We start from the raw sequence: 144,179 nt of genomic DNA, 5'->3' as shown, positions 1-144,179 counted from the left end.
TTTCCATGCGTGACCATCCGCTTGTGTTCTGTATTTTTTCTCATAATTTCCACATGCAGTTGTGATTCTAGTCAATGTTTACTTTGTATTAAATATTTGTGGGTCAAAAACGAATTCTTATTTAATGCAATTGTTCATTAAATCCTACCAGCTTCTTTAGACGTTCTGGAAATACATTATAATTGTATAGTGCTCTGGAAATACATTCTCATTTCTCAAATCTGCGAAAGTTTGTTCTAGATCATAATCACCAGGCGTGAAGCAAAAGGAGAAAATATGATCTCTGCAACAATTATTATAAGGTTAGCTGGAATGTCTCTTTAGTGGAAGAGACATTGAAATGGGTATTAGCATCGTCCCATGTAGAGACAACCAGCACTACACTTGACCATTAAAGATTAAAGGTACAGAGTGAAAAATACCACACCAGTTCACAAAACACTTAAATATCAGTGCAAGAATCAGACTGAAAGTTTGATATTTTTAAGTGCCCCAGACAGCATCACTCCAATTTGGAAAAGAGGAAGGTTGATGAATTGTATCCAAATGGGAAGCTTCACGAAGGCCATCTACGTTGGTGTTACTACTTCAATCGCTGTTTTGAAGCAATGGCCACACTGTGGTTTAACACACCCGCTTGATTTTCCCGTAGATTCTTGGGGTTTGCCCTAACGTGCCCTGGAACTTCTGGATTCGCTGCAGTGACTGCTGTGCGTGCTGGTGAGGAATGGGGGAAGTCGGAGGGCAAGGTCATTTGGTGTAAAGTCTATGAGTTCCTGACGCGTAAAGCCCATTTTTCATTTTAGGTTCCAGATTAATGGGTAATGTTAACAACAACAGCAAAAACATAAAAACAAAACAAGAACTCAACATGGAGGAGAGAAGGCAAAGTCCCCAGGGGGCCGTCAGACTCACGGGGTCCGGCCTCACAGACACATGGCCACGGTCCACACACATTTGCAGGAACCACACCTGTGCGTCATGGGTGTGCAAGACAGACGTGCCAGCATGAGCTCAGCAGGTAGGTTCTTGGCTGACCAACGATGCAGGTCAGGAGGAAGTGACCACAGTGTCCGTCCATTTCTGCTGCAAACACATCCTGAATTTCAGAGTCGCTCGAGAGTAATTCATGCTTTCCGAACTTGTGAGGGAACAAAAGAGTGAGACCAGGTGAGTGATGAGTCCTGGGAGGTGAGTATCAGGGGACGTGAGTTAGTCACTGCAATGAAGTCCATGCTTCTTTCCATCAGACTGAGTTACAACAGAGAAGAAGACAGGTAGGACGGCCCAGCAACATAGACAACCAGCCTTCGGAGGGTCCCCTTGATGTGAATGCGGTCTGTCCTCCTCCACGTCAGCTTCATTTCTCCAGGAAACGGATTTCCGGGCAGAGAGGAGATCCGTTGAGTGACGTGTGTGAAGGGGAGGGAAAGGGAGCCGCAGTGAGAAGGGACAGGCTTACGACCGTGCAGGTCCGACACCTGCACCAGGACTAGGTGGGTAGACCCCAGACCCATGCACGGCCAGCCCAGCCAGAGCTCCTGTGCACAGACCACCTGGACACGGGTCTCCGCTTGGGTGACATGGCCCGGCTGGCCCCCAGGCTGTGCTGGGCAGGTGCCCAGGTGACAACTGTCAGCACCCTGGGCTCCTGGCAGTGGCTTTCCTGAAGGAGAGCTGAGCCGTGCAATTCCGCAGCAGCCATGATCTCCTTTCCAAAATACTCCGTGTGAAAACATTGTGTAACATTATCTTATATTAATAATACGATGTACCGCGTAAAAAATCACATCACAGGCAATCGTTTTAGGAAAACCAAGTAGAACATATAAATAAAAAATAAAGCCTACCTAAAACTGCTCAGTCTCTATGCTACTCAGACACAGAACGTTTGAATATTGGAGTCCTATCTCCATGCACACATAAACCTCTCCGTGTGGAGTTGCGCTGGATCGAAGAGTGAAGACAATGTTACTTTAAATTGTTAAATAATTTTGGTTTCAAGTAACACTGCTGATACGATGTCACCCCGACAAAAGATACAATTCCAAACCAATTTTCACATGATAAAAAAATGAAGGGACATACTGTGTTTCTCTGACTTATGACTTAGGGGTACCGGACCCGAATTTGGATGCCGCACCTGGGTCTTACAGACGGAACGCACGGCGGTCTGGTGTCGCCCTCGCTGCCTGAGCTGAACTCCACCCCGTCGGAAGCCGGGCTCAAGCTTATGCCTCGTCAGGGGCTGTTCCGCACGCAGTTCCCAAGCCCCGTTAGAATCTCACAGTCAAGCCCATACCGTTGAACCACGTCTCCTCTGTTAAAATCAGTATTTTCCACTCGTCCCTTGAATTCTCTGGCCCCCTCTTCAGTGTGAGAAGTGCCCCATCATTTTAAATGGTTCAGCCAGATGTCGGCTGCCCCTCACTTCTGGTCACTTCCAGATGACCACGTGTCATTCAGACGACAGGTATGCAGTCGGGCTGCAGCGGATTTTGATAAAAGCCTACAGACTAAGACTTGAGTTGTTTTCCCTCAAATTAATTTATGGCACATACAAAGCCTTTTCGCTGGAAATGGGGGAGCAGGTGGCCACAGCTCTCATCGGTCACATCGGAGAGCTGTGACTTCCATGTTTTCTCTTCTTCATTGGTGCCTTTTAAACAAAAATGCTGAATGTACAATTATTTATATTGCTTGGGTTTTCTCTGTCAGTCTTTTGATATAGAAAGAATGAATAAGAAATTAAACCACTGTTTCCCCATTTACAAGAAACATGATGAGCAAACACGTGAACTCATGCGTCACACACACAGCTTGTGTGGGAATTAGGGGATGGGCAAAATGTGATTTTGCACTGCAGGCTTGTGTGATTTTCTTCTGTGCGTCTCTATGCCCTTATGACAATAAAAATGCTCTCTCCTGGAAAAAAGGAAGAGATGACATCTAAGATCCTAAAGAAAGCAAAATGAAGACAGAGAAGTCGTATCAGATGTGAAGGCCAAGCTGAACGACTGCCTGGAAGTGAGTCATTCTATTAAAGACTGAAGAGAGGTGCTGTTTCCTAGTAACTCAAAGTCTGTCTTTTTCTCTTGCTCCTATTTTTTTAACTTGAAGAGATTCACAAAAGTGTTCCTGGCAATGAATCGGGATGTATAAATTTTGTTTTGACATCCGAAGAATGGCATGGGTAGCCTTTCCTGCGTTTCTGTGGCCATGAGCAATGCCCAGAGGCTTACTTTCACGGGATACCCCCTTTCCTTGCTCCTGACAGTTTTTTTAAAAAAGATTTTATTTATTTATTTGACAGAGACAGAAAGCGTGCCCAAGAAAGGGGAGGGGCAGGCAGAGGGAGAAGCGGAGTCCCCACGGAGCAGAGAGTCTGATGCAGGACTTGAACCCAGGACCTTGGGATCATGACCTGAGCTGAAGGAAGACACATCACCAACTGAACCACACAGGTGCCCCTGTTTTATACTACTTTTTGCTGTCAAGACCAGTGCTGGAACAAACAGACATCGCTGCCACCACCACCATCATGTCCACCATCTCCAAGTCACCATCCCTGCACCTGCCCCACGACCAGAGCCCCGCCCAGTATTCCCACCTGTCTCCGTCCTCAGGTTCCCCCAAGGGTCCGCCCACAGGAATAACCTTGTTGCTCCACGTCTTGCTTTGAATCCTGACTTTGCCTCCAAGTGACCGTACGGTTCCCAGCAAGTCACCCTGTTCCTTCCGGCCCCTCAGATATCCCATCTCTCAGTGCAGGACAGTGGAGTGGGTGATACCTTAGGTTTCTTCCAGCTAGAAGTACCTATACTCAGAATTTGCGAAGGCAATATTTAGAGAGTATGGGAAGGCCACATGGCCGTCTCGGCAGAAAGAACACAGGGAGACAAATAGGTAAAAATCGACACCTGTGTCGATTCACATGTGTAGAGACAAACACAAGTAATATAGAAGGATGCCATTTTAAAATTTTCTTTCAGGGGCACCTGGGTGGTGGTTGGATAAGTGTCCGACTCTTGATTTTGGCTCAGGTCATGATCTCGGGGTCATGGGATCAAGCCCCACATCGCGCTCTGTGCTCAGCAAGGAGTCTGCTGGAGATTCTCTCTCCCTCTCCCTCTGCCCCACCCCCTGCTCTCTCTCTCTCTCTCTCTCTCTCTCTCTCTCAAATAAATAAATAAGTTTTTAAAAAAAATTTCCTTTCAAAGTTGTAAGCTATTTGTTCCCTATTTTCATAAATAGCTACTGGGTATCTCAATTAGCTTTTGATAACCAACCAAACCCTAAGTTGGTTAAAACAGCAATCATTAGCTTGCTCACAATTCTGTGGGTTGGTGGCTTGGGCCGGGTTCATCTGGGACAGCTTGTCCGTGCTTCCTACGGCGTGGGCTGTTTTCACGCACACACTCCCGTCTGCTGACAACTGGCCGTCCCCATGTGTCTCTTGTTATACAAAGAAAAATATGATCCATAAGGAGGAGAAAACCGATCAATAGAAATAGACATGGAGATGACACAGAATAGAGCAGGTGCAGGGGATTAAAATAGCTGTTATAAATGTACTCCATATGTCCAAGGAGATGCAGGAACGCGTGAGTGTCAGTAGAGATATGGAAAGAAAGACCCAAATTAAGCTTCTAGAAATGAAGTGTAGACAGATAAACAGATCTGTCTCTACAGCGCCAGATAAATATTCTAGACTTTTAGGCCAGATGGTCTTTGCTGCAACTGATCACCTCTGCTCTTGCAGTGGGCAAGGCATCTGCGAGAACAGTGAGCGTGGGGGTGGCTGCACTCCCACAAAGCCCTATTTATAAAAACAGTGGGTGGATTCAAGTTGGCCCCCAGGCCATTGTTTGCAAGACCCTCATGCAGCCGGGGAGATTTGAGGGTTGTTCACACAGCATGACCTCACCCATCTCGATAGACACAAGCGCTGCACCGTAGATGAAGAAACATGATGATGAACAAGGAGGTCTCTAACCTCAAAGGACTGGGCGTCTGGTCAGAATGACTACGAGGTGTTGAAGAGCCCAGGGCACCTGAAGTAGCTGTTGGATGCTATCACCTGACGTCTCGGAAGTAGAATATTCTATTCAAACATATCTTCACTTAATACGTATTTTTTTTCTTTCCAATGTACTGCATTGTCATGATAACCTCTCATTCGTGGCAGGATAGAACCTTCTCACCTTCCCAGACCTCGCCTGTTGCATTTCATCTCCCCCACCGCCGAAAGTGACTATGGGTCCCCCCGGGTAGGTGCACAGTGGTTCCCGCACGCATGCTGTGTATTTTCCCCTGGACCTGCCTCTCCCTTCACGGGCAGGGATCCACTAACCAGCAGGCACATTTGGTTTCTTGAGTCATTTAAAAGCAACCTTCTCAGTCACCACTGAGTTTGGAGGAAATGTGTACTATTCAGGATGCAGACACTCACTCGGATCATATTATTACCCCCATATGTGAATTCCAAAACATCTCCAAAACTTCGAGATAGCATTAGTGTTTTTATCTGGATGGTGGGATTAGGTGCAATAATTACTTCGCTCTGTAGTTTTCGGTGTCTTGCAAATTTTCTCTAATGAATGTGTATTTCATTTATACTAAAAAAGGAATTTATATGAATGGAAATGCATCTCTGTTGTTATTTTAAATAAGTCTCCAATTACTGGGCATATGTTGCACATTTCACACCAACTGCACGTGAGCAGAGCGGTCTATGTCTGCAGAATTCTCTAGAGCTAAATTGGTAAATTGGGCTCAGCTTCCATGCACGCTCCCCCCAGAGGTGGGGTTTGTCTCAGGTAATATGATATGAAAGTCAGAGAGCAGAGCTTTGTGTCAGATTGTCGGGATTGATTATTGATGTCTGCTGTGGATATAGGATGGGTGGGCATGGTCTGCTTACCATGTGTGTTACTGCCCCAAAGTTACACCACCATGCTAAAACAGGAGCGATTATGCATTTTCCTGACATCGTAGGAGTAACCCGAAATCATTTTCATTTCACACAAAAAAACTCCATGTTAACAGAATACATATAAAGCCAGTAATGAGACTCTCCTTCTACCGTAAAATGCTCACCACCCAGAGTCTAACAGGTGATACTTAGAGCCCCAGCAGCACCAGGTACCAGAGGGGCTACCATCCAGAGACGGAAGGGCGCACTGGAAGGGAATGACATATCTCTCATTACCTCTGCATAAAGAACGCTAAAGACAATATTAAAAATGCCACCAAACATGTATTCATAGATGCAAATCGTGTTTCCAGAAAATAAATTGGGAAATTAAACTCATCAGCTCAACCCTAAGCTAAAAATTACATGATTAATCCTTACTTTGTTTTCCTTAAGGCAATGTACAGACTATCAAAAATTTGAGTCTGATAGGTTACTAAATGAATTGCTCCAGGAAAGCAATACTTTCAACCTTACACGTTTTATCACATTTGCATGGTAGATGAGCGATTTACTTACCCAGTTAGAGATGCTTTTACGTAGAGTAATTTATTTTCTCCTGTCTAAATGACGTTTTATCATCTTTCAAAATTGCCCCTTTTTTATAGCGTTATTGACTGATAAATGACCTATAATAAATTCTATAGATTTAAAGTGTGACTAGATCAGTTTGGCCTGCATTTATGCCCACAGAAGCGTTAGCACAATCATGTTTCCATTGCTCCCAAAGTTTCTCCACGTCCCTGCAAGTTCCATCCGGATTCTTCCCTTCTGCTCCAGGCAACCACTGATTGGCTTTCTATTACTAGAGAGGAGTTGACATTTTTAAAAATTTTATGCAAATGAAATGCTATAGCATGCATATTTGCTTGGATATCTATTCCTGCTGTGGGGGGGAGGGGGGAGCAATAGGGTGTCCCTTTTTTACTGCTGAGTGGTAGCCATCCCAGGGGATACCCTACAATGTCTCTGTGCACCTGTCCAGGGACGTTTGAGATGTTTCCAGTTATCCATCTATAAACATTCACATAAAATGTGTTGTATGGACGTAGGCTTTTGTTTCTCTTGGGGAAATACCTTGGAGTGTAATCGCTGAGTCATAAGGCAGGTGCATATGTCACTTTTTAAAAAGAAACTGCCAAACTTATTCCAAGTATTCCAAAGAAAGTGCATTTTTACATCCCTGTCGGGAATGCGTGAGGGGCACAGGCGTCCTGCACGCTCACCAATATTTGACATGGTCACTGTTTTTAATTTGGGGGAGCCTAATACTAATAGGAGTGGAGTGGTGTCTCATTTGCATTTCCCTTGTAGATAATGATGTTTAGGCTCTTTACGGACTTTATTTTACATCCTTTGAAAAATTTTTGGGGGGCGCCTGGGTGGCTCAGTTAGTTAAGCGGCTGCCTTTGGCTCAGGTCATGATCTCAGGGTTCTGGGATGGAGCCCCACATTGGGCTCCCTGCTCAGCGGGGAGTCTACTTCTCCCTCTGCCCCTCCCCCACACATTCATTCAACCTCTCTCTCTCAAATAAATAAATAAATAAATAAATATTTTGTTAGGTTACCTGACTTCATATTATTGGGGGGGGGAGCTAGTTTTTATAAACTGTGGACCCACGTCCTCTGTCAGAGGCGTGCATAAATCAGAGCATTTATGACTATTTGTGTCTTTTCTTTCTTTTTTTTTTTTTTAAAGATTTTATTCATCTATTCAACAGAGATAGAGACAGCCAGCGAGAGAGGGAACACAAGCAGGGAGAGTGGGAGAGGAAGAAGCAGGCTCACAGAGGAGGAGCCTGATGTGGGGCTCGATCCCAGAACACCGGGATCACGCCCTGAGCTGAAGGCAGACGCTTAACCGCTGTGCCACCCAGGTGCCCCTATTTGTGTCTTTTCTATTCTCTTCACAGCAGCTTTTGAACAGCACGTCTTCATTTTTTTTTTTAAAGATTTTATTTATTTATTCGACAAAGATAGAGACAGCCAGTGAGAGAGGGAACACAAGCAGGGGGAGTGGGAGAGGAAGAAGCAGGCTCATAGCAGAGGAGCCTGATGTGGGGCTCGATCCCATAACGCCGGGATCACGCCCTGAGCCGAAGGCAGACGCTTAACCGCTGTGCCACCCAGGCGCCCCACGTCTTCATATTTTTTAAGTCAGATGCATGATTCTATTAATCTTTTGTTGGGGTAGTAGAGGACGCTTTGCCTTCCATGTCGGCTTATAGGTCTGTGACTGATGTTGAGTTCATGTCCGTGTGCGACGGGGAACGTGGGTATGGATGCTGATTCTTGCAGCCCCCCTTTCTCAGCTTCCCGTGCCTGGTGTCCCGACACCTGGGCCTCTTGGGGCTCCTCAGCTGAGAGGGGGTCTCTGCTTGGGCTTCTTCTTCGCCTTGCAGCCTGGAAATTCTCTTAGGCAGGACGCTGAAGCACCCCTCAATGACTTCTCTCCCAGATATCTCTGCCCCACACCATCTGATGCCCAGTGTCCAAAACTCTGATTTCATAGATTTTCTCCACCTGTTTGAGTTGTCTCAGCCAGAGAGACAAATTCAAACTTTGTTATTTAATATTGGCCCCAAACAGAAATTCCTTTAAATCTAGAGATTAAAAGTCATCTATTAATAAAAATTAAATCTATTAGAAAAATAAATTCCCTCTTACGAAGTATCCAAAATCACAGCAAATTCTAGAAGCCATTGGGTCATGTGCTACCAATGGCTGGCAGTATCCCAAGCTCATGACTTAAAGTACATACACGGTTTGCGTGGCAAACTGCTATCCTAGTTAGTCATGATTAACTTGGCTGGCAATCGAGCCAGTCCTTAATAGGGGCACCTGAAATAAATTCACTTCTATTAGGGCCGGCATCTGGAACTCAGCTTGAGATTTAAGTTTCCCACAATTAGTTTCCTACCAGGTGCATTCATTCTTTCAGCAAGGTGACCTTGCTGTGCGGGATTATAAACGCGCACACCCTTATATACACGTGCACGTTGTCTGCAGCTGTCACCTGAATGTGCGCCTAAATGTCAGACATTTGCGTCGCACCTTTAAAATAGTGATCTTTCCAGCATTCCTCATTCCATCCTCCTGCTTTATGTTTTCATAAACACAGAGACGTTGACAAGGGTGTTATCATATGCAACACCGCGTAGCCCGTTTGTAAGTACTCCAGCTCCCTAATAAAATAAGCCAAACGTGTTGTTCCCATTGATCCGTCTTTCCTCTTAAAGCGTTAGTCAATGCTCCTGAGATTTTAGAGGCTTTAAAATGAAGTATCAATTACAAAGAGAAATGAGGAAATATGAAGTATGGATCTGTCCTTACTTGTGGCATTTTAATTTAAAAAATTGGGGGGGAATGTTGATTTGAATTAGCGGTTATATTTGCTGGCAGATGCTAATTCAAGGAAAGGAAACTTTTCAAGTTGACTGAAAAGAAAAATCAGAAAATAATACTGGAGAGAAACTGCAGCGTTCATTTTCTTTTCCCTGAACAGGAGCTCTGGATTTTTGTGTGGTTTTCTTCCCTATTAGAATAACACAACAAACTGACCTATCCCAAACTTCCATATAGAACACTCTTTCCCTTCTGACGTGTTTCACAAAGACATTACCCCGAGGAACTTGGTCAAGGTAAGTTTTGGGGAGATGGCTGCCATCCAGAAGTGTTTCTATGTGTTGTTGTTGTTCCGATAGCAACACAAATTCATTTCTGATACTTTTCTTCCCTCAATTCCAGCTTATTTACATGACATGGATATGCAAAGAGAGAGAAGCAGAGGCTAAGAGACTATGGAAGCAAACTAGGGAAGGAAATTCCCCTGTATTAGTTACCTAAAATTAATATTTGACAGGCATTACTTTATGCTAGGACTTTACAGAGATTAGATCTATTAATCCTGGTTCGTACCCCAATGTGGTACTACGAAGATCACCAGGGCATGCATCACCATAAAACCAGCTATCATTTCCTACGTTCCCTGCGATGGGCTAAGTGTTTCACATGCATTACTTTTCCTTGAAAGGGGCAGATATGGTAGATGCTATTAATACGCTCAGTTCCACAGATGTGGTGTTTCCTGCTGGGGAGGCCCAGAGGCAGGAAGTGTCCCACAGCCTGGGAGCTCACCAGCTGACCACCGTGTGCTTTTCCTAGGTCCTAGCACTCAAAAGAAGGTAGCTCCAAGCAGGGTTATCTTGGAGTCATGCCTGAGCCTGGGTATGGGCTCTGTGAAGCCCAGATTCACGGAGACAATCACTAACATGAAAACAAAAAAAGCTGGCTTTTTGCCCATTATCAAGATGCTTTATTTCCTTGTTGTCATTAGGATCCTGGTGTGGGAACAAGGGTAGCCTAACTGAACAAGCTGCCCAGAAACGTATGGGAATTCAATATTCGATAGCATTGGCCATGGAACTGAAGTGGAAAATAATAGCGATTTATCAATAGGTTGGCTTTCTATACATAAACATTCCTGTACTTGGATTCTCACCTCACTCCACATACAAACTGCCACACGAAAGACTTCTTGAAAGATGAATGCTTTACATCAAGATCATGAAAGTGGCCAAGAGGTAAAATGTCAAGAAATATGGAAGAATGGAGGTCTACAGGGGACTAAAACAAGGAAGGGGGCTGAGTGATATGACCAGCGTTTCAAAGTTGGAGCATAGCCAGGTTCTAGAAGAAATGCCACCGAACAACAAGCAAAGCATCGCCTTAGCCACAAACTGACGAACGCAAAGGTGTAGGAGATAAACCCACCACGCACCTAACACCTTCGGGGAAGCCCGTGTCCCCAGGGGAGAAGGATTCCTCTGAGGGAGTTCTGGGCGGACAAGGAGAAGGGGATGTTTCAGAGAAGGAGAGACTGAAGGGTTTTCTGCATCAACAGAGATTACAAACTGTGCTCAACGAAGTGTGGAAAATGAATGCTTGCAGAAGAATGTCAGAGTGCGATCCTTTTTATCTGTGAAACAGGTAACAAGGGTTAAATCCTAGCAGAAAATCAAGCCCTGTAGTGTGTTAAAAGTCATTCCCTGTGACAAAAGCTGGCTTCTCTCAGGGACTCAAGAGTATCACCACTGTAGTGAGAGCTAGTGATGTGAACTAGATTAAAGGTAAGAAAGCATATACTGGTGCGTTTGTTTAAATTCAAAACTTTTCCCCCAAACAGATAAGATAAAAAAAATACACAAACATAAACAGAAGTCCTATATCCTCAATAATCTAGAAATGATATAAATGTCTTAAATCTGGTAGCGTATCCACCAGGAGCATAGAAAAACGTTACAGAAATCTCCTGTATTGCTAATAATATTCAACATTTTGCTAGCTTTCCTAACCAATGCCGTGAGTAAACAAAACAAGCATGGAAAGAATATAAAAGTATAAATATTGGGAAACACAAGAAAATGTCACTATTCGCAGATATGAAATTAACGACATAGAAAAATTAATAAAATCCACTCGGCACCATGGAATCCTCTTCCTGTCCAGATCCTTCCCTCCCCCTGCCTGTCCCTTGCCTGGGCTGCTTCCCATCTCCTACTCTTTAGCCTGCTCACCTTCAAGCTCAGCACCCCGATCTGGCTGGTGGGGGTCCTCTCTGATGACCTGGCTTGGATCTTGCTTGGAGTAGAGGCCAGTTCCTGGCTTGTAATCAGGAATCTGGGGACCCCTCCAGCCTCCAGCCTCCTCGAGGCAACCCACCTTTCACCTTCCCACGAGGCCGGGTCCTGACACACCCACCTGCCCAGGCCACGCACAGGCTCCTCAGAGACACACCTGTCCCTGTGGACCACTGGCCCCACATGTGGCCCAGGTACCCTGACTCCCAGCAGACCAAGTGCCTCCCTGTCCACAGCTCACCTTGATGCCCTGCCTCTGCCCCCCGAATTCCTGGGGGAGCCTCCTGGGGTGAGCGCCAGCTTATGTGTCCAGACAAGAGCTTCTTCACACAGATGTGCGCCTTCCACAAAATTTAGTGAACGTTACCCGTGAGATTTGTGCAGGTTGTTCATAAATTTTACTTCCCATGAGAGCAGCCTGTGAAATGACTATTGGGGAACAGCAAGCATGCCCAACTCTGAGAGCAGAAACCGAGATCGGGTAGATAGGCGGGAGGCTGATTAGGGGGGACCGTCGGCATCCACCCAGATGTTCCCAGCCCATGCTCGGAGACCAAGATCTCATCAACAGTGTCCTGATCTCTACACCACACCTGCCTTGGCTGAGCACTTAGACGTCTCTGGAACTCTGCTACCTAACAGATAGGTCTTTATTGTTTTTAAGATCTTATTTATTTAAGGTAGAGAGAGAGAGACAGAGGGAGAGGGAAAAACAGACTCTCTGCTGAGCAAGAAGCCCGATACAGCACTCCATCCCAGGACCCTGGGATCATGACCTGAGCGGAAGGCAGATGCTTAACCGACCGAGCCCCCCAGGCGCCCCCTGATAGGTCTTTAACTGGCCACTCTGTCTGCTAGCATGGAGGTCCTTTGTCACACAAACATAGCCAGTCGCCGCACGCATTAGTGGCTGGGCATCCCGTTCCTTGACATTTCATTATTATTTTATTACGAACTCGCTCTCACAGAGGGAAGGAGTTTACTGGTAACACCCCTATACTCTGAAAAGACCCCAACTAACATCCCAGTGTTGGACATTACCAAGCAGCTGCAGACACTTGAGTACCCTTCCCTAAATCCCCAAACCCTTTCTCTGCAGAGGCAGAAAACCCCTTTTCCAAATCTGATTTGTCATTCTTTTTTTTTTTTTAAGATTTTATTTATTTATTTGACAGAGATAGAGACAGCCAGCGAGAGAGGGAACACAGGCAGGGGGGGTGGGAGAGGAAGAAGCAGGCTCATAGCAGAGGAGCCTGATGTGGGGCCCGATCCCATAACGCCGGGATCACACCCTGAGCCGAAGGCAGACGCTTAACCGCTGTGCCACCCAGGCGCCCCCTGATTTGTCATTCTTGGCCTGCGTTTCAATCCTGGGCTCAGGGCTGTGTGCAGCGTGAGAGCTTAAACACAACACCCACGACTCAAAGGGAGAGTGTCCATAAAGAGGATAATTCACATTTAGACTCACATTTAGTTACCCTACCTAATAAGTCCCATTATTTCATAAAAAAGACTTAATCTACTTCATCCTACCTGACATTACTTAGTCTAATAAATCCCATACCCCCAGCAGAGCTGACACATTGAACAGACTTCATTTATAATTGGTCGATATTAAATTGTTCATGCATTTGTTCTAAAGTTTGGAAGCGGGCCTACTATACCTACTTTTGCGTGGCTTTCTTGCGAATAATCCATCATTTCTAATTATCATTGAATTCAGATGTGACAAGGTGTTTAATTCCATCACATGGCAAGGTTTGCCAAATACATAAAAATGAATTTGCCTCTAATTACTGGTTTTGATAATCCTAACTTCATTTACTGTTCTCCAGTGGCAAAGCATTGCCAGCAACTCTTCTAATAAGATCAAAAAATTAAAAATATTCGGAAATTGAGCAAAGTTTAGAGGAGTCACTAGCGTGCACCCTGGGGTCGCAGAAAGTGCAAATGCATTAGTTTGATTTGGGTGGCGAACACTTGATTTCGTATCCACTCTGAGTATACGGTTATTTTGGGTGTTCTGGTGCATCTTTGGGAGTCATGGGCTGAGCGCTCCCTCAGGCCACCTGCAGGAGACACGCTCCACCTCCAGGGACGCGGCGGCGCTGGCGGAAGCTGTCCCAGTCGCCCCACCAGGGGGCGCTGCCCTCCTTCCGCGTTATCTCCAGTATTTGGCTGTAGTTTCGGCTCTCAGGAAAATAGTCGCTTAATCCTCGGAGAACGTTCGCAGCATTTCCTTTGGAAAACATTTGAAACCAAAGCCAATATTCTTTAGAAAACAGAATGCGGCCTGCTAGGATATGTCGTTTGGAGAAACATTACTTTTCAGTAATTGAGAGGCTGAAAAATGTTTTATTTTGGCAATATTTGATTCAAACAACACTAAACTTTCAAAATGCTCTTCCTGTTCAGAAACGGTTGGAGGCTTTGCCAGAATTCTCAGCCCCAGGAAATAATATCCTTTTTTAAGAACACAAAGCAGCACCCACGCTTAATAGCGCGGTTTTCAGGCATCTCTCCGCAGACCCGGCTCCATGCTTGCTTGAACCTGCAGGCGGCCGTGGCCAGTCATTTCTTTGGACATGGCCACGGTTACCATGCAGACACCTGTCACCTAAGTGAGGCTCACGAGAATGACAGACAGCACGAAATATGGGTGTCTGTCCAGCGCCTGGGTCTCCGGGAGCTGTGTCCACGGGCAGGTGGCCAGCAGGTGCTTCTCAGGATGGGCGACCACAAGAGCTGCACCTTCTCCTGCTGGGGGCTGGGGGGGGGTATCTTCAGATCAGGAGTGTAGGGTCCAGGCGCCAAGGCCCAGCCATCCTGCCTGCTCTTCCCTCCCACGTACAGATGTGGGGCTCCCTCCTGTGCCGAGCCCTCTCTGTGCTGCCTGCGCTCAGCGGACCGCTCTGCATGCTGGGCTCCGCTGGGCTCCCGTTTGTCCAGGCTTGCACATACAAGGGAAGCATTGACTCCGTGCTGTGGGGACATTCTTGTCTCATTAACCCCCCCTGTCCTTGAGACACAAGGTTTCATCACACCATTGCAACTTATGTAGTATCTTGCATCTCAAGGACAGGTGGAGGGGATTATGCTAAGTAAAATAAGTCAAGCAGAGAAAGACAATTATCATATGGTTTCACTTATACATGGAACATAAGGAATAGCATGAGGACATTAGGAGAAAGAAGGGAAAACTGAAGGAGGGGAATCAGAGGGGGAGACGAACCATGAGAGACTATGGGCTCTGGGATACAAACTGAGGGTTTCGGAGGGGAGAGGGATGGAGGGATGGGTTACCCGACAATGGGTAGTAAGGAGGGCACGTATTGCATGGAGCACTGGGTGTTATATGCAACTAATGAATCATGGAACCCTACATCAAAAACTAAGGATGTACTGTATGGTGACTGACATAACATTAAAAAAAAAAAAGAATATGTTCTATCCAAAGTGTGAACCATCCAACTAATTCCATTTTTGGCTATGCAAACATAGTCTGTATGTGGCTCTATGTACGTAAGTATATAAAATACATATACACAGGTGTGTGTGTGTATATATATATAGAGAGAGAGCATGTGCATATAAATATGTAACTATTAATTTATATATTTATTATTTAGATATTAATGAATATATAAAGTTTATATTTGTAAATATGTAACGTATAAATTTCCAGGGATGCCTGTGTGGCCCAGTCGGTTGAGCGTCCGACTCTTGGTTTTGGCTCAGGTCATGATCTCACAGGTCATGGGATCAAGCCCCAAATCAGGGTCAGCACTCAGAAGGGAGTTAGAAACTCATTTTCCCCATTTGAAGATGTGAACGGGTCAGACTACCTTCTTCACTGGATTGTTGGGGGAAGCAAATGAGAGACCACGGTGACACAATTAGCCCTCTGCTTGTAACATCATAACAAAGTGAGATGACCTGCATATCAGCACCTGTGTCTCAGCAGCTCTGCTGCGGTTTTCTGAAGGAGGACTGACTTCCTGTTAAGTGAAATTCCTAGTACAGCATTGCTTATGGAGATGCGGTCTGAAGAATATTTGTAATTTGCGTTTATTGAATTAAAAAGAAAACACACACTCTATACCACGATTTTACAAAGAGTCAGTTGGCCCAAAGCAATGGTAGTAATTACCTAATAAAAATGTATACAACCTGTTATGCGTGTTACTCCTCCAACTTCAAACAGATTATCGGGTGGGGTCTAATTTTGAATTAAAAAAAATGTTGATAATGCATGCACTTTTTTCTTTCTTTCTTATCTGAAGGGAATTCTGCAAAAGATCGAAAAGCCAGGCTGTTCGAACTTGGGTTTTTAGAAATTATCCAGAGTACTTTTGTGACATCATTTTCTAAAGGGCAATACAATGTGCGCTCCCCTGGGCCAGCCGGCGCCTTTGCAGACCCGTGTCTCGTCCCTGACCTGGGGTGGTCGCTCCACGTGTCCCACGCGAAGACAGCACACGATCCTGCAAACAGAATCACCCTGGACGTATCTCGTCGTCTAGAGTCTGGTTCTGGACCATCGCAGCCAGCCGTGCTTGCGTCTTCCATCTCAGCGCGGTATTGGTGCAGGAGGAAAGCCACCCATGTGGAAAGCCGCCGTCCCTCGCCCACACACTCTCTCAGGGCAGACTTCTGTCCACACAGCCAGTCCTAATCTTCAGGGGGTCATGGATTCACTTGTGAATGTGACAGGATCTGTGGATATCCGGAATGCTCGCGAACATGTGGGATCCTCTCCAGAGTGTGTGGACGCAGCAGGAAGTTTAAACAGGACGTGCCTAGTTGTGGCTGCCCCGAAGGCCAAGTCATGCAAGTGTCTTCTCAACTCGGGAGCTGCTATGCAGAGCTGGGCAAGCTATGGCTCAGGGGCCAAATTCAGCCCACAGCCTGTTTTTGTAAATAAAGTTTTATTTGAACAGAGCCACGCCCATGTGCTTACATATTGTGACGGGTTCCTTCTGCGACAAAGGCAGAATTGAATACAGTTGACCTTCGCAAAGTGCAGGTTTGAAGTGCGAGGATCGGTTTATACGTAACTGTTTTATAAATACAGTACAGCACTGTAAATGTATTGTCGCTTCCTCGTGATTTTCTTTTCTTTTTTTTTTTTTTTAAGATTTTGTTTATTTATTTGACAGAGAGAGAGACAGCCAGTGAGAGAGGGAACACAAGCAGGGGGAGTGGGAGAGGAAGAAGCAGGCTCCCAGCGGAGTAGGGAACCCAATGCGGGGCTCGATCCCAGGACCCTAGGATCACGCCCTGAGCCAAAGGCAGACGCTTAATGACTGAGCCACCCAGGCGCCTCTCCTTATGATTTTTCTTTAATGACATTTTCTTTTCTCTAGCTTACTTTATTGTAAAGATATAGTGTGTAATACATAGAACATAGAAAATCTGTATTGACTGTATGTGTTATCAGTAAGGCTTCCTGTCGATAGTAAGCTGTTAGTAGTTAAGTTTCTGGGGAGTCACACGTTACACATGGATTTTGGGGTGTGCGTGGGGGGGGTCAGCACCTCTAACCCCTGCGTTGTTCAAGGGTCAACACTCCCACCTGCTACAATTAATTCCCTCTTCCGTGTTTCCAATGTGTCAAGAAATGAGCGAACTTTGTGAAGCAATCTGAGGAGGGATTCCTTCTGCATTTTCATGATTGTCTTGAAATGACGGTCATCTATTATGCCTCATGCGACACGATACATTTTTAGCAGTTAGGCTTTTACCCAGTTTTTCCAATGCATTCAATTTGGCCTTCAAAGAATGAACATTCTTTCTTCTTCACCCTCCATTCTTCTTATTTGTAAATGGTCTAATTATTTTATGCAATTAAATCACAGGTAGGAGTCCCCAGATATGTCTGTCACCTGGACGAAAATCAATGCGGTGGGGAACATGCCTCGCGGAGGGAGAGGAAGGCATTGGGTGCGTAGACGGTGCAGCTAGACAGAAGGAGGAGCAGCAGGTGAAGTGGGGTGCGGCCCCGGAGAATGGCAATGGGCTTGGAATGAACTGGCAGTCGAGCAGGAGCAGTCCGGACACAGATTTAAGTGAGCAATTGGGAATCTGGTTGCTTATCTGAGCAGGAAATCGGTTGCCGAGGTAAACTGATCCTAACCCAGAGGCGTGAGGTGCAGAAAGTTCCCACATCCTTGCCCTCTGATACCTCACGAAAACCTGTAGAGTAAAATCACATGCATGTTTTTCAGCCCCTATTCCCGGCTACATGTACCAAAACCACAGGTGGGTTTAAGCCTGAGCCTCTCCCACGCCTACAGGGTCTTGTTTGTGGTGGAGGATATTGAGGCTAAAACCGTAACATCTCAAAGAGTAAAACACAGATGCTTTGCTAAGGTTTGGTTTTTTTTTTTATCAAGTTCAAAATTATCGTATTTTTAATAAGTGACATCAATACCATTTGTTCTCACTGATAATTGCTGTCATCTGATAGGTTTCTGCTTTAATTCAGAAAGAATAACAACAAATTGCAAATCAATAGTATTGGCGGCTTTCGCTGTTTTCCTCCTCTGAACGAGCAGGGATGCAGGAATTCGGTGACACGATGATGGTCACATGCCGAGCGGCAGAGCGGCGAGGAGAGGCCAGCCTCCACTGGCACGTTCGACTCTGATGGTTGGTAAGCCGTGTGACGCAAAGAGTGCCCGAGCCTGAGGGGCCTCTGCACTTCGGGTCGAGAACAGAAAAAGGCGAACATTCCGGGTAGCGTCCCACTTTGTCGTCCTCGGGACTTCTCAGTACAAATTCTCTTCCAACAGCCCCTTGACTTCTTCTGCTGCAACCAGCAATGGGATCCCCAGCAAAGCTTGCGTGGTGTGGACAGTCACCAGTGCTTGGTGTGTGCGCCCACGAGCAGGGAGGTGCTGCTTTAGGACAGGGACAAAGCAGCTGGACATCCTTCCAGTCCATTGCAGGGACAAGGTTGGTGCTTTTCTAGAAGTTTCTGGAATGGGATCTCTGCGGGGTTTCAGCTTCCCGGGCAGCCATGACCTGCACCTGTCATCCAGCATACCCACTTCCTTCCGACTCTGCGAATCCTTTGCCCACCCTACGTAACTAAGAATTCCAACCAATGTTTATGTTGGAAAATGTATTTATTTTAATTCAATAAGTATAACTCTTGAGTACCTGTGAGTTGCCTGGAGTTTGGCTGGGTATGTTCAGGAAAAGTTTTCATGGAAATCCTCAAGAATGTCTCTCCCCAAATATTATTTACCACAGAGATATACTTTTATTTTTTTTATAATTACAATAAATACTCAAAATACAATGAATCGGAAACACAATGTGAATGTTCTGTATATTCGGAGACTGAATATGGATCAGTGGAGAAGAAAAAGAAGTAATTTGTATCCTTGAAAGGAAAGTACTAGGGGAACTATATATTTCTAAGTTTGAAAAAATAGGGCTCCAATTGCTTTATACACACACACACACACACACACACACACACACACACACAGATGAACACAGGATGGCACTCAAGCAGAGAACTGGACCTGACCCAGGGTTCAAGAAACACACCTCATGGTGGCCAAGATGGCGGGCTGTCTGCCAAATACCATGCTCCCCCTTCCAGAGTAGTGTTATCGCTGGAAGCAGCCACTGTAGGGACAGTCTTGCCATGTATCTTGTTCTCAGCATTGCAGAGTGAGAATAAGGGAGACGTGCCAGGGACCTGTACATGCACCTGTATGGGGTCTGCTTGTCCTTTCCTACTGGGACAAGAATGAGCATAAGCTCCACAAATCAAAGATGGCAGAGCCCACACCACTCAGAGCCGAGCCCCCTGATTGTCAGGCATGAATGCTCTCGGCTTCGCAGGAGGAAGAAATACTTTTATCATATTAGAGCCGTAATGTGGTTCTGGGTCTGTTTGTTAGAGTAGCCAGTGTTGTCTTTCCTAATGTGTGCGTGCACGCACACACACACACACACGCAGAGTGGACATCTCTGTATTTCATGAAACTAAAAAATTTGGATGATCTATTTATCTATGCACATACATATACATATTTATATTTACTTAGTGAATACCTACAAACTGTATAAACGCATAAAAATAAAGTTTAATTTTTTAGTTTTATTTCATTTAAAAATTAAAATAAAAATTTTATAAATTTCTAAAATGTATAAAAATTTATAAATATTTATTGGCTGTCTGCTAGGAGCTATGGGGAGACAGATGAGCTTTGGGAAAGGTCATATCTTCCATGGACAGAACGCTTGAATAACCTAAGTCACCTGCACTATGAGCTGTCACTATTAACTATGTCTATGTTTTTCAATGACTCATGGTTTCCCACAGTTTTCCTGTAGGGTTTTGGAGGCTGGCATCATTGATCCCGTCCCGGGGCTGCAGGCTGAGCCCTACGCCTTGCCTGCGGTCATGCAGCCACGAGTCTGAACGCCAGAGATCCCGCCTCACTCCCCCCTACCCGGCCGTACAGCGGTGTTGCTCGAGCCGAAAGTGGACCCCGCCTGCCCGGACAGGACCGGGACCGCATGGTCATGAACGAGACAGAAAATGAAGGAGAAAAACCAGGGCGGCAGAAGTAACTCAATAATAAAAACAGAGGCAACATGTAATAACTTTATTTCTCTCTTTTCCCCTACCCTACATAAAACAGCGATTTCCCTTTCCGTCGTTCAGGGGGCACATCTGAAGCCCCCCTGCCTCTATTCCATTCTGCCCACCCCCCTCCTCCCCGCAGTGGCTCCTGCGTGGGTGTGTGCGTGTGTGTGTGCATGTGTGTGTGTGCACACAACCGTGCTCGGCATCGGCATCAACACCCCTCCCGACTTGACGTTTTTCTTGGTTCTTAGACTTGTCAATTGACAGTGAATGATCTACAGAGAGAAGATATTTTAAATAACAGCAGCTCATAACTATCATCTGTCACCTTTAATCTCAAAGAAAAATAAATCAAACATGAGGCTTATGCATAATCCAAGTTCCAGTGTAAAATCATATTTAAAGCATTTAATAAATGCCAGTTTGGGAAACTAGAATTTATAAGGAGGTGATATTAATAACCCGATATGTCTATGAAGGATTTTATATTTTCAGATGTTTCAAGAGAATATCTTATGGGGTGTAAATAAAATAGCATCCTTTGTGGGAACTAAGCAATCAGGGACAGTTATTACTAGATAGAACTCCCTTTCAAATAAAAGATATTAAGATGTTCATTATACATTTCCAAAGGCAAAGACTTTTGGGGTGGGCACGGGGTCATCTGTTAACTTTAAGGAGATTTCTGAAGGTTGTAAAATTAAATCGAGGAAAATAAATCATTAGAATTTCATTAGGCAAAAATATTTGAAAAAGAGCCTTCCTTTTGGCAATGCAAATTGTTATCCTAAAGTGTCTTATCACTGCAATCTGGCTGTGGATTACCTGGGTCTATTTTCCATAATACGATTATTCATATGAAAGAGTCCTTCTCCAACGAATGGAAAGGAATGAGCACAACAGCCTGTCAACTTCCTCTTCATAATGTAAGTCCTTTGTTTGTCCAAGAAATGACGCACAGGGTGCCGAAGAAAGCCAGCACTTGACTCCCAAGGGTACGACGGCAGCCCCCACGCCTGAGTCAGGCAATGCCCAGCGAAGTAAGGGGTGGCCCCTGTCCCTTTGGAGATGCGGATGAAGTCACGCAGTTGCAAATGAGGCTGACTCAGGCTCACAGCACATCAGGGAAGCGGAGGAAACCAGGAGCAGGACATGTGGGAAGTCAGTGTGGACGGAGTATGTGCGTGCATGATTTTGCACCAGTGTGACATGCGGCAAACCCCAGGCGGCGTGCCGGATGGGAGATTTCCCAGCGGGGGTCAACACGGATCTGTCTAGAAGACCCAACCAGAAGAAGAGGGCTGGAGGATTCCCCAGAATAAATGGGTGAGAATTTGTGAGCACACAAGATCGAAGTCTCCGGTGTGCAATGCTGCGCTCACAAATGACACGCCGACCACCAGGAGGGTTTTTTTTTTTTCTTTAAGCCCCACACAAGGCATAAGAAACCCGCTGAGTCCGTGCGTCCATATTATGCATGTTAGGAAACGGGTGCCCTTTGGATTCTAGGAATGAGCTCCTCCTACCTCACACTAACTACGGTAACTTTAGTTATTTATGTCTAAAATGAATACCAACGGGCGCCTGGGGGGCTCAGTCAGTGGGGCATCTGACTTCGGCTCAGGTCATGATCCCGGGGTCCTGAGATCGAGCCCCACGTTGGGCTCTCTGCTTAGCGGGGAGTCTGCTTCTCTCTCTCCCTCTGCCCACCCCCATCCCCAGGCTGTGCTCTCTCTCTCTCAGATAAATAAAATGAAATAAAACCAATATCAAACGGGCATTTTCTGTGGCACAGCTGTGTGCTAAGCACGGGTGACCACGACGAGGGAGTCTGATGCCCTCCTGAAACAAGAGAGTGGCTATTTTCTAGGCCAGAGCTGCACGAGAAGCCAATGCCATGGCCTGGGATGGGCCAAAGGAGAATGCTGAGCACAAAGTGATAGCTCAGGGCAGGAAGAATGGCCAGGAACAAAGCCTTAAAAACAACAACTGTTTTTAAAGCTCTTGTCAGTAGGAATTCATGTAGAAAGGGAAAGAATAGGTGTAGAAAGTAGCTCCATAGACAAACACTGTACACACAAAAGTAATAAAATAACCAATGCTCCTCGTGTCATGACATTTTACACACACACACACACACACACACACACACACACACGGACATGTCTCCATCGAGCTCAGCCTCAGAAGCCAAAAACGCGGAACTCATGTTGGAAGGATAGAATGCAGAAGGGCTAAAATGAGTCGCAGTGTTCCAAGAGAACGTCCTACCACGTTAGATGCGTACAGGGACCAGCCCGGACCCACAGTGAGGGGGCTGTGTCCCCCTCTAACAGGATCCGCAGCCCTTGGCTTGCTTGCCACCGCAGCCCTCCACAGCGCCTTGGTGCTTGCTGCTGTTTGGCTTTTGTGCTTTGCTTTTAACCTAGAAGTGATGCTCTCCCCCAGCCCGCTTGGCCCCCAGCTGTGGTGTGCAGAGATGCTGAGATGCACTCACCAGGGCATCAGAAGCCTGGCTGGGTAAAATAGAAACGAGGTGCCGCCTGGAAGCCAACCGAGGAGCTAACAAGGAAACCATGTTTCATTCCTAAGGGCCAGGTTCAAGACCCGGGGCTCCAACCTCAGCTCCACACACAAGCAATATTCTGCAAACCAAAGACCAGCCTTTCTGGCTGTGGAATCAATTAGCCCCGTCTTGTCTCAATGCCCATCAGCCGTGGCTTTGGTGGCCCCGCCTCCCCTATGCCTTTTATTTGAAACCAGAGCAAGATATGTTCAAAAGGGTTCTCTCCCTAACATACATGTGATTCAGGATCCGATGGCATTTCAGAGCATGCCTACAAGTGGAAAACCTTGTCCAGAAACTGAAAGGACTGTCTCCAGGAACAGATTCCCAGAGGGGAAAAATCAGAGCTTAGTTAAAAGTCCAGGACAGAGAAACCCCATGCAGTACTCCAAGGCGTTATCTACAGTTAAAAGAACAAAGCTATTAATTTACTACATGGTAACTTTCGGGGGGGAAAAATCCTGCAGCCCAGGTGGGTTAAAAGCCAAAGCTTAGATCGAGAACAGAGCTCTGGGATTATACAACACAGGCAGCTATGGTGTAGAGAGAGGTCATTTCAAAAATACCATCTCATTTCCTGTATCATTTCTTGCTGCTTCTAAAAACCAGAAAAGTGAGCAGGGTTGGAGATGTCTTTATGACACTCTTAAAATGTGTACATACGAATACTGTAAATTTCACCCAAACAGCCAGATGGTTGGTCTAATTTACCCATCCCAGCGCGAGGATGCTTGCAAACACCCGGAAGTTCGACATCACAAACATTGTCGCTTCGGGGGTCCCTGCATGCTGAGAGTGGCTCATCTCATACTTGGCTCATGTCATCCAGACTGGGGGCAATGGGTCTTCTTTCTGTGTGATTTTATTAGCTCCTCTTACGCATGCGGTACCTCATTGAACTCCCAATGAGCAATCACTGCAAAGTTAAGATCGAGTTCTGTCTTGCTAGTAAAGTATGAAAAGGTAATTCTTCTTCTTTTTTTTTTTTCAGAAGGCTCCAACATGGGGTTTGAACTCATGACCCTGAGATCAAGGCCTGAGCCGAGATCAAGTGTTGGACATTTAACTGACTGAGCTACCCAGGTGCCCCCAAAAAGATCATTCTGAGAAAAAAATTAAGTTAAGGTTATAGCATTAGAGAAAGGGTAAAGTCGACAGAGTGAAACAACGCGTGACTTTGGGAAAATCAAATACCGAATATAAAATTAAAGATGTCTACCATGTAATTCTCGGGGATGAGTTATCTCGATCTGATAATAATTTTTCCCTGCTTTGGTTAATTTTCTTTGTCTCTCCCTCTTAATCTTTTTTTTTTTTTAAAGATTTTATTTATTTGACAGAGATAGAGACAGCAAGCGAGAGAGGGAACACAAGCAGGGGGAGTGGGAGAGGAAGAAGCAGGCTCATAGCGGAGGAGCCTGATGTGGGGCTCGATCCCATGATGCCGGGATCACGCCCTGAGCCGAAGGCAGACGCTTAACCGCTGTGCCACCCAGGCGCCCCTCTCCCTCTTAATCTTTTTATAAAAGATGCCAACAAGCAAAAAGTATATTTTAAAAATGCAATAGAGAAATTTTTCCTAAAATGCTGTTCTTGATATCTTGAGAGCAGAAAAGTATTATTGCTTACATGAGATTCATTTAGCATTAACCCTTTAAGTTATACCAGGCGTCCACCAATTTACAGAGATAGTATCATCCTACACAGACCAAGGACGTGCTAATAGGAATATAGAAATAAATGGGAATAAAAATAGTAAGACAGAAAAGATAAAGGGGATTATAGTACACAGTCATCATTTGAAATGTCAAGGTGAATAGAGATTTTTGTTTGCCAGACCACACAACCAATGTTCTCTATTATTTCCTTGCTGACTTGGCTCTGTATAAAAAATGCAAATTTTACCCATCTTCCAGTCTGGGCCACCAATCATTACAAGAAGTGGCATGCTGAGACCCAGGGATTAATCAGCATTAGGGTGGCCCGGAAGCCTGTCCAATCACTGTACATTCAGAAGGGGACATCCACATTGATGCCTCCTCTGGCCTTTGTCCTGCCCCCACCGGACCACAGGAGAGAATATTATAAAGGTGCCTCGAGTGTTAGAAGTTTATTTGCGGGCTGATGGGCAGACAGGAACATTCCCACAGCAAGAGCGGGCCAAGAAAGTAACAGATCCTTATTTTCTTGCTTGCTCTTTACAATTTCTTTTTCATTGTGTTTTACAGAAACCTTGGCTCTCTTTCCAGCTGCGCCCAACCTGGGGGAAAGAGTGACGTCATCATGGTGAGTAGACAGCGCTGACTTTTTATGTCTTCGTGTCATGAGTAGAAGGCTCTGAAGCGCCGGAAATCAGTCAGCACTAATCAAGAGGCTGACAATAAATTCTGGGGGCCTGAAAATAACCCTAAAGCGAATTGAGTGATATCAACATGTTGAATTTTGCACTAAATTATCATGTTGTCTGTGGAAGTTAAATTAATTCAGACTTTACAAAAAAATTTCAGGAGATCTGTGTTTGGTGAGGATAGCAGTACCAACATTAACAGTTATTTTCACCTGTTCCTCCCCCGCCACTAAAACAGCCGTAAGCTGGTTTTATTTTTAAGGTATCGGCAGGCAGGATAGAAGGATAGAAGAGAAAACGGGAGTGGGGGTGGGGGACAGCTGGCCACACGCGGGCAGGTGCAGGACACGAGCTCGAGTTGATTCCACGGACCCGTGCCCTCACCCCCACTCCCCAGTTGGCAGTCCCAGGGGCCTGGCAAGTGGGGGCTTCAGGTAGGATGATTTAAGATGCCTGATTCCCCAGGTAAGAGGCCATCAGAGGCATCTGGACACGTAGTCCTCTTTATGTTTTCCACTGTTTATTTAAAGTCCTAAAGTACAACGTTCGTATAAAGGAAGTGTCTCTGCTCAGGCTTTTTCAAAAGCATCTTTAAGGCTTACGATCTCGAGCAATAGTGTTGAAGGCCCTTCTCCGACACAGTGGTTCTCGGAGTATGGTCCGCAGAGCCACAGGACTCTCCAGACGACGTATTAGAAAGACTGACAGCCGGGCCCTACCCCGGGCCCCCTGGGTCAGAAACATGGGGTGAGGGGCTCACCAGCGCTGTCCTAACCAGCGGTCCAAGCGAGGCTGGGGGCGTGAATGTGGGGGGCTCCCACTCTGGGTGAGTCCTCAGCCTGGTGGAAGGTGTAGACTTTGTCTCGTGGCATATTATCGAGAAACAAACTAAAATGAATGTGGGAGGAAGACAGCCCAGGGGCGGTTGCTGCAGAGAGCTCGTTCTCTGGGGCTGTTGGCTTCTGGGGGGAAACCCTGGATGCCACCCCTGTCCCCCAAGGAATGTGGCAGCCCTTGGCAGTGGGACTGGTCATCAGTCAAACCACATTTAGGAAGGTCATTAACACTCAGGTCTAACAAGGGGAAATTTCCACAACTACAATAATAGAAACAGCAAGTAAAGCTTCCAAACCAGTAAGGAAGAGGGGGACGGGACTTAAAAAAAAAAAAAAGGCAACTTTGGGGCCCCTGGCTGGCTCAGTCAGTGGAGCGTGCAACTCTTGATTTTGGGGTCATGAGTTCGAGCCCCACATTGGGTGTATGTAGAGATGACTTAAAAACAAAACCTTAGGGAAAAAAGGCAACTCTTAAGAAGTTATAAAAGGAGAAAAAAATAAGAATGAAAAAGATACTGAAATTTGTATCCTCTCAGTAGCAGATAGCAAAAATCCTCCCAGGAATGCACCTCTCCTTTTCCCCCCGCCAGGCGGGGCGTCCTGGGGAAAGTCTCCATGACTAAGGAGAAACAAAGGCATGCTAAGAGCAGGTGGAGGCAGATGCTTGCCTCCTGTTCACTTTGAAGCTGTTTGCATTGCACAGAGAAACCCTTCCTTCCTTCTCGGCCTCACCAACCACCTCCTGGCTTCAGGAGAATCCCCGACCTCACAGGATTCCCTGTGCAAATGAGGCTCCCGTGGAAATCCAGGAACGGACTACATCTTACGAGGGACTTCATGGGGAGCGGGCACCCATCGGAGTCCTGTCTGTTGCCTTGGGGAGCTGACATCCATGCCAGTCTCCCGCGGAAGCGCTTGGGCCCCTCACGGCAGTGATTCCGGTAAAGAGCTTTGTGCTTCCTGATGCATTCTGGATGGAGAGGCTGGATTCTCCATGAGGGGAGTTGAGTTAGCAGAACACACATGGATCATAAAAAATGAAACTCCTTCCTATGTGGCTATAAGTGTGGGCTCTACTCCCCAGTCCTGGCTGCTAGGCGGGCTCGTGGGAATGGGTTCTAGCCGGTGGACTATGGAAAGAAGTTGGGTATGCCCCTCCTGGGTTTGGCCCAATGAATTTGCCGTCCTGTGCTTGCTCTCTCTCTTCCCATCTGCTGACCAACACAGAGGACCCCGCCAACATCATAGAGGATGCAGGAGCCATGAAGCGGGAGGCGCTTGAGGCCCCATGTGACTCTACGGAGCAGACCATCAAGCCGCCCATGCAGGCAGTTAGGCTTCACCGTGGCTAAAAATATGCCTGTTTTGTTTCAACAGCTAATGTCGTAAGACTTAGCTTTATTGCAGCTAGCGTTCATGGACGGCAGCTGTGAATGAGAGTTGTTACTAATCAGAGCCGTGTGGTCTCAGGTGTGAATTAAAGCGCTTACTTCTAATGAAAGCAAAAAGCAAGCAAGCAAGAAAGGAAGGAAGGAAGAAAGAAGGAAAGAGAGAGAGAAAGAGAGGAAGGAACAAAGGAAGGAAGAGCCAGATATATTTTATTTAAAAAGAAAGTTCCAGCAACCCCAAAATTCTGGCCATCAAAGTTTAAGTATCCATCATGACATCCATTATGGTGTGAATCAGTAAAACCAGAAGCTGCAGAATTCGATGGGGTAAAACCTTAAAAACGAAACAACCAGCAAAAATTTCTGTAACAGCCTTATAAACCCTCCATCAAGGAGATGCACCAAACTCATTTTATTGTCTGCTCTATTATGTATTCAAATATTTGCATATTTAATACATTCCTTGTTAGAGAAAATCTTTTCTTTGCTTTTATGGGTAATTTACTTTACTCTCTGTTAAGCTATAAAGAGCAAATCATCTGTCGCGTTAGCACAGAGTGTGTGAACACCAAAATGTTTCTCCCCTGCAATCTCTGGCTCCTCATGATTGACCCTTCCTCTCAATTGAAACTATTAGTTTAGTTGTTCTCGCTAATGTTCTCCAAATACGAATCACTACCTCTCATGCACCAAGCATTCCCACAGGAGTTCGAAAAGCTGCAAAAACGTTGCCCATCCAGTCGATAATAACGTTTTCCAAAATGGGATCAAATATCATCTAGGAAACCACTAGATCTGACCGGCTTAACCTTCTACTCCCTGGTTCTGTGTGTCTGGAGGTGGGAGGCAGACCAGCGCCATTTTGGACGTATGTCAGTTGATGTCTGGGTTTAATGGACTCTGGATCTGAATGAGGTGGGTATCCATCCGGGCTCCATCACTTGTGTGCTCCATGACCTTGGGGAACTCACCTCCCCTCTCTCAGCCCGAGTTTTCCCACCTGCGAAATGGTAGTAGTAACATTACCTTACTCCACTGGGCTGCTGGGTGGTCTCAGCAATGGGAAACACAAGGCATGGGGCACAGAAGTAATCATATCGTAATGTGCCCAGTGGTTGAAAATGGCATTTTTTGTCATTATTCTGGCAATAGATGGCTGCCGGCTATCTCTGTGCATTGCAACAGCTCCATTTGTGTGAACCGGCCCACACAGATTTATTTACTTGTTCTTTATTTACATTGCTTAATGCTTAGAGGATGAAGGAAGAGGAGGAAGACAAGAGGGAAAGCAGGAGGAAGAGGTGGGGAGAAGAGCGGGGAACAGCTATGATGACAGTGGAGGAGTAAGAAGAGGGCTGGGAGGACAAGAAGCAACAAAAAACGTATAAGCGGCTCATAAAGCCTAAAATATATACTTCGTGGCCCTTCAGAGAAAATGTGTGCTGACTCAGACCCTAGATCAAACAGGTTGTGTTGGGGCATTCACATCCCCGGGAGCAGCCCTCAACAGCAAGAGCAAATGTTTCAAGCAAGACACAGTTGAAGCTCCTCTTCCTGCCAAGGCCAAGAAACTGAAACAGAGTCACTTCCCCCATAACCAATAGTCAAAGGGCTAGAGTTGGCTAAGATTTAAAATTCAGGGACACAGACCCCACCTCTCAATAGGAGGAGTGGGAAGGAATTTGAAACCAACTTTACTCAATCATATACAATAAGGACTAAATCTCAGTCCTTCCTGGCCCCTTCACTCGGATTCTCTTGCTCAGTGAACAACCTGAGCTGCTGCACAAAGCAGCCCTGCTCGGAGACATCCGCAAAAGGAACTCTCTGGTTCTAACCGAACATTCGTCCTTTGCAAGTGATTTCTTAATGCCAGAGCAGGAAGAACAGCTGTTTCACTGCTAACCACACTTTACTGATTTCCCAATTGACAAGATCTGGAGACATTTTAAGTAGTTTCCCAAATGCATAACAATAGAGTTCCCACTTGGTACATGCCTTAGATGTGTCTGGGAAATCACTTCAGATAATGCCATCTAATGGACCAGATGATATAATTAAGTCCCAGTTACTGAGCGGCCCATCCCACGTACCCCATGCATTGGTGCCAATCTGAAGTTTAATCTCTCATGAGAGACCAATAAAGAAAAACCTCTTCGATAAAACAGTGCAACTGGGACTTTTTATGACTTTATGTTCAGCAACATAAATTCGACATCAATAGCCGGGCCTGGAACTTCTCCTGGCAGATGACAGCTGTGTTGGGTCATTGCTCACTCAATCAGAATCCCATAGAACTTGATGTTCTAAGGACTGTCTGGATATGACTTCTCTAGATATTGTAACACATGGAAAAGAAATGTTACAGAACCCAGAGTCCGAATATTCTGTATCCCCCAAACTCCTAAATCATTCCTGAGGGATTCAGACAAATGTGTTCTGAAGGGCTGAGGGACAGAGGAGACACAGGGAGACAGAAGAGAGGATTCAATTCAAATGAATGCCATGTTGGCATTAACAGAATGCCCCTTTAAAGACAAAAGAAAACGAAAAAAAAAACGAAAAAAAAAAAAAAAACACCAGAAAGCCCCATTATTCAGGAGATATCTGAAATTAAGATTTCATTTAAAAAGGATGTGGTCACTAAAAACCCAGAGTGGGATGAAGACATTTTCTTTTCGGATCCCAAGTATGGAAAAAGCAATTGAAAACACTCGCCTGGAGCTATTGCCTGAGAAAGAATTTTTAAAAAGAGTTCTAATTTATCAGGTTTGGCCACCATTTTTTATGGACATAAATTTTTTTTTTTTTAATTTTTCATTCCCTTGAAAGAATGATAGTGACGAGGAAAAAAAAAAGTCTCATGTATTCTCCTACCCATAAGAGTGGTATTCTACCCCATTTCAGGTGGCTTGGCAAATTGGCAAATTCAGAGCCTTGTAATAGTTCCTGCAGATGGAACGTCGTTCGGGGCTCGGTCCCCACCATCCAGTGCCATTTGTGGCTGCCATTTGCTGGCAAGACCGCCCTTTGAGAGTTAGCCTAGGTGAGAGGAGAATCCAAAGCTATGACAACTGTGTTCAGATCAGTGTGAGAAGCCAGGTGTTAAACCGGTACAAATAACTACACCTGGGCATGTATTCACTTACACTTTTTTACACGACTAGCAGATAATTGAGAAAGAAATCGACAAACCGACGGAGAACCGGCAGGGCTTTTCAGAATCATTACTATTTTATTACACCTTACGAAACTCCAAGAGGGGGTACAGCGTGCAGGATCTCCCGGCAATAACTGTGCAAGAGCTTTAGTTTGACCAGGACACCCCTTTCTTGGGGGACCTGGGTCTTACCCAGCCCTCAGTTTACCGATGAGGGCTGGTGAGGTTCAGAGAAGGAGGGGAGCGTGCTCAGGACTTCACCCTAATTGCAGTAAGAACTAGAAATTTCACTGTGTTCGCGTAAATCAGGTAATGTCTTATTTAGTAGTCTTAGTGAGTTTCTTCACGGATCAGAAACCGACTTTTCGAGATCAGCCACCTTCATACAGCTTTGCCCTTACATCAAAAGCACAAATCACAAGAACGCTAGCACCAGCCTCTTGCTCCACCGTTAGCAGAACACCCTGTGTCAGAACGCCACTCCCTAGAACTAGCCCTATGGCAGCTCTGTGGTTGAACGGCAGGGACCTCCTTCTTCTTATTTTATGCACAACTTTGTACTTGAAAGTAAAACAACTATTTCTTTGATGGCGTCTGAAGGCGCTCTGGCATTTACCCCAATGATAATTAATGTTCTGTCCAGGCCAAGGTCCTTTTCATCTAATTGTCTCTCTTTGTGTCTGAATAATAGACAGTAATCAAGAAATAAAAATTTTGCCTGGTGCAGGAAGAAAAGAGACCTAGGAGATCTAAGAATGACAGTTTGGACTTGCACACCAGGACCCAGGGCAGGAGCCCTCTGCTGGACGGGAAGGGAATTCACACACGTACACAGACGCCCACAGAAAGCCTCCTGTTAGTTATCGTCTCTCTAATGGGTGCCTTGGTTTTAAGATCTGTAATTAATTATAAGCAACGAACAACGGTCAGGAAGAGCTGACGGCGGTGTGGTGGTGGACAGCCTACTGTGAATTTGCGGACGTCTTGTCATGTTGAGGCCAGCTCACGCACTAGACATTCAGTCGTACCCAACGGAACCGCCGGAGATAAATTACTAGAAATATAGAACAAACTTCCGAAAAATTCACCCCCAGCGAAGAGCCAGTGACCATGCCAAACAGAGTGGATTTTGTAAGTCCCTCCCTCCACGGCCCTGTCTTCACCTAGACCGTGAGCACCCCTGCGTCCCCAGCACCGAACACAAAGCCAGGCACGGGCTTAGGGCCATTTCACGGTTTTAAAGAAATTGTTTGAATTGAACTGATTAAGTAGAATATCATAAAATTCTGGGAAAAATAACAGGTGGCCAGTGTCCCTAAATCCCGAGTAGACAGAAACTGTCCCCAGTGCCCAGGTGACCGGTGCCCAGAGCTTTCCATGATGGTGAGGACCCGGGCCGGTATATAGTGCCCACAGCACGGATGGTGGGAAAAAACCTGAATTTCCCAAAGAGCTCCTGCTTGCTCCAGAATTAGGGGAGCAAGAGAGGGAAAGGGCTCTTTGATGCACAGAACAAGGATCTGTCTCATAGGATGTTACTTTCCTTTTAAAGCTCAAAGGATGTCGCCCGGCAAGTCCGCAGAGTTACTTACAAGAGATGAACAGCGAAGGCGGCTTGTCTGCGCGGTGTCCTCAGGCCACCCCAGAGCGTGGGAAATTCTCTCCGTTCCTTGAACCCGAGCCAGCTTGTTCTGAAGACACATGCGGACGTGACACGTCGGCGTCATGTGAATTAACCGCCGAAATGCTCTGAAAGGCCAATCGCAACTATTTGAACCAAATGGCAACCTTGTTGGCAAGGGGAAGGGGAAGGGGTTTCATTTAAACTTCGAATTTCTAACCCAGGCCTCTGCTCAGCCATGGTGAAGCTGCTGCCCCCTCAGCGCGGGGACACGGGCGAGCTCTGAGTCTCCCGGCCTCAATCTGCTCACGTGTTAAATGGGGATGGTGATCGTGCCCACCTCATTGTAGGGACCAACTGAGCCGCTGTAGGTAAGGAGTGCTCGCAGCGCCTGGATCCACGGGAAGGACCACGTGGAGGTGAGCTTATTGCTCTTATCCTGTCCTACAAGCATGCTGGGGACGGCCAGACCCCTGTCTTTCTGCCAGCGCGCTGTGTTAATACTGGCTCTCGCTTGCTCGCGCCCAGGGATATGCACTCAGGACAGAGCACAGGATTCACTTCCGACTGCTGCTTTCACAAACCCCCATAAACTCGGCAGTTTTAGGAAACAAATGTATTATCTGATAGTCCCGGAGATCCCAAGCCCTAAAATCCCGGTGTTGGTAAGGCTACACTGGGGGAGAATCAGTTTTGGTGTCTTTTCCAGATTTTAGACACTGCCTGCATTCTTGGGCTCTCGCCCTCTCTTTTTGGTGACCTGTGTTTTGCTCATCACATCTTCTCTGTCTCCCTCTTATGAGGACCTTTGTGATTCTATTGGTCCCATGTGGACAAACCAGGATCATCGTCCCATCTCTGGAATCCTAATCAGTTCTGCAAAGTCCCACTTGGCACATAAGGTCCCGGGGACTGGGACGTGGCTCTCTGTTGGGGCCGCTGCTCTGCCTCTCACGGAGACACACCTTACTAAGCCCTGAATTTCTCCGAAACCCGCTCCTGCCTTCCCCCACCCCAACGTCTTCCTCCTCCCAATAAACAGCAGCAGCTTCCCTGAATGTATGTTTAATGACAACAAATTGTTGTGACTCTGATAAATTTTTCAAAGTCACAGCACCCCTTTGCTTAGTGTTTAAAAAAAAAAGTACCTATTAAGCAAATGTACATTTACCAAAAAAAGCAATAAACAGATGTCTCTCATTAGCGAAATAAGGGTTTTCAGTTTTACCGAACTTTAATTTCCTTCCTTAATGCTCATCAATAGATGTGATGAAATAAAGCCTTCAGCCAAATACTCAATTTTGCAAGTTTCCAGACACGAGGAACTTGGTGAAGTTGAGCTAGAGGACACGCCAGCTTGGCTTGACTCTAGGCAAGGAGATAGCTGCCATCCTGAGCTCGTCCTGGGACCATAGTCCAACACTGTATTCAAATTAAACAATTTCCCTAAAGGAGACTTGATTGGCCCATCCAGGGTTGGAAGAGCAACCAGAGCAGGTGTGGGGAAGCGTTAACCTTGACCTGACCTTGTGTCCACCATCACGTTTGTGCCTAGCCCCTGCGCTCAGGGAATTTGGAATGACCCGTCTCATGTAGTGTCGGGGTCCATCTCATGTAGAAATCTTGGATGACCAGGCGTCATGAGATCCAGGTGGGTGGTGAGGAGTGGAGCGTGCTGGGAGCACTTCTGCTCTGCATACAATTCTTCTCCAAACCAGCGAGGGCTTTCCCAGCTCTCTAGAAATAACGGACCCTCTTCATCTACCTTGTATTTTCCCACTTTGGCCAAAGACATGGCTCCCCACAGAAGTCTGACTTCCCTCTGAACGCTGCCACAAGAAATAACCCAGTGTGAGCATCGTGGTGAGCGTAATTCCCACTCACCCTGGGTGTCAGCGGTAGCAGTGAGGAGCGGGGACGTGGGCACACCTAAGGAGCCCCTTGCGAAGGCAGCCTCGCCTCCCCACCCCCACCACTAGCTGCCAGGCAGGAATGTGAGTCAGTCTGGCCGGACTGTCCCCATTTACACGGGACGAAGCAAAACGTCTACTTGTACATGCGGTCTTCCAATTGCTTCCCCGAAAGACTGAGAGCATTTTTTTATTACAAATTAAAGCACAGACATACACACACACGCAACTGTAACTTTCGTGAACAATTTCTCTGAACACCTGAATTCTGTCGGGCACTGAAGTCATCCTCCGGCTCAGGGAAAGAAGCATCCCTAGCCGTTTGCATGGATAGGAATGCTTAGCGGAACGCTGACCTTCTAGTCAAAAGACCAAGGTCAGTGAGGGAATAAACATGAGGACAGTAGTCCTGGTTATTGAGGCACAATCCAGGGGGTCTCCACGGAGGCAACCAGTAGACCTGCAGCTGTGGCCTCATCCGAATGTCTGAGGGTGGAGTTTAGAACCTCTCCAAGTTTGGGGTGGGGGGTCAATTCCACGAGGTTGTAGAGGATTAGCTGAAAACCCACTGGTCGTCCCTTCCTGGGCACGGACTCCACACACACTCTCAGGGCCTTTGTGCACATCCGGGCCGTGAAGGCCTCGCCGAGGCTCACCTGGAGCCAGGTAGCGGGACGCCCTTCAACCGGCGGTCCTGGCAGGTGCAAGATCCCTTTGTAAGGGCAACACAGGAAGTTCGATACTGTGGCTTCTTCTCTTTCCCTTTTAAGTTTAATCCCAGTAAAATTCACCAATGGTGTATTTGTGTTCTATGACTCTGGCTTTGAAATCATCAATTGCTTTTCACAAGAGTCTCGTCCTCAGCAATTAGTCTGGTTGACCAAGGGACCACCCCGTCCGAGACGGATCTGCAGTTTCGTCGTCGTGTGTAGCTTGGTTTGGGAACAATGGAAGTGTGATGGGATGTCTGGACTCCAACACGAAGCCTCCTTCGCTCACGATCCGTTCAGGGTCTGAGTGAAGAGCTTCTCCACGGCTCTCTCGTGCAGGTCTCCAGGGTGTCGACACAGCCCATGGGGGCTTCATCTCCGTCTCGATCTGTACCGGCTGCTGACTGATTCCACCACACTCACCAGTGACTGCCTTGTGCAATATTTCGCTCTGTCACATTCAAAGTGATGAAGTCAGCTCGGTTGGCAAGGAGGTGCTCCAGAACCTTCTTCTTTGCATCATGAATTACTTCTATCAGGCTCTGAGCCATTCTGTTTAAGAGGCTTTGGGCAAAGGCATCGAGTTTCCCAGCTCCTGAGAAGCCAATGCAGGAATGTCAAGACCAGTGAGCTTGGACTCATCGGACAGGTTGGGCTTGGTGGCTACATCATTCATCGTGTCCAGGGTGTGTGAACTTTCCCTGTCTCCAGGGGCAGAAACTAAGCAAGACCCTGACAGGCCTCCAGGGTCCTTTCACGTGATTACCTGAGCCCACAGGACACAGGTGTGTGTCTCCCAGGAGGTGGCAGCTGCTAGGCTTCCAGATGATCCATGTTGTCAAAAATCTCTGTTCTTCAAAACATCCTTGCTAGTTTGGAATCTCCGATGTATCGATGGGAAAGGGCATTTCGTCAGTGTGGTTCTCTGGGAAGTGGATGCCGAGAGATAGTGAGGAGTACAAGCAGTTTATGGAGAGCAAAGCCTGTGAAAGATTGAAGTGGAAGGAAGCAGGATTGGGCAGAGAGGGTTCTGGAAACGGACCTGAGAAAGTTTCAGCCCGCACAGCGGGAGGACCAGAGCAGAGTTTGCCTGTTGGCAAAGTCTTGGGCATGGGGCACAGCTGGCCAGTCACTGTGTCCCTGCTGTGATGTGTTCAGCCGCTGGCCGGCTGCCTGGGAGGAGGGAAAACCAAAGCAGATCCAGAGGGCAACAGGTGGAGACTGTCAGCTCACCAGACCCCTCGTAGCTAAGTGGCAAGCTAGGGAAACCAGGTGGCGCGTCTCCATGGCAGCCTCAAGAAGATACCTGTAATGGATCCCCTTCTACTCCCGAGCAGGTCTTGTTTTATCGAAGTCGATTTCCAGCCCTGTGCCAGGGAGAGCATCGGTGCTTCCCAGAGCTCTCACTCTGGCGGCAGGCAGGCTGCTGACGAGGCCTCCGCACGGCAGGACGCGGCTGCTAACGCAGGTGTCGCAGGCATGGGGTGTGCAAAGGGTGTGTGCAGTGGAGGGACCTGCACCCAGCCTCTGGGGGCCCGACCACCCTTCCAGGGACGTGCAGAGCCAGTCTGTCCATCTGAATGGACCGGTGGCTAAAATTCCGGATTTCTGGAAATAGGTCGTGCTACAACCGACGTGTGCACATTTTATCTAAAACCCACGACCGACCGCTAAGATGATTCTCGCTTCGTGCTCAGGCGGGACCCAGGATTGAGCAAGCAAGTTCTCCCTCCTTTGGAATCCCTGCAGCAGTGAGCTGTAGGGAGCCGGAGTCCAAAATCAAGGGGACTTGGGGTCAGAGATAATGCGTGAGACCCAGTGCCATGGCAAGGAGAGAAACCAGGGCAGCTGGGGGAAGGGACCGAGAGAGAGGAAAGCTGGAAATAAACCATAAAGAAAAGAGCCTACACTTAGATACTTGGTTACAAATCAAACCCAAATCCAAGCACGAGGCACTAAGACATTTAATAGCGGTGCTAATAATAACAGATGCTATTATTGTGTCTATTTTATAAATGAGGAAACTAAGTTTGAGGGTGAAGCAGAAGCACAGGGAGAGGCCGGACGAGATCGCATTCAGCTCCAGGGACAGGATCCGAGGGATCCAAGCCCAGTAAGAGAAAGGCTTGTGTAGGGTAAGGTACGTGTGGGCTTCCACGGGGGGTCCCCCGTGGAAGCTGCCTAGTAGGAAGAAGAAGCTCACCCCCTTCCCCCACTCCCTGCCACCCCATCTTGCGATAGCGTTAGCTGACTGGCGGGAGGACCTCCCACTCCCCCGTTGGGCACCAGACACAGTCTGGGTGTCCTTCTCAGCCTGTTTGGGAAGCGTCCTTACTTGAGTCTTTAATGGCCATGCTTTATTTCTCCAAGATACTTGAATCACCAATTGGCTGCCCAGAAATTGACGACATGTCATCCCAGGCCAACGTTATCACTTGCACTGACGGTGATCCTGGAGAGCCTGACACGGGATGTCCTGCAGGGATGGGAAGGCGGGGGAAAGTTAGACCAGCAGCCCCCAAATGCAGACAAGGTGATTAATGGGGGTGGTGAAGAGGTCATTTTGCTGGATGCAGTAAAGGGAGGTACAGCTGTTGACTGGAGAACTTTTTCCAGGAGGGAGGATGGATCGCTTACGGGGAACAAGGTCCCATCATAACTATCCTCGCCTCTCAGAGTTGTGGCTGGTTCAGCCTGAAGTTGACAGTTAGCTACATTAATTAGGAAGACAAGCAGCCTTCTCGGGGCCTCTGCTAGGTGTCAGGCCCTGCCTCGGGCCTGGGAACAAAACATGAAAAAAGGCAGAGGAAAATACCCCCTGGCCAGGGGACTTACATTTTGGGGCGGGGGATCCAGACAACGATCAGGTGTACTGGTAACACGCACTGTGTATCAGGAACAGAAGGGCCATTGATGGGAGCAAAGTGAGGAAGAGGTGGAGGGAGTGTGGCTGGAGGGTGGGGGCCCAATGTTAGGAAATACGAATTCCTCAGCGAGAAGGAAATCCCTTTGCAGTAACTCAGTGTAGCAAACAAAAGGCAGAATCACGAAGTGGTAACTGTAACCGCACTTACTATGCACCCACGGTTTACTTCATTCTTACTTAGTGACACATCTGTTGGCGGTCTGGCTATGACCACCTTCTTTCATTTTTTCTTTTTCTTTCTTTCTTTTTCTTTCTTTCTTTCTTTCTTTCTTTCTTTCTTTCTTTCTTTCTTTCTTTCTTGAAGATTTATTTGTTTATTTGAGAGAGACAGCGAGAGAGCAGGAGGAGGGACAGAGGGAGAGGGAGAGAGAGAATTTCAAGCAGACTCCCCGCTGAGCATGGAGCTCGATGTGGGGCTCGATCTCCTGACCTTGAGATCAAGACCTGAGCAGAAATCAAGAATTGGTTGCTTAACACTGAGCCACCCAGGTCCCCCACCTTCATTCTTTCTATTCTCATTGTTATTTCTTTCATTTATTACTTTATTTAAACACTCGAAATAAGTCATCCACCCACCATGATGGGAGCCCCATTGGGTAACAGAATTATTTTTATTTTTTACATAGTGGACCCAAGTCTACTTGTCTATGCGTTGAAATGTGATATTTGAGCAGGTTATAGCTTCCTCTACAAAATTATATATTCATAGCATGTTTTATTAAAATGAAGGTTACTCCTCTCTTTGCTCTGTTCCTTAAGCTGAAAATTACACCTTTAAATTCCTCCCCCCATTATCACATCTCCATATAAGACAGAAAAGGGCATTCCCAAGAGGAGATCCCCCCAGCCCCACCCTAGACTGGTATATAAATAGTAAGGAGCCGTTATGGAAATTGCTGCTATTTTATCGGAGGAAACTTTAAAAGGCCTCGTTTTTAGAAATGCTTTCAAACTGAAATTTTAGAATTTCCCTAAGCTTATTCTTGGGGTCCAAACATGGGGAAAGCAACACAAAAAAGGAAAAAGATAAATCAAAGACTGGCAGTGAGACGTAACAGTCTGATGAATGTTACTAACTTTCCCTTTTATAGCAGGTGTAGCGATTGGGATCCCCAGGCCAAGAGGCAGAGTAGCCAGAAGTTAGGACAACAGGTGCCGCCCTGACCACACCCTCGTCTGGAGCGCCCACCTCCACGGCCCCTGCATATGGGCTTCCTGCAAGCAGAGACTTCTCATTTTAGGACAGAGTTTATGGGGAAGTGAAATGTCAGGAAGAAGCTTCACACAGCAGCAGATGTGAGCGCACCCATTTCCTTTACCCAAGGGCAAGACTTTCTTCCAGCTGCTTTGAAAAGACCTTGTTGATTTGTGTTTTCAGAAATAATGGTTTGAGGTAGGGTCACACGGTGGTCAGAAATCATTTGTGAGCATTTCAGTGGCCTCATTTGTCTTTTGTCGGGAACATGCATCCTTATCTGAGAGAGGGGGCCTTGGACCTGGGGACCCTCAGTGTCCCCAGGAGGTTGGGGTGACCAGCCACGTTCCCCGAGGACTGTGCCTCATAGGAGCGGGGCTCCCATGCAGCTGCCATCACCCCCCAGGGCTTAAAAAAGAACCATCCCGGGGCGCCTGGGTAGCGCAGTCGTTAGGCGGCTGCCTTCGGCTCAGGGCGTGATCCCGGCGTTCCGGGATCGAGCCCCACATCAGGCTCCTCCGCTAGGAGCCTGCTTCTTCCTCTCCCACTCCCCCTGCTTGTGTTCCCTCCCTCGCTGGCTGTCTCTCTCTCTGTGTCAAATAAATAAATAAAAATATTTAAAAAATAAATAAATAAAAAAATAAAAAAGAACCATCCTTTTCATTACATTAAAATAAATTCTCGGAGTGATGCAAATACGTGGTGAACACCTGTCTAATACCAGAAACTTTTTAATGAGGAAAACGTGGTCTCAAAGGCCAGAGCCTTTGTCAGTCAAACTGGAATCTAGTGACATTACTTTGCCTTCATTACCTATTTGGAGAGGTGTGTGTGTGTGTGTGTGTGTGTGTGTGTGTGTGTGTGTTTGTGATACCTATTTCCATTTCTGGTAGAGATATAAAATTTCCTTTATACATGTATTCATTTAAATACAATCCTGTATCACGATTTCTTTGGTGCCCCACTTTCCTGGTTCAGATGCCCGCACACCCCCTCCCTGACTGCACACAACAGTTTGGGTCCTTGTAAGTGCTGAATGGTCTTGCACTGAGGGAATAGACCACAATACATCCATCCGTTCTATGGTCCATGTGCATTTGGACGCTTCCCTGTTTGGGGCTAGGGTGTGAATCTTGGGGGTTGTGTATGTTTCTAGGGTGAACATATACCCTGGAGGCATGGGTATGCACATATGCAGCTTTGCTAGATATTTCCAAAGAATTTGGCAAAGGGCCTGTACCGACCGACTCCCATCAGCAGAGGATGGGGTGTCCTCCCTCCACACCCTTGTGAGCGCTTTGCATCTTTCTCCCGTGTACTTTAGCCATCTTGGCAGGTGTGAGTGAAAGTGCGTGGTGTTCCCCGGGGAAGGGGAAGAACCTTTCGTGGTCTCCTGGCCACTTAGCCTCCTCGATGAGGTGCCTGTTCGAGCCATATGCTCACTCTTCCGTTGGGTCATGGAGTGTTAGAAGGGAGGGTAGTTGGTGATTTTTGGGGAATTAGTGACAGGAAGCAGATCTGAGGGGTCTCCTGGATCCCTGGCAACGTTCCGGATTTTTTCTGGGTGTGCAGAGCTTTATAAAATTCAAGGGGTGCAGATTTTCTGTATGCACTTACAAAAAGTTTCAAAGAAAGAAAGAAAACTGCACAATTTTAAGAAAATAGTCAAGATGTTTACAAATGTGTCCAAACCCTGGAAGGCTGCCCACGAGGGACTACTGTTGGGGGGGAGGGCACTGGCTGGGGCGGTCGGCAGGGAGCAGAGCCTAGATGAGATCCTGACCTCACGGGTTCACTGTCAGAAGCACCGTGTCCACATGTCCTTGCCGCCCAGCATGGGCAGGAGGGACAGGGGCACAACCCCATGTGTCCAGGACCTCGTCCTTCCTGGCTGTGGAAGCTATAATGAATGGATGCCTTGTGGGTCACCAGTACGTTCATACCACTCGTCTGCCTATAGCTCCCAGACTCTACTGACGAAAGAGCTTAGGAATCACCCCGAAAACATGTCACCATCTGGCTCCCTCCAGCCAGTCTCATCACGCACCCTTGCCAAGTTTCCCTGCGTATTCTCTGTTCCAGCCACCCAGGGCGACTTCCCTGTGGGGGATATACCACGTGCCTTTATGCCTAATACTAATAAGTGAGCAAGATGGAAGACTGTCACACATTCAGCAGTTCACATATGATGGTTAGCAATAGGCGTGTTGCAGGGGATTCTCCAATCGCTCTGTGAGGTGGGTATCTAGCGTGACTTCTCTTTTGTTGATAAACTCCGGACACAGGGCCGGCGAGCACAGGCTGGGTTTGGTTCCTACCACTGGCTTCTAGCCGTCGACATGTTTGGTGACTTGCTTACGTTCATGACTGCATTTGCCGTCTGACTAACAGTGTCTCCAGCTGGGACCAGGGTCTCACTTACCTCTGTCTCCTGTGGCTGACCCAAAGCGAATGACCAAGGCGTGAACACTGGATGAAAAGCCCAACGAGCCATTCCATTTGTGTTTTTATCATTGCTGCCACTCTTCACAATGACCTTCTCATCCCGGCCAGTGATGTGTTTGTGGGGTCCCATCAGGAGAAGACCCTGTCCACACAGTTCAACAGAGATCGTGTCATCTGGGAGCTAATTACAGAGGTGCCCTAAGAGCTCAGTCCGCAGGGAAGTGAGGCGGTCTGGAGATTAAAATGTCAGAAAACCATCAGGGCTGGCAGGACCAAGTCAAGGGTCCAGGACCCCGGGGAGAGGTCCAAACCCTGAAAGACAGTCTGCACCCCCAGAGCCAGAGCCAGCGTGGGAAATCTCCCAGCAGGTGTCGGGACCTCGGGGAGGTAGGGGGAATTGGACATGAAGAGAGCAGAGCCAATGCTGGGAAGATCCCAAAGTTGAGAGAGGGCACCGAGAGAAATGCTTTGGCTGCTTCCCTACTCCAAGCTTCCCGCCTTCATCATTGACCCTGCTGGTCAAACCCACACAGACGTGGGTACAGAAGCCTGGGACCCAGGGTCTGCAAGGATCAGCCCCTGCCACACAGACCAGAGCAGAAGAGCCAGGAATGAGACCCAGCCATGGGAAAAACCGAGGTTCATTTCCACGGGCTGACCAATTTTATTTATTTATTTATTTATTTATTTATTCATTCATTCATTCATTCATTTAAAGTCAAATAATTAACATATCGTGTATTATTTGTTTCAGAGGTAGAAGTCAGTGATTCATCAGTTGCATACAACGCCCAGTGCTCATTCCATCACGTGCCCTCCTTACTGTCCATCACCCAGTTACTCCATCCCCCCCCCTCTCTCCTTCAGCAACCCCTCACTTTGTTTCCTATAGTTATGAGTCTCTTATGGTTTGTCTCCCTCTCTGATTTCATCTTATTTTATTTTTCCCTCCCTTCCTTTATGTTCCTCTGTTTTGTTTCTTAAATTCCACAGATGAATGAAATCCTATGATATTTGTTTTTCTCTAACGGACTTATTTCGCTTAGGGCTGATCAATTTTAACGAATCCCGAGATTCGCCATCCCTGCCCCATCTGTCCATCCCTTCTTTCCTACACAAATATCTGTGGGGTCCCTAAGAAATGGTTGGGTCTGGTACAGAAAGGGTTAGGATGGAGAGGAGACTGTTGATTCTGGTGGTCCTACACCCCATCCCTCCTCCAGTGGGGAAGCAGGGCTGGGATCCAGAGCACAGAGGAAGACCTCATGGGACAGAACAGAACAGAACCCGCCACCATCACCCCAAGGCCCTGGGACGACACCAGTACTGACCTCATTCCTCTTGCCCCCAGCACGGTCAGCTTACACCAGGGAACTGCTCTCTTCCTTTTGGAGCACGAGGCATAAGAACTGAAGAAAGCAAGCAAAAACAATGTCCTTAGTAGGAAAGACAAGCTCCTCCGAGTCATTTATCTCACAGGAGGGGGTCATACCTTGGAGACTCATGGAGATTCATGCCAGAATCTCCACTCTCTTCAGCTCCCACATGGAATGGTTTGGCACATGAGAAGGAAGCAGCCAGCCTAAAATGGGAGAGAATGCTAGAAACACGTCAGCTTTCTTTTTATCACTAAAAGAGCACAGCAGTATTTATTATGGTACCCAGGATAATATTCTTATTCCACTCTTCCGTGGATGGTGAGGCTGCTCTTTTCTTAGCAGCAACTACTGGACACACAAACACATGACAAGCCTGTGTGCGCACCGTGGAGGGAATGGTGGGGGCTGCCCTGGGGACGGGGAAGAGGAGGAAGAGGAGGCTGTCTACTGGAGGAGTGCGGTTTATATGGCCTGTTTTCTGTTTTTCTGCCAAGTGCAGTCCCAATTTCTACTCTTTGTGATGCAGATGACGTTACGTGGGTTAATTACCTGTATGCATTTTCTTCTTCGTCTCTCTCTTAGGCAAAAATACTGCCTTAAGGGGCGCCTGGGTGGCGCAGTCGTTAAGCGTCTGCCTTCAGCTCAGGGTGTGATACCGGCGTTATGGGATCGAGCCCCGCATCAGGCTCCTCTGCTATGAGCCTGCTTCTTCCTCTCCCACTCCCCCTGCTGGTGCTCCCTCTCTTGCTGGCTGTCTCTATCTCTGTCAAAGAAATAAATAAAAATCTTAAAAAAAAAAATACTGCCTTAAATTCCAGAGTCACGCAATCATGTCTGAAGGCCATGGGCCCATGACATTGAGGGAATGCCGTGAGACAGATGTGAGATGTCCAAATCCCAGATGCCTCCTCTTAACACGGTTATAGATGTGGAGAGAAACAGTAGTGGAAGTATTTGTAATCCTCAGCAAATGTCCTCAAAATGCTCCCCAGGAGCACAGATGGATTCACTAGCTGGCTTTCCCACTGTATAGAATAAGTGACTGAAATTCTATCTTCAGTTATAAATTAACTTGGGGACTTTGGAAATATATCACAATATCTGTGAGCTGGAGAGATCTATGAATTTCAATCTGTCAATACCCACAAATAGTTCCAGAACACTAAAAATACACAGACCCAGGAGCTTGGGACATCTGGTTTACCAGCGCCTGCCTCTCTCTCTCTCTCTCTCTCTCTCTCTCTCTCTCTTCCTCTCTCTCCCAGTAGCTTAGCTGCTTCACATGCCCCCATTTGCTGCTAGGAGCCATGATGATCTCAGGTGATGTCTGCAGTGGGTGTCTCTCTGCCCGAGGCAGACACATTTAACTCCATCAACGGAGTTACTGCTCTGAGGCCAAAGGATCTCCATTTCCTGTCCTTCACTTTTGTTTCTCACATGAGTGTGGTATTCATTTCCAGCTCTGACTGGCAGAATCTCCCCAGCAGTATCAAAAGATGGAAGAAATCAGAGGAATGTCTGCTGAGCGCTCCCCTGACGTACCTGTTCCTTGCATCAGACACAACACTGCAGCAAGACAACTATCACGGGCTTGTCTGAAGTTCCAGAACGAATCCAGTAAGTGATGGGAGCCTCCTTCTCTCAGCTATTCCATTGCAGAGATTCCCCCAGCTCTTTGGTGTCAGGAATCCACAAGACAGAAATCTCAAAGCCCCCGAGATTCAGGAGGACGTGTCCTCCCCTGCAGAACAGGATTTGTGGGCTCTTGGTGTCTCCACTCTGTCTGTTTCCTCTGAACCTAAATCCAGGCATTTGCTGCAGGAGTCTCTAATGCAAAAATGTAAAACTGTCTAAGCAAACTCAGAAGCCCTGCTTGAGAATCCTGGTCGATTTTCTTCTCCTGAGCACTGGGAGGAGTGCCTAAGTCTGATCACCACCTTTCTGCTTGAAAGGAGTGTGCATTTTCTCTTGGATAATATGCCCTTAAGCCTAGATCCTGGGCTATCTCAATGCAGCTAGCTCATTACCGGTGGAAACAGACACTATAAAAGTAGAGAAAAATCCAAAATTAGGTGATACCTCCAAATTCCATCACACTTAATCCATAAACATCAAAGTTTTTGCTAACCATCACAGACCTCTCATGTCTTAGTGGGGTTTTGCTGAATCTAGAGAGAAATTGATGCCAAAAAATCTAACTTTTAGGGAAAAAAAAAGTAAGGAAGTGAAAAAAAAGGATGTATGGTGTTTTGTTCCTTTTATTTTACTTTTTTCTATTAAAAAAAAAATCTCACCCCTTTCAAGCCCCCACCTAGCTTGGGATCACATAGCATTTTGTATCTAAATGGTCCAAAATGGGCTTTTGAACAGTGGACATCTCCAAAAGGTGCAATTTATGCCCCAGGGAAACGAAAGATCCCTGCAAGTCTTTCCCAAGTGCAATGGCAGGTTCTAGCTCATTCAGTTTCTGCTGAGGCTCTCTTCCTGACTTGCAGACAGCTGACTTCTTGCTGTGTTTTTACGTGGCGTGAGAAAGAACAAACTCTGGTCTCCCTTCATCTAAGGGCACTAAGCCCACTGTGAGAGCCCCACCCTCATGACCTCATCCAAACCTCCCAAATGCCCCAGCCCCAGATACCATCACACTGGGGCTTAAAGCTTCAAAATGGATTGGGGCAGAAGACAACCCAGCTCATAGCAACTACCATCCCAAGTATAGGACAGTGACAAGTGTGTAGCAGATGATTGCCCAATATGTTATGAGAAAAAAAAAAAAAATAAAGGAAGGGAGAAGGTTCCAGACTTATTTCCCCTCCCTTAGTATATGCAAATCTGTGTTGGATGATTTTTTGCCAACTTAACCCCACCCCTACTCCCTTCTAATCCTAAGGACTACTTTTTAGAGATCTCTTCCAATGACAGGAAATCAAACCAGACAAAAATGAGGCAAAAGCCATTATCACTGGGAAGCAGGTAAGTGTGGTGGCCTCCCAGTGCTCTGGCCAAGCTCAAGCTCTGGTCAGACTTCTCACGCTCAGTCTTTTTCCATCGCTTCAGGATGACGTCATTGGTGACTTTGCCTCTGATTCTCCCACTGCAGTTTCCAGACCTTCGTCCTCCTGTTCGACCCACAGTCCAGTTCCAGGATTAAACCCTGTTACTTGTAACAATTGCAGGGGATGCTTTCCTGATACAGATACAATAGCCACGTTGATACAATATTCTAAAGGATGTCTTTCCCATTCTTTGTGCAATATTTTTGTTTTATCAGAATTTCATCCCAAGAGATTTTACATCCATATAAGTTTTCCTTGCACCCTCTTTTTGATGCTAAAAGGACGAGATTTGTACAGGACAGCGAAAGGAAGACTGTGCTAGTGAAGACCGTGGGATCACGGGATGAAGGGAGTCAGGCACTGGGAATGAGCAAGAGACAAGGGTATTCATTGTAGATGTGTCCAGGGGCAAGGCACAGAAAACTCAGCCAGCAGTTCCCTAAACCATAAGAAAATGTATTTTTTACTTTAGAAGTCTGGAGGTGAGTTCAGAATTGGTTTCTTCATCAAGGTCCTGGATCCCAGCCATCTTTCCCATCCTCCTTCCAGAACTCTACAACGGGATGGGAAGACAGAGGACAGTAGAGCTTTCTTGCAGGACAATAATTATCAAGAGAAAAATAGTCCCCAGAAGGCCTCAAAAGACACCTAACTTTTGGGTCTGATTGGCCCAAACTGGATCACGCAACCCGTCTCCGGCCCATTCCCTGGCAGGGGAATGCGATTACCTCCGCGGAAAGAAGCCAGTCACCATCCATCCGCTGGGGTGGGCAAGGGGCTGGTGCTGCCCACCACTGCGGGCTCCCAACCTGGCCCACCCCAAAAGGGGGAGACCTTTCTCTTCTCCAGGTGCTCAGGCATCATTCTGGGGGATGCAACGGGAAGTGTCATGGTGACTTTAGCAATTCACTTTCCATGATCCTGTGTCCTTCTGGCCACATCAAGGAAAAGTCATGTTTGGTGCGTGTGTATCCATAAATCCTTCCTCATCCTCTGGAATCTCCCTTTTAGACAACAAGGACACAAACCTGAGACGCGAAGCCTCATGCGGGTAGCAACATCTAGGTCGCAGTGTTTTATATTTATTCTATTTATTTCCATAGTTACCTACTATTTTTGAGAAGCAGATAGTTTTCCATCCATAGTACCCATTCATAAAAAAATTCCTTTTTAAATACATTTAAGTACAATAAGACTTTTAAAGTAAATATGACATAGAAAATAGTACAAATATTGTTGCAATTATGCGAAAAATGGTAGCAATGCTCAACAGAAGATTAAAAATAGGAAAGTGTTGTTTAAAGATTAGCAAAAAAGGTTTGAGAGAGAAATAGGTCTACAGTTCAACTAGACCCATCAGGAAAACCTGAAAACTGCCTCTGGATTAATTTTCAAAGCAAGCAAACTCTAATACAAAAATATAAGCTCTGTGCCAACTTTTTCTTCCTTCCGACAGCACCTCACCACTCCACAATAAATCTCCAAACACACACATTGTTGCAGATTGAAACATCAAAATACTGCATCGGTTCAAAATCCATTTGAGCCAACCAAGGCACTTGTTAACCGCCGCCATAATTACCGTTATTTCTGAAGACAGCCTGATCTATTCCCGGCATCATTAACCATATTGATTTCTTATTAAATTTGGAACTGAAATGACAGAATTCATAAGTGAATGCATATGTGTATATAACACATACTCTTTCTTTCTTTCTTTCTTTCTTTCTTTCTTTCTTTCTTTCTTTCTTTCTTTCTTTGACAGAGAGAGAGAGACAGCCAGCGAGAGAGGGAACACAAGCAGGGGGAGTGGGAGAGGAAGAAACAGGCTCCCAGCGGAGGAGCCTGATGTGGGGCTCGATCCCAGAACGCCGGGATCACGCCCTGAGCCGAAGGCAGACGCTTAACGACTGAGCCACCCAGGCGCCCCCCCCCACACTTAACACACATACAGTGCTTCAGTAGTGTTTCTTAATCTCTGAGGCACACAAACAGAACTTATTTTAAAAATCAGGGTGAGTAACATCAATATTTCCTACCCAGAAAAACCGGCTTCATCCTATATTTTTAAGCCAGGCTCAGAGGCGTAAAAGTATTGCTTCTGGTGAGCACCCATCTTATCAGTGTTTTCCAGAGTGTGGCTTGTCCCACCAGTGACACGTGATGTAACTTTAGGTGATGCCCAGAAAACATTAAATTTATTTCCTATCGGGTTTTTCATGTCGGTTCTCTTCCAACAATGCTTGTTATTACGTCGAGGAGAACATCTCATCCCGAGAATGGAATGTCTTCACCGTCTCCACCACCTACCGGTTTTCCTATTAGTCAAAGACTGATCGAGCATCACGCACAGCATCCTGGGTGAGAATCAGAATCTAGAAATGGACACTCCTTTGTACCAGCTGGAACGGGTGGCTACAACGAACATCTGAAGGAACAGATGATGATTCGCTCACGCAGTGGGTGGTCTGGGGGGGCACAGGCCCCGGGGTCCTGTATCTGAGCCTGTGCACAACTTGTGTTTTTTCTTACGTGGACACATGTGGTGTCTGGGCTTCTCTCATGAGATGCTCACACGTCAGCCTTCCAAGCAGGAAGGAGGTGAGCAAGAAGTCTTTTCTTTTTGAAAAGCTTTTTTCTACCTTGGAAAGTTTTTTTTTCTCTTTCTTTTTTTGGCTTGTCTCTTTTTTTGTTTCACTTTTGTGTATTTGCTTTCTGAGAAGTTGCACCCCTGACTTCCCTTTCTGCGTCTCTGGCCTCTCCTGGGTCCCACATCCGTACACCAATCACAGGCAAGGGGGGAGGGGGTGATGGTACCTGACGGGCTCAGGTGCTCGGCTTCCTTCCTCAGGACTGGGAGTGAGATGTGCGGTCCTCGGTACGAAACTGGGATTGGCTGACAGGGAAAGAGGAAAGAAGCCTTTTGGTTGGCAAGGAATAGAGTGAGCCTCATGGATTATTTGTTCTATATTTTTCCTTTTAACTTCCACTTACCACAACAGCAAAAAACAGAAACTGGAGGTGATCTGAAGCACTACACTGTAGAAAGGTGGTTGGGGTGTGTGTGGGAAGGGGTGGTTATGGCCAAAGTCTCGATATGATTCTGGAATGTCTGACTCTTGGGAGGTGTGTGTGTGTGTGTGTATAATTATACTTTATGGGTAATTAGTACAGGGTTAGAGAATTACTTAGAGAGATCCCAAAACCTAAAAGAGGCCCAGCTACTCTACTTCTCAATTTTGCTGATAGAATTCCCTACCTTGAGAGTCTTTCTGACCTCCTTTGTCAATGGCATGTGACTGAATCCTTGCCAAAATTACCAGAGAGGAAGTCTGATGGGGGAAAGGGGAGAAGCTTGAAATAACTTCTATAAAGATATTTTTCATTAATTACAGAGACACCTGAATTGTCCTGCTTTTAAATATGGTCATAATAGGATGTGATGGTAGGAGCTCTAGCAGCCATTTTGGGGCATGAGGTGACAAACAAACTAATAGACTAAAGAAATTGGAGTGCAGGGATGGGGAAATCCTGGGTGTCTGAAGACATCTGAGAGCTTCTGAACCAACCATGTGACCACTCAGCTTTAGACCTCCTGTTCTATGAAATAAGAAACCCTATTTTGTAAATCCTTCTACTTACTAGTTGATGGGCACGGATACAAAGTTGCATTGGATGATTCCCAATGAACCTGAGATTCTGATGGTGAAATTCTAGAATACATAGGTGAATCTATTTTATATAGGTGAGGAGCATATTCTGGGTTTCTACGTAGCTTTCCAGAAGTCCTAAAAAACAAAACAAAACAAAAAACAACAGGGCCGCACATTTCTTATTGCTTTATCATGAAAGTAACCTTAGCACCACCACCTTCTCTTTGCCCGTACCACTGTCAAACGCTTTTCCGTGCATAGGTAAGAATTGACTTACTTCATGACATAAACTCAGCAAAGTATACAGACCCCTTCCATGCCTCTGTTCAGCATTTCAGAGACCTGAGGTGGCTGTGCGAGGCAGACAGTTTCAATAAGGAAAGATTGCTAAGTGCAGTCAAAGCCATAGGGACGTAGAACTGAGTTACGGGGTCAGAGAATCTGGCTTGTTTTCTATTTCCAGTGGAAAGCACTACTGAATACCACAGTGTTCCTGAGTATCTCGTAAGAAAACTTAAAAAGCACATTTCTTTTTGTCAGCTTGATAAGTGACCCTGTAAAAATCCCCTAACTCCCTTCGCAGACAAATATGAAAATTACTTTCCAGTTCAGATATGTTTATTCTTCCTTTAAAAAAAAAAAAAAAGGTGAATCCTAGCTCCTCTCAATAGTTTCTATGATTTTACTGGGTTTATAAAAAGTAATGATTTTATTAAACTGTAAGACCATGGCAGATGGAGAAACTATAATTTGGAGAGATTAAATGAGCTGAATTTTATATGCCTGTAGCATTTAAGGCATTGAAAAATAACAGAATAATTGGAAAACGATGCATTGTGGACACCAGCCTATTTCTCAGCTGAACAGCTAATAATCACTTCTCGCAAGGCTCCAGATGTGCGTGTTTCCTCTAATAACGGGGAGTTAAAAATAACATTTCTAATTCCTCCTCCAAGTGCCGATCAGCTGCCCCACTGTTGCCTGGCACCCCCGGGAGGGGACGTTGTCGGGCGTCTTGAAGCCGCTCCCCGACAATAAATAAATCAGCGCGTTCATCACATTATTCAAACGCAGTCTTAATGACTTGCTCCGAACTTTTCCCGGCGGGCTCCTGGGTGCTGGTCTTCCAGCTCACGACATCGTGCTCAGTGGACGGGCCGCTGGAAGGGCTGCTGGATGAACGTTTACTAGCGCTGGCTCTTCGCTGGATTCCGTGTCCGGGGTCGCTAGCAGAGCCCAGCTCCCGCTCCCCCGCAAACCCAGCGCCTCTCCTCGCCTCCTTCTCTGTGGGCTGAGCAGCATGGTGCGGGCTCACGCTTCTAGTGCCGGAGGGACTGACTTAGATGGCTCGCTTTCCACGTGTGGAGATGACCACAGCCTTACTCGGGCGGAGCTCTGGAACGGCGCAGGGAGAGACGGTCAGCGGTCCCCTGCACTCTGTTTCAGAGGGTAGCGGGCCCCACGGACTGTGTCACGGTCCCAAGGGCAGTGACAGACTCCCGATTTGGGGTTTGGGGAGTGAGCCTTGGGATGGGAGGAAGTGTGGAATCTTAGTTTTGGTTCATCCACCAGAGTGCTGGGCTGGTGGGTGATTTCTAACTGCTCGGATTCCCATCTGGAAAACGAAATACCGATAGGCTGACCTAGATGCCTCCACGGCTCTTGAGGAATCAAAGGGACAAGATAAGACGCACCTGCAAACTGAAGTCGACTTCTGCCTCCTCCTTGTGGCTGCGGAGGCCCCAGGACTGGGAGGTCCCACGGCGAGACAGAGGCCAAACCCTGCACCGCGCTTTGACACCCTGGGGTGCCAATGGATGAGAGAAGAAAACACGGTAATGATATCGTAACTGTAACTTTGTCCACAGCACAGAATCCACTTCAAGCCCAGCCGCCCCCACCCCCCGATTCCACGTTTGACTGACAAGAATGCACATTGCATGTGACATGGGACCTTCACCCAAATATTTGTCTCCCATCGCCTCTTTGAAATTTCTGCAGAGAAGACAACGTCCCCCTGACCCTCCGTGAATTCGCTCTTCTGTTCAGGTTTACGTAATAAACCACTGTGTACGGAAGAATTCACTTTGTCCCAAGTGAGGTCTGTCCTCCACCCTGGCTCCTAGCAGGGAGCCCCTAAAGCCTTGCCATTTCCTCAGTGATGGCCCTGTCTATGTCGTGCATAGGGCCCCTTGGATCACACCTGAGAGTTTATGCTAATCAGACCACGGGACGGGGCGTGGCCAGGCCAGAAGGACCAACCAGCTGCTTAGAGGTTGGGCGGTGGGAGCCCGGTGACGTCAGCCCCGCCTCCAGCGAGGGCCAGGCTGGAGGTTCAAGCCCACTGGTGTGGTTCACTCGTTGGAACCCGTGTATCGACGCCCCACACAGACTCTGGAAGCGCGGGTGAACCGCCTTGTTGGCGATGCTCGGTGTGTGTGGTCACACGTCACAGCTGGGAGGGGTGCGCTGTCCAGGGCTCTGCAGGGAGAGGTCGGCAGGAGCTCCACGTCTGGACCCCTCCCCGTGCGCCCTGGGAGCCCAGAACCAATCCATTGCGCTGAGACGGTGGCTGAGCACTTGAGGCCGGCAGCGAATCAGTACGTGGTCAGACAGCGTGGTGTTTACACACAGATCGTAGAGAAGCAACGTTGTCAGCATGAACGTGCCGTTAATACGGCATAAACCCCTTTTCTGCCAAGACCACAGATCATCTATAAAATATGAAGTGTCCTGCACGGTGTGTTAGAATCACTCCTCTCTCCCTGGGTTTGATCGTTTCTGTGCGAATTGATCCTGCACTCCCATCCCGCCCCTGCTGTGTCTTGGGGCTGTGCCTACCTCGAAGCCCGGGAGGCTCACCACAAACACCACCCATAGGGAGTGGGGAACCTTTAACTTGTTTTTGGAATTCAAGAAGGGGTCTGCAGTACGACACCTCCAGAACTCAAAGACAAGGCTCCCCGTGGAGGATACATATTTAAAAGGGTGTGGAAACCAGAAAGAAACCAGCACAGGCCGCACGATGGTTTCGTGTCCTGTGCCACGAAGGAGCACCTGAGTCCTTCCACGGGCAAACCGTAGCATCTCTCCGCGCGTTGCTCAGCTGGCGGGGTTTTGCCCAGTCGGGCGCCTGGCTGCAGCCATGAAGGGCACATCCAGCTCCTCTGCACAGGCGGGCAGGTAACAACCTTCAAAAGAGAAGAAAGAACTGAAAGGCCTGGGAGTGGGAGGTGTGTGCACAGCCCCGCGCTCTGGCCCACCCGCTCTCACCCACGATGTTCTCACAGTTGGGAAACACCTGCCCCGAGTCGAGGAGCCGTGGAACCCAGAGGAACAAGGACATTCCAAAACAGGACTGAAAGGGGGGAGGAAAGCCCTCTGTCAGGAAGCGGGAGAGGCATGGATGAAGGACTCTTTATAAGCAGTGCCGACACCTGCCATTTCGGTACGTTTCATTCATTGGGTCATACTTCATCGTAAAACGAAAGGGTAGGTCCTTCCCAGTCTTGCAATACTATATCAGGATTGTGAGGGACCCCCATTTTTATGTGATTTCGGGCTGACGAAATAACAGGAGCAGTGGCAAGTCAGGGGTGACCTAAGCCATCCTGAACACATAGAACATTTTTAAATGGGTAGAACAGTTAGCCTCACACAGTGCCTGGATTTCAAAGCAACACCCACGTCATTGTAAAGTGCAATTTATCCCAGTGAACAAAAAGGTGATTTCTACTCCCAGCCTCAGCTGCCTCTAGAGAGACAATCTGCAGCCTTAAATAAAATACACACATTTCATCTAAACAAATGGCCCAGATGAACCATTAAAATCAGAGTCATTTCCGTGCTTCTCCTAAAACACAGACATCGACTGGTTTTATCCATTGATAACATTCCAGCCTCCTTAGATTGAGAACGTGTATTTCCCTGGTAAAGTTTAAAGACCTTGGATGACTATTTCCCACCTACTGGTCTCCAGCCAAGGAAGGGTTTATATTAAACTCTTCCCTGCACTTTCCTCTGTATTTTAAGATTTCTAAAAACAAACAACACTCCTACCACCATAATGCACATAAATTAGACAGATTCAGCAAGAAATCTTCAGGAGGTATTAAGAACTTCAATACCGGAAGAAAAATCTCAAATGCAGTATTTGTAGTTGGCACAGAAACTTCTAAATAAAATGCTTGTTCTTTTGTGAGTCTCATTGCAAACTTTCTTCCATTCTGGAATGCAATTGCTAAACATCCTATGTGCACACTGAGGTCTGGGAGGAACTCAGTGGTGGCTCAGCGCTCCTGCTTTCCATTAGAAAAATGGAAAGTGGATGAAGCTATTAGGGAAAGATATTTTTTATAAGTCTGAAATAATGCTGGTGGGAAGAATGGAGTCAGGAATTTGGGAGAGCTTTCTGATTCATATCCTGCCAGCTCTTTTGAAGCGGCAGGCACGATGCTTCATAGACTCGTTCTCAAAGACCCTCAACCACCAGTGCCCATTTACTCGTGGGCTCCTGTGGGGTGCAGAGCCAAGGCAGGCTTGGCTGAGGGGATTTATTAAGACCTAGCAAGCGATTCAAGCCCTGGGTTTCCAGGGAGATCTCTCTTTTCATCCTGAGAGCAAAGTGTGGCCTTTGCCAAAATGTCCAGGGTGACACCGGCAATTTCAAAAAGTGCACATATGGCTGAGAGCCCTTGGCAAATGCACCCACCCATCTTTTCAGCTGGGACATCTGCACAGTCTTCAAAGATTGGACCCGAATCCCCAGCTGTCTCGCGTTTTTCTTTTGCCTCTAGAGCTCTGTCCGCCGTGCAGCACCGGCTCCCTGGGATCTTGGACCCATGCCCTGTCCCCATCACAAACACACGCACGAACACACAGAGACACATGCAGAAACACCCACATACATACAACTACACACACACGCATACAAAAACACATGCATGCACACACCCAAGCCGTGCACAAGCACAGCTCAAAAGTGAAACAAAGGTTACTATCAGGTTGACACTGAATATTCCCGTCATCTGAGTTTAAATTTGGTTTGGTCCAAGAGGGATGTGAAAAACACCTGGACCTTTCCTGCCTTTAGCGCACTGGGTCATCTAGCTACAGAAAACTTCTCTCTGGGCGGCTGCAGGAATAAATAAAATGCTTCTTTTTAAAAAGATTTTATGTATTTATTTGAGAGTGAGAGAGTGAGGCACAAGCAGGGGGTGCAACAGAGGGAGAGGGAGAAGCAGACTGCCCTCCGAGCAGGACCCTGGGATCAGGACCCGAGCTGAAGGCAGGTGTTCAACCAACCGAGCCACCCAGGTGACTCAAATAAAATGCTTCTTAAAGGTGAAATTTCCCAGTATTTTTAAGACTTTTAAGTTCACACTTATATTTTCTGATTTGAAAAAAAAAATCATCAATTTTTTAGATGGGAATATTGTCAAATCATAGGGATGTTTGCTTTGGCCTCCATACCAACTACCTGGGTAACCAGAAGCATAGGACCAGTTTACTGACCCCAGACAACCTGCATCTATCCGATGTGGTCAGTCCTGTTTGCCGAAACTCCAGTGCGGCGGGGGGGCGGGGGGCACTGGGTGTGTGGTCAGCACTGCAGGGAGCCTGGAGGACTCCGTGGAACTGGGTCTGGACAGCAGTACCGGCAGCCAAACCAGCTGCTCGCCTCCATTGCAGGTCTGAGCCTGACCAGTAATGTCTTCTACTGAGCCCTGACTTCATCCCAGATCGTGACTCCAAAGTCAGTATTTGAGCGTGACTCCCCTTCCCCGTCCTTTTAAATTAGCATTCTTTGTAGACTACAGACTGGTGCATGCTATCAGTCAGGTGTAGTTTGGACTGGGGAGATGGCCGTTTAGTTCAGAAGGCATTCATGCTGCGTTCACAGGGACAGAGAAATGGGTTGAGGCTTTTGAGTGGAGAAAAAACCGGTTTCACTACTGTCTTGAGATGGGAGGCCATGTCCCTCTGCCACTGCTATTGGATGGGGTCGCACCCTGATGGCCCCACCTGTGCTGCCACCCCCACATTCTGCTGGTGAAACAGGGTGAAACCAGCATTCTGCTCAAAAGACACAGAGGGCAGACTTCCACGTCACCTAACATTGTCACAATAAAACTTGGCTACTGACGTGGCAGTGAAATCAATAAGCCCCTTTCTGTTTGCCTCGATGTTCTCTGTTTCCCAGTCCTGGAGAGACTTAAGGATGGTTTCCGTCTGGGATTAACTTGGTCCGTTTGCAAAGCGAAAGTGAGGAAATCCGTTTCTCTCTGTACACATGGTGTTTCCTGGGGGGCCTCTGGGTGCTGTTTGTCCCCAGGGAAAAGGTCAAGTGTCTTCGGTTCTTCCTCTCTCCTGATTTAGTGCGTCTGTGGATTTCAACTCCACTGTCTCCATGTGGCTGCTGCTTCCCATTCCCATATTCCGGTCTCCAAAACAGCGCCCCATCCAGACCAGGGGGACAGACCTCTGGCATGCACAGCGTTCTAGATGGTACTGTCTCATAGAAGCACCTGTACCTTCCACGCTTCAAGGACGCACGAAACCGGGCTGCTGTCAAGGTGAGTTAACCAGGATTAACCTGAGCCACTCCATCCCGGAGTAATGGAAGGGACTTTATCGATACCACGCTTTGGGTGGAATTGTTTCTTCAGACCCCCAATTTGAGTATCTCAACCACTAACATCCTGCTCAATTTAGGCAAATGGTGTAGGACCCCAGGGAGCTACATTTCAGAAGTAATCATTCATGTCCATTCTCCATGCGGGGTTATGCTTCTCAGGATGCGACGTCTGTTACGCGGATGGAAAACAAGAGTGAATATAGCCCATGGCTTCTAATTAGCAAGAAACTTCCAGAGCAGATATAATGCCAGGGAAATTTTATTAACTTGATGAGCGTTGATGCCAAAGTTCAGCGAAATTTAGAGTCCCTGTGGTTTCATACCAAAATGTTTATGCTTTTGCTTCTTAACAAATATGACACCCCCCGCAGACATAGGAGAGAGGGGGGCAGTTGGGAAAAGGGGATCCCAGCCCCCGTCCAATTTTTGGCTTTATGATGACTGGGTTTTAGCACAAGCAGCAGATGTGACTGCCCGGGAGCGACTGTGTCTCACTGAGCTTCCGCACAGCCTCTCTCTCCACAAAGCCCTCTTCAGGGAGGTGGCTCCGATCCCGGTTCCAACGGCCACCTCCGTCCCGGGTCCACATTCTGAGCCTGCCCTGACCAAGCCAAGCCTGCTCACCAGGCTGCTTGCAACAGGCTCCTCACCTGGGAGGTGACATCTGCTGCCTCTCCACCCACCACGCAAACCCGCCGGCCCCCAACCCTACAAAGTCCCCTTTCCAGGGGACAAGCCTGGCTGACTGTGCATGACTCATCGGATAACATGAGTTTAGATGCTTCTATTTCAGAAGCAAATTCCCGTTCCGGCTAGAGCCAAAAGTCAAGGATCCAAATGGAGATAAGATAACTTTGAGAAGGCGCAGACTTTATTTGAATAATGATGTTGGAATTAGCATATACTGCTCTCCGCGGTGGGGCCACCTCTCCTGGGAACACTGCAAAACCGCACAGCTACCCCAAGGCACAGCTACCCCAAGGCTAACGAACAAGCCCTTCCTACAAGTGCGAGCCACCGTTTTCAAACATCTTTGTTGTTATTGTGAGTGGTTATTTCTGCCTATTGCATTTTGTTTTCTTTATACACGCATATGTTTTCTAAATAGTTTACAATAGACAGCCATGTCCTTGACAATCGTGAAAACAATGCCTTAGAGGCTCTATGCCCACAGGGCAGCGTCTTTTAATTTTACACCAAATGACTCTGGGCTCCTGGCTTCATTCTTCAGCTCAATTTTTGAAAAAAATCAAGCTTCGCCAGCCTCACTTCTTGACCCCAGCGGTAACACGAACAGGACTCAGAACTCCAGCTCCTGGGGACAGACTCAGCGATGGGCCCCTGTTTATAAACACGCAGGCATGCTAGAGACAAGAGATACAGGAAGATCACAGGGGAAGCTGGTGCAGACGGTCCCTCCCAGGGACGACCGTACGGAGAGCACGCCGTGCTCTACTGGGAATACCCGAGTCATCGGCGTTCGGGGTCACAGAGCACCTGAGACCGCTCTGCAGCACCTTCCCCCTCCCGCTCCTGCAGACTCCGTTTCCTCGAGCTAGTCTTCAGCTGTGCAAGTCCACCCTTGCTGTCCTGTGAGCTCGCTGGGAGCACAGCCAGGATGGAAGGCTCTCACAGCTGAAGCAAATGACAAGACATCGTCTATCCCACCGATAAGGGGGCAGAGGCGGGAGGGAGCACCGTTAGGATAAGAGGGTCGCATCTGAAAGACAGTGTCAGAATAATAGCGTTTCTGGGGCAGCCATTCTCTGCTGGGTGCTGCCCTAAACTCCTTCTTTCATGCTAAAATTTGTATGACAAAATAATTTGAAATCATAGAATAATAATGAGGTGCCAACGTACAAGCCGCAGGTATTTAAGATGCTAGCTTTGTCATTTCCGCTTAAGATCTGCCTCTTTTAAAGAAAGAAAACATTACAGGTTTAGCCGGAAAGTAAAATTTTTAAGAAATCTGAGTTCCTGTCTTCCGCCCTCGGACCGTTGCTACCATTCACCTCTCTCGTATGGAAGCACACAGAATCCAGTATGTTGTTGCTGCTATTATTTTGAACAGATTGTTATCTGTTACATCAATTAAGACTGAGAAAAATTAGAATTTTTATTATACCTTCCAGAAAGTTTATTTCTTAGAGATAAATGGCTGAGCAGAGACTAAGAAGGGCCATTTCAGCCCAAATCCATCTTAGCAGCTATCCCAGCTTCGTAATAAAAATTGTACTTAATCTTCCTACCCCCAATTCCTTTACTTCAGACCATTCCTGTGGTTCCTCCAGTAACATTTTATAAGTTATGCAAGAACCATGCAATAGGCAATTTCTTTCTTCTTTGCCGCTGACTTACAGCCGCCATGTTTTTCCTAACAATGGCTTGATCTTGGAATAGCTGTTTGGTTTTGTGATGTGTGTGTGTGTGTGTGTGTGTGTGTGTACGCCCCTGCCAGTTATTTACCTCCCTCCCCTGCATATCCTGTGAGTGTGTTGTCTCTACCACAAAAGTGATTTTGAATATCTTACTAGTCATCGTATGGGTGGACGTCTACACACTGGGACATCGGATGATCATTCTATTTATCCTTTTTACTCTTATTCACACAAATGGCAAGCTTCATCTGCGGCTGTTTCCTTGGCAACTCCTTTTCTGTACCTATAAATACTATTTTTAGAGTTCAGATGGGGTGCAAAACATCAAGGCTCATATACAGTGCTTCATAAACACAGCCCAAAGTAGCTTGAGAGACGGGACCCCCGAGAAGTAAGCCCCATCAGTTCCCCCATGAAGTTACAGCGACCAGAGGAAACAAAATAAACATGTTGGTGATGTCAACACTTCCCCAGAATTCATGTGGAAAAGAAAAGCGTCACGTACAACTTATTTGTTAAATAGCACTCCTTTACTGACACTCTTACATTAAGTAAAACCTCTTGTCCCATTCAGATACAAGACATTTCCATAAGGAAAACGGGGACAGATAAAGTAGGGGTATGAATGTACATACTGACTCTGAACAGTGACGTGATGACAGGTGAGGAAAACCGACATCCAGGATGGACACTCAGTAAACAGCAAGACGTGACGGATCCCAGGCAATAAAACTTACACGGCAGTCAAAAATGATCTTGAAGACAGGACCAGTTTTTATTCCCTGTTCATGTTTGTAAAAGAATTCCAGAAGCCAAAGAAACTAGTTTCCCAACACACGCAGGGCAGGGAGTAGGGTGAGGGGAATGAGGAGCCAAACGTACAGGCATTCACTGTCACTGTTGTGCAGTGCGTGCCCCTGGCATCCAGCTGCACCTCAGTCCCAGCCCTTTGCACACATGCATCAAGAGCAGTGCTCACTGCAAACAGGGGCTACATTCAGTTATCTTTCACATATGTCTACGCTCAGGGTGTGAACAAGTAATGTCCACTGTGATTTAGAAAGACCTAAGAATAGAAATATCAACTCCCCAATTCTTTCCAACTCCAGTGTGCCCTGAGACAACGAGTAACACCCATAAGTTCTAGGGTCCTTGTATTAGCACTGAGCTGGTCCCAGGAAGTGGGTAAAAATGTTGTCCCAGGAGGTTCCCAGTATCTCCTTGTAATTGACCTAGAGGCACATCACATCCGGGCTTCTAACCCGGCTGCTATAGCTCTCCGGGCCTCTGCACCTGCTCACAAAGGGATCCCCCCCCCCCAGACGGCCCCAAATGAAGCTTTGCTAAATCATCCCCTATTGCTGAACAAACTCACTGCTCCACCGTTCAAAAAACAGAAGGCATAAAGGTGAATACAAACGTAAGAAAGGAGTTCACATGTGGTCTTGCAGCCTTTCCATATAGTCTCTAAGGTCCCGGGGGCCCCCCAGCCCGGTGTCCTGGCAGACCCACTTGATGTTGTCCTCACTGTCAAACAGGATGGAGTTGGTGTACGGGCCACCGTCCTCCGGGAGGATGGTGGTGTAGGAAGTAAACTTGACTCTCTTCCGCTTTGGGCCTGATGGGTTTATAAGCTCACTTTTAATGTCTTTCTCATAGACATAGTCAGAGGGTCTAAGCAGTTGACTATGAAAGTCTTCTGGGAGCCGCCGTTGAGAAGGAAGTTCCTCTCCTCGAACTGCAGCCCCCTGTCTATCATGGTCGTGCACTCCTCCGACGAGAGGGTGATGTCCATGGGGTTCTCCAGAAGTTCCACTTCATTCCCAAGCCAGACCCAGTCATGGGAATGGGGGATGTTGTCTTGTTCGCTCACAGCGAATCTTTTGTGTCTGTATTTCCAAGCAAATGCCACACAGTTGGTCAAGAAGACCAAAATGGCCAGGCAGAAGACACAGAGCAGAGCGTACATGCCGATCTCCAAGTCAGTTAACCCCCTTGAGGTCACTGTCAGGTCACTGGGATTACCGGGTTCCGGTAACTTCCCTTGAGTGGGGAAGCTTGTGAAGGCATCTGGACCGCCACTCTTGAGTGACTTCTTATCCTTTCCTTCCTGTGGAGACTGTGGGGTTGTGCTTTTGTTGCTACGTTCCTCTTGGCCAACAGAGGCACCATGTTGGAACCACTCCTGACCTGCTCTCTCCTGGTTTCCCTCACGCTCGATGGAATTGCTGAAGTGGTCTTTGTATTCCCGACTGATGCCCTCAATATAGTTGCTGCTTCCTTGGTGCTCATCAATATTTGGTTCAAATCTGACCTTGACATTTCCTTTACCCACGGCAAGAACACTCTTCCTCTTGGTCTTCTGACAGGGCTCACTAATCATCATTTCTAATTTAATCAAGGGCCCTTGCCCTTCACCCTGTGCGACCACAATCGGCCATCCGGACGGAAGGTTTGCCTGGACAGACACCACCATTTCATCCAATGATGACACAGCAACTGAAAAATCCTTGGGATCGTAAATGTCTAAGGGTGTCACCGAACCATCACTGAACAAAATTCCACGATTCAGAAAAATGAAGTTAAAGCCTTATGCTGTAATTTATTTCCTTCAAGTCTGTAAACACGGACACAAATTTATAAACCACACATGTGGTTTCTTATGAGATATGTTTTCAATACACAGGCAGAGAACAATAAATATGTTTTAAAATCTGGATCGGTTGCTATCATACATTAAACTGGCATAAATAATGGGCTGTAAATGCACTGGTGTGAGGGGTAAATTTGTGTACCGTAGTGAATGCAGTCCTGTGTATATCAACTTAGTGAATGTCATAGAACAGAATTTGACTCTGAATTTTCCAAAGAGTTTGGAAGATCACATGACACATCTGAATCAATTTCAGGTGCAACTACTCAGGCTACGGCTCGAGATGATATCACTTCAAGCATCCTTTATTAGAAAGACATGCTCATTTGAAGTATCTGAGAAAAGATGTATTATGGGGACTGGCATGCTTGAGAGACACAATGACCTTGGTATAATTCGACTGGATTTGCTACAAGTTTAAAGATGGAGCAGAGGTTTAAAGTTGCCCATAATGAATATAAACCAACAGATGTCTGGGGCCTCTTAGCCATACTTCTTTAAATAGCAGAAATAGAACTTGCCAGTATCAATTATTCCTTATATTAGAAAGGAGAACACACGTGATCCTTTGGTCATGGTCTACCAGGAGTCCCCCATCACAGATAACCCACTGCAAAGTGGTATTTGGACCCAGGGTTAGTGTGTAAAATATATAAGAGGACAATTTATCCAAAGTACTGAGCACTTTTCTCAGAGACAAGACAGACCGGAGAGAAAGCAGAAAGAAGTTTCAAGGACCCCCCGTCCTAGCTACAAGCGCTCTCCTGATCTCCTCCGCAGTGTGAGAGGGAGGGAAGTGGTCTCAACTGACCGGGGACAAAAGGACCCTGGAATCCCACCTGTTGCAGGGCCTGGAGAACGTCCTGGGCAGACACCGTCGAGACGATGGCTCTCTTGTCCGCTCTGTGAGGCTGCAGGGCAAGGGACAAGCCGGCCACCAGCTGCACGCCCAGGTCCGCGATGGTGACACGGTCATCCAGCACGATCGCCGTCTTCTCAGCCAGGATGGAGTCGGACAGAGGTGAGAGCACCTTCAAAGGAAGCGAGCAGGCTCCAGTCTCTGCTGCACACGTCATTAAAGAGGGAAAAGGAAAGAAAAACGTAGAATGATTACCGAAAAAAGTGGGGCTTTGTACGCAGATGATGACTTCATTTCGATCACTTGTTTGTCACCCATCCTTTAAACCCCAAAGTGCACTCTCGGTGCTAAATGAAAGTCTCTAAAAAGTAGGAACTAACTCAGAGCAAAAAAAGCAAAAAACTGCCCTTCCGTTTATCCAGCTGTGGTGACAGATGCAGGGAAAGTCAGCTGCCACATTAGCAGGAAACCTTCCTCCCAGGGACGAGCTATGGCTGAAGTGTCAGAACCACCCTTTTCTTTGGGGGACTGCTACCTTTTTTAGCCCCCGAGAAACACTGTGCTCTAAAATCCAAGATTATCAGAAACTTTGCTCTTTGAAATCCTGTCGTCAGCCAGAATGAACCTCTCTCTCTTGCCTTGAGGACCTAAGTCACTTTGACACAGAGAAGCAAACCTAATTTCCAACACCCGGGCAGGATTTCAGATAATGCAACACTCCCCACGCATGTGAGTTACGCATCGCACTAGCAAGCAGGACCCTGGGTCCACGGCGGGTCCGGACTGATGCCGACAGCTCCGCATCTCCTGAGCTACCCACACTCTGCTGGATTAGAATCTGACCTGCCCTCAGCCCTTGCCGGCTTCCTATCAGACTCTATCTCTTTGGTCCAATACGATTTCCCACATTTCCTCTGAGTGTGGTATCCTAAGAGCAGTAGGGCAGTAACCTGACTCTGTCAGACAACAGATTTGCACCCGGTGATCTGAGGACAGATGGTCTGGAGCTAGGACAACTTGCTGAAATGCAAATGGCTTAGAAGAGCATTTTTTTAATGTTTAATTACACCCCCCCCATTAAAAAACAAGAAACTATAAATAGATCAACCTAATATATTTTACTTCCTTTGATTTATACAATATTATTCATTTGTTTTCTTCCAAGAGCTTGATTTAATTTAGTGATAATTCCCCCAAATTAAAGAATATTACCTCCCTGCTGGTGTTGGCCCATTAGAGCACAGAAAATGTAACATTTTCCTCAAAACTAATAGTTATATTTTGACAATCTTTTTACTAAAAATATTTAGAGAAATGGTGTCTCGCCTTCTTCCTCTGCTTAATTTTTGCTCTTTGAGTAGTCCGATGTTTATAACGTCATAATTGTAGATCCTGGCAGCATCATTGAGCTCGCTGGGAAAATTCAGTGCAAAAAGGAATCTTAATGGCCTTAGAAAGTCATTTCACCTCATAAAACATCAATTTGCAACCAGAGTGATTCAGACCTGGACTAATGCAATATCAATAAAGCAGCTTTTGCAAAATCACATTTGGGCGAACCCTAAATTGTGATGTGATAAGGAATATTTAAACACTTTGTGAAGATAATGATCTGCTCTATAATCTCTCCACAGCCATCCTAGTAAAATTAACTGTGAAATATTTTCAATAAGCGTCTAAGAAAAGAGAAAGCATGACATCAGGGAACGATGCGTGTGCGTGTAAATAAATACGGCAAACCAAATGTGTCCCGACATTGCCAAGCGCCCTGAGGTTGACAGCCGCTAAGACCAGGGACAGAAGTTCGCTTTCACTGCCTGTCGTCACACAGCATCCCCTGGTGAAGGGGTGAGGACTCTGATCTCAAGAGCGTCTCTAATTTGCAGGAGCTTCTCTGTGGTTAAGTAAACATGAATTTCTGAATATGTGGTCTAAAGGCTGATGGATTCTGTGTGTTGTGTCCATGCCTCCCGCCCATGTACAAACAGACACGTGCACAGGAGGCCTCACACGAACGTGTCCGACACAAGCAAAGAACGGGCTGAGTATTTGGGGAAAGCGTCCAGCAGTGCATTAAAGCCGCACCGTGGTTACCCCCGGCTCCCGGCCCACCAGGGTCTGGCCGCCCTGCAGCTGCGCGATCCTCGGCTCCTCCACCTTCCTGAGACCGGCCACGAGGTCAGTGATGTCGAACTGCCAGTCGGGGCCCAGCAGGGAGCTCAGCTGACCCACGTCGGGCGCCTCGGCCACGAACTGGTGAGGACGCGCACCGTGGCGTGCTGGTACTGCCCTTCCTCTCCTCGTCCTCCTCGTCCTCGCTCTCGCAGGTGGGCCTGGGGCACAAATGAATCTGCTCATCATCAGGGGTGTTTCAAATATCCTCAATTTTCCAGCAACCGTGGGGCTGCGGTTCTGAAATGATGGGACCTGGATCCTCTCCCGGCCAAACGTGTGTGTCCACGGATTCACTCACAACGTCTTCGGCCATCAGGCAAGAGGGGTGTTTTCCCGGTGCCAGAGCTGTGTGCTTCCCGCCCAGAACTCCAGAAACAAAGACACAGTCTCTTGCCTTCAACCTGTTTTTGCTCAAGGGCAAGATCCAGCCAGCCGGAGAGGAGGCCGCAGGATGAAGAGGGGGTCAGCGGTTCCAGACTTCCCTGCACTGTGGCATCGCCCTGGGGTGATCGCGCTGCCCCGTTTCAGCCCACGGCAATGTAATCAGGGTGATTCGGGGTCCGAGCCGGGAATCCACATAATTCAAAGGGCCCTGGCGATTCCAATGGACAGCCGTTTGGGAACCAGTAGTCTGAGCTCCGGCATGTAACACAATTAGCCCCACTGCCCTGCTCCGCCCTCCCTCAGACTAGGGACGTGGGCGCGCAGATTCTCGTTCTCCTCCCCTGGGAAATCGGGGCTGCCCACCCCTGCTGCGGTTGGAGCAGGAAAGGGAACGACACGGGCTACGTTGGCTGGCCTGAGACCAGCTCCCGAGCAACAGAATTTGAGAGAGATTGTGTTATTAACATTGCGAGGACAGGTGCTAGGGGACATCTCAGCAGAGCTCAGCTCTGCTTCCAGGGGAGGCCGGAATCGGTGTGGTTGAAAGGGGCTCATTACGAGCAACAAAACACAAAGGTCCACCTCCTGACCCTCCACTGAGGACAGAAGAGCAACTATGACAACAAAAGATGCTCAAAGTTGCTCCTAGCGCTCAGAAAACGCCGAGGGTTTGGGGAGCCGCGAGCCAGGAACCACAGACCAAGACCCAAACACACATTTCTTGTAAATCACGGTATCACTGGCGGGGTCCACGTGGCGTCAGCTCTCGGGGGAACAGCGACGGCCACCATCCCTGCGGTCACTTCGCACATTTACCTGGTTTCCAGCCACGGGGCTCCTGCCAGCTGCCCAGCATCCCCAGCGGGGCATCAGCAGCTGCCCAGCACGCACAGCCCGGCACCCTTCCCTCACGACGCAGGACCCCACTCTCGTCTAGCATCAAAACTCGCCTGGCGGCTGTGCGGGGAAAGGAGCAGAGTGGCCATTAGCGGCCCACACTGTCTCATCAAATAATAGCAGCCACTTAAGGGCTGTCAGACTTCATAGGACATAAACGCTTTCCTCTCTAATCCACTTTCTGTTTACACACGGGATAGGCACTTCATCCCCTCATTTCAGCTTTTCTTCTGCCTCAAAAACTCAGATCCTCAGCCCCAGGCAGTTATCGGCTCCCTCATTAGGCCCCCATGCTGGGGAATTCATTGCCTCCGAAACGCTTGATTCCTTGAGCTGATAGCTGTTTCTAACGTCAAGGCAAAAACCACCACGGAAATCACTTATTTATGATGATATTTGGGAAAGTTGCCTTTTCTTCTTTCTCCCCCCCAGGGTGTTTATACTGGGTGTCTCTTTATAGACTCCGCTACACCTGTTACGGACGAGCTATTATAAAAGCAAACGTATGTTGCTGTGTTTTGCTTTGTGACGATGTTAGCAACCACGGAGCTGCAAGCACGCTGCTCTAACGTGGGCCACTGCCGGTTCCTGATCAAATGTTTGGATAAAGGGAGCACAGGCCAGCAGCTGGGAAGGGGAGCAGCGGGGATGGGGAGCTCGGAATCTCACTCACTCACTCCCAACCTCTATTCCCTGCTCTTCAGCCCCAGGGAAGCCAAGGCTCCCAATTTGTCAGCAGAGGTCAGAAATCTGGCCTTTTTAAAAAAAATAATAACAATAACTTTTGTGGTAAGAACATTTCACATGAGATCTACCCTTCTAAATCTTTAAGTGTAATATATAACACATATGTTTTCCAGACCAGATGAAACATATTTAAGGAACAGATTCGCTCATAGGAGTAAGAGGTTTGGGAATTCAGGCTTCAAGGTCACCCCCAGCAGAAGTTCTCGCAGACTATTCAGGTCGTGACTCTCCCCTGGATGTGATGTGACTGAACCCTCCACCACCACCACCACCACCACCGATGTTTTTCTGGTTTCCTCAGAGCAGTCGCTGTACCACCTGCTAAAATCAGTGCAGCCCACAGGAAGCACTCACTGCAGGTCTCAAGCCCCTCCTTGGCCTTAGGCGGGGCGCAGGACAGGTAGGGAGAGAGAATGAGTCACCCAGGTTCAGCCCAGGGTCTGAGAAAGGATTCTAAGTTGATTTCCAAGTACTCCATTAGTGACAGTCTAAAAGACAAAAGCAAACCACACAGAAAACAAGACTTCTTCCTGACCCTGAAAAATAGTAAGTACTGGGTCCCTCCCAGTTTCAGCAGAGTGAGACGTGTGTCTTCAGGAAGGTGGTATTTCAGAGGACGCCCAGACCACAGGAAGGGGATCTTCTTCCCGCGGTCAAGGGCACCCCCACTCCCAGCCAGAGCCTCCTGACCCCTCATGAGAGATCCGCCCCGCCCCCCAGCCTCAGGGGCAGGGTCCTGCAGAGGCCCACACACCCTGCAGGTGGGAGGGCAGACGCTTCCCCCACTGGAAGAGGACCCTGGGCTTCTTTCCATTGCCTCCCCTGCCCCCACAACAACTGTTTCCATGTGTGTTCATACGTGTAACATGTGCATCCCCACTGAGGTTCTCTGCCCTTCACTGTGCATTTTTCTAATCCCATTCACTGCTTTCCTTTTACTTCTCCAGGCTCTTTTGGTTTCCAGTATCATTTCTTCATTACAAGGGGCCGGGCTTCTTGGAGGCAAGGATGCTTGTAGGACTGGGGCAGGCAGTACATCTGTCCCCCTTCCTGGATTTCAGCAGGTGATCCTCCTCTGGCTTCTAGCCTAGCTGCTGGGTCTATGCCGTTCATCTCATCACGTGGGTAATTGTCACCTCACATCATCAGCCGGAGAGGGGAGGTACTGGTTATGCACTCTGTGTGTAGTACACATGTATAGTAATGACATATATAAATACAAAATGTAAGATATAATGATACATATTGTATATAGTAACACGCTATATACAGTATATATGTATTGTATATAATTTGTATGTATGTTTTAATGAATTATTGTGCACTTCCTGTGTATTTTACATTTATATGACATATAAATGTGATCTTTGCATGCATTATATGAATTACAGATTCATTATGTATATTTATGTTATATAGCATAGGTATAAGTCTATGTATGCTTTATGGGTTATTGTGTATTTCATGTATATTTTATATTTAGAGAACATAAATGTTTTACCGTACATGCATTATCCATATTTAGGTCTATGTATAGATAGAGTCCTTGGATTACAGAACACGAGTAGGAAGTGCTATTATCATTCTCAGCTGCCTAAGAAGAAACTCAGGACCGGGCAGTACGAGTAACGAGCCCAGGGTCACGGAGCTGTGCGTGGCAGAGCCGGGACCCACACCTGCACGCCTGCTCCGGCATCTGCACCTTTCAGCAAACACGGTTATCTGGAAGAAAGCAGGAGTTTAATCTGTGTGCCCCCCTCCCCCCAGTTTGCCACTGTATCCATCTGTCTGTTTCAGTTGCAAGAACCTGGCCATGCATTATTACAGCTCCTCCCATCACCCCGCGTGCAGCCTGCCAGATGTGAAGCCACGTGTCAAGGAAGAAAAGCTACAGAATCCGATGGTATGTTTCTCACCCACACACGAGAAATGCATATCCCTATATGAAGATGTGCAAACTATATAAAAGAAATGTAACGGTCCTTTTTCATCCAAACCTAAAGGATAGTTAATATTCTTTGCAAAAATGATTGCTTAGCCTCTGCCACTTAAGGAGCACTGAGATCAGTTTTTGGTTTTGCCTCTATTCAAATAGCCGCTGAAATCCGAGCAGGGCTAAAGCCGCCACTCTACGTGGAGCGCTTCCCATGCACTGGGCACTGTTCGTAGAACTTAATGTGCACTGTACCCATTTAATCCTCATGGTACTTGTATAAGGTCAAGTATTCTTTTCTCATTATGCACCCAACAAAGCTCAGAGAGGCCAGTTCGTCAGGGGTACAGAGCTAGCAAGAGGCTGAGTCAGGATTTGGGCTCCTGCCACCTGGATGCAAAACCAGTGTTCCTAACAAGTTTGGGTTAATAGCTCAGCACAAATACACAGGACAGAAGCCATGGCCTCTCTCAGGCAGTGTGGACCCGCTGGGACGCAGGAGAATGAGCACGCAGAGAGAACTTTGCGATCGATCTCCACGGTCTTCCAACTAAACTCCCAGGGTGAGGGGGCAGGATCACCAGCTCAGTGCAGCGGCTTGGATCAAGGGAAACTGAGCCCACCTGGCTCTCCCTTGCCTGCCTGTGTCCCCAGGTCAGACACTCACTCTCCTGAGCACTAAACATACAGAGTACGCAACAATTAGTAAACTCATCGGGGTTCGGTATGGGCAAATACAATTTTAAAATAAGAAAAACTGATCTATTTGGAGAACGTGTATGAAATGGATTAGATCTGCTTGGCTCTGTAAAATGGTAGAATTTCTTTCTGTCTTTGCAATTTCTGAGCAAACCACTGTGATTCACATCCCATTCTGGTTTAATACTGACTCCATAATGCCATTGTTTTCTTTCTCCCCTACTTTTTTTGGTGAGGGTTTCTGAGTTGGTGGAAGATACTGTTTTTAATCATATTTCCCTAAAGCTCCCATGGGGCCTGCGGGGGGCTGGGGGATGAACATATTCACCGGCGGTCTTCACCTCCGACCTGCAAGAAGGGTCCACTGTTCACCTTAATTCGAGACCCACAACATCTTTGAGAGACTCCTGAGACCTCGCTCAGTCCACCTCCATTAGAGGGCACAGAATCTTTCTGGATTCTGTGTGATGGGCCCTCACTATGAGAAACCCAAGACATGTTAGTCTTTTTCCTCCAAGGTAAAAGCTCGGCCCCCAAACACTTTCGATAACGTTTCGCTATTTCTAGATAAGTATCTGCCAACACTTATTCCTCGTCGAAACTTCACAGCATCCCGGGCCAAGGACTACAGCTCAGGACAAAGTTTAGCAGATGCTTATTTGCAGGATGTTTTCATGTGAGCATCTCATCTCTGAACTCGGGGGATTTTAAAAGCACCACCAACGCTTGTTAGCTTAGGAAAAGATCCAAGCCCTTCGCATTCATCAAACGGTGCCCCAGAAGGGATCAGGAGCTGTTTATCTGGAGAAAGCCCAGCATATGGCGCTGCCCGGCTCCCCGCGCCCGCCCGACTGTGCTCACCGGGCCTGCTGCACAGAGACGCTCGTAATGAGGTTCCATTGGCACAGATGTTGAAGCCAAAGCTTAGACGTTCAAAGTTTGCACATAAATTAGTCACACGTACGCACACAAACACACATAAGGTATTTTGGCAGGATAAACAGATTTTCAAGGGGGAAAATAAGAGAGAGAAAGTTCCGGAGCATTTTGCAACTTCTATTAAAGCTACACAGGAAATTTCTATTAGGATAAAACAGCACTTGGAAAATAGGAGACTCGTGCATTGTTTATACACGGTATGAGGCATCAAGAGCAGAGAGTCTACTTCTGTGATTCCTGGGACCGACCGAAGTAAGTGCCACCAGTGGCCTCTCAACCACCCATTCTACAAAGAGACTGGGAGAGGGCCTTTGAAGACCCAAGTGGACAGACCCAGCAGACACAAGACATGTCCCTCGTTGCCAGGAGAAGGCCGGCCCTCCAAACTCTCACTCTCACTGCGTATCTCCACAAGAGAACCAGGCATTCAGGATCTAGCCAAGCCCTGGTGTCCCAGGGGGGCGTTCTCAGTGCATAAGCACCGTGCTCAGCATTATAAAATGCGGTACCATTGATGAAGCTTGTGTTCTCTCCGCCACGAATAGAGACTCATGACACCCCTGCCTACAAGAGATTTTCTGAGCTGCCTGAGAACATTTGTCTGCAAGCACCGAGCTCCTCCGTTGCCATAACCTGTGATTCAATTCACAAGAAGGTAATTTGACCATAAAGTCTCATGAATAAAGGAGTGGCATGAGGTACTGATCGGACTAGGTAAGCCAGCACAACACAGCACAACACAACACAACACAACACAACGCGGCACAGCCCTGCATGGCCCCAAGCCACACACAGCGCCAGGTCTGCTGAGATGCATCCGGGGATATCGAGACCAGGCAAACTGGAATGAGCATATCTCACCCAAGAAAGGCAGCCAGCATACCTAGAACAAATTGCTTCCATGGAGGAATGTTGGCTCTGCCCTTTGAGGGCACCCGATTTTTTTCAAAAGAGGCAGGACATCCAGGTTGAGAGTGAAATCTATCAGATTTCGACACTGGCTGCTAATAGGAAAACAGTGAGACGTGACCCTGGCCAAACAAAGCAAGTCTTGGGACTGTATTTGCCTTAAGAATTGCTGTTTTCCAGTCTTGAGCATATGCTTTCCTTGACAGTGTGACTGCAATGCCCAGCAAAGGAAACTGAGGAAGGAAACTGTTTATCTTTTCAAGGTATGAAACTATCTGGTACAAATGTGCACCTTATTGATACGCTGGTCCAATCCTTATTAGACACTTCTCCGGGCTCCCACAGATTGTAACAGAAATGGGAAAGTTTTCATCATTTTGGTGAATGTTGCGGGATCCTTACAGGCTCTGGGGAGGGAGGGGGCGGGGCACTTGCCCTGGGGAAGAATCTGGATTCTGGGGAGAGGCGTGCAAAGATCAATGAGTGATGTCTTCCTTGGACGGGTGCTAGGGAGCTATGACATGTGTGTCTCACCTCTACCATTTCTGCTACAAATTCAAGTCCAAATTCCTTAGAAGGTTCTGAAGGTTCTTCAAATCCTAATGACACAAAGTTTCCAAGATGCTTCTCGGCAGCAACGATTGGCGTCTTCATCCCTTTTACCCAAAGCCAAAAATCACAGAAGCAGCATTTAAACCCATAATGTAGGATCTGTTACTCTCCCGAAAATCAACTCTCTCTCTTTTGAGGTAGTAACCCTTAGTTATCTGCACACCCATCTCCCCTCATGGACAGAAGGGGACCGCGGCTTCAGATCCTCCATGGTTTTCCTCTCATGGAATCTGCTTATGTGCTCATGAGAAGTCAGCTGTGATTTTTTAAAAACCCAGACAAAATTCACATAGCATGAAATTCACCTTGTGAAGTGTACAAGCTGGTGGGTTTTTAGTAGATCCACAGTGTGTAAAAATCACCACGTACCTTTAGAACATTTTCACCACCCCCAGAAGAAACCGCACACTCATTAGACGGCACTCTTCCGTCCGCACTCCCCTCCCCCACCAGCCCCTGGCGACCACTCGTCTGCTTTCTGCTTCGGCAGATTTTTCTATACTGGACATTTCATGTAAATAGAATTCTACAATATGTGCCCTTCGGTGCCTGGGTCCTTCCACGTAGCATCACGTTTTCAAGGCTCATTCATGTTGTAACAGAGATCAGGGCTTCGCTCTTTCTACAGCTGAGCAGTGTCTTTGATGGATATAGACCGAATGTGCTTCTCCAACCATCAGAAAATGCGCATTTGGGTTATTTCTAATTTTTTGATATTATAATGTTGCCGTGAACATTCATGTACGAGTTTCTGTGCAGACTGCTATTTTCATTTCTCTTGGCTATATACCTAGAAGTGGGATTTCTAGGTCACATGAGAACTCTACCTTGAAGATTCCGAGGGTCTGTGAAACCATCTTCCAAGGGAGCAGCACCAATTGACGTTCCCAGCAGCAATGTCTGGGTATCCCAATTCCTACACCCTCGACAGCCATGATTCTGAGAACAAACCCTCACACGTAATACGAGCTGTTGTATTCCAGACTTCTCCACCCATCCACAAGAAAACATTCCAGTATCTTCTTTCTCTGGGTTATCTGTCAAAAGGAAGACTTCTCCACTGGGAAGGATGCATTACACGTCAGGGACCTCCTGCAGAATCTTCAGTGACACCGAAGCACCAGCTGAGGTATCGATTAGGTTCTGTTGATCAATTCCGACGTTACTTCCTTCAGATACCCACATATCAACAGAGAACGCTCTTTTTAATGAACCAGCTGGCGTCGGCAGTCATTAGCGGTGCAGTGAACATACGACGGGGTAGATGCATGATTGGGTGATGACCGAATAAATGCATGATAGATGGATGAATGAACAAGCTCACTGAATATTTACCGAACACCCCGTAGGAACCAGATGCTGTGCCAGACGTGGAGACAGAGCGAGCAAGACACACGTGAGAGCTCACAAAGGTCACGCTCTATGGTGGGAGATGGACAGAATGAAGCAAATAAACTAGCTGAAGGGGAACGTCGGCTGGTGGCAAGTGCTATGAAGGAGGTGAGCAGTGTAGTGGCTGGGCAGGGGGTGGGAGAAGCGGGCAGGATCCCGATCTCACGGCCCTTGCACTCAAGGTCATGGGATGGAGGAAAGAGAGGGTTCGAGGGTATTATGTCTCCTTCTGAGTCCTTTTTTTTTTTTTTTAAAGATTTTATTTATTTATTTGACAGAGAGAGAGACAGCCAGTGAGAGAGGGAACACAAGCAGGGGGAGTGGGAGAGGAAGAAGCAGGCGCCCAGCGGAGGAGCCTGATGTGGGGCTCGATCCCAGGACCCCGGGATCACGCCCTGAGCCGAAGGCAGAGGCCCAATGACTGCACCACCCGGGTGCCCCGTCCTTCTGAGTCCTTAACTCTTCAACAATATTGTCACCAATGATTATTTTGATCCTTGCAAGAGAAATTCAGAAATACTCTTTCCTCTGAATTCATTGCCTGAATTTCATTATTTCCAAAGCTCATTTTCAAAAACTCTCACCCAATGACCAAGGTCCAGTGACTCCTCTCTGACCAGGGGGCAAACTCCAAATTCCCTTGCTCAGCTTCACGTGTGTCCTTCTACACGATGTCCCAGCACCTCTCCTGCTAACTGTGCTTCAAGAAAACTGGCATCTCCCAATTTGCTGGAGCACATCAGGCATTAAAACCACCACCGCTAGCTGATGCTTTTTCAATGCCGAGAATGCCTTATTTCTCATTGTCTTCCGAATCAAATTCCCTCTGCTCCCTCCTAACTCCTAGATCTACTTCCAGACCCTTTTCTGTCATTTCCCAAACCACTAAAAAGTGTACTGTCACCACCTGCCGAGATGCTGTAGCTCTCTGTCCCAGTTCTAGCCGAACATTGTATAAAGCACACTGAAAACCTGTCGGAGGCGGGACCCGAGGGAGCTGCTCATCTTCACATCCTCCACACGCAGGACAAGGGATGGCACAAAGTATATGAGGAATGGATGGCGGGATAGATGGACGGATGGATGGATGGATAGATGGACGGATGGATGGATGGATAGATGGACGGATGGAAGGATGGATAGATGGACGGAAGGAAGGATGGATAGATGGACGGATGGAAGGATGGATAGATGGACGGATGGAAGGATGGATAGATGGACGGATGGAAGGATGGATAGATGGACGGATGGAAGGATGGATAGATGGACGGATGGAAGGATGGATAGATGGACGGATGGAAGGATGGATAGATGGACGGATGGAAGGATGGATAGATGGACGGATGGAAGGATGGATAGATGGATGGATGGAAGGATGGATAGATGGACGGATGGAAGGATGGATAGATGGATGGATGGATGAATGAACGAATGAACAAGCAAAGCTTCCTCCTCTCTCCTTGGCAGGAAAGCCCTGCCCAACAGGAGAGCCTGTGAGCCACCTGAGTCCCTCAGCTCCTTCCCAACACAGACAGCTCAGAAGTCCCTTGCAGGGAGATGTGTTACCCAAGCCGGACCAGAGCCCTTCACAAGAGCTTTTAGACTGAACTTGGTTGGAAAAGATCCTTTTCCTTCCCTGTTATAGAGTTGCACCGAAAAGAGCTTAAAGCTACTGGTGGCCACGGTCCTTACTTTACGGACAAGCTTGTTCGGAGACGTAAAACTGACGCACAGAAACAAGAGACACACGGGAAGTGTCTGGTCACAGAATCATCTCCGGTTCCTATCACTCCCAACACCCCAACCTTCTAGAGATGGGCTTATGAGGTCTGCTATAGTCCCCTCCTTGCCACTTCGGAAGTGGAATTCAGTGGTTCTCACCCAGGGACGATTTCACCTCTAGTGTAAACAGGAATGTTAGGCAAGGTCTGGAGATGACATTTTGGGTTATCACAAGCCAGGCAAGTGGTTGGGACTGTTAGCTAGTGAGTGGACGCTAGGGGCAATGACCCGCACCCTACAATGCACGGGACAGACCTTCACAACAAAGAGTTACAGACCTCACCTGTCAGGATTGAGAAACCTTGAATTAGTCCAAACCCCCCACTTGCAAGAATCCCGACAGGACTTGCATGGGCCGCGCCCTGAGGCTGACAGCCGCGTTCCACCCAGTGAGGCAGACCCACCCTCTTACCTCTGCGAGTCAGCCCACAAAACACCGGTCCCACAAAGCCAGAGTTTCCGTGTTCAAAGAGTCGATTTGCATCTGTACCTTGTCTTCGCTGGAACACACATAAAAGCCACTTTCCTTTCCTTCTTGATTTTGCCCCCTTTTGGTCCACGTTACAGGCCAGTCTTTGAAGTTACATCACGTCACAGCAAAGCTTATTAGCCCTGGCTTTTGCAAACAGCTCTATCAACATTCCATGGCTTATGCCGGCCGCAGAGGTGGGCCTATCGATCGGACTTGAAAGAACTCCTTCTTCCCACAGACTAGGAGTCGTCTTCTCCACCATTTGCAGCCTCTGTGCTGACAGGCCTTGGTCCCCGAAGCCTCATCGATCGGCGCGGCCACGGATTTTTTAATGAACCTGTGTCCAATGCAGAATATGATAGCTTCGTATTGATTCGGTCTCAAGGGATGCCGTCTTTACAGAGAAAGGCCCTCTCTAAACGTTCCATCTGATTTCGGTTTTGTTCAGTTTCATTTTTGTCTCATTTCGCAGCACCCCTTATCTTCAGCACACACTGACACGAGATGCCGTCCCGTGTGAGTGCCACCAGTCTGGCCGCATGCACTGGCTTTCCACACGCTTCCCCGGAGGGTCAGAGACTCTGATGGATCTTAGCACGCTCGCTGTGGTCCTTCCAGATCTCCTATGATGCTGGGGTGCCCCCCGATTCACAGGGCCCTCCACGAATACACCCCCAATGAAACAATCCTTGAGGTTCACCTGGTGTTTCTTGATTTGTATCCTCCCGGGTGGTAGGTCCCAGCCGACCAACACAGACTCTGGAGTAGGGTGAATGGGGAGGCAAACCTCCTTTTACGTGCTTGGTACCCAGATGTGGGCATGTCTACCCCCAGGGCCTTAGTTACTGTGAAACAGGGATACTATCCCTTGTATCTTGAAGGACTGTGGCAGCCCTCCCTTTAACTGACCGATGAAAAGGACTCGGGGAAAGAACCAGACACCTGAGAATCAGTCCTCAAACTAACCAGTAAATAAAAAATTAAAAGCACATAAGAAGACGCTTCAACTGAATAGAATGAGTCCTTTGGGAGGATTAAGAAGCCAAGGCTTGGACAGATGGGACAACCTGCCCGAGGTCATGTCAAGTGCAGTAGTGATGAAGGAACAGAAGGCAAGCTGGGGAAAAAGCACAAGCTGACACCCGCGACCTCCCCGGCTCCCCACTCCCCGGCGGGACATGTGTGACATTCCTCAGGCACTCCCAGCTGCCCTAAAACCAAGGGAAGGAAAAACAAATGGTTAACGGATAGAGATGACAGTCCTGCAGGACGTGAGTCTCCCTCAGTTTACCAATGTCTTAGTGATTTACGAGGAATAAAGCGTTCTTATCAATAGCCTAACTTCCAGAGACCCATACATGTCAATTTCCTGGAGCCTTAACGTCACCCTCCCCTCCAGAGTGATGTGGGAAACAGAGGCAGAGGGAAATGTAAACGAAGTTAGGTTTCCTTACGACCTGCAGCCTACTGACAAGGACTTGTAATAGGAAGAATATAAGGTTCCCCCAGAAAGTTCCCAACCATCTTCCTGTCAGTGCCTTATTAGAAGGAAAACAACCTTAGCTAGACAATAACCAGGCCCCCAGCATCCTGAGAGTCTTCTTGGGCCTATGAAAGTGCTTTCGGACACCTCCCTTTGTCCTTACCTCCCCCAGCTCCCAAGTGTAGAATCAGCCCCCCTCACAACCCGGGGCAGCAGCTCTTTCTGCCCATGGGTCCTGTCCCTGTGCTTTCACTAAATCACCTTTTTTGCACTAAAGACGTCTCGAGAATTCTTTCTTGGCCATCGGCTCCGGGCCTCACTCATCAACATTCAAAAACTACATCAGCAGCACCAGGACTCAGACCCATGCCCTGTGGACCAGGCTCTGCACTGTGCGGTATAGACGTCTACACAGGATATCTAACGCACCTATAATCACGATTCTAAAGACTGTTTGAAACGCATCATCAGCAAGATGAAAGAGAAAGGAATAGAGTATTTTGTTTCAACGTTGAGGTCAAAATATGGGCATAGAACTAGGGGAGAAACAGAGAGGCCGGGGGCGTGGCAGCAGACAGACAGTGGGGTGGGGGCAGGCTTGGGATGTCTACACAATCAGATTTAGGAGGGAAAAGGCAGGTCCAAGGGCAGTAGAGAGTAAATATACAATCCCCTGGGCTCCAGGTGGAGCAAGCAGGGCAGAGGAGGGACAATTCCCTCCTGGAACTCGCCGAGAGTGGAAATGGCCCCCTGGCTCTCAGGCCACCTGTCAGGGAGCGGCTGGTTAGCTTAGGAGTCTATGTGTCCCTCAGCCACACTGAGCAAAGGGCCAACTGGGGGGGACTTCCGGGTGGGAAACCTCAGCTGTGGCACACCGCTCTGAACACACCTGGCTCTCTCCTTTGCAAAGGCAAACACTCCACCGTGAAGGCTTTGGGTGGAAAGATCACTTTCCTAGGTGGAGTCAAGGGGGCAACAGAGCAGGTGCCCTCAGGAATCGGCCGGCGTCCTCTGCCGGGGCTGGGGTCTGCGGTGTCTGCAGGCCTCTGGCCACACGACTCCCGAGCGTCACGGTGCATTCGAACAACGTCACGAAGGGAGGATTTCACAGCCTTGATGCTGTGACTAATAGCATCTTATAAAGTTTAGTAACAGGACCCGCCAAGGGCTGACCACAGCTGAGCTGTGGCCTCTACCATCCTCAACACACCAGAAAATGCTCTCGTGCTTAGGGTTTTCACTTTGCAGAGACACAACCCGGGAGCCCACAGAGTTATTCCCAGAAGCAGCAATAATGGTAATAACAAACCTCTATTTGTTTCCTGAAATTCATTTTACAAGTTTTCAATTATATGAAATGCCTTACTCACGGCTGCTCCCCATTTTGCCTCAAGAAGCACCTGAAGGCATCAACGTTTGTTGACTGACTGACTGACAAATAACCATCTATCATACTCCTGTATCAGGGCTGGGGAGGCAGCCTGAGCTTGTCTTTTCTGTTAAGAGGAAGAAACTGAGGTTCTTGGGGTTGAACGGACTTGCTGAGCGTTACTTACCCTGCTGTCTCAGTTTTCTCGTCGGTAAAACGGGCACAGTCACATTACCTCCCTCGGAACTACAGAGCCTTAAATGAACTGGACACAGGAGTTTCTTAGGACAGCGGCTAGCCCCTAATCACTGCCACACTGGTATTGGCCACTAGCATTACCCGAATGCTCTTTCTCCTGTACCGTGGGCATAATAAATTCCCACTGCGACCAGGCATGTCGAGTGGGATTCATTATTGTTGTTGTCAGCCTAATAGTCGTTCCTGCTTCTCTGAGTGACAGCATTCCACCTCCCTATGCTCAGTCCCTGCCAGGTCCATGAGTGGCCTGGTGACTGAGATGGGACACTCGCCACACCCACCTTCTCTGAGCAAAGCAGCCACCTCGGAGACCAGATGGGGCGTGAATTACTCCCCTCCAGTCAAGTCCAAGGCTTCTGCTGAAACTCTTAGGAAGAGAGAGTCCCTGCGTGGTGGGCTTCCTGGATGGAGAAGCTGCAAGTCTGGGCTCGCCTGGGCCCCCTGAGGGGTGACCTCTCCTGAAGGTGATTCTAGCCAAGAGGAAAGCAGACCCGAACACGGGAGACCCTCGGCGTCCGGGAGGCCCGGCTGGTGAACCAAGATCCTGACACGTGGATTGTTGAGTGATGCGAACCAGCGACTCGTCACTTCCCTGAATCCGGCTCGAGTTGAATTTCTGTCTCACGAGACCGAAGGCATCTGAGTTAATACAGTAACTTCTGCAGGAACCAGGAGGAACGACGGGGACCTGACTGTACTTGGCAGACGTTTAAACTCCGAGGAAAGCACCAAATCAGAAATGAAGGTTTTCTTTGCTCTCATGGAGCACGAAGTGAATGCATCTGTAAAGAGAACAAGGCAGCACGGGCTAGGGGTAGGCGGCGTCTGAGCACGGCTCTCCCGAGGAGGAGCTGCAGGGGCTCAGGAGCCCCGGCAAAGCCCTGGACCCAGACAGAAGCTGGGGAGCTTGCAGCTTCCAGCTGCCACATTGAAGGATTTCAATTAGGAATGTCAGTTCTTACCAGAGGTCGCCAAAACGTAGTGAAAAAAAAAAAAGCCCACAAATCTGTCTAATTAATACTGAAATCGTAACTACACAGCAGCAGCAGCAGGTTACGGAGGAAGCGTTCCCTCCAGTCCAGATAACAAGAAGTAGATGCCGTATTGCCAACAGGAGAGCAGTGACAAAGGGTAAGTTACGGATGTAAAGGAAAACAAACCTGGGCAGCACCATCCAAAGTGCCTGACCTTTTGTATTTAGATGCTCGCTCCTGGGGACGGACCATGGGAAGGACACGCACGCCCAGTCATTCGCAGGAAGAGCTGGCAAGTAGGGCCAAGGAGGCGCAAAATCCCCTAAGACACGTACTTAGTGACAGAGCCAAGGTTAAAACTAACCAGCGCTGACGTCCTGTGCTTGCTAATACGAAAGGGACTTCCAGGCATGTGCGTACTCTGCGTGCACCGGTGAGCTCGCTAGTGTGCATATCGAGATGCTTGCTGTAAAGCCTTAGCACGACCTCATGGGAGCTCCGAGTTGTAGTAAGATGAACAGTATTGTTAACAGCGGTGGTAACACAGAGCTCGCAATGCAGAGGTAAATAGGACACGGTCCCTCCCTCCAGGATGGTGGAATTGCAGGGAAGGGCCAGCCCTCCCAAGCTCATCCTCATAAAACAGACCCAGGAAGCCCACCGAGGGGTCTGCACAGGCTGATCCCAGCCAGGGCAGGACAGCCGTGGAGTGGGGGAGGTCAGAAGGAAAAGCCCCCTGGCAGAGCAGGGCTCCTGAGCCAGCTTGGGACCGAAGGGTGGCCCGGTGTTTCCACAGACAGAGGGCCTCTCTCAGGAATGAAAAATTCTAGACAAAGTCTGGTTAAACCAGAGAGACCCTTGACCCCACTTTGCATAAAGGGATCATGACACTTTCAGTTCCCTGAGCCAGGACACTTCCTTTGTGAGGACAGTACGGTTGAGCCCGCTGGATTGCGTTTTTACTGTAGGCACCCCAAATATCGTAATTAATCCAAGAACGTAGGGCAGACTTGCCAGTGCCCACTGCCTCCCTCCCGGGTACAGGCACCTGCTGGTAGCATCTTCTGTAATGTCCTCGCCTCAGTTCCTAAGTCTCCAGCAAGCCCCTCGATAGGGTCTACTTTCAAGAAGGTCGTCATCACCAACCAGGTCATCCGTCCTACAAATGCACCCATTTCAGGAGCTGTCGGTAGGAGAGCTCATCTGGATTTGGGTTGAGTTCACATGAACCCAGGAAATGCAGCCGCTGTCACGGGGCTGCTGATGTTCTCCAGAGGTGATATCAGATTCTACTCAGTGACCGATTTCCTGCACGTTTCCGAGCACAGAGCAGCTTACTGCAGATTTCCTCTGACAGCACATCCATCAGGAGACACTGGCCTTACTTTACCCACCGGTAAATGAAGTTGGAACACAGACGCTTCCCCACGGCAAGAAAGCCTTTAAAATGTTACTGCAACTTTTGGGGAGTCTTTTAGCAACTCATTAGCGTTCAGTCCAGCGGATATTGGGAATCTGGACAGTTTATTATTGCAGAGTAAGTCGTCTGGCACTGCCTTCCACAGCAGCAATGGTGTTCTAGCTCTTTCCCTCCAAGAACGAGAAAACAATCCACCACCCAGCTGACGAGGGGTGACTGGCTTCTGGTGTTCCGGAAGCCAAGAAGTGTTGGCAAACAATACGGTTACCAGCAACGTAAAAACGGGAGCCCAGCCTTCAGCCGGAAAGATAGATTCTCAAAGGTCACAATATAATCACACCCTGGAAATCACATTTTTCTTCCTTCCTGGAAAGACCTTCAAAGAAACCAAGGGAAAGGAAAAACAAACACAACGCCAAGCAAGGCTTTGAGGGGATGCGGTTCAACACAGAGGTGGTTTGAAAACTCACAAAAGCTCACTCCGACTAAGAGATCCTTTTGATGGGACAACAAAAGGAAGGGTACTTTGCTACTAGTTTCTGAGAATGGCCTCTGCCTGCAGACCCACATGGAAAATTCAGGAACGTGCAGTGTGGCGAGGGGCAGCTCTGGAGCCAGCAAGCACCTGTGGGCACCTGCCAGCTGGGCAACCTGGCGTGAGTTACTTAACGTCTCTGGACCTCTGGCTCCATACCTATAACATCACGTGATGAGTAGTCTTACCTACCTCAAAACCATGTCTGGGTGCAACGAGCAAATACACCCAACATGCGTATAATAGCACCTGGCACGTAGTGAGAGCTCCAGAACGTCAGCTGCTCTCTCCATGAGGCTGGCTATTAGCCTCCACGGGCAGGAGACATATATATCCCATCTGGTAGCTGACAAACTCCTCTGCACGTCACTGTGCTCGGAGCAGAATCCTTGCACGAAGCAAAAGCACACTGAATCGTAGCCCCTACGGTCTCGAGCCCAAGTCAGATCATTCCGACAGAGACTCTCCAAATGCCAGTCCACTCCTCCTTTAAGTTTTCCAAGAGCAGGGCCGTCCCTGGGGATGTTCTAAGAAAGACTATGTGACCGTGGGTAGAGGAGCTCACTGCGAATTGGGATGGAGCTACGGGCTGAATTATGTCTCCCCAGATTTGTACAGGGAGGCCCTGCCCCCACTGTGACTGTGCTTGGAGAGGGGGCCTTTAGGGAGGTGGTGAAGATCCAAAGAATTTAGAAGATGGGACCCCAACCCCATCCAAGGGAACTGGATCCTTATAAGATCCTTCTAAGAGGAACAGACACCGGGGACCTCTCCCGTGTACATGTGCACAGAGAAGAATCCATGTGGGACACAGCCAGGAGGTCACACCACCTGCAAGCCAGCGAGAGAGGCCTCACCAGACCCCGACCCCGACGGCACCCTGCTTTCCGACCCTTGTGACGAAATGAATTTCTACTGTGTAAGCCACCCAGCCCGTGCTGTTTGGTGTTGGCCACTCTAACAGACTCATGCACATTTCCCTAATATCCATCCATCCTACCTACATACAGAGTACTCCTGTGTCATGAACGCTGGTGAAGAAGACAGTGCTTAGCCTACGGGGCTTATAATCACACGGCGGTTAAAAGTCATACAGATAAGCCTACACGCAAGCTTCGTGATCCTACAGGGGCCTGCAGATTTACTCCCAGGACGGCAAAAGCAAACGTGGAATCTAATTCAATGGGTCTTAGAGTCTATATTTTTGACAGAGAGAACGCTTACTTTGCCAATGAATTATTTAGGCACATTTTTTATTCTCAAAAAAGACACCGTTTTTTCTTGAAATTCTGGTCCTACTCACCCCACCTTTTCATGGCCCCTCCTGACAGATACCGGGGTACAGGGTTTAGAGAGAACAGGTGTGAAGGGATGTGGCACACGCAATTACACTGCTAACTTGACCTTCTCAACACGCAGGGTGGTAAGCCCTATGTCCTTCTCTTTCATATACTGATGATTTGTCTTTCATTGATACTAAAATTGGAACTAACAGCTACTGGTCAACAAAACAGAACATTTGGAGTGAAAATGTGAAAACAGAGTAATTGAGCTAAGGAGGGTGAAGCATTAGTATGTTATATGTATGTGGATATTTTTTTCCCTCTGGAGAGAATTGTATTCATCTATCTGCCCATCCATCCATCCATCCATCCATCCATCCATCCATCCATCTGTGCACCAAGTGATACCTCAACGTGTACTTTCATCGTATTTCTATTCTGTGCAGTAAGATGGTAAGTAAACAATCGAATGGTACAGACTCCCCACTTGGAAGACTCTATCCTCACCAGGAAGATTGAACACACACAAATAAATATTTAAGACGCCCATTAGGAAAACTCTGAGGAACCTGGGATAGAAAGACCTCATTCCCATTTGGGCAAAAGTACAGATGTGGAGACATGTTCTCAGAAGCAGAGCTGAGGTTTTCCCGCGAAAGCAGCATCCCGCCCGGATCTGTAACCTCAGGTGCTGTCCGAGGTCCCAGCTGCGCGTCCTGGCACCTGCCCCGGGCGCTCCCCACGTGCCCGCTGGCCCCACCGTGGCGCCGGCCAGCGGGTGCCCAGGCCCCTGCTCTGTTCCTAACCCCCCACAGCTGGTCGGGCAACCACAGAGGCACAGCCGAGGTGGGAACAGAGACTCTTGGAGGCCAACACCACGGTCGCAGCCGCTAGGGTGTGTCCTCTGCTAGTCACCTCCTCCGATAAATGCAATGACAATGTCACCTTATCTAACTAAAAATGGACCTTTGCGTGTAAACACTAAATTCCTAATACCTTGCTTAAAACAAAGGAGCAAAAATGTCCCACGAAAGTAGATGAGATGAGTTTTGCACTTTATGAAGTTTTGTCAGTAGAGAAATATCCATGGAGCCCCAAAGCTCATGAATACCGACCACAAGTCTTGTGGTTTATTATACCCTCAATCCGCCCCCGTCCAGAATGCCTCAGGGGTCACAGCCAACCCCGAGGCCCAGCGCCAGCCTCGGAAGCCGACTCTCGCAGTCACTTCATTCCATTTTTCCTCCTTTTTGCCTTCAGACGCCTTGAGTTATGATTTATAAAACTTCAAGGCAGCAGTAAACTTCAGGCAGAGAAAAACTAGGGTTTTTGCAACAACTTATATTGTGATTTTCAGTTCCCGAGCGGGGCATCAGATAACTCAGAAGTCTGCCTCGGCTCAGCATTTGAACTCTATTTTTGTGGCCTCTGATCACATGCTCTCCTGGTGGTGTGCCCTTCCAAACTCCAGCTACCTGTTGGTCCCCCAAGAAAATGAGGAAAGACATCTCAAATAAGATAATAGTTAGAGAAAAATTCAATAAAAGTCCAGTGCAGCTCGGAGCACACTTGTGGTGTCAAGGGGGTAATAGCTAATATGGGGAGATGGGGAAAGTGGCGGAAACTTCCATTATCACTGTCCCTGTGGATGGAGGCTGTCCATCAGTCGCCAAGACTGACTAGATAATACCATCCACCCACCTGCCCCCCAGGGGCCACGGCAAGGAGGCCGGCAGGCCAGCCAGAGGGCTTTTCATATCGTCCACCAGGTTCTTGCTGGACTGCATCCGAACACCTTGCAGAGCAGAATATAAAACAGATGAGTAACCTTGAAGCTGGGAAGGTAACAATAAAGATAAATGTCCTTGCGTAGAGAGTGGGGGCATTGGAACCAGGAGAAACCGAAGCGACTGGAAAGCCGGTGAGGGTCAAGCCCACCTTTCACGCCTGGCACCTGATGAGTGAGGGGTCACCCATGTTGTTAAATACCTGTGAGGCAGTGCTGTCCGAGACGCCCATTAGGAATTTTCCTCTTCCTCATATCCATGTCGCTGGGAACACCAACGGGGACCTGAGAAGTCATTCTGAGAAGCGTGACCCACCCACCCTGGCCACCGTTGGTAGGTCCATCGGTGAACCTGACCCAAACCTGGCCTTGAGGCAATAGACACGGGATGGAGGGGCGACGGCTCTGTCTTGGCTCTTTTCTTGAGAGGGTGGGACATAAACTCAGGAGCAGTTGTTGGCCATTTTGTGCGACCTAAGACTGAAAAGCAGAGAGAGTTGTTCTGTAGGAAGAGCAATAAGGAGGCACCTTTGCAGAGAGCAGCAGAAATCGGGGCTGGTTCCAGGTCATCCTGAAGCAAGGGGGGGCGGTGAGTGTCCCACCCTTGATGCGCTAGGTGTCGATGAGGCACTCGCCATCATGACGGCAAACACCAATGCCCTCTCCACCTGAGTCCACTGCGGGGTCACTGGCCCAAAGGCTCTACATTTTCCACTTAATCCTAAAGCGTGTCAGGCCTTCCCACCTGTACACACTTTTCACTTACTGTTTGGAGAGAAACGCCAGCTCCTACATTCCCAAACACTCCTGGGGAAGGGAAGATGAGTCGGTACGAGAGGTTCTAAACTCAGGGTCACAGGTGTGGGTTCGGCTCTGCTGTGCGGCAAGTTTCCTGGGGGAGCCAAGCCAGCGAGAGCCCCCGTCCACTGGCTCGTCTGTGAAACTGGGGCTCACAGTCCATGCGATCAGAGTTCCCCAGGCTGGACAGCAATCGGACAATGACAAGAAAAGGAGGGAGGGCAGGAGGGGAGAAGGGAGACTTACTATATTGATAAGTAGAGGAAAAGTCAGCTGGAACCTTGAAAGGAAGCGGGGTCTCCCGACAAACGCCTCTGAAGACCAGCATGGCAATGGAGAGGACAGAACGGCCCAGGCAGACACTGAAGTGTCAGGACACGCGTCTCACGCCATCTCCCGGTTCTGTGCCGAGGAGGAGGAGCTGAGACCCCGGGAACAGAACCGTCATCCGACTGAGTGGGAGGGACAAGAACGAGGGACAGGCAGACGGTCAGACGAGGTAACAATCTGGAGGCAGGGAGAGAGAACATCAGAGGATTCCCGCGCTTGGGGAACACGGACTAGCACACAGGTGCAAACAGAGCCACGAAAACAGCTGGACTCGGCGACATAGGCTGGGAAGTACAGACAGCACAGGGGCTTTAGACAGACTGACGCACAGAAACGAGGCCAAAAAGAGAAAGAGAAAGAGAAAGAGAGAATGGAAGCAGGTTCAAGGCTTGGTGCGCGCTGCCTGCCTTCCTGTGCACCGAGCTCCTGCCTGCGCCCTTGCCTCTCCGCCACCCCCACGCCGATGCGGGAAGTCCCCACACCAGGGCAGGGGCATGAGAGTGGAGCATCTACTGTCAGCAGGACAAGGAGCTTCAAGGGCAAGGTCTGGACTGATGCCTGGTGCTGCTCTTTGTGGCCAGAAGGGCTTGTTATGGTCCCAGAGGTCACAGGTGGGGCTCGATCATTTTGCTCGTGCTGGGAAGAGGTCAGGGTCACACCCGTGGCTCCCTGGGGGCTGGTGGAGGAGGAGGGAGCTCAGGGCAGCCAGAAGGTCCAGCCTCTGTCTTCAGGGCTGCCAGGAGGAGACACAGCTCAGGGGGCAGACTCCTGTCCATCTTGTCCGTTAGAAAAATAAGTTCATTTCTGCTTCAGGACCAGCGTCACCCTAATCCCAAGAATGTGCCAGGGTCCTTCTAAAGGCAGAGAAGGGACTTACAGAGGAGATGAAGTTCAGGGTCTTGAGAGGAGGTGATTGTCTTTGAAACTCCTGAATGTACTTCCTTGTGTCCCTGAAGAGAGGGGGAGAGGAAGGCCCGGTGCAGGTAGAAGAGGGAGAGGCAGGTGTGTCCATGGGGGCAGGGTCCACAGTGGGGCGGCAGCCGCAAGTCACGGGACACCTGGGGCCACCAGACCAGGTGGGAAAGGTCGGCCTCAGGGCCTTTGGAGGGGCGGCCGCGCGCAGACATCTTGGTTTCCGTGCACTCAGACTGATCTCGGGCTCTCCACCTCCAGCATTGTGAGAGGACTCATTTCCACTCTTTTAAGTCATCCCTTCTGTGGACCCGTTAACAGCGGCTCCGGGAAACTACCCCGCCGTGGGGCGGGCAGACAGCGCGGGGGAGGGAAGGCGAGGCAGGAGGGGGACATAGCAGGGCCTGGGGGACAAGAATGCCCATTACACGCAGCAATGTCCGCGCCCAGGGCTCCGTCAGGCAGGCGGGTCCTGCTCATTCGCACACCCCAGCGCCAGCACGGAGTCATCCGTGTTTGTCTCGAATTCCTTCCTGGTGCCTGAATCTATTAGCAGTTCACTCAAGCTCTGCCTAATTACATCTGCGACCTGCTAATACAATCGTGTCTGTTGACTGAAGGAATCTTCTTCCCCACCGCAGGCCGAATTAAAATTTAATAGGACACCACGTTGCCTCAGAACTAGCATGCGAATATAGGGCATTGAATTAACACCGGAGCCTGACAAGACGCAGCGTGCAGAGAGGTGCTCCAGAAGAGAAGCCTAGAACCCCAGCCCACAGCGGGGGCTTCCCCGAAGAACGAGGGGCCCTGCTGCATGGCTCCTGCCAACGGGACACCGGTGGGTCCAGCCAGCGGGGTGGGGGATGTGGCTGGAGTCTGGCTGACTCTCAGACTCTCAGTCCCTCGGACAGGAGCTGGGAAGGGAGAGGGAGGCAGACAGACGTAGAGAGGAAGGGAGAGAGAGATAACACCCTACATGTCTCAATGGAGTCAAAGACAGATGCAGAAGGACAGGCAGGATGATACGGAGGAGAAAGGCAGAATATAGAAGCATCAGTGCAGACTGAGAAGGGGAGAGAGAGAAGAACATGGCCAGGCTGCTGAAAAAGGATGTCAAGTCCAAGAGAGAGAGCAGAGAGCCAAGCACCCGGAGAGAAAAGCCAGCAGCGCAGATAGACAACGAGACAGAGATACAGAGAGAGCGTCTGAGAGAGAGAAGGAAGGAGAGGCCGGTCATCTCTGACTCAGGGATGTGTGCTGCCAGCATCCCATGTCCCATCCCACACCTGGGACTAAGGCAGTCCATGTGTCCATCCACACCTGGAACTAAGGCGTTCTGTGTGAAAACCCCCTTCCACCATGGGAAGAGTGGTAGAGCCCCATCCAAAGGAGAGGTACGGCAGCCATCTTGGCACCATGAGGCAATGGGTATGAGGAAAAACTATAAATGATGTGGAGAACAAAGGCAAAAGAAATGTAGATAAAATTAAACGTTCTTACAACCTGCAGCCCACTGACAAATACTTGAGACGGGCAGAGTATGACATCCTTCAGGAGCTCCCAACCATCTTAATGTCAACACCTTGCTAGAGGGAAAAACAACCTCGGCTTGACAACAGCTAGGCCTCCGGGATCCTGTGAGTCTTCTCTAACACATGGAAATCCTTTTGGAAACTTCCCTCATCTTTACCTCCCCCAACTCCAGAGTATATAACCAGTTGCTCTTCACAACCTGGGGCAGCTCTTCTTGCCCACAAGTCCTGCCCCCATGCTCTAATAAAACCACCTTTTTGCACCAAAAACATCTCAAGAATTCTTTCTTGGTCATCAGCTCCCAACCCCAACATTTCCACATCATAAAGAATCTCAAAAATTCTGATCCTGATATCACAGAACCACGGAACCACAAACAGAAGCTTCCAGAACTTTTTGCCCTAGAGACAGACAAACCCCTGGGTTTTATTTTTAGATAGCACGGCTCAGCTAAGCTTCTCCATCTTTCTCCCCCAGAGGCAGATGCACGTTTGGTAGAAAGCCCCAGCAGCCGCTTGCCAGTGTTTTATGGATTTCTCTAAATCTTCGTCCTCTTCAGAACTGCACGGTGTCCTGTCTTGTGTGTGGATCCTCGTCTCTCTTCCCTCCCCCCAGAACGTCTCTGCGGCTCCCCTGATCTTAAAGAAGCAGTCCTGGAAAAAGAATGGCCCCTCTATCCTGCCAGTGATCTCCTTACACAACCTTCATAAAGCCATCCTGTGCTCTCTGTCTTGGAAGCTAGCATTTCTCCTGCTTAATTCTTCAAAGGACAGTGTTTATTGCTTTCTTCCCCTCCTTTTCTGTAAAAGTCAAAGGAAACGGTTTCCACCAGAAAGGCACACTTTCCTCCTCAGCTGTCACAGCGAGGGGCTCAAGGACCTACAGGTGTAAGTGACCTGGGAGACACTCCTAATGGCTTTTGTCGCCCTCGACCCAAATGCTGCTACGTTTGCTTTTTTAAGTCACAGATTCCAATGTCTGGGGTGGTTTAAGATGAATTACATTGATGACAAAGAAAAGGTGTCTGTTCGGAGGGGCGACAGGAGAGGACTCCCTCAGCATGAGACTCGGGCCACCCCCTGGCCGCCCCCTGCCCCTCACCGCACAGCATCACCCCTGGGATTCGGGGTTCACCTCCGAGACCCTGAGGAAGGCTCCGCTCACCTGCATGTGCTCACGCCGCAGGGGAACAGTGGGAACAGGTGAGCTTGGCCTTGGATCTGAAGGAGGCACAGACATGCCTCACCCCCCGCGGCCCAGATGCAGTCACCCACCCACACACATTGTACTCTCCCCACGTCTCTTCCAACTATTACCTGCTTGATACTTTTCTTTAAACCAGCTCAGACCTAACCTGACAAGCCCTGCGTAAGCCATACGCATTGTAACGTCCCTTCTGATGTGCCTGCTTCACTTTACTTCCTTCTAATGCATCTGAATTATAGAAATACACACATACGTGGTGTGCACACACACACACACACACACGTATGCACACCACATTCACACCATCCCCTGGGTACCACCTATGTTATTAAAAACCGTCAGTGATAATGCTGTTGCACTTTGATAAACGTGAATCTTATTGAAATGACATAGTTTAGTCAGGAGAGGCCCAGAGAAGAGGAAGGACTTACCCAGGGTCATTTAGCTAAAGAGTCTTTATTTACTTACTTATTTGTTTGTTTGATGAGTCCTGCCCATCACTCTCCTTGCCAACACCCTAGTCCAAGCCACGCCCATCATCCACTGACAGGATTACTCCAACAGCCTCCTAACTGACTTTTCAATCTTGCCTTTGCTCCTCTTTAGTATGTCCCCAGTACAGCACTCAGTGTGAGCCTATGAGAATGTGTCACAAAACAGATCCTTCTCTGCTCAAATCCTCCAACAGCTCCCTAATGCCTGCAAAGAAAAAGCCATAGTCTTTCAATGATCATGAGGACCCACCATGATTTCCTCGCTCCACCCCAGGCATATTCCTGCCACAGGGCCTTTGCATGTGCTGAGCTTTCTACCTAGAATCCCTAGGTATCCCTGTGACCCATTTACACATTGCCTTTCATCTTTATTCAGATGGAAAGAATTTTCATTTTTTGGAGAGAATATTCCTGGACTCTCTAAAATTGCAAGCTTTCCTTTTACCACTACAGATGCTATCCCTGGTCTTATTATTTTTTTTTTTTTCTGAGTACTTTTCATGATCTAACATATCACATATATTACCCATGTATCTCTGTCTGCCCAGAAGACTCTAAGTCCCAGGAGAGCAGAGATTGTATGTTTTGGGTATTTAAATCACCAGTGCCTAGAATCATGACGGCCATATATATAGCAGGCTCTCCATACCTATTTCTTAAATGAATTAATGAGACATAAATAGGAAAACTGTTCACCATGTGGACTTTATATGCATACGATTTCTAAAATGCTCAAAATGATTACATGTGTCCCACTTACCAATAGAATAAATATCAGAAATCCGTAAGCACAAAAATTTCTCCCCTACAATTTATCAAAGAAAAGTAAATAAAAACAATATGTTTTAACTGTCAAATTAGCAAGTATTTTGGAGGCTAATTACATTAGCAAGCACTAAGGAGGGCACTTGTTACGATGAGCACTGGGTGTTATATGTAAGTGATGAGTCACTGAATTCTACTCTTGAAACCAATCTTACACCGTATGTTACCTAACTAGAATTTAAATAACAATTAAAAAACAAACAGATAGTACCCAGCATCAGGATGGATTTTTTTTTTTTAAGATTTTTTATTTATTTATTCGACAGAGAGAGAGACAGCCAGCGAGAGAGGGAACACAAGCAGGGGGAGTGGAAGAGGAAGAAGCAGACTCATAGCGGAGGAGCCTGATGTGGGGCTCGATCCCAGAACGCCGGGATCACGCCCTGAGCCGAAGGCAGACGCTCAACCGCTGTGCCACCCAGGCGCCCCAAGGATGGATTTTTGAAGCTACCAATGAGAAAGCAACCTTGTACAACTTTTCTGCAAAACATGTCGACAATATATAGAACAACCTTAGAAATATTTGTGCCTATTCAATTAATCATTTGATTTCAAGAAACAATCTAAAGAAATAACAAGAAGACTAGACAAAGACACATAAGAAAACATTTACTGTAACATTGTTTATGATATACAGAGGTTGAGAGCATTACTATCCAGTAACAAAGGAATTGGCTAAATACATTATATTTCAGCCATTTAGTGAGGTGCTCTGGCCCATGAAATCCTGACCAGAAGGTTATTGAGTGAAGTCAGATGTCAGAGAAGCTAGCAATATATTCCAACAGTAGATTAAACAGTTGGCTACGAATCCTCACCCCTCCCTATGTCTACACTGGCCTACATTATAGACCACACTCTCCTATTCCTCTGTGATACGAGATGCTATAAATCTACAGCCAAGGGGGCGTCTGGACGGCTCGGTCAGTTAAGCGTCTGCCTTTGGCTCGGGTCATGATCCCAGGGCCCTGGAGTCACGTCCCGCTTTGGGCTCCCTGCTCAGCGGGAAGCCAGCTTGCCTTCCCTCTGCCCTTCCACTCCTGCTCATGGTCGCTCTCTCTTGCTTGCTCTCCCTCTCAAATAAATAAATACAATCTTTAAAAAAATAAATAAATCTACAGCCAATGAACAGGTGCTCTTATTTGAAAGGGCCAAGCAATCCCCAGTGCTACGCTCAATTGCATCCGAATTTCCCATACATGTACCTGAAATAGAGAACCTTAGTAGGGTCCCAGCTTCACATGGCAAGTCAGCAACTGAACAAGACATAAAACGTGTCTCCTACATCAGGGCACAGGACCTTCTACCGCACCAGTGTTTCCTCTGGGTCTTTTAGGTGAAGACGCACTGGATGACCCAGGGCCTCTGGAATTCAGATTCTACGGGGCTGTGTGTTGCACCCCACGGAGCAGGGAGAGCGGAAGTCCGTCTCCCAGGAGTGGACCGCTGACGTGTTCTCCACAATAGAGAAGGAACACACCGACCCTGCTGGTGACGGGGTGGACGAAAGCTTCACAATGACACCCTTCCCTGGCTCTGCAGGATGTGAGAGGAGCACCGGAGGGGAGGGGGGAAGGGGGTGTCACACTCTGGGGTCCCCCAGCTGGAGGGCCACAGAGCGAGCTGGACAGGTGCCCGATAATAAAGGAGGTCAACCTTGACTCCACTTGGCAGCTGGGGGACGGCTGCTTGCTGTCATAACCAGCGTTACTTATCTCCGTGTCGATAGCAAGGGGTCACAAAGGGCTGCCAAGTCCATCTTCCTATTTATAGTTTAGAGAGCATGACCTATTCCTGGAAACTTTCCAGGGACTAGCTTTCCTGTAGGCCAAGAGCGACTCTAAAAGGGCTCACCGGCCACAATCAATGTAAGTGACCATCCACACCTTTGGTCTGCTCCAGAATCCCCAAGTGCTATACTCGGATCAGCTCAGGTCACAGAGAACTATCCCACAGCTGCCCTTCAAGAAGGACCTTAGCCAGTCCCTCTGCCACCACACTGGCCCGAGCCACACCACCTCCCCTCTCCTGGAGGAGGACAGCAGCCTCCAGAGCTGCCTCCCACCTCCAGGCTTGCGGTCCTTCCAGCCAGTGCCATGAACTAGCCAGATTTCCAGATTCAGTTGTTTTAAGTACAAATAAGTATGATGTCAGCCTTGTGCTTAAGACCCTTCAGTGACTTCAGTGACTTTAGGGAAAGACCCAAGCTCATTCCCCGGTCCTGGGAGGCCCTGCATGATTGGGCCCCTGCGTACCTCCCTAACCTCATTCCATAAACCTCTCCCAGTGTTCACTGCATACAAGCCCCACGGTCTTCTTCCTAATTCCTGAAATCACAGGCTCCCTCCCGTCTCCAGACCTTCACCGGCACAGATCCCCCAGCTGGGAGCGCTCTGCACCGTCACCTTCTGCTTACCCCGCAGGATGTGTCTCAGGAGCCATAGTCACATAAAGCAGATTCCTTTAAACTGCAGATTGCAACCCATGCTGTACAGCCTTCCCTCTTACCTCCAGAAACAGGATGTCTGCAGAGCAGACATGCAGTGAACGGTCGCAGAACATTTCTCCCCTCTTCGGAGCAGAGCACCTGGAGCCTATGGTCACCACTGACAAATGTCGCACCCTCCCCAAGCATTCCATTCTTTGAGAGCAAACGGGGGAGAAAAAAGGAACAAAAACTGGAAGGGAGTAAAATTGTTCTCCCGGCCACAATGCTAGGGCAAGTTCCTCACCCAATGTATTTACCGGATATCTACCGTGAATCAAGGCACTATTTTAAAGAATTTTCTCCAAGTATACGTGATAAAAATAGAATGCATATGTTTCAAATATATAGGATTTTGTAAGTTTTGACCTGCGTATACACCTGGGAAACCATGACTGAAATCAAAATCAGGATCGAAAAGGTTGACTTGTGCCACGTCGTCACCCCTCCACGCCACCCCTGCCTGTGCCCCTCCCCCGTCCGCACAGGACCGCTGCCCTGATTTCTGACGTTGTGGGTTTGTTTGCACATTACTGTAATTTCATAAAAATGGCATCACCCGTTTTTCTGTGTGGTTTCTTTCATTTAGCACAATTATTTTCAGATCCATCCACACTGTAACGTGTATCAATGGTAAATTTCCTCTGATTGCTTCGTGCTATTTCCTTATAGGGACGCAGGACCATCCATTCACCTGTTGATGGGCATCTGTGGCGCCCCTGGGTGTGGGCTAGTCCAAACAAGCCCACCGTCAAGGGTCATGAACAAGGCTTGCATGCTCTACGAGTTCATTTCTCGTAAGCCAATGCTAGAAGTGGAACGGCTGGATCATAGGAAGACACACGTTTAACGTTGTTTCTAAAGTCCCTGTTTTACAAAGTGGCTATTTGACTCCCCACCAGAAGGAAGTTCCTGGTTCTCCACAACCTCACCAGCACTTGAAATGGTGGGTTGTTTTTTATTTTTCCTTAAATTGTAGTCATTCTGATGGGTGTGTAATGGTATCGCCTTGCCGTTTTAATTTGCGTTGTTCTTACAACTAAAGATGCTGATCATCCGTTTCTGCGCCCACATCCACTGGCCATCCGTCCGTTTGCTGTGTGAGACATTAGTCATCAGCTATAAATGATGCCCTTTGGACGGGAACTCACATGGAAGTGCGGAAATGACAGAGCCCTCACCGGCGAGGAGCAAGCTGAATACATTGGCAGTAAAATGGGAATACGCCTTCTAGAGAAAATCCGTGTGGCTTCTGTCCGAACAACGGCTAATTGTTCCTCGTGCCAGATGAAGGAGCTCAGCCACAGACAACGGGGTGTGTGTCCTGTGCCCACAGACAACTGATGGCCCGTGGCACTAAACACAGTGAAGACCTCCTAATAGAGGTCGCCGTCGTCCCCGCGGGGAGGTCAATGTTCTGCAGGAAAGAGCCAGGACTCTAGCGATAGGAGTTAATCTGGCTGTTTAGCTCCTGGCTGGCTGAGTGATGGCCAGCAAATCCCCTCCGACCTCTGGCAAGAGACAGATCATGACCCAGGACCCGGAGGTTAACATTGCTTTGATGGTCTCCATCCCAGTCAGAGAGTCTGCGAGCTCCCGGCCTTTGGACTGCCAACTGCCAGAGGCAGGGGGCAAAACATGCGGGCGACAAGGGGAGGCGGATGGGCCCCGCTGGGGCACGGTGCCAGAGAAGCGGCTGAAATGCGGGTGCCGGGGCAGGCGTCTGCTTACTTGCTGTCTGACCTTGGCAAGTTATTTAAACTCGGTGTCCACCTCTCGGAGATGGGACCCCACGAGCACCTGTTCCCGAGGGGCGCGGTTATCACGATGACCCCTGGGGGGCGCTGTGCCATCTGCACGATGGGGCACCTGCTGGGATTCGGTTAGTTTTTCCCAGAGGGTGATGTGGAGTCGCTTTTGCCCCATCTTCATTTTTTCTCCCCCAGTATAAGCCGACAAGCTTGACCTAAAATTCCTAAATTCCGATCTTTAAAATTAAGCATAAAAATGTAAAAAACATTTCGTGGGCCAAAACATCATGTTTGTCCAGCCTACGGGTTGCAGTGACATGTTCTGAGGAACGAGGCAAGCACACATCCTTAAGCATCTAGTGTGACCACAGTGGCTGCCCCGTCACTCTCCCTAGCACGTGGTGACTAAACGCAGGGCAGTCTGCTCGCCACCCCGCCTTGGTTCTCCCGACAGAATCACCTCCACTTGGCAGCTGGGGAAACAGAGCCTCAGAGAGGTTCCGAGATGGGGTCAAGGTCACACAGCCAGGAAGTGGTAGAGCAGGGGTCTGAACTAGGTCTGCCCACACCAGGAACACGGTCCGTGTGCACTCTGCTCCAGAGCCTCTCCTCCCTTGCTTTGTCTGGCGAATCTACCTCTCCCAACTCCCGTGCCCGGGGCCAGATAACGACCAAATGAAAACTGGACCAGATGTCTCCATGCAGGACCCAACAGCCTGGTGCGGGTGTACGGACATCACCCCAGGCAGGAGGGGCTGCTTCTCCCTCCGCCTCCCTCTGCCTGGAGTGTTTGGAAGCAGCCAGTGATGAAGCGGGTCCGAGCCAGAGGCAGCTGATCCTGGCCGTGCTCCTGCTGGAACACCATTAACGAGAAGCTGCTGTTTCTCCTACAGATGGGCCCGCTTTGGTTTGTGTGTATCTGTGCGCTATGGTTAGAAACCCCGTTCAGTTTAAACGTTGCAGCCTGGCTCAAAATATTCCCAGTGGCTGTAAGGGTACAATTTTCCATCTTCATCAGTATTCCCGCTGCCAACTCCCAGGTGGGCATCGATCACATCAGAGTTTGCCCATCCCGTGGGGGACGCGCGGCACTCCGAGGATCAAGGACTCTGTACGCTGTCCATCTCTGTCTCTCTCACAAGTGGACTCGGGTTCATGGACTGAACCAGGTGGGGTGGAAACTCCGGTCGGTCTACACGTGCCGTAGGCAGCCACAGAGGGGAGTCTCTCCGTCGGCGATGATGCCCCGTCCTGGGGGGCCATTTCAGCGGCAGGATGTCTGCCCTAGGACATTTGGAAGGCCACTGGCCAACAGTTGGGCTCATCACTGATGCAACAGGAGGCGTGGCGGCGAAGCTGACGCTGGTTTTGGAGACACCTGGGTTCAAACCACATTTTAGCCATGGTGTAGTTTGGAAAAGTAATGGTCTGCTTTTGCTTTGAAGAATTTATCCTATTATAATAGTGTCCTTTCTTGGGATTTCTTTTCAAGTTCAAACCCTTTGATAGACAATATACGCAGACAATAAAGGAAATAACCACAGAAAGCGAAAGAGTGCACGCGTCCAGAGGCAAATCCGACCCACAGCGGCCGTGCTCCATTCCCTAAGCGGTGTGTTAGTAACACAGATGCTCGTTTCATTCTTCTCATACAAAGCAGGTCTGTTTGTGAGCATGTATGTATTTAATGTCTCCGTCTCTTCCTCCCTGCAGCAACCTGGCATCACCTTATAGCGGAGACGTGCACAGATTTGCGGGACCCTGCTCTGGACCCCCTGTGCCTTCGCTCCTTGGCAATTCAGTGGGGCAGCAAAGTCGGGGCAAACCTGGGATCTCAGGAGCAGAGCAGATCGCAAGAGCAGCCTACCTACGGGGATGCAGCCGGCCCCCCCGTTGCGGCGAGCCTGCTTTTACAGAGCTGCCTCTTAAACGGGAGTTTCGAACAGCCCGCGAGGGAGCCCCAGATGGGAACCCTGATTGGCTATAAAATCGCAGGGAGGCTGCACGGCTCTCCCAGAAAATTAGACTGTGTTCTGTCCCATTAGGTTTCCTACGGCCCGGGCAGTTCATTGCCGAGCGCGGTAACTGCCTGCATCTGCAAGCTGTCCTCCCCTGGAGAGAGATTGGGGCCTCGAGATCCCCTGCCACGAATGAGCTGCCTCCTTGGCCAAAGGTAAATATTTCCAGAGACAGAGATGATGCTGGGGAGACCAGGAACGGCAGCCAAGTCAGCCGAGGTCCTTCCAAGTTTTCCTGCTCCCTGTCTGCTCTCAGTTAACTGCCACCCCCCCAAGCTGCTTTTGCCTCACCTTGAACAGGTGACTCCCCTCAAGGGTATTAGTGTTTTAAGAATGCTCCTTAATTGTGGGGCAAAACTTACGGTAGATCGCATGTACCAAAAATGTCTGCGACGATGCCGTCCACATTATCTCACTGGGACACCGACGCTCCTGTCATCCCACCACGAGGTGCCCGTCTCCTCGCCTGGATCTCGGGCAGACAGGTGGCCTTGGTAGAAGTGACACTCTGTGGTCTTTGGGGCCTCGTCACAAAAGGCTCCATCCACCTGTCAGAGGAGGAGAGTTTTGAAGTTCATCAATGTTACTTTGGATCCTTCGTCTCCGGTTAACTATGTAAGAATAAATTTGGCACACTTGTACAGAAACAGCATGCAGAATGCTGGTGCATTTTTATAGCATATTATCCCCATTCATCTGGCGATCCATTTATAGCCACCCTGGAGGGCGAGGGCTGAAATGACAGCCTTCTGAGAAGGGAAAGGCAAAATTTAGGATCTTGTGGTTGGAGGTGAATTTTCTTGTTTTCAAGTGTCTATGCTGCTTGACTCTTCTACCATAAGCATCTTTTAAATGAAAACTGAAGTCGTAACCACAACACAAAGGGGTGTTGGCTGATGGAGGCCGACACACATTTACCTGCAAGCCTCTGCACACCCATCCTTGCCCAGGTCCCTGAAGAAGCTCCTGGAAGGAGCTGTCGTTGGTTCGCACTCGGGTGGTGGGCCGGGGGAGGTGGGGTGAGAGGGGGAGAGAGTAAAGCGGGCAACCCAGAAGGGTGAGTCGTGGGAACCACGGAGGAACAGGGCAGAAGAATCACAGCAGGCTTGACAATACCAAGGGTCCATCAACCAGCAACGGGATGAACACGTGTGCTCTGTCCACACAACTGAGCACTGCTCAGCCGTGGAAAGGAACGGACTCCTGGTCCATGCCATACACAACACGGACACCGCTGAGCACATCACGCCAAGCGAGAGAAGCCACAGAAGGCCAACAGTGCCTGTTTCCCTTCCTATGAAATGTCCAGAACGGGCAAATCACGAGAGACAGAAAATGGATTAGTAGTTCCCCCTTGGCTGGGTGGGGGGGCGGGCTGGGGAAATGGGGAGGGAATGCTCGTTGGGGGAGGGGGGAGGCATCTTTGGGGATGAGGAAAATGTTGTATAACTGTGGTGATGGTTACACCACTGTGAAGATATGAGAAACAACAGAACTGCATACATTAGATGGGTGAATTGTATGGCATGCAAATTACATGTTAATGAAGCTATGTGTGTATATGTGCATATATAAATATACATACAGGCGACGCCCTTACCTGCCAGAGACTTACAGTAGGAAAATAAATGCGATTTAAAATGTCGTCTTCAGGGGCGACTCGGTAAAGTGTCTGCCTTCGGCTCAGGTCACGATCTCAGGGTCCTGGGATCGAGCCCCACATCGGGCTCCCTGCTCAGCAGGGGAGTCTGCTTGTCCCTCTCCCTCGGTGCTCTCTCTCTCTCTCTTGCTCTTCTCTCTCTCAAGTAAATAAATAAAATCTTTTAAAAAAATAACTAAATAATTTAAAATGTCATCTTGAGAGGAAGTAAACAAAAACGATTAAAAATGCTAAAATCTGGGAAGCCTGGAGGGTGCAGTTGGTTAAGCACCCAGCTCTTGATTTCGGCTCAGGTCATGATGTCAGGGTCATGAGGTTGAGACCTGCGTGGGGCTCTGAGCTCAGCAGGGAGTCTGCTTGAGATTCTCTCTCCCTCTGCCCTTCCCCCCATGCATGCTCTCTCTCTCTCTCTCTCAAATAAATAAATATATCATTTTTTAAAAATGCTAGAAGCAGGAGCATGCTATGCAGGAACGGGTGTAGCAAACAGGTTCCCCCCTCTCCCAGGCAGCCACAGGCTCAGGGTCACGGCCGACCACACACTTAGAACTGGTGTCTGCTCTGATTGGTAGTGCTCATGGCTTTTTTCTGTTAAACTTTTGAATGTGACTTCTTAAATCTCTCCCTCTCCCTCTTCCTCTCTCTCATTCTGTTTGTTTTTCAAACATACAAGCCTAAAGTGATGGAATTTATTAATTTTCATGTGCTCATTACAGGCTAAGCATTTTATTAATTATATCTTTTCATCTTCAACGTGCTCTGATGAGATGCTTCTGGTGGGAATTATTTTACCCTTTTATAGATAAAGACCCCATGGTCATATAATCCTAAGATGCATTTCTGGGTCACAGTGGTAATCAAGGGAGAGCTGGGATTTGAACTCAGAGAGTCTGAACATATTGCATTATTATTATTATGCCTCTAAAGACATGGAAGAATTACCAGACAAACGCCTAGCTCCGTGTGTCATCTCTGTCCCCCAGCAGGGAGGCAGGAGTAGCTCGGGCATTTTCAAGCAGGGATCTCTGACTTGGATGAGAGGAAGGTGGAGAATTCTGGGAAGAGTCATGTCTCTCTTGGAGGACTTGGTACTCATGACTCCATGTCCTGATGAATAACTGGTCGACCTATCGACAGAGAAGGTGCTTATTTCTTCAAAGAGAACGTCATTGTCTGAGAACACAGCATCCGGACACCACTGCCCTCGAGGAGGCGTGAGACAGGAACTCAGCACTTCATACTCTGTGTTCCCTTGTCACTCACCACCAGCAACACAGACCAAGGCCAACTACCCAGCCTGCGGCGTGTGTGGCCACAGTGGCTGCTTTTGAAGTGGATCATAAATACTAGACATCGTGGCAGAACCTTTACAAATTTGTCATGTCTCCTTCTTGCCACAGAAACACCCGGAATTTCATTCCTGGCTGACAAACAGCAGTTTTTCTTATGGACATGTTTATCTGGGTCTGTTTTTCCAGTTCACCTTAAGAGACTGCTCGTCTGTGAAGGTTTTCCTGAAAAGATGCAGGTCAATTGAACCAAATACTTTTCTAGTTTATTCTCCTTCTTCTTTTGCATTTAGCTGACTTCAGTCTGCTCCCCCGGGATCAATCATTTTGTATTTATTTATTTTTGAATGGTGCTAAGAAATGACTTCACATATAAGCCCTGTCATAGGGCCACTGTGGCAGTACGTTGACAAGATACATGCTGGCGTTCCTGTGTTATCAGAAGGTGCAGATGGGAGCAGCTGGCTTGCACAGCACATGCGTGCAGGGTGGTCCCCACTCTGCAGGAGCCCTATGCCCACAGCGCCTACAAAGCGTGCTGCTCACTCTAGCATATGCACAAGCACAAAGGTTGACTTGCCCCAACTTTATTCTGAAAACCAACAGCCATACTACAGACTCATGCAGTGATAGGCTCAAATAAATAGCTAAAATTTACTTTGGGATTCAGACCTACAAAAGCTTATGAGGTAAGTGCTAATCAAAGATAACTTTTGAAGATATAAGCACCTATTTCTTGTTCTAATAAACAGGAACTAATCACACTACCTAGTGTAAAACTTTATTGCTCTTGACCACTGTGAAGATCTGTTAAAACTAATTAGAGTTGGAACCTTTGCTATAGTCAGTATACTCAGCAACTCTGTGACCAGCAGGTACTGGAGACAAAGTGGGATCTGTAGAATAAATGGATGGATGGATGGATGGATGGATGGATGGATGTGTGGGTGGGTGGGTGGATGGATGGATGGATGGATGGATGGATGGATGGATGGATGTGTGGGTGGGTGGGTGGATGGATGGATGGATGGATGGATGGATGGATGGATGGATGTGTGGGTGGGTGGGTGGATGGATGGATGGATGGATGGATGGATGGATGGATGGATGTGTGGGTGGGTGGATGGATGGATGGATGGATGGATGTGTGGGTGGGTGGATGGATGGATGGATGGATGTGTGGGTGGGTGGATGGATGGATGGATGGATGGATGTGTGGGTGGGTGGATGGATGGATGGATGGATGGATGGATGGATGGATGGATGGATGTGTGGGTGGGTGGGTGGATGGATGGATGGATGGATGGATGGATGGATGGATGGATGGATATGTGGGTGGGTGGATGGCTTGATGTGTGGGTGGTTGGACAGATGGATGAGTGTGTGGGTAAGTGGATGGATGGCTGGATGGATGTGTGGGTGGGTGGGTGGGTGGATGGATGGATGGATGGATGGATGAATGGGTGGATGGTGGATGGAAAGGAAGATGGCTGGATGGCTGGCTAGCTGGCTGACTGGCTGGCTGACTGGATGGCTGGATGGATGTACCAGTGGTCTGATCCTTTCATGTGTAAGATGTGAACACAGACCTAGAAACTGCATCTGACTTGCCAATGGCCCTACCTCTTTCTCACAGATGTAGGTTCCACCTGTCAATTCAGGCATTTCCTTTCTGAGTGTATTTAGTCTGTTCCGGTTATTATAACAAAATATCACAGACTGGGAACAGCAGAAATGTATTTCTCACAGTTCTGGAGGTGGAAGTCCATGACCAAGGTGCTGACAGATTTCAAGTCCTGGTGAGGCCCACTTTCTGGCTTGCAGAGGGCTGCCTTCTTCTCATGTTCTGACACGATGGAGAGAGAGAGAGAGAGTGTGAGTGAGCTCTGGTGTCTCTTCTTAAAAGGACACTAATTCTATCAGGTTAGGGCCCTCCCCTAGGACTTCATCTCAACCACCACCCTATAGACTCCATCTACAAATACCATCACATTGGCGGTTAGGACTTCAACACACGGATTTGGGAAGAGGGGAACACAATTCGGTCTGTAGTGGCTGAAAATTCCATAAAAACAAGTAGCATCACAGGTGAAGTCATGTCTGTCCTCCCTCTCTAACCTGCATCCAGCGAGTGCCTGGCTCCTTGGGTCCCACCCCCTGCAGGTTGCTGAATGGAATGCATTTCACAAACCCTTTGGAAATAATGAACGGGCCCCAGGGAGCCTCCGCCAAGTCTAAAGCTAGACAGGTAGACACCTGTCCCCTCTGTCTCCAGCTCAAGCTCGGGACTGGATCGAAGGGTGGAGGTGGGTTCGGAAAGAGGAATGTACACCTAGGTGGCCAACATCAAATGTGTCTCATGTGCCCCCTAAGAACCAGGAAGCGATATTTGGAGGACGCAGCAAAGAACAGGCTAATATGAATTTAAACAGGAGCATTTGGAGGGGACGTCAGGAGACAGAAGACTGAGAGGCCATTACTCCATCTGAATTGGCAGCTCACAGTTCTGACCAACGTGCCGAAGGAAAGTGCCCAGCAGCCATCCTACAAGGGTGCGGGGAGGGAGCGGGGTGTCGCAGTGAACCAAACCATGGGCACCAAACTCCCTGCAACTGTGGCCACTGGCCCTCATGGTGATTCCTCCCCCTTTCTTATAAGTTGGTGCCAGTCCGGTTTTTTTAGACTTGGATCGATTGCCATCTGGACAGCTGTCTTTAGAGTTCTCTCTCCCTTCAGACCCTGCTTCCCAGAAAGCTTTCTCTTCCCATTTGTATGCTTTAATGTGGTCTGCTTATAGTACGATGTTGCTTCTCCCAGGGTGGGCTCAGAGAAAGCTGTCCCTCCACTCTCGGGCAAGCATGGAGCTTTCTCGATTCTTCCCGGTCTCCACCAGCATAAAAGTGCTATTCCAGCTCTCCATTCAACATAAATCCCTGCGAGCAAGTTACTGTCCTATTCACTCTGAATAGAAGCAAATTAAAAATCCAGGATGCCCACACAATCGTGTTTCAGTTTTCACCCAATGCTTAGTGGCTGGCCAATATTAACTTAAGTCGAGGAAATTTAAGATCCCCAAATAAATTCTGCCTCAAAAAAAGAAATAATAATTTCGGGTCCTAGTAGAAAAATAAATAGATTTTTATTAAGAAACATAAATCAGGTGATGTAAAAGAGTTAACTTATTTTAGCGAAATAATTTTTCCGAAATCTCTCTCAGAAGGCAAGAGATTGGATTGGGTGAGACCCAGAGACAATATATCCCATAAATCAGAATATTTGCATTATTTCACTATCTTGGTGGCCCTGTTTTCTCCTGACAATTTCAAATTCGGAGATTGTTTTTTACGTTTGAAACATTTTACAATACAGTCACCTGTAAATGACAGTTTTATACGTGCGTGTATGTGTGTGTGTATATGTATATATATATACACATAAACCCCATACAAATTATATATATTTAGATAAAATATATACAAATAATATACAATGTATATTTATATAATATATAAACAATATATATTCTATATAAATCATACATTGTTAGAAAAAAGAAATATATATAAATATGCAATTTATATTTACATGTAAATATAAATAATACATAGAAATTTTAAAAATATATATATATAATTCTAAAAAGCAGGCTATGAATTCAGGGTTGACTCAAAACTCCATGGGCAATAAGGAGATGAGGGCTTCAGGCCATAAATTAGCACGTGTGTGGGGCTGATGAGGTTGGATAGAGCTAGCAGGCAGTAAATTGGAGTGAAGTCACGGCTTCTTGAGTGTGATTATAAGTGGGCAGGCCTCGTCTTCTGAAATATACCGAGCCCTCCACATGTGATAAGTTCTGACCCACCAACAACTATAAATTTGGGTGAAGAAGATTAAATTTTATTATGTTCCATACAAATCATTTCCAAGTCCTAAAACGGTGCATGTAATGAGACTGAATGAATTCTCAGATTCCTTTCTACCAACTGGGGCTGTGTGAGAAAATCGGGCTATAAGCAGCAGTGGGTCTGGGAAGGTAGCTGTGTCAGCTGGCATCTCGGCCTGCATGATTAAGCTCTCAATTTTTATAACAGTATTTTCAAATACTAGTCCTTTCTTTTTTTAAAAAAATAGAATCATATTATCATATTTCTTCCTCCATTTTTATTACCCACTGTGTCCAAATCTCAAATGCCCTGGTGGAATTAGAAGGTATGCAGATATATGACATTTATACATAACCAAATCTCAAAACCAGAGCTAAGTCAATTTGCAGGTATTCTCTACTCAAGATTTATGAAAGCAATATTGCGTAAAGTTTAATTAATGAAGCAAACAGCACCATAATGCTCTGGGGACGTTTAACTCCCACCATCTGCTTGGCACAGACACGCACACACACAAATTAATTTCTTCTCATCATCACAAAGAAAGGTATAGGGAGAATTAAGATACGTCTTCAGACTTTCTTCCTGGTCCAACGTCTATTTAAAGAAATACGCATTTTCGTGATGGGAAGTTATTGAAATAAAGGAACTAAAATATTAGTTGCCAAGTGTGGATCAAACACCGTGCTGGGCGTTCTGCACACTTAGACCCTTCCATGAGCTCTCCCTCTGGATATATCGGGCAGGCATGGTGGTCACGTCTCCAGCACCCCCCTGCACCCCATCCTCTTCTATTTACAGCGCCATGGTGGACTGCATCGTTAGCGTCAACTTTTAAACCTGCCGTCATGGGACGGTGCCAATTCATCCCACTAAAAGGCCCCGCTGATTTGGAATTCAACCGTGAGCCTTGCTTTGGCCAAAACAAAGAGACAGAAGTGTTGGTGACCCACATCTGAGCCTCAGAGTTCTTGGGACATCCACCCTTGATTCTATCATGTATTGCCTCGTTTAAAAAAAATAAAATAAAGGCTGTGGGCATTCTCGTTGCTCTGCTGGGCCTCTGCGGGCCTCTACCATTGCCTGGAGAAGAGCATGGCCGGGCTAGCCGGCTGGTGTCAGGGGCTCTAGGAGGGACACACGTGAAGGCCAGCGTCCCCCGTAGGACCTCGACCTCCTCATGGATGTTGGAGGGAAAATAAATGAGTGATTTTAATATATTTATTTTTCGTCTGAAATAATCACAAAGTTATATAACACTTGTAAGTATAGCATAAGAAATTATTTTCCCCCTGAACTACGTGAGAACAAATTGCCAATCCCTTTAAATTAATTGCTAATCCCTTTAACTGTGGATCTCCTTTAGCAAGAACAAAACTGCCAGACCCTCCACATAGCCATCAAAATTCAGGAAATTCAAAATGGATACATTGCTAATATTTATTTTGATACATTGTTAATGTTTAAAAATCAAACATCATTCCACTTTTTCCAAATGTCACAATCATGTGCTTACAGCAAAGGATCCCATCCTGCGTTATGGGCTGTTGACAGGAACCATCGGAAGCTTCTCTTCCTTTCTTTTTTCTTTTTTTTTTTTTTAAAGATTTTATTTATTTAGTTGACAGAGAGAGGGAGAGAGCATGCAAGAGAGAGCACGAGCAGGGGGGTGGAGAGGTAGAGGGAGAGGGAGCAGCAGACTCCCCACTGGGCAGGGAGCCCGACGCGGGACTCATCCCAGGACCTGAGCAGAGGGCAGACACTTCACCAACTGAGCCCCCCAGCAGCCCCAAACCTTCTTTCTCCTGGACTTGCTACGCTATAGAAGGTACACGCCCACCTGCTGGTGGCTGTGTCCGCGGCACCTGGGGAAAAGCTCCACGCGGGCCGCCAGGGAGAAGAGCAGAGCAGTACAGAAATTACTCATTTGTTTTCCCTCCAACACCTGTGAGGTGGCTGAGCTCCCACCGGATGTGTCCTTCACACACATCTCTCCGGGTGCCCCTGACTCCGGCAGGCCAGCCTGCCTGCCATCCTCGAGCATCTGGACCCAAAGACGCCCCGGGGAGCTACAGCCAGTGGCCGCGAGGCACAGACTCCAGCTTCTCCGTGGAACCCCAGAGCAGTCACCTGGAAACGAGGTGTTCTTTCCTCTTTTACTCGGGGAGTCTGAGTTTTGCTGCTTGGGGCTTTATCAAACAGCCATTCTCTGTCTGTCCCTACTGTGCCTACTCATGTACTTATCAGGAAATGTTTACAACAGTTTATCATTTGGAATATGAACCCCAGCTCAGTCACTTCCTCGATCGCAGTCTATGTGACTCCATCTTTCAGTGCCTCAGTTTACTCATCCATAAAATGGGTACTGGAAGGCCTGAATGGCCACACACAGTGCCCAATCCACCATAAATGGTCCATGATGTCTCATCTATATATGTGTGGAACACCATAAGGCTTCCATATAGTTACTAGGATTATTACTGCTAGCGTTCTTCAGGTAGCCTAAGAAAACCACAAGCCCCTCAAGCCCTCATGCAAAGGGGCTGGGGAAAAAAGAAAGGGAAATCCACCTGCCAGATATTCTGATATTTACTGTAAATTAAAAATGATCCAATCAGACATTTCTGGAAAAAAGAGTCTAAACCTGAACTTTAATTATCTATAAAGACAGTCTTCTGTGACCTACTCATCCCATGCTGCTGGAGGGGGTTTTCTGATTAACTCTGTTTTCCATTAGAACAGAAGTATTAATCCACTGAGGGAACGTGAACCTAGTCACTCAATGCACACAACAGAAATAAATTAGTATGAACGTGTTAGATAATACTCCCTTCAGTTACTGCATAAAAATATTACTTTTTTTAAAGTTAAATTAATTAGGCTTATTTAATTTTTGTTGCATTTTAATAAGTTCATTTATAAGAAAATAAACTCAGGCTTAAGAAGACAGGATATTTCACGGCTTGAAGTAAGAAAAACAAAGGGCTTCCAAATTAGAATCCATGGTCAGGCAAAATTCAGCAAATTATTATTAAATTAAATCCAGAAACATATTATTATTTTTAATTGCTTGGGACTTTGATTAATCACCCTCTTTAGGACACAGATTAGTGATTCCCATGCCAAGACTTCCAAAACTCCTGAACACTGCCTCAATTCATCACTTGCCTGCTCTTTTTTCACTTTCAATGATGATTTATCAGCCCTCAAGCAGAATAAAAGATTCTAGGTGTTCCCTAACATCCCCGTCCTCATGGAGGAGGGGGGGTTCATCATCTCACCGAGCCTCCATCTCTCCTGCCTGTGTTGACTGGGGTTTTGCTGCATCTGAGCTCAGCAGAGAGCAAGGAGGTGGGAGAGTGTCCTGATGTCACAGCATGGGTCTCCAGAGCTCGTCATGCAGTAGCGTAATTCTATCTGTCTATAGGGCGCTTAGCATGTCGGAAGGACTTTCTCTTTAGAGAGCTGAAGCTGGCTTGTCCGTGAGATGGCAGTCTACAACAGTGATGCCAATTCCTTTTCAGCTCATTCTGCAACTGGGGACGTGCCGAGAAGAGCTAAAAATTCTCTGCATTATTGACCCAACCACGGCCAAGTCCGTAAAGCTCAACCATAGCCACACCGCAGTAGGGCATAACAGACTGGGAGAAGATTGCTTGGCTTAATCAGAAAGTATTTATTGAACACCAACGCTGTGCCAAGCACTTATTCAGAGACTGATGATACCACAGAGAGGAAAATGAGGTTCCTAAGGTCATGGAGCTTATTACTATTTTTTTTTTTTTTAGAGAGAAACGGACAGCAAATCAAATAAATACATAACGTGTCATATGGTCATAAATGAGAAGAAGCCACATAAAGAAGGAGAAGGGGATAAAGAGTGAAGACAAGGGATGTTATTTTTCATAGGGTGGTCGCAGAATGCTTTACTGAAAAGTCAGATGAGATGACAATTGAGAATGATGGTGACAAGACAAAGACAATGACATTGGTGATGACCACAGGGTCCTCTGCTGGGACTGTGATCAGACCTTGGCATGCATCGACTCGTAAAACCCTGCGAGTAGATTCTGTTACTGACTCCTATTTTAAGGGGAACACAAAGCCGAATTATCTTTTCAAGGTCACCCCACTGGTACCTGGCTGCTGGGTTGCCACTGAAGCATTTTGTTTGAATTGTGGACAAAAAGAAGGAACGCTCTACCAGCACCGGGTATGGAGGGACTGCAGCCAGACGCCATGGCTCTTTCTTGTTGACTGTTTAGCAGTACACGGAGTTGAAAAGGGCCTAGTCACTGATGGATGTATTTCTAGATCCCCGATAGACCCACCATCGCTTCCTACTTCCCATCGGAGGCACTGCTTTACCTGTTCAGTGTCTGCCCTGTTCTAATGTTCATCAGTGTCGACCTTATCAACACTGCCTGGAAGTGCAGGGGCATTTCATGGTCATACCTTGCTGTAAATACTAGATGAATGACGTTTCAACTGAACGTCTTCTAGACACGTGCTGGTGACCTGGAGTCCAGCTACATACAGGAATCCATGAGGTTTGTCCCTCTCTGCTTCCCCATCAACTGGCTGGTCACACCGGGAAGCTAGCAAGGAAGGGGGGATACACCAGACTGAGAATGGTGGAAATAAATTCCAAGAATCCGGGGAAGGGTTGGAGACACATTTAATTAGTTAGACACATTCAGCGAATGACAAGATACCTTGACTGAAAGGTAAAGCTCCATTAAATAAAATCCAGCCAGTGACGGTAAAGAACCTTGATGCCACACGTGGGTCACTGTGTGGAAGTGGAAAGAGTGGAAATCATTGAAATTTATGGCGGAAGATATTTTAAGCAATCAATAAGTTTCCACCTCAGGGAATTCTGCCATCCTGTCTGCCTGCTAGGTTCTTACTCCCAAATTTCTATAGCTGACTCCTCGTTATTCCAATTGCTACTCCAATGTTACCATTCTCAGAGAAGCTTTTCCTGACCTTCCTCCCAAAGCCACCCCTCCAATTTCCTCCGGTCTACTTCAGTTACATCACCCGACTGTTTGGAATCATCAAATTATCCTTAGGGTCACTACTCATTTATTTATTCATCTATGTGTCTGTTGACTTTTCTGCTAGAATACAAAGTCCTGGAAATTAGAAATCTCACCTACCCACATGAGCCTCTGTTTCCCTAATAATTAGTGCTCAGCACACAGTAGTTACTCAATAAACAAATGGCCCCCTTATTTTACAAGTGAACGGGCTGGAGAAATGCAAAGTGAAATAGCTTGTCTAAGGCAAGGTCATGGAGATTCCCAGAGCCAGAGCTAGGTCTCAAACGGAAGACTCTTGGCTATCAGTGGGCTTCGCTTTTCAGACTCCTGTTGGAAAATGCCCTACCATACGGGTGGATAGCAAACTGAATGCTGAAGTTTTATAGACACACACACGGGAAAGATCATACTTCTTTCTCGGTTTCTTTCGTTTGTTCAGGCAAGCTTTGTCACCTGGATGGTTCAGCACTAAGACTTCCCCGCCACACACAGACTTCACCTCCAGAAGAAAATTTGGACATGTTTTTCTTCCATAGATGACATTAGCAATTTAGAAAATGATTTGAAACATAAAGGCATCTCACGGAAATGCCAATAAGACTTAGCAAATCTCATTAATGAGATATACGAACTTGGAAATTACCACGATTCTATTTCCCAGTGAAACTATTGTAATTAAGTCCGAGCGTGTCTGTGTTATTTAGGAAAATAAGTAATCACGCTATGCCCTGGAGACGTATTGCTAATTCGGTGCATTGAGCTAACACTCTCCTGGTCTTGCCTGGAACTGAATTGGATCATCTGATGTCCAGGACTGTCCTCAGGGCAATTGACTGCTTCCTACAAGAACAGAGCAGTGCCCCCTCGACACTGCCGATGACTGCAGGTCATGCAGCAAACAACTGATGTATTCTCCGATTGTCCCTGATTACGAAAGGCACAATGCTTTTTTTTTTTTTAATGATTTTTTATTATATTATGTTAGTCACCATACAGTACATCCCCGGTTTCCGATGTAAGGCTCGATGATTCATTAGTTGTGTATAACACCCAGTGCACCATGCAATACAAGGCACAATGCTTTTTAACTCAACACACAGTGACTGAATGAACACCTATGTACCAGCCTGTGAAAAGCATGGGCCGTCCAGGTGGCATGTGTCCAACAGGGCAGAGCTCACTGCGTAAGGGTGTTATAAAGAGCCCAAATCTCAAAGAGGCTTTACTATCACAAAATATGGTCTCTGAGCCTAAAAGATCATTGGACTCCAATATTTAAAGCAGATACAGCACAGACAAGGGAAGTCAAATCTAGCTCCTTCACCCAATTACTTAAAGAGATAATCTCAATTACATTAAGAGAAGATTGATTATCAGAAATGTGAAACATACTCACAAAGAAGATTGATTATCAGAAATTCATCACAAGATGAATAAGCCTAGAGATCTAACATGTGGCATGATGACTGTAGGTGGTAATACTGCCTTGAATATGGGACGTTTTCTAAGAGAGTAGATGCACACGGTCCCAGCGCACACACAAAACTTATAACTACATCAGGGGATGTGTTCATTAGCTTGACTGTAATCATTTCACTACATATATATATATAATATATATATATATTATATATATATAATATATATATATTATATATATATATATATGATCATGTTGTACGCCTTAAATAAGTACAATTTTTTATTAAAAAAAAAAATATGCAAGTGACCTGACCAAGGATCTAGAAGATAGTTGGCCTGCTGGACCAGTGAAAGAAAATTTTAGGAGCCAACCTAATACCCCCAGCTCTGGTCTCTCTTCTTCCAAGTTTTTCTAATGTCTCACGTCCTAGCAGAGATGATCTCCAGGGGCAGAAGGAGCTCACTTTCTTTCTCATTAATATGATTTACCATTAACATTGGGATATTTCAATGAACATGTATTATGAGTGTTTATCTGTGACCAAAGGAGAAAAAGACAGACAGCCTTGAATTCACTATTCCTGCTAATTACATCCCTCCAGAAGCTTTAGGTAGGTTGTGACTAAAATTTTTCTTTCCAATAAGGAGTAGTTGGCATTTCAACTGGGTGTTTCTCCTAGTAATGATCCTGTGAATGCAGTTAGGGGTTCCCTAAGACTAGATAATCCCAACTACATACAGAGAAGATTGATTACCAGAAATGTGAAACATACAAGGAAGGAAGGGCTATGGATAAACAATCAGGAGAGTCCTCGTCTTTTAAACAGTGAGAGGAAGCAGAGTTCTGAGACGCTCATCACGTTAGAAACACGTCCTATTCCCATCTATTCTTACGACGGTAAGATCGACGAGCAAACATATCAGTGTCATGAATATTGGCAAATTAGGACTATACATTTAAAAAGTATCCTTCCACCCATGAAAACCTACTTGTTACCCAAGTAAGATGGGAGTTGACTATTCTGGGTCAGTGTAGGTTTGGAAGAGCCATCCAATGGACACTTTATTTAATTCAATCACTTTTTGCCATACTCAATATATAAGAGCTAAGTTCTTAGGATCTTTAAGGCAGGAGGACCACAACACACTTAAGATCAAGGTTTAAAATCCCAATCACCACTGGGGGAAGGGGCAATTAGCTTTACAGAGGAAAAACCCAATTCTGAAACATAAGTTCTACTCCTAACCTTGGCTAGTTAGTTAAAAAACTGTCTTGGACAAGAAGATGCAGACAGCTCCACAAAAACTCACCACCATCACGGGGCGCCGAATGATGCAAGCTGCTGATGGCGAGCTCGTTATTCACGCAGAGAAAGAAATGACTGTCCTGGCAGTAATCATATTCAGAAAGCTCTGCAGAGTTGTGTAACTTCGGGTATATATATAGAACCCTTACATATATATACACAGATCTTCAAAATAAAACAGAAAAAATGTATGTATATAAAATATGTATGTAAAATATAAAAAATATATATAAAACATTTTATACATATACATGCTTTCTGTTTTATTTTTGATACTTGCCCAGGCCATGTGGTCAAATTTACTAGTATCCATTTTGCCACGAAAGCCATCCAGTGTATTTTTCGTCCAGGTCATTATAGCTTTCATTCTTAGAAGTGGGAGGCTTTTTGTATCTTCCAAGTCATTAGTGACGTGGACTTAAATCATTCGCCAGTGAAACTAGAGGATATGATGAGGTCATAGGTGAACTATTTCTAAAGCGTTTTGCATATAGAGTGAAAGGTCAAACAACTGGAGAGAAGGTAGAGCTCCAGGCACGTGTGGGAGTCAGCTGTTGCTGAGTAACAAACCACCCCAGCAGGTGCCATAAATAATGAGCATCTCTTGTAATGCTCGCTGGCCTGTGCGGCCGCCAGAGCAGCTCACCACTGCAGGTCTGCGCAGCTGTGGGTCAGCTGGAAATACACACACCCAGTCATGCCTCCCTAGGTACACCCCAGTGTACACAGGAAACAGGTACGACAATGTTCGTTTAAGGAAAAACTCCACTGCCAAGCTATCTGGATCTATCTAGCTTCCATGCAAGAAATCTGTTAGCTGACTTCCATTTCCCTTGGCTTGGCATTAGCTGTTAGAACACTTTCAGATCCCAGGATCCTGGGATCAAGTCCCCCATCGGGCTCTCTGCTCAGCGGGGAGTCTGCTTCCCCCGCTCCCTCTGCCCCTCCCCACTGCTCCGTGTTCTCTCTTTCTCTCTCACTCTCTCTCTCAAATAAATAAAATCTTTTTTAAAAAAAGAGAACACTTTCAGATATGCTTATTTTTTCTATTGTCTTCAGTCCTTGATAATCATGTGGTTTTCATCTTCATTTACTCAACATTTCCTCACAATGAGTGTTCATTAAAATATTTTAAATTAAGACTTTTTCTGCCTTTCTAACCTAGTGCATTGGGTCTTTACATTTAATAGCTTTTAAAATTCTTATCACAGTATTTCAGGCAGTTCGTGTGTTACATTCTATTAAAATGATCCTACCCAAGGTTGTCACAATTCAGAGATTACAGCTTCTGCAGGATGGTTTTTTTTAGGAATATATTCATATATTCACTTTGTCAGCCATCAAACACATCCCATGAGCCTGCATTTAACATCTCATTTGATAGCATAATTTGACAAAAGGGATAAAAGAAGCAATATTTATTAATATTGTGGGATGGATTTTACAGGGGAATTAGATAGACACACACTGTCATCCCAAAGCAAACATTTCTGCATTTCTAGCACCGCCGGCAAGACAAAGAGCAAAAGGGTAGAAAGACAGGAAAGGGGAAAGAGGCGGGACGCGTGAGAACTTCTCCTAATGATGTAACTCGGGTTGCATCGTGCCTTTTTTCTCGTGCAATCTTTCCAATCTCTTCTAAAAAAGAATGCGAAATTTATTCTCACAAATGTGACAAACACCATCTGTGTTGTTCTTTGCGTTTGAAAACATCCCTACTTGATCAAATAGTTTAAGAAAATATATGCCCTCTGCAAAACCCGCAGATATTACTATTAGGTACCCAGACAGTATTTCCTGAGGGCGTAGAGGTGGAAAAGTCCCATGGGGACCCTCAGGCACAGTATCTGGATGGGAAAGACTATGGTGATAGCTTGGCCCGACTCGTTTCTGGTTCCCTGCCCCCAGCATCCATCCCCCAGAACATCTCCCGTCCTCTAAGCCCACGTCATTCACGTGGGCTGGCCACAGTGACTGACTGGTTCTGGCGGGTCCATGATCCAAGCTGGGCCAAACAGAGCCAGGGGACCTGACAGGAAAGAGCAGCGTCCTCCTTGAAGTGACCACGAAAGCAGGATGGACACTGGGAGCTGCTGGTGGCCAACCTGCCACCAGGAGGGAAGATCCTGCCGGAGATGCTGCCAACCCAGAGGAAAGACAGGGGACAGGTCGCTAAGGATGCCGCTTGTGCAGCTGGATCCAGATGTCCCTGGTAGGAGCCCCCCTGCACGTCTCCATCAGCATGAGGAACCCAACACCCCTTTTTTGCTTGGACTTCTTCAGTGTGGCGCCCAACGGCAGCCCCTGGACAAAGCCCACCTGACCAACACCCCCAGCAAGCCAGAGGGAGACTTCCAGTGGGGACACAAACACACAGGGGTCCCAAAGCCCCAGGGTCCAACAAGGTTGCATAATGAAACCCTTTCTCTATGGTTGTGATGGAGAGTTGGGTCAGAGAATGAGAATGTTGAGTTTGGAATCACCTAGGTTCTTGAATATCTTTTTTTTTTTTTTTTTTTTTTAAAGATTTTATTTATTTATTTCAACAGAGATAGAGACGGCCAGCGAGAGAGGAACACAAGCAGGGGGAGTGAGAGAGGGAGAAGCAGGCTCATAGCAGAAGAGCCTGATGTGGGGCTCGATCCCGCAGCGCCGGGATCACGCCCTGAGCCGAAGGCAGACGCTCAACCGCTGTGCCACCCAGGCGCCCCAGGTTCTTGAATATCTTGACCAATGTCTACCTACTTAGAAAGTTTCGTCCATCCAACCTCAATCACTTACTTACTACAAGAGATCTTCCAAAGCAGATAGAACACAGTCCCGGAGATTTCTTGGGTTGGGCAAGAATGGAGCCCTCATGGCACAATTCCACTGACGTACCAGCCCATGCCTCCTGCACTCACACTCACTAATTCTCTCATTAAACAAGTACTCGCCAGCACCTACTTTCTGCTTCCCATCATAGAACCCAAATCCTTTCAGGATTGAAGAAGAAGAAAACTTGAAGGCGCCATCACAACTACCCAGCAGTAGAGCAGCCATAGAAGATACAAAATGAAAATGTGGGGCTGTGTTTCAGTAAAACGTCATTTGCAAAACAGAAGATGGGCCAGACTTGGCCCACACCTGCAGTTTTATGACCCCTGATCTCAGAAAAGGAGGTTTCTGCACGTTTCACATGAAGGTTCCAGGAAGATACGGTCATGGCGAGGAAAGTCTCTGTCGATGGTGACCCCTTGGTTCTCTATCACCAAGGCAGAAAAGAAGAGGGGCGCCTGGCTGGCTCATTGGGCATGGAGCCTACTTTAAAAAAAAGAAAAAAGCAGAGGAAGAAAAAGACAGATAAAGTCATTCATGGAACCCTTGGAAACCGAGTTAGGTCAACAAGCAGTTTACAAATGAGCTATATAAATTCTGAACTTCATTTCGTTGGAAATGTCACATTCCTTCTAGGAACTGCCAACAAATTACTGTATAAGATCCATATATAATTATCTCTGTGGAAAGTTGGCAAGTCACAAATGAGTTTAAGGTGTTATTTGCTTGATGATAATTTGTGGTGTATTTACATGGACTTTTATTTCCTTCTCTCCCACTCAGACTTCGCGTTTTCTGAGCAGCCATGACTCAGGGCTCACATGGGGCCGTTAGTTATGTTCTCTTCCCCGTGGTTGGAGAAATCAGGCTGAGGAACCTAACTCTCTGCCCCACTTGGGCCCCTCAGCCTTGGGCTGTGAATGCAGGACCCACCAGCACCCAGCTACACAAAAGCTTTCGGAACGACTGGCTACCTCCCCCAAAGGTGTTCCCTTCCAGACTCGCATGGGGAGCTTCAAACACTGAAAATGTGCTCTGAAAATGAACCACAAAGCCAAGGAGACCAAGAACTCAGGAGCCACCTGAGACATCCACAGAGGGCCTCTAACTACAGGACGGTGGGACGCCCATCCCATAGCTGGGCGCCGCTCGCGTGCTGTCTAGTGGAGGGGACGACTCTCCCAGGGGAAGCTCTCCTGTGTTGTCAACCTGGAGCGAGGAGACCATGCCCAGTTTAAAGGGTTCCCCAGAAGTCCTGCCCAAGAAGCCCCCTCGCACCCCAGCCCTTGCCACGGGGCCACCCCGTCTCCTGGCGAATGTGGCTCTTTAGCTAGACACATCTGCAGGAACACGATCCATGGTCCATAAGCAAGGAATAAAATTGAAAAGACTGATAATACAAAGGGTTGGTGAAGACGAGGAGCAAGCTGGCCTCTCGAAGATCATTCGCAGGAATGTAGAAAGCAGTACGACCACTTGGGGAAAAGCTGGTAGCTCCTTCAAAGCTTAAACCTACACTTACCACACGACTCAGCAATCCACCTCCAGCAAAGAGACTTGCACGGGAACGTTGGTAGCAGCTTTGTTCACAGTTTCAAAACCTGGAAACATCCCAGGGTCCATCAACATGTGAGAGGATAAACCAGTGGAGGTGAATATCACCAGCAACAAAGTACTGCTCAGCCACAAAAAGGAGTAAACAAGAGTCACCTAGCAACGTGCATGAATCTCATATGCATTTAAAGAAGCCAGATTCATCATACTGCATGAAAATACTGATACAATGTTCTAGAAAGGACAAATCTAGTTGGTAGTGACAAAAAGAAAACTGGGTTTGCCAGTTCCTGCACGTACTGACTATGAAAGGAAAACAGGGAATTTTTGGAGGTGATGGAATGTTCTAGATCTCTTTTTTGGGGAGGAATGTTCTATATCTTGATTGTGATGATAGTTCCATAGCTATGTGTATTTGTCTAAATGACACAAACTATACATTGAATATGGGCATGCTTTACGGCATATAAATTATTCCTCCAAAAAGCAAATTTTTAAATCCAAACGTTTGATAAGCCAAAGTACACAGCACATAAATCCATCCCAAGTGTGACTGTCCATCATTACCTATAGCACTTTCATCATCAACTAATCCAACCACTGTCTTCTGCTGGAGAGCCATAGAGCCGTCAACTGACCGCCCCACAGAATTCTCATCTTGGAGCCTTAGTGTCTAACCTCTGCTAGCAGCCAGAGCAAGCCTTTGAAAAAATGAGGTAAGTCATGTCATTCCTTGGCTTCAAACCCTCCAAACACTTCCTTAAGGTTAGAATAAAATTTGAAGGTTTTCCCCTGGGTATATCTAACAAGATAGGGTCAGCGCTGAATCACAGAAGAACTCCACAGTGCAGAGCATTAAATCAGAAAGAAATTTACTTCTGCCTCACTACGGTGACATCTAGAGGCTATCAGCCCAGGGCTAGCAGCAGAGACCCAGATGTTACTCTCTTGTTGCTCCACTGTGTGAAGCTTCTATTCCTGAAGACACATCATAGTCCAAGATAGATGCTGGGGCTCCGGCCATTACACCCATGTTCCAGCCACCAGACAATAGGAAGGCACACCTCCCTGCATTATAAACACATCAAAGAAATTTCAGGCACCACAACCCCTGACATATGAGTTACTCATAGCTATCTGATACAAAGAAATTAGAAAATATAGTCATTACTGTGCTGAGCTATCAAGGTTTCTATAGTGAGGAAGGTAAGGGAGAATGGATTTTATGGAAGGACACCAGCTTCAGGTGTCCATCAGTGTCTGTGGGGCTCTCCATGCCCAGCTCTGGATCCCACTTCTCCTGACTCTTCTCCTCCTTCCTCTCCAGCCACCTGCCCCTCTTGGGGTTCCTCCAGGAAGCAGATTTATTCTATTTTACTAGCTCTGCCCAGGCTGGGCAGGTCCTCCAAGGCCCCAGAGCTTTCCTTTTCCTCATTCCCAGCCCTATTCCAAGATCAGCCTTCCCAAGGACCTTCAGGACCTCACCTAAAACAGCCCAAGGTCCTTCACTATTCACGCACCCAGCTTCCTTCCGCATTGACCCTGGAGATCTATTTGCTTTTTCAAGTTAACAGAAAAGAAAAACGCCTTCACCCACACCACCATTCCACTCCTGGGTACCTGGAGTTCCAGGGACAAAGGGGAACTATTTTTAAACAGTAGAATGAATATCTGCCCGAAAACAGGGTGTATTTGGTCTGTCTGAGAACTTGCAGCTTCAAAGAAGGGAGGTTTCTAGGGAATTTCCAGCTATGCTTAGTGACTTTGGGAAAGCAAAACCCACTTTTAAACGTCACCAAGCAATGCCCCTTCCATTGCGTTTATAGGCCAGCTTCAGGAAGAAAGGCTCCTGGCAGAAAGGAAGTGATTCTCATTTTTTCAAAGATTTATTTATTTATTTGAGAGAGAGAAAGAGCACACGAGAGTGGGGAGGGACAGAGTGAGATAAGCAGACTGCCTAAGAGGAGGGAGCCTGACAGGGGCTCGATCTCACAACCCTGAGAGCCTGACCTGAGCCAAAATCAAGACTCCATTGCTTAACTGTCACCCAGACGCCCCAGGAAGTGATTCTCATGATGTGCTTTTGGCTTTCAGAAGTCAGCCCGTCCTGGGACAGGGAAACCTGTGGAGTCCAGCGAGGGGGCAAGAGGAGCAGACACTGCACGCCTGCAGGGTACGGTTAACCTCCCATCACCTCTGGAATGTTCTAGGCGCTGCGCTACGGGCCCGTTAAATTCCCTCCACTCCAAGAGTCTGTGCATTTCTGCAATGAAAGCCCAGTTCGTTCCAGCAAATTCGCACCCACCTCCCCAGACACCAGCCCCTCTGAACGCCCCCCATCTCCACCAGCAACCCCAAATTGCTTTGAAATCAATCTCATGCGCCCGCGGGGAGATCTTAGATTTCTGGCAAGAGACAAGCGCTGTGGGGGTGAATTGCTCGCTCTTGGGACCCCTTGGCTGGGGAGAACAGGGTGCAAAAACCGGGGTTTCCTCGTCCTAAATCGCCAGCCCCACAGTTCGAGGAAAGGGGCGGTGGAGCCCAAGTTATGGACGATTCTCTCCATCGTCTGTTCTCACAGATGGACGGACCTGGGGGCAGGGCAGGGACCTCACGTTTAGGACTGGAGCTCCCATCAGCAGTACCACAGCTTGGCCTGGGGGTGGGAAGCTAGGGGACAATCCACGGAACTTTCCCCTTGGTCCTGCCCGCTTCCCAACTCTGGGGCAGCACCTGGGATCCTCGGGACCAGCCAAGCTTGCTCCGAGAGCCCCAGATCTCCCAGCGGGATCCGCACATCGAGGCTGGACGAGTCCCGCACAGGCGCTCCCGGGGCGGCCAGCCCTCTCGCCCAGTCGCCAAACTCCAGGTCAGGCTCCCTACTCCTGGGAACACCCGGAGAGCCGGGGCAATTTCCCGAGCCCGAGCGCCTGAGCGACAGCCACCCGCTCCTGCCTTACCTCGACCTGGCGACGCCCTAGGAGCGCACCCTGCGTCCCCAGTGCCCGTGCCGGCTCCCTGCGGGTCCTCCTCCAGATGGCTCCGGAGATCCAGGCTTGCGCTCCGCCAGGACCACCTCCCGCGCTTCAGTCCCGGGGCCTCGGATCGGGCCGCCCCGCCCCTGGCCGGTATCCGGCCCAAGCAGAGCCAGCCCACCTGAGCTCCGCCCCCAGACCCGTCCCTCCTCAGTTTCGTATTCGACCCCGCGCCTACCCCAGGTTCATCTTAAGCTTCCCCCCCCACCCCCCCCTGCCCCGCCTCCGTCCCAGGAGCTCCGAGCCTGGACCGCTCCGGACCCAGGTTCACCTTAAGCATCTCCCTGGCCCCGCCCCCGTCCCACCCAGCGCACCTGAGTTCGCTCTTGGCCCACTCCGGGCCCAGGTTCACCTTAAGCATCGCTCCGGCCCCGCCCCCCCAGCCCACCTGAGTTCTGCTCCCGGCCCCGCTTCCGGCCCAGGTCCACCCCACCAGCCGCTCCTCGCCCCCACCACCTCATGACAACACCCCACTCCTTGGGTGCCCTTTCCTTTCCAGAACCTCCCCCTCCCCAATTGCCCCCCTTCCTTTGCCAACGGCCTGGGCCCGCAGCCCAGGGCCTGCTGTGCCACCCGGTTCGGGGGTGAGCTCCGGGAGCCGGGAGAACTCGCAGGGTGGAGCATCCTTCCAGCATCACAGGTGGCGGTACAGGAGGAAGAAGACGAGGAGGGGAGGACGCCCCACCTCCCAAGGGATCCGGTCCTTGGCCTGGGATTCTATGTGGCAACTCCTTTCCTCGTGCACTGCTTCGCAGCCCTGGAAAATTCGGCCCAGACTCCCAGTGACCGAGATGGAAATGGCCCCTTCCATCATCTGCCTTTCACTTCCCAGAGGCTGTCCTGAACACCTGTGCCCACTACAGCCCCGGTGCCCGAAGCTTCCTGCCCTCTGGAGCACGCGTGTCTTTCCAAGACCTCCACTGACTAGGCATCTTTTCCTTGGCCTGTCCAATCAGCACCGTGTCACTGAAGTAATGCATCAGTGTGGTCTAGGGCGGATGTCCCTGCAGGCCAGATGTCGGTGGGCTGCACTTCCACAGTGAGAAGGAATGAGTCCAGTTCTGAGACCACACTGTAAATGTTGTAGGGATAAGAGCAAGCAGCCCCAAGACGGGCCACTTTGGCGTAAAGACTTAAAGCAATGGAAGTTAAAAGCAATGGAAACTAAGCAGATCGAAGAAAAAGCTCCTTTACCTCCCCCTCAAATGCCAGCTTGCACCAGGAAGAGAGCTATTAACAGAGATTCGTCTTTACAAGAAACGTATCTGCATAATAAGGCAACCTTTGTTTCCCAAATACCTCCTTTATGCCTTCCTTCCTTCCCTTTGTATCCTCAGGCCTTGCCCCTCTCCTTAGCTCACGTTAGCCTCCTGTTGTCTTTTTGGAGTTTCCAGTCTCTGGCTTCCCGTAGGAATGAAACTAATTTTGATTTTCTCTGGTTCATCTGTCTCATGTCCATTTGATTCTTAGCCCAACTAGAAGGATCTTGAAGGGCAGAGAAAATTCTTCCTCCCCAGCATCGTCCATTTACAAGCATGCAAAGATTTGCGCGTATGCATGGGGATGTGCTTACGTCTGTCCACGTACACATGTGTGTGTGCTGAGTTGCCATGCAAATTCTATTTAAAATAGCGTGGGTTGCAGTCAAAACTGCGATGCCAAACGTTTAGAGTCTATACATAGCAGTCGAATCCCTATGTTCCCGGGGATGTGAATCTTACTTTCCAGGTTGCCACATTCCTCCCCAAGATGGTTGTACCAGTTGGCAAGTTGTGTTTGAGGTTTGAAAGTTTCTGTACTTTCTGGTAGGAGAGGATTTTCCAGAAGCTTGTCTTTGTTTATCTCATTTTGGGGTGACATACTTCTGGCTTGGTTTTATAGATCTGCAGTTGGTGTTTTGTTTTCCAGAGAAACACTCATCTTTATGGCTCACCGTTTAATTTCCCTGCTGTCAAGAGGCAGAATTAAGTTATTCCTCTTTTTAAAAGAATGATGTAAGTAGAGAATAATGAATGCAAAATGCTGTAGTTAAACATCAGCGGATACGCTGATGGATCCACTGTCACTTAGATTATGCTATAAACTGAAAGAAAGTAATGTTTAATCATTTGCAAAAAAACAAAAACAGTGGTGAGGGATTTGGTGTACTTTGACTCTGAGTGACTCATTACAGCGCACTTTTATTTTCCAGTTAACAGGAGGAATAAAAAGTACAAAGCTTAGAGAAAAGTCGTTGCTTTCAAGAGCATGCGGGGTCTCCCAAAGGGTTTAAACAATTGCAAAGTTAACACAGTTATGGGCAGATTTCCGTCCTCTTAAATTCCTGTGTTGAAGTCTCCAGGACCAGAGAGTGTGTCTATATTGGGACATAGGGGCTTAAAAGGAGTAATTCAAGGTAGAATGAAGGCATGTGGATGGGCCCTAATCCAATATGACTGATGATTTTAAAAGAAGAGGAAAGACCATGGGAAGACACATGCTTTTGAAGAACCAGTCCGGCTGAAGGCTGATGGGAATCTCTCCTTGCCTTTTCCAGTTTCTGGTGCCTCCCAGTCTTCCTTGGCTGTGGATGACTCCAGTCTCCTCCCTCATCTCCACAGAGACTTGGCCTCTTCTCTGTGTTTTCGCTTCTTCTGACAAACACCCCTGCTATGGGATTTAGGGCCCTCCTGGTTAATCCAGGATACGCTCATCTCAAGATCACTCACTTAGTTACATCTGCAAAGAGTCTTTCCAAAGTCACATGTATAGGTTCCAAACGGACATATCTTTTGGAAAAGCCACCACTCAACCCACTACAGGACCCACCCAGATAGTCTACGGTGATCTCATCTCAAGATCCTTAATCTGATTACATTTGCAAAGACCCCATTTCCAAAGAAGGTCACATTCACAGGTTATTGGAATTAAGTAGGGACATGGCTTTGGGGGCCATTGTCAGCCACTATCACGTCACCCGGTAGGGGCGTTGTGGGGTGGAAACTGTTTTATCCCTGTGAACTGTTTGCAATGGTGTCTGAGAAAGTGACCGGTAAGTATTGGCTAAAGATTTTCATTATCCACTTTTGTATCAAAAGTGAAGAGAGTTTTGAGAGAAACGTGAAAGCACATTTCTTTGTAACAAAGAATATTCCAACATGGTGACCATGCAGACAGGACTTCCACGGGAAAGGGTAAGGGAGCTTATTCGGAACCCTCCGAGCCTCAGTCCTGCGTATCTCTCCTTTGCTTAATTTCCATCTGTACACTTTCCCCGTAATAGAGGCGTAACCGCGAGCACAAGAGCATCAGTGAATTCTGCAAATCCTTTCAGCAAACTGTGGCATCAGAGGGTGATTTGGGCAACACTCTGAACGTCCAGTCAGTGTCAGAAGTGAGGGTGGTCCTGTGCAGGTATGTGTCCCCTAAACTTGATTGTTGACTTTGAATTTTGTAGTTTGCTTAACCTTACGTAAAGGCCACATGATGGTGTGGTGCTCGTTTCCCTTATCCTGAGATACAGGCAGATTTGCACTTATGGTGGTGAGTCTCTCTCAGGCCTATCAGCAGCTCACGCCGCAGGGGACCGTTGTCGCTGAGAGTGAGAGGTCCCCTAGGAAACCGGAGTCTGAGCAGCATTTCAGGGAGCTGTGTCTGCCGTGGGTGATTCCCCCCGAGTTCCTTCCAGCATGTTCCTCCTTCAAGGTAGAGAGTGGGCCTCTGCTGGTTTTCCTTTTCCCTGTCCGTAGCAGGAGCCCCAGGTATGCGGTGGAGGATAGGGCCCGCGCTTGGAGAGGAGCCCCCGTCGTCCAGCTGGGGGGGAGAAGGGGCTGGTTGTGCTGTCCGGGTCTGCGAGGGAGACGGTCTCGAGGCCTCCGTGGCTGTGAACTTCCTTTACGGGGTGCCGGATGGACTGGAGGTGTGCTCTCCCTCTGCGGACTCCAGCAGAGCCAGAGAGCTCGGGAGGACGGGGCGCGGGCATTGCTGTGACCTCCTCTGTGACTCCGTGCCGTCCCTGAAAGAGTGGTAGTGGCCGTTCTGAGACCCCTGCCGGGAAGACCCGCCTGCATTCTCTGCTTTAAGAGCGTTTCAGCGAGCTGAGTAACGATCATTGCCAGGGATATTTTTCCACTCTGCTTTCTGGGTAGCAGTTCTTTCTTAAGAAGTGGAGTTATTTTAAATTGAAACGGAGACAACTTATAATTAAACATGCACAATTAAAGCACATTTATCGCTAAGGTGGCCACATCTTCCATTTTGAACAGATATCGTTGAAGCTAAACATAGCACCGAAACGGCGGGAGGAGTGTCTATAACCTGTCGATAACGGTCGCCATGATTCCATTTGTTTTCCTGGGAGTCTTCATGACAGCAGAGAAGACAATCGAGTGCCGTGAAATTGAGCTGAATGGGGAGGTGAAGGGTTCATGAAAAGCATTCTCCTTCTGTGGAAATTTGTTGAATTGTCTTTTTATGAGTCGAGAAAACTTTCCTCTGTTTATGGTGTTTGCTGGTTTGGAGAAATATCATTGCTTCAGTATGAATCCTCTTGACCATTTCCTTTAAAGATGAAGTTAGGTTATTACCTTCATTAGCATCTAAAATCTTGGGATCTAGATTAACGAGACCAATGGATCCCGATCATTGGAATAATATCTCACTTTTATGCCTGCTTTGCATTTGCAATTTTTTTTCTTTAATTTTAGCTGTGCAATTTAAAAAGTAATGCAAGGCACCGTAGGACCCAACATGGCGCTCTTGGTCATTTATTCCAGGGACGTGAAAACGTGCACACAAACGCCTGCATATGAATAATCATAGCAGCTTTATTTGTAACAGGCAAAAACTGGAAACGACTCAAACGTCTTCAATGAGAAATGGTTGAATAAGTAGTGGCACATCTCAAATCCCAAAGGGGATCCCAAAATATTTCATCCTATATGATTCCCTTTCTATAACATTCTTGAAGGGACAAAATTACAGGGAAGGAGAGCAGAGTGGTGGTGGCCAGGAGTGAGGGACTCGTGAGGACAGAGGGAGGTTTGGAAGGATGGGCTGATCTTCTGCTGATCTTCTGCTGTGGTGGTGATGAGACATGTTTGCACAGGTGAAAATATTATGTAGAACTAAATACATGAAGACACACAAGCGAATGTATGTAAAACCACCCAAATTTGAATAATGTCAGTCGGTTGTATAAATGTCCACTTCCTGGTTGTGCAAGACGGTACCATTGGCGGGAGCTTGGCGAATGGTACTCGGGATCCCTCTGCCATATTTCCTACAGCTGCAGGTCAATCTGCAATAACCTCAAAACTAAAAACACAGTAACTTAGAAAAGCAGCATAAGGTCGTTGTTGAAAACTTGGAAAGCATAAACTAAAAAGAACCAGTATTAATACGTTGTTCTCCTCCCATTCTGTGTCTTTGTTTCATGCATTTATGACGTATTTGAGTCCCATGATCTCCAGTCTTCTTGTTTACAGAACTAGTAACTTTCTTTCTTGTTTGAATGCTGCACTTTATATCATCTTCCTGGAAGACCAGTGCATCCTAGTGCATGCTCCTGTTAATACTGTGAAATTTGTGGCGTTTTATTGCTCCTGGTCCGCACTGAGATCATTCCATTATGAAATGAACGTTGGATTTTGTGACATGAACAACAACAACAAGGAACGAGGTCCCAAATTATTTGGAATGTTTTTTTTAACATGTGTGTACATGTACTTGATATGTTGCATTCCATACATTCTCTTTGGGTCTAGATCACGGGTGAAATGAATATGAACAATACAAATGCACGGGGCGATCCCTCACCCTTGCAAATTACTGGGAACTGTACCCATCTGCCTTAAACATCTACTGCTGTGTAACAAGTAACACCACCCCTTAGACACTTAAAGCAACACATAGTTATTGTCTTATGGCTCCTGTGGGTCAAGCTTGTCCCCACGATGGCTTAGCTGGATGGTTCTGGTTCAGGGTCTCTCATGACGTGGTCAAGTTGTCAGATGGGGGTGCAGTCATGTCCAGCTTGACCAGGGACGGAGGGTCCGCTTCAAACTCACTTGTTGGTCATTGCTGTCTGTTTGCCAGGGACTCAGCTCTTTACCACGTGGGTTCCTATCAGACCTGTGTGTCCTTACAACACGGTAACTGGCTTTCCACAGAACAAGTGATCCCAGAGACGGCAGGCAAGACGGCAGGCAAGACCCAAGATGGCAGCCGTGTTCTTTATCACCTGATTTTCATCTTCTGCTGTTGATCACACAGACCGACCCTGGTACAGCAAGGAAGGGGACTGCATAAGTAGCAAGAGGTAAGGGCCACTGGGACATACTGGGGGCAGGCGACCATGCTATCCAAGCTCAGGAGAGTATTTGTACAAACTGCCTTCCACCGGGCATCGTGCAGTGCGACCCCTTCCCACTGGAAACAGGAATGAGGAGAATTTCTAGGAACTCTGGTTTCCAGAAGATATTGCTAAGTTAACATTCCACCATTTGTGTCAGAGAGAAGGGAAAAAATATAAAAACATGCATGTGTTTGCTTACCTTTATAAAAAAATAATACCCAAGAATATAAGGCAGCTGACAGTTTACCTGCAGCAGGTGGGACTGGGGGAGGGCGTGTGGGTGAGGAGTGACACTTCTACATCTTCTTGAATAGTCTTCACTTGCAGATGCAGGAAAAAATGTCAAGAAGGATGAGAAAGGACTAAAATCACAAATCTAGGCATAAAATGGACAAATGAGCCCAACAGTATTTCAAATGAATACTGGAGTGGTGCTGACGGGAAGAAACTGAGCACCAAACCAAAACAAAACCCAAAAAAGTGAGTGAGACTAGAAAGGAAGGAACTAATTGAGGCAAGGTGACCAGGAGTGGTCTCTCTAAAAGTTGGTCTTTATGGTAAAAAGAAAGAAAGAAAGAAAGAAAGAAAGAAAGAAAGAAAGAAAGAAAGAAAGAAAGAAAGAAACAAACAAACAAACAAACAAACAAACAAACAAAAACCACCAAGAGGAGCATTCTGGGTCAGGAGACCTTATGGATAAAGAACTCCCCAAACTCAACAGAAAACAACAACAATAGCAAATCCTACAAGAAAACGTGGGGGAACGCAGATATGTCACCGAGGAGGATACACACATGACAAGCACGTGCAAAGGTGTTCTGCATCGTGGGCCATTAGGGAAATGCCAACCGAAACCGCAATGGACTACAGCCATACCGCCTGTTAGAATGGTGAAAAGTAAAAATAGGGGCCCTGCCAAATGCTGGTAAGGATGGAGAGAAATTGGATCTCCCTTCCATTCCTAAAGGGAATGTAAACGGTATCGCTCTTCTGGAAAACAGTTTGAGAAGTTTCTTACACAACTAAACCTTCCTTCACCGTACAACCCAGTAATCATCACACCCTTTGACATGCGTCCCAGAGAAAGAGAGAGCAGTGTTCCCACGGAAGCCTGACTATCAAGGCTTATAGGAGCCTTATGCGTACCGGGAAACCCTCCGGGTGTCCTTCGGCAGGTGGATGGTGGAGGGCGCTGGGACAGCCGTGCCGCGGAACGCCACCCAGCGATACAGAGGAATGGCCGGAGGCACAGAACTGCCCGGACGGGCGTGAAGGACAAAGTGCTTCCTGACCTGAAAAGGCTACATCCTCGAAGACCCCATTTAGATTCCGTTTTTGAAATGACGGCCCCACAGAGATGGAGCCCAGATTAGTGGTCGGTGGGGAAAGGGGCAGAAGGGGGTGCGGTTGGGGGCGTGCCTACCAGAGAGACCTTCGGTACCAGTGGCGGAATTCTGCATCTGATTTATACCGGTTACATGAATCTGTGTATGCGATTAAATTGTCTGGAACCACACACACATAAATTTGGGTTAAAAAAAAATGTCGAACATTGAGCAAGGGCCGTAGTGGGGTTGTAATGTGTCACTGTTAATTTCCCGGGGTTGGTGTGTACTTCGGCCACGGAAGATGCCACCACTGGGGGGCGCACGCATGAGCTTCTTTGTCCTATTTGTGCAACTTCCCACGAGCCTAAGATTACTTCGAAATAAAAAGCACGCATGTCAAACAAGTGTAGAGCAAGTACTTAACTCTACGAGCAGGAGGAAGGGTGTCCCAGAAAGGCCACCTTTCGGCGGGCGAGTGCATTTGGAGACGGCCGAAGAGCTGACTAAAAATCGCATACGTGAGAGAGACACTGTCTATTTCGGTGTCACCTCAGCACAGAGGACCCGCCGACTGCCGTCCTTTCCGAGCTCATTCTCACGTGGACGAGACAGGCTGCAGCACGCACTGCCCCGGGACCGTCAGCCTCGCCAGCTCTAGCCTCGGGGCGTTAAAAGCCTATGCAATTCAGCACCCCTGCAAGGGTGCTCCTTAATGCTGTGTGCAACACACACACACACACACACACACACACACACACACACACGGCCTCCCCAGGAGAACTGAGAAAACCCAGAGAAAAACCCAGAAGTCCTGAGTAGAGCTCAGAGGACAGCCTGTAGGTGGGGCACTGTAGTTTTGCAATTCACGGCCATGCGGAAGAAGTCCACAAACTTCTGTTCGGCCTTCAACCGCCCTATTGACACCTGCTCCTTCGTTTCCCTCCTTGGCCCCCGGCCACCCCGTCAACGCACTGTGGCCATGACCAGTGATGACCATCTTTGCGGCCATTCAGCCACCCCCAGCCAATAACCCAGCACGTGGACCCCCGAGAAGACGTTCGGCCAAGCCGGTACCACAATGTTCGCTTAGCGTTTTGAGGTTACATCGTTCCCTGGCACACAGTGAAAATCGAGGAAGCAAAAGGATGGATGCCAGAATGCCGGTGGGTAGAGAAGGCGAAGGGAAAACCCATTAAGGTGTTTAGTTCAGTTGACCCGAGTCTACTCAGGAAAACCTTTACTGATGGATAATTTCTGAAGATGAAAGGGAAGCACAGACCCAGCTAAGTAAGTCGATGAAAGAAACTGGTGGCTGTCAGTCAGAGAAACAAAGCAGTGAAATATTCTGAGTGTTTCTGTTGCCGCCGGAATGTGACAGGACACATTTTTAAGGCTCTGTCAATACCATTAATATTTATGACCTGTCTCACGAAAACATCCGAGGAACGGCACATCCATCAGTGACTTCTGCTCGGGAATTGTTTTGCTGGGTGATGAGGCCCGAATGACAAAATGGAGAGTTATTATGTAAAGGGTTTTATTCGCTTCCGTTTTACACACACCCTTAAAGGTGGTAAATTCATCCGGAGGCTGCACTCTGAGAACATAATGTTCTTTTTCAAAAGAAAAATCACCTTTATTCGTACCAGGTAAACTAGATTATTGATCTCAAAGTGGAGTCCTAAATATGCAAGTGCTTATGAGCACGGACCGACCTCAACCTGCTCTGAAATCTCACCTCCGTCTCCTTTAGTTCTGAGATTCTGCTTCGAGTCTGCGCCCTGCCTCCCAGGTACTCGGGTGTTGGTATTAAAGGAGAAAGCCCTTCCCAGCCGCGGGGGAAATGGGGGGAGAGCCTCCCTTTCCACTCTCCTCCTGCAGCTCCTAAAGCCCCATGATCTGAGAGTCACTCTTGGACCCCGAGGAACCCCAGTTTCTTTCTCTGGATTTCCACTACAACTCCGGGCTCCTTGGAAGGATGAACAATGAGGCAACCACAAATGCCCAGTGTCTGTCCCATCACGCGCATCCGATAAACGCTAACAGCTCCTTCTCACCGGCATGCCAGCGTGTTTAAAGGGGACACACTCGAGAGCCGTGGTGAGATGGAGAACGCTTCATAACCGGCTGGGTCGCTGACCAATTGGATCAGATGCAGCTGGTAAATAATCGTGCCCCCGCCCCTCCGGAGAGAACCGGCAGGACATGTGACAATGCACCTTTTTCTTCTGCATAGCTTAGTGTAGAGCCCAGCACACCTTTTCCTAAGTGGCCTTAAGTTTACAAACTGCCAGAGTGCGATTCTGATTAGCTGGAGCTTCTCCTTCCCTGCGCGGAGGGCACCAGGGTGACGGTCCCCGGGGTGCCCACTAGATGGCGCGCACAGACCACCTTGTGGCCACCTCTGCCCCGAGCTCCCCTCCCTGGGAAGGTCCCTGCACACCTGCCCCTGCCAGTCTTCCCCCTATTTACCTAACTGTCTTCTCAAGCCCTTGGTTCTCCAGGGAGCCCCGATTTCCCCAAGTGCGAGGAACGAAGGTGCCCTCCGGCAGCCCCACCCCACGCCCAGAACAGCACGTGCAATGGGGCACCTGGCACGCGCACCTGTCACAGCCTGGAAAGGTGTGGCCTCCCTCTGCCAGCACCACCGCCGGCCCTGCTGCTGGATGGACACCCATGCGCGGCTTTTTTCTGGAAAGACCTCATTGTTTTTATGTAAAAGGATGCACGCTCATTATAAGCATTCTAAACAACATAAGGAAAGATCAGAATGCCGGCCCCCCCGACAGGGCCATCGGTGACATTATAGATCCGTTCCTTGACATATCAAAGTCCACAGTCACACACAGAGCTGTGGCTCATGCACAGGGAAGTGGACAGCAGGTGACATCGTACCTTATAACAACGAGGTCATACTCTGTGTGCTGCTAGTTTTTTAAGTGCTAAATTCCCCTTTTCACTTGTATTTAACAGAAGACAAAGAATCTAACGTGAAATTTCTGAGCTTCAAAAACCAATCGCTACAAGAGATACTGATCATTGAAACATTTGCTGTGATCAGGGGGAAAGTTTCAGGTGAAACAAGTAATGACTGGAGCCCCATCTCATTTCTATTATTATTCTGACCGGGGCCCCCACCCCCCCCAACCTTGTTGCTCTCACTCTTTGAGAGGCCAGCATTTATTTCCCGTGTAGCAGGTTTTCTTTTCATCTCAAGTTATTATGTATGGATTTATTTAAAAATATTGTTTCAGATTTATTGGGGTATAATTGACAAATAGACATTGTGTATAAACGGGTTAGCATCACCTCATATAGTTACCACTTACAGGTGTGTGTGTGAGGTGAGAACACTTCCGATCTCCTCTCTTAGCGACTTTCAAGGATACGACACAGTATTGCTGACTGAACGCACCATGCTGTCCATTAGATCCCCAGAATTTATCCATCTTACTTATAACTGAGACTTCGTACCCTTGACCAACATCTCCCCATTTCCTCCAGCCTCTGGCCCCCAGCAACCCCCATGTACTCTCTGCTTCTATGCGTTTGACTAATTTAGATTCTGCATATAAATGAGATCACGCCGTATTTGTCTTTCTGTGTCTGGCTTATTTCGCTTAGCGGAATGTCCTCTGGATGCATCCATGTTATCCCAAATGGCAGGATTTGCTTCTTTTTTTAGGGTTGAATAACATATATATATATACATATATATTCCTATGTATCACATCTTATTTATCCACTCACCCATCCATCCTTCAGGTTCTCTCCTTACCTGAGCAGCTGTGAATAATGCTGCCGTGAGCACGCGTGTGCAGACGCCGCTCTGAGAGACTAGAGCTATCCAATATGGCGGCCACTGGTCACATGTGGTTAAATTAGAATCGGTTTAACATTAAATACCATTAAAGCTCAGTTCTTCAGTTGCGTTAGCCACAGTTCAAGTGCCCAGTAGCCGTGTGTGGCCGGTGGTGACTTTATTAGCACAGATCGAGGCTATTCCATCCCTGAAGACGGTGCTGGTATCGACTCCCATCTTTGACAGATGAGTGAGCAGCACCCTTGGACTTCTTCCCACTTTCCTCTGCTGAGATATTTATTAGTTTTACGTATATTTTTATGCTTTTGAATTTTATCCATTCGTGTTCTGTTACAGAGCCCGATGTCTCACTTTGAAATTCATCCATTCTTCTCATCCTTCATTAAGCTCCGTGTTTACTTCATCAGTCCCTGCCACGGTTCCAGGAAGGACTGGTCTGGTCTTTGATCATCAAAGGCCCCTTTTTGTGGAGGGATTTCCACTTTTTTATTCCTTTAGTCTCATTTTAATGAGGTCCCCGGGGGAGAAATGAGGTATACCGAGTGGTCAGCCGCTGTGTTGGACCGGAAGTCCTGAAATGCTCGGTGAACTGTGGAAGGCTGTTCAGATCTCAGGGACAGGTGGTCAGTCATTCTTTCCACACACTGGACGGAGGGCCTGCATGCCAGGCTCCAGGATGGGTGCCAGGACTGATGAAGGAGCCTCAGTTCTTGGCGTCGGTGATGGCAGCAGGGACATTGCACCCAGAATAGAATTCTCCTGCTTTTGGGGGGAGTTTCTTCAGTGGAGGAGGAAATATTCTGCCCCACAATTAGAGGCCAAGCAAAACCACTGACATCCTTGGGTGAAGATGTCGTGCCTTCATTTCTTTACTGAGACCCAGCTGGAGAAGCTGCTGGTTCTTTCCTGAAAGAAGGAGCTGGGCCTTTAGAGGAGACCCAGGGAAGGGGTGCCGTGGGCCTCGGGGGTGACCTGCCACCGCGCTCCTTTTCCCAGGACCACCTTTGACCCTGGAAAATGTCACCTTGGCTGGTGATGGTCATGCAGTCCCACCCTCCCTGCAGGGGAGCTCAGAGATGGGAGAGGTCAACACTAGGAGCTGTGGGCAGCAAGAAACAGGATGGGAAATGGTGCCGGTTGGTCACGCTGTGCTTTGCTTCCTTTCAAAGATTTGAGATAGCAATTAAAAATTGGGGGAAAAAATTCATCTTCAAATGTAGGGCCTGTCATGAAAATGTGGGACATGGTGACATCCTAGGCTGGGACTCTCCCATGCACACAGTGGAGCGGAGCCGAGTGGCGTCCCCTTTAGGCGGGAACGAGCCTGGGTCACTGGCCTCCGTCACTCACTTTTCTCCTACCTCATCCTTTGCTCCTCCCGGTCCGAAGCCAGTTCCCGGAGAAATTCAACTCTCAACCCCTCGACCCGCGGTGTCTACAGCACCGTCATGGGCACTAGGGGAGCTCTGTAAACATGTGACGGGGTTGTGTTCCCAGGAGGCTTGTGATCAGAGAGGCTGCGCAAACACCCAGCTAGCCAGCAGCACCTGGCCGGCCTACTCGGGTCCCCGGCCCCTTTCCATCGGGAAACGGGCTCGATGGCGTCCTCCCTGGAGATGACGCCTGGGCGTGGACAGCAGCTTCAGCTCAGCCGCGCCCTGGAAGCACCGTGAGCAGCAACCTGCCGCCGGCCGTGCGGAGGGGCAGACGGTGCACTGGGCAAGGACATGACGGGCAGGCCCTCGAGCCCTTGCAGCGCGGTGTCCTGGCCGGAGACGGAACTTCGTCTATCCCTGTGGTTTAGCACAGGCGAGGGCAGCTAAGTTCTGCCAGAATTCCCAAGGAAGGCGGTGACCTCCAGCCAGAGTTTCTGTGACGGCTGCTCGGTCCTCTCCTTCTGCAACCCCGCCCACCATCCCCCACGGGGGAGCAGGCACTGAATACATAGTGGAACAACTGCGGGACGAGAGCGGCCCTGAGACAGCTCAGATGTTGAGCCCCTTAGTCCAGCTCTCCAGATCCCAACAGGGTTGCCCTAAATGCCTTGAAGGAATGCTAAGAAAGGAAAGATCCCTCGTCTGCCCCCACGTTGCTGGGGGGACAGAACCAACACAAACTTAACATCTCATGTGGAATAAGTAACGTACGAGTACAGATGTCAGGATGGGAGTGAGCGATACATCATAATAAGGGACATGGGTATGTCTTTAGAAAGCTTAAGAAAGAGTCCGTTATTATGATTTTTTTTTTTTTTGGTGTTCTTTGAGGATTGTTTCTTTCATTTTTCCTTCTTTTATATCATTTTCAAAAGATGTGTTTAAATTTAAAAAAAAAGCCATAAGGACACATATTAAAACTATTCTGTAAAAGCAAAACAAAGCAACTCACCAAGCACAAGGCTTTTCTAAGTCTTCCTAAGACTCCGGGAGGCAGAAGGATGACCTGACCCAGGCTGAAACCATTTCTGCTGAAACCATTTCTGCTGCCCTCGGTGGCCTTCCCGGGGACCTCGAGTGGTTAGCGTTGCCCTAGGGTCTTCCAAGCCACCCGGGGTGACAACGGCTCTTGTGTTGGCTTCCGGAATGGGAGCCAACTGTGTCAGCTGGGGCAAGACTCTGGACATCCCTGAGCTTCAGTGTTCCCCATCGGCCCAATGAAGATGGCAATGCTCCCAGGGGCAGTGTGGCTCCAGAATCCACATACAGCCCCCACCCCAAATGTCTGGTTCCCCGATCTGCCTGCACCTGCCCCTCCACCCTGCTTCACTCGTCTTCTTGCCTCTTGTTGATGCCGGGGTGTGTGTCCCTGTCTCAATCCAGTGCATGTCAATAGCACAGAGTTCACAGATGCTGTTTGATTTGGATGGCATCACTGGAGATCATCCAATCCAACTCAGCCTCCGAGGGAAACTGAGGCATGGCGGGGATGGTGTTTCCCAGGTCATGTTTTTGTTCTCCAGATTCAGAGAGAATTCGTTTAGGACACCTGGCCAGGAAGGGGCTGCACTGATCAAAACCCTACCTCTCCCGAGTCCCCGCTCTCTCCTGTGATGAGGAGCAACCACACAAAGAGCCACCTGTGAAGATGACCATGGCCTCCATTAGGCGTCCACCACTGATTTTAGAAACGCAGCTGCTGGATGTCACCATCCGGGGGAGGGGGGCACACAGACCTTCAGTAGCGTCAGACCGGCAAGTGCCTCTCGAGTAATTATCCATCTGACAGTCATTTGGAAAGAGGCCATTCTGGTCGCTCCAGAGGCTCCTTCTTCCTTTGCCAGTTGATTAAGTGTTGCATTCCCGGTCCGTAGTGATTACTTAGTGATTCCAGTGCGAGTTCCGGTTCAGAGGGCATCATTTGTCACTCTGAGAACAAGCCTCTAATATAGTGAAATTCCTGTTCATCACCACTTGAGCAACATTTGGTTTTGGAAATGTAATTTGTAAAGGGTCCGCGAAGCTAAGCTTTTGGGAACTCCAGGGTTCAGGAAGTTCCTCCAGCTCCGTTCCTTGTGCTGGCAGACAGAATCTTCCCTGTTTCTGCAGACTGCGCCGCCATCCTCCCAGTGGCTTGGAATGCTAATCTAGGAGTCATTCCCGATGCTTCTACGTTTCTAACCACATCCATCCAGGAAGTCCTCTGACCTCCAGAATGCATCCAGAATGTGTCCAGAATCCAACCACTGCCTTCCATCTACACCACCAACACCCGGGCCAACCACGCTACCTCTCGCCGGGATGAGGCGACACCTGCAGCGCTGGTCTCCCCACCTGCCCCGTCACACCTGTCTTCTGCGTTCCCTTCACAGCACTTGGCACGCACCGCAGCTGTCTGGTTATACTTATTTGTCAGCTAGCTTACTCTCTCCTTGCAGGAATGTTTGTTAGGTCCCACACAGCAGCTCACGTTTGTCACTATGCTTCCGCATCTCACTACCCAGAAGACCACTCAGCATCTGGTGGGCATTCGGGAAATAGTTGTCGAAGAAACAGCAGCAGAAAGAGGAACGGGGATAACCAAGTTCCGGCATCTGGCTTTCTAATGGATACAGTCCTCTGAGAAACATCTCTTTAGCCTCATCCACTCCTTTTCTCCTCTGCTTCCCCCCCCCTTTCCCTCTCCTCTTTCCTATGACAGCTGCATTTTGGGTTAGTCAGTGTGTGTCAAGGAACAAAGTTAACCTCCCCTGGAAAGACATATTGGCATCTTTGATGCACTCAAAGATGGTACAATCATCTCAGTAAGCACAGGACCATATACAGAGTCGGTACCCATGAGACAGGTGGATGAGTAAATGGAAAACATTAACAAGCTCACTAGACATTCAAAGCCAGTAAGGATAAGGGAAAATGGGGAGATGCGGGGAAAGATTACATCGGACATCATGGGTCATCCTAGAGGCTCTTCCCTTTTTATAAAGTCTTCACCCAGAATCACATATTGTGGACAAGTAAGATAGGCTTTGAGAAGAGCCAAGCCTGATTGACGTTTTGGTGGGCTCACTGTGACTACCCTGTGCAGCAAAGCCTGACGGGGAATTAGAGCGGAAGCCGGGACTTCTTGGGAGAGTGTTGTAGTCCTAGAGCCGAGGGCTGACGGTGGCTTCATCATGGTGGCTTCATCCAAGGATCTAGTTCTGGCGGTGGAGTTGGTACAGAGTGGTCATAGTCTGTAAGGAAGAGCTGAGAAGATTTGTTCGTGACTTTTATATTGGGTATAAGAGATGATGACACCAAGATTTTTATCTTGAAAAACAGAAAGGCTGGAGTTGCAACTGAATGAGACTGGAAAGCTTTGAGGAGAAGTGGTTTCGATGAGCGTGGAAGGACAATCATCAAGAGCAGGGGTCAGTAAACTAAGACGTTGGGCTAAATCTGGCCCACTGCTTGGTTTTGCAAATAAAGTTTTATTGGAACGTACCCATGCCTATTTGTTTGTATATTAACACAAAACCTGCTTTTGAGCTTCAACAGCAGATTGGAATATTTACTTTGAATATTTTTCTATTGCTATGTCGTCAAATTATTTTCCCTTGAAGTGTGTAATCTGCTGTTAATCCCATCTGGTGCATTTTTCAATTCAAATACTGTATTTTCCATCTCTTGAATTTCTGTTGGAATCTTTTATTATACCTTTTATTTCTCACCTCGTCGTATCCATGCTTTCCTTTAACTTCCTTTATATTCTATAGCATACAGTTGATATTAATAGCAACTATTTTAAGGTCCTTGTTTGCTAATTAATGATTATCTCGATCATCCTTGGATCTGTTTCTATTGATTGATTTTCTCTTCTGGCCATGGGTTATATTTTTATGTTTTTTTTTCCCATGCCTGGTGATTTTTTATCAGCTCCTGGACATTGTGAATTCTACACTGTTGAGACATGGATTGCACTGTATTTCTTTTATCAGTGTTGGACTTTTTTCTGGCATGATGGTAAATGACTTGCAGATGATTTGATTCTTTGGAGACTTGTTTTTAAGCTTCATTAGGGCAAGTGCAGAACAGCCTCTCTTCTAGGGCTACTTTTGTCCTATTTTCAAGGTCTAACCCATCTGATGACTCTTTGCAGTACACGGTCCCTCCATCTGGATTGTACCCAGTCTCATGTGAGTCAGGGAGGCAGTTCAACTTACAGCTTTTGGTGATGCTTTTCTTGTCCATGGGAACTTCAGCCCATGCATGCACAGACAGCACACAGCCAGAGAAGAAAGGGGACCTCTCTGCAGGTGTTTGGATCTCACTCCAGGCCCCTTTCTTCCAGTCCAGTTACCTTAACTGCTTTCACCTTGACTCTCTGTCTCTTGGCTCAGCCTGACTCCTGGGTCCTGTGTGGTTTCTTCCTCCCTAAGCTGCTGCCTGGAAACTGCCTACAGACACTCAGCTGTGGTAACCATAGGGCTCCCTTTGTGCTGTCCGCTTTGTTCAGAGACAGAGAGTCCCTGACTTGGGAGGTGTAAGACCTGTCTGTCTGTTCCTTTGTTCCGTCTTTCTTGCTACCTCTGTCCGTCTTTCCGTCTGTCGCTCTGGGTCTGGCTGCCTTCCTGCCACTGACTCGCGAGGTCTTGGCTTTGCTCAGTTAGCTCTTCCCTTAGCGTCTCCATCCTGACGCCCTTGATGTCTTTCCTTGGTTTGTCATGAAGGCTTCCTCTTTGCCTGTGTCTGTCCCTTTGTGACTTCATGGAAGCCTGCGTGTCCTCTTTATCTCTTTATATGGGCATCCTTTCCTCCTCCCCCTCTCCCCTACACTCCCTGTCTCTCTCTCCCTCCCTGTGGTTTTCTGTCCTTGTCTTCTACTTTCTCTGTCCCTCCGTGGGTACCAGGGATCAGCCAGAACCCACAGCCAAGGCTCCCCTGCCCACGGCAGTCACCGAGGCACCAGCCATTCCCCCGGAAAACGCACAGAAGGGTTTATTCATATTTAAATACGGTCATTATTGTGGACTGGAGTCTCAATAGCTCCACACGTTTCCTCGGGAGAATTTCTCTCAATGGTGCATCTAATCAGGTTTGGGTTTTCACCGAGCAGCTGTCATTTGCTCGCTGGTTCTGTGGCAATGTGAAGCTTGATTAAATTTTAATTTAGCCCAAGATGTATAAGGAGATTTATTTCACACAACAGAGTAACCGTCGTAATTAAGCAGAGCTTTGCCGGTGTGGTAACAGCGAGGTGCAAGAGAGGAATCAGAGGGGATACTTCCCTAATCACTCCTCGCTGGCAGAGCTGTGGCGGGAACGGACGCGGGCCCCCGGGATGAGAAGGAGCAAAGTACATCAGAATGCAGGGGTCACAGACCAAAACTTTCCCCATATACACCCTCTCTCTGACTCTCTTGTCTCCCTGACCGTCTCTCCCTCCATTTTCCTACGCCCCCCAACCTTCACTGTTCTTCCTACCCACCTGCACGGGAGTCTTTGTCCAAACTCACGTGTAACAATTACACCTCAATAAAGCTGTTAAAAAATCATATTGAAAAATGCAAACAAAGTGTGTTTACTTTACCTTCTGTCTTTCCCTCTCCGTCCGCTCCGACCCTGCACCTGGGGGGCCGAGCTCCCGGCTGCCCGGTCTGCTCCACGCCGGCTTCTCCGTCAGTGAGAAACCCTGCTCTCACCCGGGGCTCTGCGTGCCCCGACTCCTTCGACCCTGCAACACACTAAATCCGTTGGGAAATTGTTAATTCCTGTCTGCGAAAAAACCCTACCCACGATCCTTAATATTTGCTTCAGATTTTGTTTTCGTTTTTACCTCTAGGCTGAGATCACAGAGTCAGAGTCGTGTGTGCCCATGTTCCTTGGGATTCCCTACGTTTAACAGCTGGACGGCAGAGACGCCTTCCCGCTCACTTGTCCCGTCCAACTCGGACCAGCCGGGGCTGCGCTGGGCACCGGCGTCCCCCTGGGGTCCTGGCCGCTGCCACAGCCACCGTCACGGTCCCACCCCAGGTCAGCCGGCCGTTCCCTCACTCACGGGCATTCTGGGTTGTTCCGAGCATTTTCCGGTTAGAACCAGTGCTCCAGAGAACAGCCTTCACAGGCTTCCTGGATTTTCCCTCTAAGCGAATTCCCAGGGGACTGAGGAGCTGGGCAGTCCAACCATTTTCTTTACCAGTCGAGCCTCCGACCAATCCGGAGTTGTATGCAAAATGAAGACGGAAATAGAACCAACACCTGCATTTGTTAATTATGCGGATCGGGATAACATTGTAACGACTCCCAGCGAATATCAGACGCTCCTTTATGTCAGAGACGTGTTTTTGTTCTTGATGTTTTCCTCTTGAGTGTGCAGTGCTGGTACGTGGCTCCAGGACACAGAAGCCTGGGATGCTTGTGTTTTTCTTGACTTTTGTGTTGGCTGCGGGTTTGTCCAATGAACCCACTGGAGCATTGATTTCCACACACAGAAGAAGGAGCTGCAGCTCCCTTCCCTTCTGGAAGGCAGGTGTCTAGAGCCAACAAATTCTGGCAGTTCTTTCCAGCTCTGAGCTCCCTCTCGGATTCAGTTGTCTCCTTGGATGAGACATCCACAGTGTCGATAGTGTCCTTTAAGAATATGTGACCATCGGAGCAACACAGAGAGAGATGGAGGGGCTGTCGTAGCCCTCAGATCTGAGCATCTGTACATTCTTCCTGTGACCAGGGGGCCGATATTATTTCTCCTTCTGGAAAAATGTCAGCTGGTCGGAGAAGTTGTTGAAGGTGTCCTACATTAGATCTACTCGTTGGCGTTCCTGCCACTGGCAGGTGCCTTCTCCTTGGCACAGAACTCACGCTGTCCGCTTCCCGCTATTTGCACAGCGGGACTCACCACTGACACCGAGGCATGATCCTCCTTCCCGAGGCTCCTGCACACGCGCCTCCAATACGCAAAGTGGCGAGACGTCTATTGCCCTTCCGTTCAGAATATCATGCAATCTTCGTGGAAATTGATCCCCATAAAGGCACATAAATATGCTTTCAAGGCATAAAACTCAGAGCTCGCACAAATAAGAACAGAGCCAAAGACTTGTCTTTTGATGGATGGTGAATTGTTTGAAGTCTCTGGCATTACGGGATGATTTAAGTGAAATATTTAAATGGGAAAAGAGCTTTATTACCCTGCCAAAGGTAGGTAGGCGTTCTCTTTGGGATTCTTGAGAGGCTGTTTGTGGACATTTGGAAAAATGGGTGTAAACATCTGAGTCACTCATGAGAAAGTGGAAATAGGTGAACACGGTGGCAAAGAAATTTGTAAGAAAAGCATAAGCCTGGATCTGTTGTGATTTTTTTTTTCTTGTAAAAAAGTCACTTCTCTTTGCCACTGTGTCTGGGAAGATCACTGCAGGCGCCCGTGGAAGGCAGTGAGCAGCTAGTGAGCAGAGACCGGTGTTAGTTTACCCCGTTCCCCTGCTGCTGGAGAGGGCCTGAGCTCATTGTTTATTAGTAAGAATGCTTGCAGCTGCAAGCATCAAAACAGAACAAAATAAAACATGCACAAATCAAAAGCCAACTCACACTAAGTAAACAGCTAACATTTCCGGGGATGACAGGCTTCAGGTACGGCTGGAACCAGGAATCTGGCTCTATAGTTCTTCAGTTTCACCTGAAACATCACTCCAGGGAGCGAACTGGCCAGGTTTGGGTCATGGGCCCAGCTGGGCAGAAAGCGTCAGCATCCCCCCAGGTGCATGAAGCCTATATTGGCCCCCAGATGAAAACCGTCAGGCTGCTATTACAAGGAGGAGGAGGAGAGATGCAGCGGGGTATAATACTGCAGCGAGATCCATGCTGGGCAGGGAAATCTAATAGTTTTCAAGGGCACACAGGAAACATACAAGTAACACTCAAAGTTGAATGATGGGGTTACGGTGGAGGTCATGGAGAGGACATGACCCTGGCAGACCCGCGGCTGGCCCCGGCCTTAGGAGGCCCCTCACGCTCCCGCCCTTGGGATGGAGCTCTGCCCGCCATTCTCACAGTGGGAGCTGGTTTCCAGGCTGCAGCCTTGAGGGGCATGGGGCACTGAGACCCCGCTGAGGCCTCCCCGTGAACCCCAAGATGCTGGCGGGTGGGCTGAAAGCCTCCGGCCCAACACCAGCCTGAAATGAAGTTCCCCTGCTTGTGAGCTGGCCGCCCGCCCGCCCGGAGGGTTCTGCCTCCTTCCTGCGTCTCTCCCTGCCCTCCGGGAGGAGCCGATTTCAGATTTCCCCCGAGGCTCCTGAGTCTGCAAACAAGTTGAATTTGGCTCTTCATTGTAGAAGCACGGTGGCATCCTGTCCTCTGCAGACAATGTGAATATTCGCACATCCACGTGGTTTCCTGCCGCGGGTAAGTGCGGATACCGATTCCCACAAGTATTTCCCCTCACGCCGCACACCTTCACTACAGCTGTAGAGATATCCAGAAGTGCACTCAGGCGGCCAGTGCAAAGGAACTAACCTTTTAAAAAAAATTTTAAAGAAAAAGGAAAAGAGTTTTAGTCAAGTCCGAGTTAGGACAGCTGCCCCGGATATACAATCTTCCCCCAAAGAGAGTGGTCCAGGGAGGGAACATTTGGTGCAGGGTGATAGATGGTTTTACAGAAACAGTTACTAATCATCATGACAAAGGACATTCCAGAAAGTTAGAGACTTTATCTCATGTTCTGAGTACGTGCAAGGCTGTAGGACCTTAATCTTAAGGGAGCCAGGGAGGTTTTTAAATTTTTCTTATCTTTATATTTGGGATGCTGCTTTTTTTTTTTTTTTTTTTAATGAAGCAGATGTACAAAGTGTGTTTGGGCAGAAATAGAGCCCCTGCTTTGAGGTTTCGGGGAGTCATCCTGACCTTGGTAAGGCCCAGGAGCAGGGCCCCCACACATGGAAAGCTGAAAATTTCCTTTATCAAGGTCACGATGCAAGAACGAATGAGTGAATGAACAAGTGAATGAATGTATGAACGAAGCCAGAGGAGAGAATGCTTATTTTTAAAAAGTTAATTATTTATCTTTTCCAGCTTTAATCGATAATGCCTTTCAAATATGTATTCCAAAACTGTATTTTGTTGACAAGTTGCTTTTGTTTGTAAGTTTACCGTCAACAAAAAACAAATCGTCTCTAAAACGGGGGCAGGAACTATAGTTCCTGTAGTCTTGCTGAGACAATCCATGGAGAGATTAAGTATAAGGGGCTTGGCCAGCAGCTGGCGGGCGTCCGCCCTCGGTAAGCACCTGCTGTTCTACCATTGTTGTGGGACGTTCTCTTACCCGCTCTGTGTCTGGGGCTGGTGAGGACTGATGGAGAAAGCCGACCGGGGACGCACCTAGTGCCTGTGCCAAGAACAGACTCAGCGGGCGGGGATCACCGAGTAATCATCCGCTGGGGGAGCCGGCCTTCGAGTGTTCAGAGGACCTCGCCGCTGAGCCCCATCACCCAGTTTCCCACCGGCTTCTCCAGTTGACTGTCTTCAGACAAGTGTGGAAGGACCATCTTCACCAGAGTCCCTTTGTGAACCTACCCAGTGGTTCTTTAATTCATTCATGGAGCCAGTCTTTCATCGCGTCTTCTGCAATACCTATATTTATTGAGCTCTCGTTGCTCATTATATGCCAATTCTGTTCTAAGCTTTGTACACACATAGTTTCATTAAATCTTCATGAGGTCACCCCACGGGATGTATTTTTATTATTCCCATATTCCAGATCAGGGAGCTCAGGCACAGGGAGAAGTGAGTAACTCGTGGCGGATCTGATAAGGACTATAAAAAGCCATTTAACACACCCCTACTCCCTGCCAGCTCCATGACAGACACCCACTTTCCCAGCCTCTTCTGCAGGTGGGCTGGCCATATGACAAGCTTTGGACTTCCTGATGAAAAGGGACAGGTGCAGCAGGTGCACTCTCTCCCCATCCCACCTTCTCTCTGCTGAGACAGTGGACAGATGGCTGGTGTGATGGACGCCATCTTGCAACCTTGAGGGAATGGCCAAGAGAACTGCGGAGAAGTAGCCCTGACCTCGTGGAGTCACTGGACCAGAGGCAGCAGCCACAATCCTCCAGACTTTGGTTATGTCATGAAACCCATGTTGGGTTATTTCACTTGAATCAGGTTTCCCGTGATGGCAGACCCACTGACACAGAGGCTGAGCCAGTTTCAAACTTGGACAGTCCGTTCCAGAGCCAGATACCCGCTCTGGTTCTGTGGATGCCATGCAGGTCAGAACAAAGGTGGCTGAGACCCTTGGGGAGTTTAGAGTCTAATGAGTGGTTAGAGATAGAAACATAAACACGAGATAAACATAAGGGGAGCATTGGTGGTGATTACCGTGCAGGGAAGACTAGGCAGTGCTCATGCACCCTGTGGAGGGCAGAAAAGCCCCATTCCTGTGAAGAACTGGGCATGGAGGCTGAGATGGGAGGATGGCAGGAGCAGAGGAGGGTGGGGTGGAGGGCTCTGCATGGGGAAGAGCAGGAGACATGCTGAGCGTGTGCTGCAGTGGGAGAGAAGTAAGAGAAGTCCGTGAGGCTCCCTGTGGGGAGGGACAGTGGGAAGGGTGAGAGAGCCGGAGGGTGGGCCAGGGTCAGATCACCGCTGGCGGAGAACATGGACTCTATCTTAAGAACAAAGAGGAAGACACTTTCAAAGAGTTTCAATCTAGGGGAGAAATGATCTGAATTCTGTTGAGATAAAAAAAGATTCTCTTGAACCGTTGTGGGGAGAGTGGACACAGGAGATGGGTTGGGGGCTGTTGTGGCTGTCCCAGTGAGGACAGTCTCTCCATGGTGGGTGGTCATGGAGATGGCAAGAATGTGCAGGACAGAAGTCATGAAGGTGGACCCTACAGGACCCCAGGAATCGGCAGAGGAAGCGAGAAAAGAACATGAAGCTGGCACTCACAAATCCCTGGACTTGGAAGGGATCTGGGGGCACTTGGCGGCTTGTGGGGGAGGAAGGGTGCTGGCGTTGGGCTGATATTCTGGGATTAGTTCTCTTCTGTTATTTGTACTGTTATTTGTCTTCTTTTTTTTAAAGATTTTATTTATTTGAGAGAGAGAGAGTGAGTGAGGGGTTGGTTGGGGGGAGTGGAGGGAGAGGGACAAACAGAGTCTGTGTTGAGTGTGGAGCCTATGCAGGGCTCGATCCCATGACCTTGAGATCATGACCTGAACTGAAATCCAGAGTTGGCAGCTTGACTGATTGAGCCACCCAGGTGCCCTGTTATCTGTATCCTTCATCTGAAACAACACTGAGGGCCATGTTCACTCTGTTAACAAGCTCTGAGCATAGGCAGTCACTTACCAAGTGACCCTTGAGTGGAGATTTGGCGAATGTTGGAAGGCACCCCGTGCAGTGTGTGAGCCCGGCTGTAGGCTGGGGTGTGGGGGTGTGGCGGGAGGGGTCTTGGGGGCATGTGACAATGTCCCTGCCCCTGGAGGTGGAGAAGGAGGTCTAGTGGTCAGGCTTCCTGAGCTCAGTCTGGGATAGAAGCTCCTGACTCCGGAATTTCCATGTTGCAAGGCCTGGGGAGGTGGCCCATGCAGACGGAGTTTTAGCGGCAGGGCGTGAGCTAAAGTGTAACTAGTCTGGCTGGTGGCTTCCTGCCTGCTTGCGGGCTTCCCTGTGTGTGACCTGTGCCCTCTGCTCTCCTGTGCAGGACACAGAGGTGCTGAACACGGCCGTCCTCACCGGGAAGGCTGTCTCGGTTCCCGTCAAGGTCATGGGCATTCGGGAGGATGGCTCTGTGGTGGACGTGCTGGAGGCTGTGGAGTGCAGGTCTGCGGATGAAGACGTCGTGAAGGTACAAGGGGCCTGACTGCCGCGCCTGCCAGGGGTCTAGCCCTCTGGGGGCCCATCCCTCTGTTCAGGGTGTCATGGGGCTGGAGCCAGGGTGACCACACTGAGGAATGGGGCACTGACCTCTCCGGAGGGGACCTGTTTCCCTCCCCGGAGTGGGGACCCTTGGCGTCTTGAGCAGAAATAATTCTCTGTCTCCAAATAACCACCTTCGCTACTTTTGCCTGCTTCCCACGTCACATAGTATCTCCTGCCAGACTTTCCCTAAGTGATGCACTTTTTAAGCTTGGACATCCCTTTCAGCCCCACTACACGACAAGAAAATCGTGAGCTTGATGTACTTCTGTTTTTTTAAATCTGCTTTGCATTCAATGACTTGACAACATGTTTATCGTTGGGTCACGTATGGAATGCAGCTCACAGTCGGCCGTGGGGCATTCCTGCTGGTGTCTTCGTTCTGATGAACTGGATTTCTGGGGTCGCTTTCAGCCAGGAACCAGGCCCTGGTGTATTTCATGTTCTTTGCCGGGGTCTGTGTGAACCGCCTAATTTAGAGTTTCTGCCTGTGGTTTCTTGGCACGCAGGTTGGCCATTTCCTTTTGCAGCACACACCTCACGGAGAAGGCACCTGAAGCTTCAGACCTGTCCTTTCTCCCTCAAGTTGCTTAGGGAGCCCCCAGGGCCATCCGTTCATTCATTTTAGAGAGTGCTCAGTCTGTCCTGACATTCCCCTGCCTCTGGCTTAAAGGTTAAAGGAGTCTTGGTCTCGGGCTTAAGAACTTGCCTGGGACGGAAAGCCCGCAGGGCGTTCTGTGGGGGAAAGGTCTGGGAGGGACTCATGGGAGATGTGGTTCGCTAGCCTTTGATGGAGACTTTGGAGGAGGCCATGCCTTGAGCCAGAGAAGCTTTTGGTAAAGAACTGATGAGATTTCTATGAGGTGTATTTAAAAAATAAGAAGAATCCTTAGAAAAGCCAAATCTGGCACAGCCCATGCCTGGTCTTGGACCATTAATTCTCCCTCGAGACAGAAGAAAGGTGATGTTGTTTGAAAGCTCAGGGCTGCCGGCAGGCCAGGTCCTC

The 144,179-nt window shown here is 48.0% G+C and overlaps 1 protein-coding gene across 1 annotated transcript; it reads right to left on the bottom strand.

Moving 5' to 3' along the window:
• Positions 1-59,789: 59,789 nt before the first annotated feature.
• Positions 59,790-118,721, bottom strand: LOC123778538 (transmembrane protein 132B-like). The gene is given in 8 exon segments (XM_087857166.1): positions 59,790-60,127; positions 60,130-61,020; positions 61,911-62,117; positions 64,025-64,201; positions 64,204-64,230; positions 64,233-64,276; positions 117,971-118,210; positions 118,675-118,721. Coding segments are annotated over 8 exon segments (1,896 nt in total). The 3' UTR covers positions 59,790-59,864.
• Between the last annotated feature and the right edge of the window lie 25,458 nt (positions 118,722-144,179).

The sequence above is a fragment of the Ursus americanus genome, chromosome 30 (genome assembly GCF_024610735.1).
Source record: "Ursus americanus isolate L20-20 chromosome 30, mUrsAme1.1.p, whole genome shotgun sequence".
NCBI lineage: Eukaryota > Metazoa > Chordata > Mammalia > Carnivora > Ursidae > Ursus > Ursus americanus.
The sequence above is the reverse complement of the archived record's forward strand: the minus strand, read 5'-3'. Positions and strand labels throughout refer to the sequence as shown.